The 131,714-nt window shown below is 31.8% G+C and overlaps 1 protein-coding gene across 3 annotated transcripts; it reads left to right on the forward strand.

The window, feature by feature from the left end:
* Positions 1-1,294: 1,294 nt before the first annotated feature.
* LOC126882677 (zinc finger protein 227-like) lies at positions 1,295-111,973 on the forward strand. Of its 3 annotated transcripts, none has more exons than XM_050647660.1 (2): positions 1,295-1,701; positions 109,289-111,971. In XM_050647660.1, exons 1-2 carry the CDS (start codon positions 1,506-1,508, stop codon positions 111,205-111,207), a joined length of 2,115 nt encoding a protein of 704 aa, XP_050503617.1. In that variant the 5' UTR covers positions 1,295-1,505; the 3' UTR covers positions 111,208-111,971. The 3 variants fall into 3 exon arrangements, with proteins under 3 accessions (XP_050503617.1, XP_050503621.1, XP_050503611.1); XM_050647664.1 differs by lacking the exon at positions 109,289-111,971 and adding an exon at positions 65,491-70,252 and having other exon boundaries at positions 1,297-1,701; XM_050647654.1 differs by lacking the exon at positions 1,295-1,701 and adding an exon at positions 102,747-102,990 and having other exon boundaries at positions 109,289-111,973.
* The last annotated feature ends 19,741 nt before the right edge of the window (positions 111,974-131,714 follow it).

A 131,714-nucleotide genomic window follows, 5' to 3' on the forward strand; every position in this document is an offset into this window, starting at 1 on the left:
AGGCTTTCATTTAAATTTTGAATTTGAGTGTGAATGTGGGGAAAATGCCTTCAAAGTTTATTCTGCTATTATAAAAATTATGTGTAATATTGTTTTAAATAATTATACAAAAAACAAAAATAGCAGCCATCAAAGTGATGAATTTTCAAAAAAGTATAAAAAGAAAAGTAATGCTAAGGGGAATAACAAAAAAAGAAAATTATCGACTCTAAACCCCAACACTTCACATCAAACCATGTGAGAAATTGTTGTTATAGTTATTTCTAGCGATATTTGTATATAATTTAAAATAAGATATTATTTATTTAAAATAAAGTATTTTACACATATTCTTGTTATTGGTTTTTTTGTATAATAATAATAATATATTAAAACCCAACTATAGACTCTGGTTTTCTTAATAACATTCTGTTTTTTTTTTATTATTTCGCTTATGTTGGATAATAAAAAAAGTTAGCTACTTTAAGAACTAGATTTTTGTTCTTTATCAAATCAGGGTGTTTCTAAATAAGTGCGAAAAACTTTAAAGGGAAAGGAACAAAATGCAAAATTTTGACGCCTGTCAAAATTTTCAGTGTATTTTAAATGCAATCATTTTTTTCGAATCCTGAGAAAACTAATAAGTATTTTTGAAAAATTTAAACGCTGAATGAAAGATTACTTTATTACCGAGGGCCGAAAGTCCCTTAGAATGAATGAAAAGTTGTTTTTGAATGACATATTTGAAACTAAAAATCACACTAAATTTTCTTAATTTTTCGCCCCTGTAACTTATTAAAATAAACATAGAAGTTTTCAGTGACTTTCGGCCCTCGGTCCTAACGTAATCTTTCATTCTGCGTTTAAATTTTTGAAAAATACTCATTAGTTTTCTTAGGATTTGAAAAAAATTAATCCCATGTATATTCTTGTTATTGGTTTTTTTTTGTATAATAAACGTTACTTACAAGGAAGTACTTTTAATTTTATTTTGTACAAACTTCTAATTAATAATATTTTCTTGTTCGACTCAAAAAATACTATAAATTTTACCAGAATTTCTACTTTAAAATTGTGTTTTCAAAAGCGGTAGTCCGAAAGTCGGACTACGCACGTCATCAATTGCGATGTTGCCTTTTTCTCTTCATGGCTTGTTAAGTAAAGGTGGCTATGGCATGGCCTAAAAGTATCTACTGATTTCTACTGATTTTTTGAAAGCAAAACTACTGAAAAAGTAAAAACTGACCTGGCAACCCTGACTTCGGATGCGCGAGCGCCATGCGCCATTGGATAAAATTGGACATTGGATATTATTGGATTGGATAATTAAAACAAAAACAAATTAACCCTCGCCACGTCAACAAAATAAAATGGACAATAAAATTGAGTATTGAGCGTTGGTATTGAGTTTCGAGTTATTTCTTGTTATTAATGTCTTTTTTCTTTCCTTGATAGAATTCATAGTGATTTGAAGTGATTTCACTTTTTGGTTGAAAAATTGGAATACATAAAATCAAGTGTATCAAATGGAAGTCAAAGAAGAAATTAACGAGGAAACGTGTAAAATAGAAATAGAGTATAATGATTTGGATGATGCTATTTTGGACGGCGATGGCTTTAAATGTGAAGTTCAGGAGTCTAGTAGGGAAAGGACTCATGGTACATATGATTCTTTAGACTTTGAAACAAAACCATTTGAAGAAAACCAAAAATCTGAAAAAGGTTAGTAACAAAATTTAGTAATACAGTAGAACCCCGCAAATCCGAACTAATTGGGTGGACAGCATGTTCAGATTCCGAAAAGTTCGGATTATCCCATGGTTGTGCCTAACTAATAATTTAAAGCTTTCCTTGTCCTTGATTTTGAGTCGCTGCACGGGTCTCACTCTTCCACCCATCTCAGATTGATGTCACTGATGCAGAGCCAGTGTCATTGTTTGTGTTTAGTCGCTAACTTGCTGGCTAGATTTACAATTTAAAGAAGCTCCATGCTCCATTGCAAGATGACCTCCTACAGGGCCCCCGCAAGGCTGACTGGCGCCCGCGTGCGCGACATATTTTAGCGCCCTTTAAATCTACTATATAAACCTAATAAATATTTTTAAAAGATTTAAACGCTGAATGAAAGACTACATTATTACTGAGGCCGAAAGTCCCTGAAAACTTCTATAATGTTTATTTTAATAAGTTACAGGGGTGAAAATAAAAGAGAAGATTTAGTGCGATTTTTAACCTGCGAGCAGTCGCGCTATTGGGAAAATCTAACATTTTTTCCTTTTTTGTGATAACTCGATGAAAAATTTTTGCAACATAACTTTCCACTCGTAAGTGCTTCGAGGAAGGGCGTAGTAATGCGTGGGTTTTTTGTTTTTTTTCCATCTTATTTTTTTGGAATTTATGGCTTTGGTGAGAATTAATTAGCTTTAATAATTGTTAGAAATAATATTTCTAACATAACAAGTAAATAAAAATACTATAAACTAAAAGTTTGTTGTAAATTCGTATTTAAATTCGTTTTGTTAGATAAAATCTAAGGCGCGACCGATTACGCGACAGAAAAGGGCGCGACTGTTCCCGGATTAATTGCAAATATTTAATTCAAAAGAAATTTTTATTTATTCTAAGTGACTGTCGGATCTCGTCAATAACGTTATCTTTCATTCTGCGTTTAAATTTTTTAAAAATACTTATTAGTTTTCTCAGGATTCGAAAAAAAATGAATACATTTAAAACACATTAAAAATTTTCACAGGCGACATTTTGCGCCTTTTCCCTTAAATGTTTTTGCTACATTAATGAACCACCCTGTATATTAAATTAAAAATACACATTTAAGTAAATAAACAATAATATTTGGTCATTTCAAAGTTTTCAAACAAATTTTATATAGGTTGTCTGCATAACTAGGAACCATATGGGAAACTGTTTTATTATTAATTTTACGAGAAAAAGTTATTCTTCATAAAAATATCTGCATTGTCTAGAACTTAGAAGACAACCATCAAATATCAAATTTTAGGAATCTTATACGAGGTATGTCAAAAAATATGAGTTTCGGTCAAGAGCAAAGTAGGTTTAGTTTTCACAATATTGAAAAGTTATTCATGAAAAGTTGTTCAGCATTAAAAACTATGTTTCTATAATATGCAATTACATCCTTCTAATTAAAATATTGTGATCTAGAAAGGCACTTTACTCTTGATCGAAACTCAGATTTTTTTACACATATCTCATATAAAATTGATAAAATTTGATAGGATTTGATGGTTGCATTTTAGATTTTAGACCATGCAAAGCTTTTTATAAAGAACTTTTTATCATACAATAATTGTACTTTTCAACAACGCCCTTTTCGTTTATTAGAAATAATGTGATAAATCTTTTATTATTAATAATAAGCCCTTTTCATTTATTACAAATAATGTGATAACTCTTTTATTATTATTAATTAATTAATCATTAATAATAAAAGAGTTATCACATTATTCATAATAAATGAAAAAGGCGTTGGGTGTCTGTAATCTGAGAAAAAAATTTTCAATTAAAAGGATGTAATTGCATATTAAAAAAATAGTTTTTAATTAATTCCAAACAACTTTTCATAATAATAATTTTCGATAGTGTGAAATATAAGGTACTCTTGATCGAAATTCATATTTTTGATACTCTTATAAGATTGATACAATTTTATATTTGGTTGTATTTTAGTTTTTAGACTATGCAAACCATTTTATGAAGAATTCATTTTTTCCGTAACAATAATAATAAAAAAGTTTCCCATATGGTTCCAAGTTATGCAGGCACAATGTCTTAATTTTATTTTTTTTTTCAAAATAAATTGTAAATTGTGGATTTTATTAGAGGAAACCCGATTATGTTTAAAATGTATTATTATTATTATTCTATGTAATGATTATAATACTTACTATTTTCACAATTATTAATTTAATATCCACATCACTTAAAATAACAACAGATAAAAAAGATTGTCCAATATTTTTTACACGAAAACAAAAGTTTAAAATCAGGGCAGAATAAACCCAACGGATACTGCAATAATAGTCTCTAATTATTAATTTCAATATAAAATAAAATTTTAAACCATTCACTGCAGGAAACCAACCATTCACCAGTAACATTAAATAATGTTTGTGCCTAATAGAGGAGAAGGGAAAAGGTATTATCAAATACATAATCATAATTCAGAGTATTTGTTTACTTCGAGTAAAATATTCACTTTATAGGAGTAAAACTGCTTGATCCAGCAAGTTGTGTTTTTGTAGGAGTAAACTGCCAAGTTGGGTTTTATGGGTGTTAATGATTTGTGTTTCTACTGGTCAAGGAGTGTGATTTGATTATTTGACTATTTTGAGTGTCGCTTTAGTTTACAACATAAAATTGATTGGATGGTATGCCAAAATAGGAAGAAAAAAAATAGGAAGGAACAACAAAAATATATTTTTGACGGAGTAAGTTCAACATTTCAGGACGGGAATAATTATTTTTTCAGTAATAATACAATATTTGATTTTTGAGATCTAGCTGTTCATGAAATAATTAAAATTGTATATAAAAAATGATTATCTTATTTAAAATAAATATTTCTTATTTACCAAACCTTCGGTTTGGCGCCCCTTTGGGGTTACGCCCGCATGCGCCGCACGCGTTGCACGCCCGGTTACGGGGGCCCTGACCTCCTAGAAGTCATACAACAGCAGGATGAGAAAACGAAGAAGAAAGTGCAATTACAGAATAGATTGAAGCTGACGACAATGAGCACCAAGAATTTACGGATGAAGACATTGTAGACTTGGTTCAACCTCAAGCAAATCCTAATGAAGATGAAGGAAGCGAGGAAGAAGTTTTCCTGTCATATCGAGTATCACACACATATGCCACTAAAGCTCTGGGTGTGGCTCTACGTTACGTGAAGCACAATTCTACTGCATTACCGGTCGATGTAATGTTTATGCATAAATGGTTCAACATTGGTGCGTCAATTCGCTACACCTCCATGCGTCACTAGAAAGTGACCGAGTCAAAGACCTATTAATCCTAGATTGTTCAATTTTCTGATTTTACTCTGTATAATAAACATGTTTTCGTATTGAATTTTTAATTTTTTTTCACTTTCCATTGGTTTGGATTTGCTGAAAGTTCGGATTAGCGGGGTTCGGATTTGCGGGGTTCTACTGTAGTAGAAGTAGTATAAATAAGAATAACTTTTCCCAATGTTATTGAGTTTTTTGTTGATTTGAATATTAGTCGGAGAGATAGAAGCGGATTTTGTGCGTGATAAGTAATATGGAAAAACTATACGGGGATATGTTGAATTAGTTGTGTACATGACTTTTACCAACGGCCGGAAACCAGAGTTGGGGCCGAGGGTAGTTATAAGGGGTCAAAGTCGCGGATTTTATTATTTTTTTTTTATGACGCTCATGATCGAGATAGTGCACCAAAATTTGGGAATAAGTAGGTCATGACTAACTAAGTAAAACCTCTAGAGGCGGAACGCTGCGTGGCCGACAAAGGGGTGGGGGTAGGGGTGAATTTAAAAAATATAAAGGGTTTTTTGAGACGTTCGTGATTGAGATAGTGGACCAAAATTGGGTCATGAGACCCAAAGTCTAAGACCTGAAAGATCATCATGAAAGATCAAGTAAAATCCCCAGAGCCGGAAACCAGAGTTGGGGATTAGGTTAGTTATAAGGGGTCAAAGTCGCCGTTTTTATTATTTTTTTTTGTGACGCTCATGATCGAGAGAGTGCACCAAAATTTGGGAATAAGTAGGTCATACCGCAACTAGGTAAAATCTCTAGGGGTGGCACGCTGCGTCGCCGACAAAGGGGTGGGGCAGGGGTGAATAGAAAAAATATAAGGGTTTTTTTTGCGACGTTCGTGATTGAGGGAGTATACCAAAATTTAGAAATAAGTAGACCATGACATAACTAAGTAAAATGCTCAGAGCCGGAAACCAGAGTTGGGTATGAGGGTAGTTATAAGGGGTCAAAATCGCCGTTTTTATTATTTTTTTTGTGACGTTCATGATCGAGATAGTGCACCAAAATTTGGGAATAAGTAGGTCATGAGGTAACTAAGTACAATCTCCAGGGGTGGAACGCTGCGTGGCCGATAAAGGAGTGGGGGTAGGTGTGAATATAAAAAATATAAGGGGTTTTTGCGACGTGCTAGATTGAGAGAGTGCACCAAAATTTGGGAATAAGTAGACCATGACTTAGCTAAGTAAAATCCCCAGAGCCGGAAACCAGAGTTGGGGATGAGGGTAGTTTTAAGGGGTCAAAGTCGCAGTGCGTATTATTTTTTTTGTGACCCGGCACAACATTTGTCCCCCACGCAATGTTCCGCCCCTGGAGATTTTACTTAGTAATGTCATGATCTACTTATTCCCAAATTTTGGTTCACTATCTCGATCACGGACGGCAAAAAAACCCCATATATTTTTATACTCACCCCTGCCTACCACCCGTTTGTACCCCAAGCAGCGTTCCGCCCCTGAAGATTTTACTTAGTTACGTCATAACCTACTTACTCCCAAATTTTGGTGCACTATCTCGATCATGAGCGTCACAAAAAAAAATAATAAAAAACGGAATTTTGACCCCTTATAACTACCTTCCTTCCCGACTCTGGTTTCCGGCTCTGGGGATTTTAATTATTTATGTCATAGTCTACTTATACCCAAATTTTGGTGCACTATCTCAATCACGAACGTCGCAAAAACCCCCTTATATTTTTTATATTCACCCCTACCCCACCCCTTTGTCGGCTACGCAGCGTTGAGTCCCTAGAGATTTTACTTAGGTACATCATGACCTACTTATTCACAAATTTTGGTGCACTATCTCGATCATGAGCGTCATAAAAAAAATAATAAAATCCGCGACTTTGACCCCTTATAACTACCCTCGGCCCCAACTCTGGTTTCCGGTCGTTGGTGAAAGTCATGTACACAACTAATTCAACATATCCCCGTATAGTTTTTCCATATTACTTATCACGCACAAAATCCGCTCCCAGCTCTTAGACTATATGTTTAGGCATTAACAAGCAAAGAGTTGAGTATAGAGGTTTTTATTGACTCTCGTTTGTTTGGAGTTGCTGTCATAATAATATGTTGTATAATCTATTTATACTAAGGATTTCCACAGTTTTCATTGTATTCCTTCACTCAACCCATATTTTCACACCCATGAGTGAGGATACTTCTTGTCATGGTATTATTGGGACCGTGCAAGTTCGGAAAAGCGACACCTGGTTTCTTCGCTCTGAACTTTTATTCGCACTTTTAATTATATTGGCCAATCATGTGGTCCTGGTTACTGGATAATTGTTAAGGCCATAGTCCAAAAAAAATAATAAGAAAAAATAAGATTTAGGTTATGTTATTAAATCGTCAACAATTGTATGTAGTAAATAAAATTAGTTATTAAAATGCAGTACTGCAAGCAAAATACAGTTAATTAAATTTACCTTTATATAATAATTGCATATCATATCAATATTGTGAAGCAATATATAATTTTTCTTCTTAAATGACAATAGGTATGAAATGTACGTCAATTTGACAATTTCAATTGACAATATGAATTATTTAATAAAGTTGCAATATTTCTCCGCTATTCGCGCACGATCGTTTCGCGTATCCCTTCCGAGTACTTGCACACCGCGAATAATAAATATTATCTTTTTGTTTTTATGCTGATGTTCTTATCTCACAGTGTCTGTTTCAATTTTCATATGCAGTCTCTTGTTTGTCCTAGTCTATTTTTTATATCTTCCTCAGTTGTTCCTTTGTTTGATATTATAAAACCTAGATACGTGTACTTATCTCTTCCTCTGATGTGTTGACCTTCGTCTATTTCCAGTTGTTTTATTTCTGTATTCTCTCTTGTTAGGTATTCAGTTTTCTTTAGGTTTATTTCCATTCCATTCTTTGTATATTCCTGTTCCAGTTTCCTCATCATAAAACTGAGGTCATCTTCATCTTGTGCGATCACTATTTGGTTGTCAGCAAAACGGGTATATAGATATTCATTCCTTACCGGTATACCCATTTGTTCGCACTTTCTTTTCCATGGTTTCAGGGTTTTTCCCAGGAATATTTTGAACAAGGTAGGGGATGTGAAGCAGCCCTGTAGTAGTCCCTTTGTCGTCTTAAATCGACTGCATATTCTATTGTCCATTTTGATTTCTACTGCGTTATTCTTGTAGAGCGCTTTTACTGCTGTTACTAATCTTCGTGGGACTTCGATGTCTTCGATTGCTTCCCATAGCTTGGTTTGGTGGATCTATTTTTGGCCATTATTTTTTCTATTAGTTGTTCAACCGTGTATATGTGATCTAAGCATGCTTTCCCTGCTGTGAATCTTGCCTGGTCTTCTCTGATTTTATCCTTTATATATATTTCTAATATTTCCTTTATGGTCTTTCCATACGGTCTACCTATAGATGGTACAGATTCTTCGATAGTTTTCAAAAAAAAAATTATTTCCTTATACAGTATGTCCCTGTAAGTTGTATCCATATGGAAAACTTTTTTATTATTAATTTTACGAAAAAAAGTTATTCTTTATAAAAAGCTCTGCATGATCCAAAACCTGAGATTTAACCATCAAATATCAAATTTTTTGAATATTATACGAGGTATGTCAAAAAGTTTGAATTTCACTCAAGAGTAAAGTAGCTTTATTTTTCACACTATTGAAAATTGCTATTATGAAAAGTTGTTTGGAATTAAAAACTGTATTCTAGTATGCAATTTCATCCTTCTAATTGAAAAATTTTTTTTTTGAAAAATTATGGATAACTAACATTATTTTCAGTTATTTTAATTCAAATACCTACCTCTTTTATTATTAATTTTACGAAAAAAAGTGATTCTTAATAAAAATTTCTGCATGGTCGAAAATCTAAAATACAATCATCTTTTGTCAAATTTTATCAATTTTATACGAGGTATGTCAAAAAATATGAATTTCGCTCAAGAGTAAAATACGTTTATTTTTCACAATATCGAAAATTGTTATAATGAAAAGTTATTTAGAATTAAAAACTATGTTTCAGTATGTAATTACATCCTTCTAATTGAAATATTCTGAACTATAAAGGTACTTTACTTTTGATCTAAATTTATTTTTTTGACATACCTCGTATAAAATTGATAAAATTTGATATAAGATGGTTGTATTTTAAATTTTAGACCATCCAGAACTTTTTATTAAGAATCACTTTTTTTCGTAAAATTAATAATAAAAGAGTTATCAGAATTGAAATAACTGAAAAAATAATGAGATCCATATTTCTCAAAATTTTTTTTTTCAATTAGAAGGACGTAATTGCATATTAGAATATAGTTTTTAATTCCAAACAACTTTTGATAATAGCAATTTCCAATATTACGAAAAATAAAGCTGCTTTACTCTTGAGTGAAATTCAAACTTTTTGACATACCTCGTATAATATTCAAAAAATTTGATATTTGATGGTTAAATCTTAGGTTTTGGACCATGCAGAGCTTTTTATAAAGAATAACTTTTTTTCGTAAAATTAATAATAAAAAAGTTTTCCATATGGATACAACTTACAGGGACATACTGTATGAGGTGCTCAGAGCAACAGTGGCCTAACCCACAAATTTAGCATTTTTAAATTAATATATCAATAAAATCAGCAACATTAAATCTTTTGATTAACAAGGATCTACACAACCTATACCTCTATATTTGGCTAAATGGCGTTACATAAATTGTAGCTCCAGCCTATAAGCATAATGTCAATGCGAAGGCAAATATTGCATTTATCTCAAAACTTCGTTTTTGGGGTTAGGCCACTCTTGCTCTGAGCGTCTCATATATTGATGTCATATACAGGGTGCGCCAAACCTCTGGTCTTCTTTGATTACGGCAAAACTATGAGATATACAAAAAAATGTTTATAACAAAACTAATGTGTATCAAAGAGGTCTATAATTTAAAATTATTTTCAATTATACAGGGTGAGTCAGAATGACGGTATGAACCAAAGTTATATTTTTTTAAATGGAATACCCTGTATATTAAATCATTTTTGAATATATTATTTAAAAATATGAAAAATTTGTATAAGGTCTTATAGGCCTAAAGTTAATAATTTTCGAAATATTTACATTTTTATTGAGAAAAATGGTAATATTTATAGGGTTGTGGATTATGTTTCCAAGGAAATAAAAATTTAGGTGATAGGTCAAAGTTTTTAAAATATAGTGTTATTTTTAAATAATTTAATATTTTTTACTTTTAGCCATAAAATATACAGTGTGATCATTATTTGCAAATACAAAATTTTCTCTCATTTTTTTTAAATGGGACACCCTGTATATTAGTTTTGCGTTTGGTAGTAAATATTACAACCTTTCTTTTGGTATAAGGTTGTATGACCTGGCATGTTTCGTTTTGTAGATATTTTAAAAAAACTATAGATTTTACGCTTTTGCGGATTTTTTATTTAAAAATTTTTTTGCAAAAAAAATAATTATAATCTGGTTTTAGAAACATACACTAAAATATAAAATATGAAAATAAAAACGTAATTAAAGATTAAAATAAATCGTATGCTAGTACAATTCAATTGAATTTAATAACTTTAAATTATTTTACAAAAAATATTTTACCACATTAATGAATGCATAAATTAGTTACTAAATTAAATAAACAACCAAATTTTAAATCAATCGTAGTAATTCTTCTACCGCAGCAACTTTCCTATACCAAATTAATTGTTAGTTATATTGTATTTACGAGTAAGATCAGTTAATAACTTTTTAATTTACCTACAACTTGAGAACGTATAAAGTATGCTTTGAAACAAATGAAACGTTATGGAAGTATATTAAGAAGTAAATAGTATCTATGTACCTACTCGTGTTACAAAATCTGGTAATAATTTCTAATGGTTTCGCCCAAAACAAATGTCATATCCAAAAATGTTTCGGTTAAAAAATTAAAATTTAAAATAAAAAAAATTGTTACAAATATTTCAACTACAAAAGTATTCTCAGTTTTTGTGACACCAGTAAATACTATTTATATTAATAAATAATTTGGATGATACATTTAACATTCATTTGTTTCAAAGCATACTTTATAATAATTTTTATATTCTCAAGATGTATGTAAGTAAATTTAAAAGGTAAATTAAAAGTTTAACTAAATACAATTTAACTAACAATTAATTTGGCACAGGAAAGTTGCTGTAGTAGAAAAATTACTACGGTTGATTTAAAATTTGGTTGTTTATTTAATTTAGTAACTAATTTATGCATTCATTAATGTGGTAAAATATTTTTTGTAAAATATTTTAAAGTTATTAAATTCAATTGAATTGTACTAGCATACGATTTATTTTAATCTTTAATTACGTTTTATCTTCATATTTTATATTTTAGTGTATGTTTCTAAAACCAGATTATAATTATTTTTTTTGCAAAAAAATTTTTAAATAAAAAATCCGCCAACACGTAAAATCTATAGTTTTTTTAAAATATCTACAAAACGAAACATGCTAGGTACATACAACCTTATACCAAAAGAAAGGTTGTAATATTTACTACAAAACGCAAAAGTAATATACAGGGTGTCCCATTTAAAAAAAATGAGAAAATTTTGTATTTGCAAATAGTGATCACACTGTATATTTTATGGCTAAAAGTAAAAAATATTAAATTATTTAAAAATAACACTATATTTTAAAAACTTTGACCTATCACCCAAATTTTTATTTCCTTGGAAACATAATCCACAACCCTATAAATATTACCATTTTTCTCAATAAAAATGTAAATATTTCGAAAATTATTAACTTTAGACCTATAAGACTTTATACAAATTTTTCATATTTTTAAATAATATATTCAATATACAGGGTGTTCCATTTAAAAAAATACAACTTTGGTTCATACCGTCGTTCTAACTCACCCTGTATAATTGAAAATAATTTTAAATTATAGACCTCTTTGATACACATTAGTTTTGTTATAAACATTTTTTTGTATATCTCATAGTTTAGCCGTAATCAAAGAAGACCAGAGGTTTGGCGCACCCTGTATGCTTGAGTCCATTCTGTCGGTAAGTCTTCTCCATTCAGTGCTCTTTTAAACATTTTGTGTATCATGCGGAATAGCTTTTATGATCCATTTTTTATTAATTCATTTGGTATTCCGCCGGGGCCTTCTGCTTTTTTCTTCTTTAGAGTTTTGATCGTTCTTTTTATCCCAACTAGGCTTATAGCTGTAAAGCTTGTATAATCTGTGTATAATCTTATTCATATATTATACAGATTATACAAATATGACAGAAGCTCCAAACAAATGAGAGTCCATGAAAAGCCCTATTTGAGATACAGAAGACAAAATCACAGGCCTTTCAAACATATTTAGGACATGTAAGTGTGATTATGCATTGAACTGGAACATAATAGGTCTGTTCCTTTGTTTTCAAGTGTAACATTGTTGAGTGTCGCCTACACTAGCCAGTGTCAAAACTAAACAAAGGAACCTTCTAATTGTAGTTCAGTGTAGTTAATTTTGAGTTATAATCCAGGGAAATAGGGCAAAAATATACCATGTTCGGAACACTGACCCAGCCAGGTTGCAAATGACATGATTGATACTATACAGTGATGAGCGCATTAATAACACAAAAGATGGAAAACATAATACATTGTAAAATAAAAAGAGATGAAACTGGTAGAGGTAAAAATTATCGATATAAATGTATAAATTAACATTAAATTACATAGTTACCCACCTTTAGATGTCCTAGATGGAACAGAGCAAAATTCAAAATTTTGACGCATGTCACAATTTTCAATGTGTTTTAAATTATGTGTGTATTCATTTTTGGGAATCCAGAAAAAACTACTAAATATCTTTGAAAAATTTAAACGTAGCACGAAAGATTAGATTATTACAGAGGGCCGAAAGTCCCTGAAAACTTCTATAATGTCTATTTGAATAAGTTAAAAAAGGGTGAAAATAAAAGAGAAAATTTAGTGTGATTTTTAATTGCCAATATTTCATTCAAAAGAAACTTTTTATTTATTCTAATGGACTTTCGGCCCTTGTTAATAAAGTAGTCTTTCATTCTAAATTTAAGTTTTTCAAAAATACTTATTAGTTTTCTCAGCATTTAAAAAAAAGGAATACATTTAAAACACATTAAAAATTTTGAAATACGTCCAGATTTTGCATTTTGCTCCGTTCCCCTTAAATTGTTACAGTCTGATCATTTGTTGCTTCGGAAATTGCGAATCAGGGCTAAAATGTCGAAAATTAAAAATTTGCTATTATTTTTGCACGGCGTTGATTTAGCACGAAAATTTGAGTCAACTAGTATCTGTATAATGTACAAACAATTTCAAGATGATTCTTCAATCACGACTTTTTGCAGAAAGGAACCAACCCCAAATTGGTATTCTTGAGTAAATTCATGTTAAAGTTCTGATGGCAATAGAAAATTCAGTCCATCTCCTGGGGGCTTGGATATTTTTTGGAGTAAAGTATATGACCTGTACTCCAATAAGAATGGTATAATAGAAAATCTCTTTGTTTATCCCACAGAGTTTTTTTTGCAATGTCATTGCTCAGAAACTAATAATGATACATAAATTCTGATGATACATAGTTCAGGAACATAATTTTTTATTATTATTTTTATTTGTCCTCTTCGTTCCCACTGGAACATAGGGCATCTACTGTTACTCTCCATTTTTGCTGATCTTGTGCTTTTTCTCTGACTTCTTTCCAGGTTAGGCCGACGTTTTCTGCTTCTTTAATAATTGTTTTCTTCCATGTATTTATCAGTCTCCCCTGTTTCCGTTTTCCTGGAGATTGGAACTCCAATGCTTGTTTTGTTATGTCTGTGTCTGGTTTCCGCAGAGTGTGGCCCACCCATTTCTATCTTCTCTTTCTTATTTCTTTATGTATTGGTTGTTGCTTCGTTTTTTCCAAAAGTCTGAGTTTGTGATTCGGTTGGGCCAAAATATTCTTGGAATTTTTCGTAAGCATTTATTGATGAAGGATCTGACTTTATTTATTTTTTTATTTATTTATTTCACGGGCAAGCCCTATTCAGATATAAACGTTACAGTGTTCTAAATTATCATAATATAACATAGCAAAGTGGTTTGAGAAAAATAATTCTATGAGTAGCATAGTTACAACATATAGGTCAGTACAATTACAAACAAAAGATAACACATAAATCAATTCAGAAATGTTCCAAGTTATAATGGTTTTGAGTTATCTAATACATACAGGTCATATAACACCAATCACAATACAAAAGCTCTGGCCGAAAGTATCAAAAAGTTAAAAAGTTAGGAAAGAAATATGATTTTTAAAGCGGAAAATTGATATATTACAAATTTCGAGGTTATTAATGAGTTAGCTAATCGAAGAGCTCTAGGAATAAATGTGTTGTAGGAATAATTGAATCTATGAAAAGAAACATAAAAGGTTTGCACCTGCCTAGTCGAGCGACTGGGGACAAATAGAGATATTTTGGAGAAATGCTCGGGGCAGTTACACAGCCCGTTGATACTTTAAATTAAAAGTATTAAATCTCTTTGTTTTCTGCGTACCTCAAGAGGAGGTAAGTTCAGTATGCGCTCTAATGCAGAATAGTCATAGTATACATGCATCTTAGTGGCACTATAGGTATCTCAGAAAATTGTGTTAGGCAGCCTCAATTTTCAGTTTATGAGTAAAGTAATATGGGGACCAAATTGTGGAACAGCAATCAAAATAAGATCTAACTAGGGAGAAATAAGGAGATTTAATAGCTGAGATGTTAGTAAAGTCTCTGGTGCTTCTCTTTATAAAGCCAAGCATCTTCATAGACTTCTGTATTGTACTGGAAATGTGTGATTTATAGCTAAGGACGGAGTCAAGGATCACACCTAGATCCTTAGTTTCAGAGGCAGAATGTAAGGTCAGATTATTTACACTATATTCGAAGATGATTGGATGATGAGTTCGATGAAAACGAAGAATATGGCATTTGGATGCATTCAAACACATACCATTTTGCATAAACCAGTTAGATAGGCGATCAATATCACCTTGTAGACTAAGTGAATCAGCCTCACATGTGATTATTTTAAAACATTTTAAATCATCAGCGAATAACAAAGTTTCACTTACTTGGAAACAGGGTAATAGATCATTGATAAATATATTAAACAACAGAGGTCCCAAGTGTGATCCTTGTGGTACACCTGAGGTAACAGAGATGGTATGAGAATAGTAATGATTAACTCTGACAATTTGCGATTTTTGCGTAAGATAGCTCTTGAGCCACTTCAATATAAGGCCATCAACTCCGTATAAATAAAGTTTATGAATCAAGAGCTCATGATTAACTTTGTCGAAAGCTTTGAAAAAGTCAGTATATACAGAGTCAACTTGTAAACCCCTCTCAAGAGCATCTGTCAAAAAAACAACATATGTTATGAGACCAATTCTGCTGATTTTTTGGATGTAAATCCAAATTGTTGGGCCCCTATAATTGGAGAGCAGTCATAACTTAAATAATCGGAAATAATGTTCTCAAAAACTTTAGGAATAGCACTAAGAATAGAAATGGGACGATAGTTACCTATATCCGATTTTCGACCTGATTTATATATTGGAGTGACATAAGAGTTTTTACATCATCATCATCAGCCTCTCTCAAAACACTGCTGGACATAGGCCTTCCCTGTTTGTCTCCAAAGTGTTCTATCTTGTGCTTTCTGTATCCAGTTTTTTGTTGTCTTTCGTAAGTTGTCTTGCCATCATATTGGTGGTCTTCCTCTGCTACGTTTATCGGCCCTTGGTCTCCATTCAACTAGTTTGCGAGTCCATCTTCCGTCCTTCATTCTGGCAACGTGTCCAGCCCATTTTTAACATTCCTTTTGTTAAGAGATATGTGGACGACTTGATCCTGGCTGTACCCACTGATCAAATTATGAACATTCTTTCCACTTTTAAGGAATACAATCCCCACTTACAATTTACATGTGAGATGGAGGAAAATAACACCATCCCTTTCCTTGACATGTTAGTTGTACGAGGTGTTGACAACATCCTAAGAACCAAATGGTTCAGAAAGAGCGTTGCTAGCAATCGCTTCCTAAATTATTTTTCCTTTCATCCTAAAAGATTCAAACACAACCTCGTACAGGGATTAGCTATAAGGACACATAGGTTGTCGCATCCTCTTTACAGAAGTGAATCCAGTCAATTACTTAAGACCATTTTAAGTGAGAATTCTTATCCAACTTCTCTTATTAATAGATATTTATTTTCAACTTCTCGAGTACTACTTGACCAGAACCATTCCAATTTGGGAGGAATTCACGATTCCTCACAAATAAATAATGGAATTCAAAGAGAAGAGGTTTCCACATCTGGGACCCCTCAGAGATACTGTTCCTTACCTTATTTCCCACATTTAACTGATAAACTTATGAAATTGTTCAAACCGTTATCCGCCAAAATAGGCATCAAGAATTGTAAAACAGTCAGAAATCTTTTTTCTTGTACTAAAACACCAGTAGATATTTGGGAGAAATCTAACGTAGTTTATAACATTCCATGCAAAGACTGTCATTTGAAATATGTTGGACAAACAAAAAGAACCCTTAAAGGAAGGGTAGTTTCACACAGAAGCGATATCAGATGCAACAAGCATTCTTGTGCCCTCAGCACACATTCCATCACACTTAATCATCAGATTGATTTTGATAACATCAAAACCTTAGTCACAGAACCTAATTTCTATAAAAGATCTTTCCAAGAAATGGCCCACATTCTAAGGGAACAAAACTCTATGAACAAACGTACTGATATTGACAATCTTAGCATCATATATCACTCATTGCTTTTAAACAATCCTTAAATTCATTCAGTTGTTAAATTTCAAATTTATTTTCCACACAAATCCGATCAACACATGGCCTAATTTCATTTGTTTTTACCTTCATCCAAAAAGTTTCCAACCTACAAACCACCAATGCTTGGTAGCAACATAAAAGTTTTAAATCTCATTTCCACCCAGCTCCTGTCTGATAACATGGCTTAACACTCCAGCTTTAGTGACTTTTTTCCAACAATCATGAGGCAAGTAAATCAGTCTTGTAATTAATTTTTAACTAATCCACACCTATTTCTAGGTTCCTGGATTTCAAATTTATTATTAACAACCAATAAATCTATGGCATTTTTTCGATTAAAGAGAAATTGATATAATTCAGGGTGCATCGTCAACCTGTAAACCGGGTTTTCGTTTGAAAGCTTTTTTGTGACACTATACATTGCTGCCGTTGTCACGGCGATCGTATATCTTTATTTCTGTTTATCTTTTGTGTGTCACAGGGAGGTTTTTGGATGAGAATCTAGGTTTACAATAATTTACATTAATTTGGTTAAGATTTTCACATCCCCCTTTTTTAAAATCCATTTAATGACAGACACCTAACAGTTGGTTTTTTGCTTAGGTTTTTTGTGCGCTTTTTTTTTTGGTTAGAATAAGAAATGGATTTAAAATAATTCTTTTGACTCTAACAGAATATTTCTTCTCCTGGCCTCATGTTTCAAAACAAAATTTTATGTAACTGTTCAATAACCTTAGGATTTTTACCACTAAGGACCTTTGTGACATTTTTTGCGTTTATGTATTTTTAGCTTAAGAAATTTTATGTATTTTTTAGCTATTAAGTTTTTAACAACACAACCCATTGTGATGACATTGTTGTGTACATCTTATATGTAACTTCACAATCAGTAGAACTGATGAAGTGTAGGAAGACTGCACGAAACGTCTTCTATTAAAAGATTGAAATAGTTTTTTCATTTTTTATTTCTCCTTGACTGATAACCTCAATTACAGTGAGACTTCTTCTCACTCACTTGATATATATATATATATATATATATTGTTTGAATATGATTCTTGAACCTTAATATATTTTTTAATTTGGGTTTCTTGGGCTTAGGTTCACAAAGAAAAAGAGATGGCTATGATGTTATGTCATATCATTTAATCGACGTTTCGACAGGAATATCCTTGCCTTTTTCAAGATCATTACGTGACTAAAAAACATTTCGTCAAAGATACAATACCAAAATTTAAGAAAACATTTTGACTTACCCTGCATGTAAAGTTGGCAGTGAACAATAACAATAATAGACGTCACAAAATAAAACAATGTTAAAAACATAGGGACAGACCCACTAGTAGATACGTTTAAAATTTAGGTACTGTGTCGAATTATTGTGATGTTATATCGATGTTTCAAATATCAATCAATTAAATACCTAGTTGCTTCCGCATCATAGGCGTGCTGAAATTTCTTTTGTATTATATTTTAAATTAGATTATAATATAATTTGTTCAGATGTTTGATGTCCCTTTTGTCATTAATAGCATGGTTGTTCTTTTTTATTTCTATAGACTCTAGGAGCTCCCTCTTTTTCTTGTTGTGTTCAGTTTTTAAGATTTTGGTGTTGTCAAAATCGAATTTATGTTTTTTCTCGTTTTCATGTTTTGTGAGGGCCGTTGAGTTTTTTTTATCATATTTGTGAGAACGTATTCTTGAGTTGAGTAGCTGGCTGGTTTGTCCAATGTATACCCCATCGCAATCTGAGCAAGGGATTTCATATACTACATGCGATTTTTTTGATTGAGGAGTTTTTGTTTTTAGTTGTGTGAAATTCCTTTTCAATAGATTGTACCCTTTATGAGCAACTGTGATGTTGTGTTTAGATAGGAGATTTGCAAGCTGTTCTGATAACCCTTTTATATACGGAAGAGACATATAATTCTTCTTTATCTTGTTAGTTTTATTGTTATTCTGGTTGTTGTAGAAAGTATGTAGTCGCGACTTAAAAGTGTTTTCAATGAGATGATGGGGGTAAGAATTAAGCGTCAATGCTGTTTTTGCCTTTTTTATGGCCTGAGGTCTGTTTGTGGGGTCGGACAATCTGATGGCTCTATCAGCTAGGCCAATAACTACTGATTTCTTTTGGGACAGAGGATGATGTGAGTTGAAATTCAGATATCTCGATGACCAGGTTTTTTTAGTGTACCATGAAGTGGTTATGATACTATTTTCTCTATGTAAAGTCAGGTCCAGAAAGTTGATTTGACAATTTTTTTCTATTTCTAATGTAAATTTGAGTTTTGGGTGGAAGTTATTAAATTCGTTTAATAAAATATCCAGTTTATCCTCACGTGTTTTTTAGTCACGTAATGATCTTGAAAAAGGCAAGGATATTCCTGTCGAAACGTCGATTAAATGATATGACATAACATCATAGCCATCTCTTTTTCTTTGTGAACCTAAGCCCAAGAAACCCAAATTAAAAAATATATTAAGGTTCAAGAATCATATTCAAACAATATATACAGGCATGGGTGAAAATATGCCTTTCTATCGTAATATTGAAACCAATTTTGGAAGAACATCCGTCCAACAGATGAAATTGTATCAAAAATTTTTGGCTAAAAAGGCAAATCTAAGAAATCGCAGAATTTTTCTTCTTAGATGTAAAACAGAGAGTTTAATACCTAATTTTTTAAATTTAAATGTAAAACATATTAATCTAAACTCTGTAAACCTTGCTCGTAAATTTGGTAACGTTTTTAATCTATTCGCGAAACAAACATTGAATCTACTTATAGCAGATACCACTATTTCATTAAAAACTGTAGACTCGGAACTAAAAAAACTAGAAGCAAAATTAATCGTTTTATTACCAGTTGATATTTTAAATACATTTAAAGAAACATCGATACAATATAATGAGCGTATTTTTTGTCAAATTCGAGATAAAAATATCAATAAACTTAATAGGCTATTGTTAAAATCAAATAAAAACCACAACGATGCATTGAAAGATACCTGGTTAGAAAATTTAACTAATGTAGAAATTCCCAGTGACGTACAAGACATTTTAAGTTTAGGAGATAATTTTGCAGTTCCCATCCGCAATAAAAATGATATTCCAACATCCGAAATTATCTGTTCAATTGAGAGTTCCATCTCTAACTTAAGTACAAATGTACAGAATGACATTAGAACCAAATGTTGCAATATTTTAACAAATTTTAAAAACAAAAACAAATATCAGTTTGAAGATAAAACACTGCATAAAAAAATAAAAAGAACAAAAGCTTTTTTAAACGAAAACCCAAATTTAATTGTCCTGAAACCTGACAAAACAAACAAGACTGTTATTATGGAGTCCAACGACTATGACAGCAAAATGGATTCTCTTTTAAATGACAAAACAACATATCGTGAAATCAAAAATGACCCCACAAACATATTTCAAAAAAGAAATAACGAATTAGTCGACAGATGGGAAAAAAAGTGCTACATCTCACCAAATACCGCTAACTTCCTCAAAATACATAATGCTGTTGCTCCAAAAATATACGGTCTGCCCAAAACACACAAAGAAGATATGCCTCTACGTCCTATTGTCTCATGTATTCAGTCCCCTTTTGAAAACCTCTCAAAATATTTGAAGAACATCATTTCTAATGTAATTAATAAAAATCCACACTATGTAAAAGATGCTGATCACCTGAAATCAAAACTCAAAAATACACATTTACCTAAAGAGTACAAATTAGTTTCGCTCGATGTCGTATCTTTATACACCAATATTCCAATAGCTTTGGCGAAAGATATTATTAAGCAAAAATGGAATGAAATCAAAATATTTACGGACATTCCACTAGAAGAATTTCTTTTAGCAGTTGAAACAACATTAAACTCAACATACTTTATATATAAAAACAAGTTCTTCCAACAAACAGATGGATGTGCTATGGGTGCTAGCATATCTAGTGCTATCGCTCAACTAGTTTTAGAGCACCTAGAAGAAATTGTCCTAAATAAAATAGATTTCGATATTCCTTTTTTCTATCGTTATATAGATGACTGTTTGACTGCAGCACCAGAGGATAAACTGGATATTTTATTAAACGAATTTAATAACTTCCACCCAAAACTCAAATTTACATTAGAAATAGAAAAAAATTGTCAAATCAACTTTCTGGACCTGACTTTACATAGAGAAAATAGTATCATAACCACTTCATGGTACACTAAAAAAACCTGGTCATCGAGATATCTGAATTTCAACTCACATCATCCTCTGTCCCAAAAGAAATCAGTAGTTATTGGCCTAGCTGATAGAGCCATCAGATTGTCCGACCCCACAAACAGACCTCAGGCCATAAAAAAGGCAAAAACAGCATTGACGCTTAATTCTTACCCCCATCATCTCATTGAAAACACTTTTAAGTCGCGACTACATACTTTCTACAACAACCAGAATAACAATAAAACTAACAAGATAAAGAAGAATTATATGTCTCTTCCGTATATAAAAGGGTTATCAGAACAGCTTGCAAATCTCCTATCTAAACACAACATCACAGTTGCTCATAAAGGGTACAATCTATTGAAAAGGAATTTCACACAACTAAAAACAAAAACTCCTCAATCAAAAAAATCGCATGTAGTATATGAAATCCCTTGCTCAGATTGCGATGGGGTATACATTGGACAAACCAGCCAGCTACTCAACTCAAGAATACGTTCTCACAAATATGATAAAAAAAAACTCAACGGCCCTCACAAAACATGAAAACGAGAAAAAACATAAATTCGATTTTGACAACACCAAAATCTTAAAAACTGAACACAACAAGAAAAAGAGGGAGCTCCTAGAGTCTATAGAAATAAAAAAGAACAACCATGCTATTAATGACAAAAGGGACATCAAACATCTGAACAAATTATATTATAATCTAATTTAAAATATAATACAAAAGAAATTTCAGCACGCCTATGATGCGGAAGCAACTAGGTATTTAATTGATTGATATTTGAAACATCGATATAACATCACAATAATTCGACACAGTACCTAAATTTTAAACGTATCTACTAGTGGGTCTGTCCCTATGTTTTTAACATTGTTTTATTTTGTGACGTCTATTATTGTTATTGTTCACTGCCAACTTTACATGCAGGGTAAGTCAAAATGTTTTCTTAAATTTTGGTATTGTATCTTTGACGAAATGTTTTTTAGTCACGTAATGATCTTGAAAAAGGCAAGGATATTCCTGTCGAAACGTCGATTAAATGATATGACATAACATCATAGCCATCTCTTTTTCTTTGTGAACCTAAGCCCAAGAAACCCAAATTAAAATATATATATATATATATATATATATATATATATATATATATATATATATATACATTCATTTATAGTACAATGCTGAGCCTTCGATAGTAAAACTTAAACACAAACCTGAACCACGTTAACCATCCTGAACCTGTATATTGGTTCAGGATTGTTTTCTTTTTATAACTGACATATATTTTTAAACTTACAATATAAATGATTTTTTTAAACTAGTGGTGTCATCAGCGGACAAAACTGATTAACTTTCAATTCAATATGTCATTTGGAATCCGAGAGAAACCTGTTTGTAGTATGGTTCAGCATTGTATCTTTTAGTTCAGACATTTGCCACTTTGGCGCTGGAAACAATTTCTCGAATATACATGATATTTATGTATATATCACAATTAATACCATCCTGATCCATACCATGTGGCAACATTGCTTTGTCGTTATTTTCTGTAAAGATTCGGCGAATTCTATTTTTAGCCAGACAGATTTGTTAATAGGTATATTTTATATTCTTTAGTTTTGCAACTTTGCAAGAGTCGTTTGTTTTGGTTCAGGAACGTCGCTGTGTGCGCTCGATTTAAAAGTGAATATGAATAATAAAGGACGTTGTAAACTGATGGTTGATATGTGTTTATAAGTTAGGTAAAGTTAAGTTATACAGAAGGGATTAAAATAAATTCTCACTTTGAGAAAACCGGTTTAAGGATTAAATGTATATTAAATTTCTAGACAAAACATAACAGAAAATTTAAATCTTATTGATTAAAACTAAAACAACTTTGGCATTTATTAATGCCAAAAGGAACAAAATTGGGAACAAAAAAAACTGAAGAAAATTGCTCCATGGGAAGCCGAGAAAATGCATTTTTTTTAACGTATACTACGTTTATAATTTTAAAATATTCTTAAGGCCGCTCAAATAGTCCAATTTCAATTATGTAAAGTACATTAGATAGGTATAGTGCCATTTTATACAAAAATCATAAAAATCAAAATTTTTGCGGTTATTATGGCGACCCTAAATTTTTAATTAACAATTTAATTGTTGCTAAACTCTTTATTAAATTTCCATCGGCTTCTGGAAATAAAATCGATACCAAAAGAGCTTTTATATCACTAAGTTATTTAATTATTGATAAATAATTACTAACCTAAAATTTTAGTTGAAAATTTAAAATTTTGTTTAAAAAAACCCGCATTTTCCGAAAAAAATTTTCGTCGAAGTAAATCTAGAAAAATCTGTCTCTATGCAGAATTTCATTACGGCGAATTTTTATTTGGGTGTTTTTGGTGTAAAGTTAAAATCTTTGGAGCTGTAGTGCAAAGATTGAAAAAACACGATTTTCGGGCGCCATTTTGTTTATAGAAAAGTAGCACACTATCTGTGGACTTTTCATACCTATATTATTAATATATAGGATCATAAGATTCGATTCCAGCAATAAAATTGCTGGTAAATAACTTTTTCCAAAAATTGCTTATTCTCCGATAATCTGCCCAGACTATTCTTGCAGTTCTCAAATTTAAATATTCTACTAAGAAAGAGCCATCCACAAATATGTGAAGAATTGGTTGACAGCAAGCAGCGTGAGAACGATTCGTTAATACTTGAAGAAGTGGTTGATAGAGCGGATCACGGGAATAACGTTTCTTCAATATCATTTGAAAAACCGGTTGAAAGAGAGAAGCGCGAGAAGTACGAATCCCTAATAATACAGAAACTCTTAAATTTTGATAGTAAACAAAAAAGTAAACATCAAGTGGAGAGGGAAAGTGAAAAGGGGCAACAGACAAGCAGCAGTTCTGTAGCTAAAAGGATATCATCTCTTGCTCTAGAAGAGAAGGTACTAACTCAATTAAATTACGATCATCATCATCATGCAACCCGGACCTATCAACTGTTGGATATAGGTCTCCCTCAGTATTTTCCATGCATTTCTGTTTTGTGCTGTTTGCATCCAATTTTTGTCGATCCGTTTTATTTCTTCAGACCATCTGGTTGGCGGACGACCTTTACTTCGATATGCTTCTTGTCTTGGTCTCCAGAGTATTATTTGCTGTGTCCATCTGTTATCCGACATTCTAGCTGTGTCCAGCCCAGTTCCACTTTAGTATGGCATCCGTCACTTCTCTTCTCCGTCTTATCTCCCTCTTCGTAATTCGATTCCTACGAGAAATGCCTAATATTGAGGGTCCATTCCATGGCTTTAAATTACGATATAAGCAGTATAATATGGCATCCCAAACAATTTGGTACTTTACGTTTTCCTAAACTCCAATAATTGTCAAACTAACAATCTGTGAGAAAGCCTATAAAGTAAGGAAAGAAGCAGAATTGATTTTCATCCATTAGACATGACATACCCTGGTAAGTTTGTTTTGTCGTTTACGGCTCGTAAGACGGTTTTTTGTGTCCAACAAAACAAACCAACTCAGCTACATGTATAAAAAGCCTATCTGACAAGTCGTAAATGACGAAATAACTTGGTCACAAGATTTTGTGTCTAATAAGTTAAAATCAATTATGATTATTTTTTTAATGTTACTTTACTTAAATCTTTCCTATTTCTTTTAACGTGTTCGGTTCATTGTACATTTTTTTAGCCACTTGTTGAAAAAACGCTGAGGAAAAATTACAAAGATCCAAGGGATTTTTGCTTCTATTGCGAAAAGGATGTACAATCTCATTTTGCTAGACATATTTCTAAATGGCACTCAGAAGAAATTGAGGTAGTTAAAATATTATGTCATAAAGTTAATTTGAAAGGGAGACGATTGGCTTTATCAAACTTAAGGAAAAAGGGAAATTTTATCAGAAATCGGGCAGACGCCGCATTAAGACCTGTTAAAGGACAAACCTTACTGATAAGTCGTCAAGTGCAGATAAATATCTACCGTGCAATTATTGTTTGGGATACTATAAGAAAAAATGTTTACTTAGGCATACCAAAATTTGTCCGTCTAATAATTATAAGGATAATAATAGAAGACAAACGTCCCAAAGCGACGGACAAACTACTTTGCTTCTACACCATTTTCTTAACCATGACGATTTATTAAAATCAAAAAAAAATTTCAGGATGCACGCAGATGTCATAAATATTATTGCCAAAAAAGATCCCTTAATTTATCAGTATACATATTCGTACATAAAAGGCCGTCAAAGTAAAGGAAATATGGATTTGGTAAGAAAGAATATGCGAAGACTTGCAAAACTCTTACATTTTGCAAGACTACAAAATCCAGAGATTAAGAAACTTATAGGTATTCTTCGCCCAAAGTATTTTCAACTAATAATTTCTGGAATTAATAAACTGGCAAAATATAATCCAGAAACAGAAAATTATGAGTCACCAACGTTGGCCATAAATTTTGGGACACTTATAAAAAAATCTTGCGACTTAGCAGATATTAATCTTGTTCAGATTGAGGACACAAGCGATGAGAGAAAAGACCTTAAAATATTGAAAACTCTTACAGAATCCCAATGGTGCAATGAAGTTTCTGTACAAGCATGTACCAATTTCAATCAGAATAAATGGAACAAGGAAGAACTTTTGCCGCTTACTAACGACCACAAGAAACTTAACATTTTTTTTGCAAAAAACTGCAGAAGAATTATTTGACAAATTGAAATCAGATGAGTATGATTTTAAGACCTATAATTCATTAAAAGACACACAGAGGTGGCTCAGCTAAAGGTCCAAACGTTTAAATGTATTAATTTAGGGGGTGAAAACGATACCGAATTCGAAAAATGTTTAACAAGCTGAAAAATGTTTATTAAAAACTTACAGTCGTTTAGTTATAAGAGGTAAGCGTGGAAGAGGAGTACCCATGTTGTTATCACCATCAATGAAAATGCATTTCGATTATATTTTACTCTGTAGAAATAACTTTGTAATTGAAAGTGACTTTGTATTTCACACCACTGGAAGAGGATTTGTTGATGGAACTAAAACTATTCATAATGAGTTTTATATTATAGGTCTGGATCCCGCGTATGAAAAAAAAAGTTGATTAATAGCAAGCTGAAAATTTGTTAATCGCTTAAGGGTGTCTAGTCGGATAAACTTTGATATATGGGAACACTGGAACAGGGGCAATTTTAATTGTGGAACAGGTTAAAAATTTGGAAAGGTCACACCTCGAAAACGGCATATTTATTTTGTCCGACAGAACGGACTTAAACTCTCCGAACAGAGATTAAACTCTCATGCAAAAATCAGACTGCTATTTATCACCTGTCATAATTCCTGTCATTTGACATATTCTACATGTTCCACTCATTAAAGCGCCCATTTGGTGATAAATAGCAGTCTGATTTTTGCATGAGAGTTTAATCTCTGTTCGAAAAGTTTAAGTCTGTTCTGTCGGACAAAATAAATATGCCGTTTTCGTGGTGTGACCGTTCCAAATTTTTAACCTGTTCCACAATTGAAACTGCCCCTGTTCCAGTGTTCCCGTATATCAAAGTTTGTCCGACTAGACACCCTTAAGCTATTAACAAATTTTCAGCTTGCTATTAATCAACTTTTTTTTCATACGCGGGATCCAGACCTATTAGGTTTATTTTTAAATACTATGTAACGTTACTGTGCTATGTACTCATTTATTTCACTATTACTATGTATTTCATTTTTTTTTTGCATTTTTAAACATTTGTTGTTGTTGAGATACAATCAAAACTTACGCCAACGCGTTTATCATTGTGTTTGATAAAAGAGGTTGCTTTAATTTCTTATATATAATATTTTATTACAATCAGTTTAGTAGTTTGTTCTTATGAGATATTTATAATTTGTAATTTTTTAAAGCCTGTATGTTTATTATTTTAAGAAATAAACTAACTAACTAAATAACTTAATAAATTACTGCTGTCATTACTCTACAGGAGTGTTCTTGTAATGTGAGATCCCAATCCCAGGGACCACCATTATAAGAGACTCAGTTTTATTCAATTTATTCTTCTCCGGAAAATAAATAAACAGAAGGGTTTGTCTATTTGTTCACTTAATGAACAATACAAATAATTTACTAGATAAATTGTAACTATCCAAAAAGGTGTAAACTTATGCATATGTAAACGATAATTCTTACTTTTCTTGTGTTAATTTTTATTTTGACTACTTACTGAAACCATACGAAAATGTCCCTAAGAATCCCATTTCACTTAAAACTGGCAACATCTATTAGGCTCAGGTTTGTATATACAGATTCGGCACTTTTTTAACTACCCTATGGGTTATTCAGTGTGTGGAACAAAGATAATACTTAATTGTTTGAATGGGAGTGAGACACAATCCACTCATGTTGTGGATCGTCTCCCCACTCCAGTCAAGTAATGAGTCTGACAATTCGACAGTGTTGCTATATTTCTGCTATATCATTCCTTCTAAAATATTAGTCGTATATTGAATGTAAAATAATATTTAAATCCGTTACAGTTTACTGTCGAATGAAAATTAATATTGTCCCAACAAAATTTAAATGAAGTAGTCATGTAATTGTTATTTTTTAAACGATTCCATAAATTACTTGATTAATTAACACAGAACACTGACTTTACAAATTGATGAGTGACAACAGCGCAACTTTACTAGACAGACAGCAATATTCCCCTCATTTCCCTAAAAGGCTAGGCGGGGCTTATGATTTGCTTCTATTTTTCGTATTTTCGCGTTCAACAGGTCGAATTTCAGATTTCAGGTTCTATTGTTTACATTTACAAGCTGTTATCACATAAGGTTGAAATGAAAATTAAAAAATAATTAACATGCCAAACTTTTATAAACGAGAAGAAAAGATCCAAATGATACATTTATTTATTGGTGATTTTGAAAATCGCCCAATTCCAACAAAAAAAAAACAGTTCGGTCAATAATTAAAAAGGACATCGCACACATCTTATGGAAAATATAATGTCACTCAAATTCAATAAAATCTATATTAATAGATTCGTTTTAAATTAACGGTCAAATCTTATCATTGCGCCAACTCTTAATTATGATTAATTACGGCGCAAATTGCAATTAAAATTTATCGAAATCAAATTTTTTAGTCAGTAAAAGTGTCAGTTTACAATCACTATTGCTCTGGGTGCGATTCAAAAGAGCTTTAAACCCCGCTGGGCCTAAGCGGATTAGTAAAACTAATCCGCTGATTTATGGAGTACCGACAATTTGGGTATTATAAAATATTTTTTCTCTCTCTAACTTATGTACGTATCCATTTGATTTCAGATTTATTTATATTTTATTTCTGCTCTTATTATTGAAAATATGGAGTTGGCGCAATGATAAGATTTGACCGTTAATTTAAAACGAATTTATTCGTATAAATTTTATTGAATTTGAGTGACATTATATTTTCCATAAGATGTGTGCGAAAATTTTGGTTGCATAAATAACTGTAGAAAATGTCGTCCTGCGAATCAACCACGACCGAAAGTAATTTCTGTCGAACGCGAAGCTCGCGAAATGCAAGTCTGCTTAGCTGCTGAAGAAAAGCCTTGTTCGAGCAGACAAATTGCCGACGAAGTTGACCTAAAGGAGAGCACTGTGAGGAACATTTTAAAGCGAAATGGATACAAGTGCTATAAAGTGCAAACCACACAAGAACTTTTCCCAGACGATCATTTTAAACGTATGCAATTTTGTCAAGCTATGATTGAGAAGTCGAATGTCGACAATAACTTTTTAAAAAATATTGTGTTTACCGATTAATCTTCATTCACCATCCACAGACGTCATAATCCATCTGTCGTCCGCTATTGGTCTAGGAAAAATAAACGATTGAGTATTGCTGTGCGAACACAATACCCAAAAAAATTAAATGTGTGGACTGGACTTTATAGCGATCATATAATTGGTCCATTTTTTATTATGGGAAATCTGAATGGACGTAAGTACCTAGAATTATTGCAAAATCAGATTATTCCCGCAATTCGAAACGTCGCGCCCAACTTCGACGATGTCTGGTTTCAACAGGATGGTTGCCCAGCACACAATTCAGCCGCAGTCAGAAATTATTTGGAACAAACATTCCCGGGACGATTAATTTCTACTCGAGGGACAATAGAATGGCCCCCTAGATTACCAGACTTAGCACCTTTAGATTTTTATTTCTGGGGTATGCTAAAATCCAAAATATATCAGCATGAATTTGAACGAGCGACCACTTTAGCAGAATTACAACAAAAAATTGTTCAGCTCTGCAGTGAGGTAGAGCCATATCAGCTGAATGCAATGAGATCGTCATTGTATGATCGATTCGGTTTTTGTTCACTGCAAGAGGGTGGTTTGTTCGAACATTTACTTGTTTAGAATTGTTTTTGCCTTTAATTTTAATTTAATTATTTAGAATAAATTTTTTAGTTGGTTTTCTTATAAAAAAATATTTTTTAAAATGACTTTAATTTTAATTTAATTATTTAGAATTGTTATTGTTATGTTGGTTATATTTTTATAAAAAAGTACTTATTTTGTTATTTAGGTTAAAAATTTTTTTGGGGGATAAAGGGGTAGAATGCGAAAACATGGAGTTGATTCCAGTTTACTACAATTAGCCTCTTCTACTCAAATCCGACTCTCACCTTCACGTTGGTGTCCCCTCTTAACCGAGCAACCCAACCTAGAGATCCGGTATCCAAACCCGGGTGGAAAGTTGGGTCGGGAACTGACGAGAGCGGGTGAAATGGCCCTCCGAAAAGGGGGTTTGGCGTTGGGTTAACTACCCAACCCCGTAAAAATCCATAGTTACGAAATCTAAAGTTGAAAATGCTGGACGGAAATCTCGACGACGACCTATATGCAACGAAATAAGGACAAATATTAAATTGTATGAAGCCATGGATGAATTCCACATCCCTGATAAACTGATATAATGGTTAAGGCTACAATGCGTAAAGTTGTAAAGTCGAAATACAGGGCGAACAATGGCGTTTGAAACGCATGTTGGGCTGCGACCGGGAGATGCGCTGGTGTGTCTCATTTTCAACATAGCTCTGGAAAAGTCGGTTGAAATGCCCGAATAGACAACAGAGGAAATATTTTTAATAAATCATCTCAAATTTTGGCATATGTAGATGACGTGGACCTAGTTTCCCGACAACACGCAAGCTAGAAGAAATGTCACCTTCTCAAATGCTTCAAAAAATATAGGGCTGCAAGTAAACGAGGAGAAAACTAAGACGAATGGCATCAACACCCAACAATAGAGCCAGAAACATCGGTCACCAATTCACTGTTGATAACTCTACCTTTAAAGCGGTGGACAAATTCACATACTTAGGCACCCTGATCGCCAAAGAAAACGTCATGACGAAAGAAATCAAGCGAAGGATACCTACAACATTTTTGTTCAATTTATTAGATAATATTTTGTATTTTGACAACGACATTCGAAGTAGGAGTTTTTTAAGTTAAATTGTGGCTTATTTCCCATTTAGAATAATAAATTACATAAGTAAATGCCACAAAAAATAGAAGCTTTTTATTAGATAGAACAATAGAAGAAATAGAACAATGTTTTAGGTGAAATATGTTTTAAATACGTATCCATAAACTTATAAAAATAAGAATCCATTCGTAAATACCGCGTAGATATGCATAGAAAGCTGCAATCGTGCAAGTAGTTAGTTTCATTCAGTTCCCTTGTTGGCGCGATGCAGACCCTTAAGTCACATATCGCACCGGCAGAGGATATCGGACTGAACTGAAGTTTAATTTTGGCAGGCGGGCGTGGCTTATTTTGCTACGAATTGAGGGGAATAACGCGTAGTTGCCACGCATCAATTCCTTCAGTCAATGTTGCTTGTTAACTAATTAAGTAATTAATAGAATCGCTTAGAAAATAACTATTACATTGCTACTTTATTTAAGTTTTTTGTGTGACAATATTAATTTTAATTTTACAATGAACTCTAGTGAAATTAAATATTATTTTACTCTTATGTATCTCACTAATATTTTAGAAGGAAAGATGTAACAGAAATGTTGCAACACTGTTTCAAGATCAAACCCACTCATTCGAGATCGTGACTGCATCTCACTTGTATTCACACAATTAAATATTATCTTTATTCCACACACTGAATAACCCATAGGGTAGTTAAAAAAGTGCCGAATCTGTATACACATATGTTTGGGTTCAGAATTGACTGAAATAACAAGGGGATCAGGATTATGTCAATAATATGTAAAATCCCTATTTATATATCTTTAAAAATATTAAAAATTTCTTTTGTATATATACATTTTTGAAATCCCCGCTAGAATTAATGAATATAAGCGTGCCGTGGGCAACTCTAAATACTCTAGATATAGGAGGTTCAGGATTGTACGGTTTTCCAGATGGTTCAGGTATGATATAAAGATGTATATATATATATATATATATATATATATATATATATATATATATATATATATATATATGTCTACCAGTTCTATTGGTTCATTTTGTATTTCAAGGTGTTTACTTGGTACTAAGTTCGTCATATATTTTGTTTTTGTTATATTCATTTTTAAGCCTATTTTATGACATGCCGTACCAAGTTCTTCCAACATTTTCTTTATTTGTCCCAAATCGTCTGCAATTAGGACAATATCGTCTGCGTAGCTTAGGTGGTGTAGCATCTCTCCGTCCACATTTATTCCTTTATCACCCCATTCGGGGGTTTTGATCGATTTTTCTAGAGCCGATATGAAAAGTTTAGGTGACAACGTATCCCCTTGACGAACACATACCTCTTTGGATTTTTATTTGTTTGCTGTTAGCGTGTAGTTGTATCGAGCTTGTCGCATTTTTATATATTATATTAGATATTAGCCTCGAATATCGGCTATCAATGCGGCTCTCGTTTAGTGCTTCTATAACACTGTCGAGAGTTCTACTGAGTCGAATGCTTTGTGGAAATCTACGAATGCTAAAACTAAGGGCTTGTTATATTCTATGGATTTTTCGATGAGTTGTTTTATTGTTTGGAGGTGATCGTTGGTTTCAAAGTTTGCTCTGAATCCAGCTTGTTCTCTACTTTGATACAGGTCTAATTTCTTGTCTAATCTTGTGGTGATTACTCTCGTGAAAAGTTTATGAAGATGGTTTAACAGACTGATTGGTCGGTAATTTTCCAGATAAGTTTTTTCTCCTTTTTTGTGCAGAAGAATTGTTTTGGCTCTATTCCATTCAGATGGTATGGATTTCTTTGTCAAACATAGATTAAAGAGATCTTTTATTTTTCTCATTAGAGGTTCATCGCCATTCTTAACAGCCTCGATCACTATTCCATCGTCTCCTGGTGATTTATTGGATTTCATTTTATTCGTCGCTTGTCTAATTTCACTGAGAGTTATTTTTGGCATGAGTTCAGAGCCTTGATTTAATATTCTACTCTAAAGTCTTCTACTATTGTTAAAAGCTCCTCTCTATTTGTTGTTATTTCGCCCTTTTTGTTTTTTAATTTAATGATTTGACTTTTTCCATTATTTAGTTTTCTTCGCAGACTTTTTAGGCCTTTATTATTTTCTATGGCTTGTTCGATTTTAAGTGTGTTATACTTTCTTAAGTCTTTTCTTATTGCTTTCTTGACTTCTCTGTTTATCTCTCTCTTTTGCTCTCCATTTGGATCATTTCTTTCTGTAATACGATTTCTTTGTTTCATTACATTCCTGGTGTCAGTACTAAGTTTTTCTTCGTTCTTACTTCTTGGACAGTGTTTTCTCATGCTTTTTCCAATGACTTGCGTAATATGTTGGTTTAGTTTTAGTGCATCTATGTTTTCGTTGAGAGTTATGTCTGTGTTGTTTCTCAGTTTGGTTTCGATGTCGTTTTGATATTCTTTAATGTCTCTAGGTTGGGTCCATATTGGTATTGGTTTCGTATTTACTAATTTGCGTCTCTCTTGTTTTGTGCTTATTTTAACTTCTGCTCTTACCATTCTATGGCCACTACCAGTGTTGAATGCATTTAGGACCGTTACGTGTGGATGATTTCTTTTTTGTTTGTAATTATGAAGTCAATTTCGTTTTTTGTTTTATTATCTGGGCTTGTCCAGGTCCATCTTCTATGTGGTTTCGTATAGAAAAAGCTATTCATTTGGACTAGATTATTCTGAAGGAGAAAACCAATTAAGGTCTCTCCTCTTTCATTCCTTCCATTTAGTCCAAATTGTCCAAGTAATGTTTCTTCTGGACAAGTTTTGATTCCTATTTTCGCATTGAAATCACCACATATTATCACGTATTGTGTGGGTACGTCGTTTAGGGCTATTGAGATATCGTCGTAGAATTCTTCGACTTCTTCATCTGAATGGGTGGTTGTTGGTGCATAGACTTGAATTATTTTAATACTGTCTTTTATTGAGTTGTAATGTTAAGTAGGCAACTCTGTTCGATATTCCTTTAATAGATGTAATTTTATCGCTATGCTTTCTATGTATAAAAAAACCAATGCCTCCCTCTGATGTTTCTTCATTACCCATACTGTAGAAAAGATGCCCTGTACTTCGGGTCTTCAGACTTTCTCCTTTCCTTCTCACTTCGCTGACTCCTATTATGTCCCATTTGATATTTGACATTTCACTTTCCATCTCTGTAAGTCTTTCTTCTGACAACAGACTTCTCGCATTGTAGGTAGCAATATGCATCAATATGTGTTTTTTGGATTTTGTCGTTTGCGAATTTTTTCAGAGTTTTTCCAGTAGTCTGGAAATTCCCCTGTTAATAGAGACTTATCAAATATATAAAAAAAGTGGGCGCGATAGAATGAAACTGAATGTTTTAAGGAAAGTAGGGGGAATTCCATCAGGACCAGGACCTTTGTTGGTATTAAGTTCAGACAGGTTTTTGTAGATTTTTGAAATTTCAACGTGATAATTGGACACATTAACCACAGGTGAAATCTGGGTTACATGCGGATGTAAGGATTGGTTTGTATAGACGGAAGATAGCAAAAAGATTAGCAATATCAGTTCCATTGAAAGCAGTACGATTTCCAAGAGTCATTGTATTAGGTATAGCGTTATTTTCCCTTTTAGTACTTACAAATTTCCAAAAGGATTTACCGTTATTAATAATAGAATGTTCGGTGCGTTGAATATAGTCGGCATAACACTCTCTTGATAAAAATTTACATCTAGTTCTTAATTTACTAAATGCTGCATAACTTTCTGGACACCTTGTGCTATTGTGTACCTTTACATTACTATTGAAGATTTTTTACTTTGGTGTCCAGTTTTATCTTATTAGATATTTATAAATTTTATTTAACATTTGTAGTATGCTCTGTCTGTGCTTTGCCAATTCGTGTTTGAATATCCTCCTCTGCTCCTCCTGTCAGTTTCAGTATGCTTCCTAGATAACTAACTCTTTCCAATGATTTCAGCTCGTGGTTTTTTATTTGTATGCCCATTTCTCTCGGTGTGTTAATCTTCATTAATTCAGTTTTATTATGTTTATCTCCATACCCATATTTTTACCTTCTTTGGCTAATTTCTCACTTTTTTTCTGCATGCTCTGTCTCTTTGCTGAAAGTAGGCATACAGACAACCAAACTTATATTTAATCACCATGTATATCAAAACAATATTTATTTCTTTTGAAAAAACTTGTTATTGATACGAAGAATAAAGGTTTTTATCGAAAATAAACATATTTTTAAGACAATCAGATAATATAGCTCGGTACGGTATACGCTCTGAGCTTCGCTGGTGTCGCTCCTAGCGGATTACTAATGCAACTTTCACGGGTAATTTTTAAATTTATTATGTAATTGTTTTCGCTTAATATTTACAACGCAAAAAAGTAATTAAATTGTAATCGATTTTTTTAAGATTGTGCTAATCATTTTGACGTTCTATTGATGAAATATTAATTTCTTACTTCGGATACTTTCACAGATGGCGCTAACATTAATAGATTAATTTATAATTACATATTGAGGAACATTAAAAAAAACTTAGGCTTTGACCAACTAATATTTTTTATAATTAATGTTTTTAATTTTAATTTTAAATTAGTCACTTTGACATTTATGTCAAATTTCCAGTAAGCGTTTACATACTTTTCACTACTGGCGCTCGCGAATTTTTAAATATCCCCTCTACGTACGAGCTCACAGCGTATAGGTTATTTGCTTGTATGTATTGCAAATTGAACGAAAATAAATAAACTAACTTTTGCGTCCAAAAACGAAAATATGCTTCATGTGGTGTTAAAACTTAATACATAATTTGTTTAATCCTAAATAAGGTGGCAATGACATATTTGCTGATATTTAGTAAGTTGCCGATTGTCAGAATGACAAGATCCAATAATTCAATTTCATTACGTACACCAACGAATGTATTTTAGACGAAGAATAAATTTAATAAATTGAAGATAAATTCCTTTTATTAGAACCACAAAAATAATACAGTCCACCCAAGATATTTATACATATTTTTTGGTCCAATTCGAGCCCCATATTTTGAAAGTCAATTGCAACGATCTATTGAAGAAGAAGCCACAAGCGAAGTCTATAGTAGCAGTCAGTGGCCCAGTCAAGTAGTGAACAATTTTAAAGAAATTATTACACAAAGAGGTGATATTCAATAAAATCAATTGCAACAATCTATTGAAGAAGAAGCCACAAGCGAAGTCTATAGTAGCAGTCAGTGGCCCAGTCAAGTAGTGAACTATTTAGAGAAATTATTACACAAAGAGGTGACATTCAGTCTACAAACGAATTGGTCAACTATAAATTACAGTTCAAGAACGCTATTAAAATTATAACACGAAGATATCCTTTTAAACTATTTTCTGATCATATTACTGTAATTAAGGGTTTGCAGTTTTACATTATTTTGATTACCCCCTTTTTTCAACTTTAAAACGATTATTTTGAAGTCATTTAGAATATCTATTTTTGAATATTTGTCAAATTGACATTTCGATAACAGTTCCAGTTACTTAGAACTTGGAACTGATTTCATTTAACGTTGGTGTACATTTCTAGGTCAATATTGCATTTTTTCTATTATTTCAAAATTGATACAATTTTCAAGTAAAATACAATTATTTTTGATGAAATAATTTGTCCATTTACCATTGCACAATAATTACACTTGGGATACTATTTCCATAAGTTCAAGTTCAAGTTTCAAGTTCAATATAAGTTCAATATAAGTTCAATTTTAACAGGTCTATTTATACCTGTTTTCAATCAATTGCCAATTTACCATTTCTATATTACGAGGTACGATTATACGAGGATTACGAGGTAGATACGATATTACCTCTATAACAATACAAATACAATTATTGTCAAAGGTCTATTTATACCTTTGTCAAACCATTGCTAGATTACAATTTTAACAGGTCTATTTATACCTGTTTTCGATCAATTGCCAATTTACCATTTCTATATAACGAGGTCGAGGTACGAGGATTACGAGGTATTACGATTTTACTTCTATACGAATACAAATACGAATACAAATAATACAAATACAAATACGAAAAATACAATTGTCATAGGTCTATTTATACCTTTGTCAAACCATTGCTAGATTACAATTTTAACAGGTCTATTTATACCTGTTTTCAATCAATTGCCAATTTACCATTTCTATATTACGAGGTACGATTATACGAGGATTACGAGGTAGATACGATATTACCTCTGTTACAATACAAATACAATTATTGTCAAAGGTCTATTTATACCTTTGTCAAACCATTGCTAGATTACAATTTCTATTTAGCCTATATTTCCATTTTGATTATTAATATGTCTATTAAACAATTAATAAGAAACAGAAATTCATTGACTCAAGAACTAGCAATGTTAAATGAATTTGCTACAAGTATAGATACCAATTTGCCTACTATTTCAGATGTAGAATACAGGTTAACTGGTTACAATGATTTATTACAAGAGTTTAATCAACTCCAGAGAACTATAGAGGAGAAATGTGATGAAACAGATCTAGAGACTCATTATGAAACACGAAAGCAATTTAAAACATCATTTTTTGATGCTATGGCAATATTAATGAACTATGTGAATAAAAATGCAATTAATGTTACTAATGGTACAACTTTCCCCAATTCAAATCAATCTTTTGACTATATAAAAAATAACTTTTTACCAAAAATAAAATCAAATATAAGCCATACCAAAGATCAGTGTAGACTAGATAATTGTAAAAAATGTTCAAAAAAGCATAGTACATTGCTGCACATTGATTCTCAAATTAAATCAACAATAATTTTAGAGCCATCTACTAGTCAAACAAATTTATTAGTTGAAAATAAGATTCCAGTTACACAAGTTTTGCTGCCTACTGTAACATTTCAAGGTAAGGATAAATACAACAATTTTCATAAAGCTAGAGCAATTTTAGACAGTGGTGCACAATCAAATTTATTCACTGAGCCTTTTTGTCAAAAAATTAATATTCCATTGATCAATAGACATATTCCAATTATCGGTATTAACCAATCTGAAAGCATTACTCATAAAAAAAGCAGCATCAATATAATTTCAAGCAATAAACAGTTTTCTACAATTTTGAACTGTCCAGTAGTACCAAGTATTAGCACTGCTACTCCATCATATGTCTTAAACAATTCTCTGTGGCGCATTCCTGAAAATATTAAATTGTCAGATCCGTCTCATTATGAGCCAGTATGCATAGACATACTAATTGGAGCTAGTGAATTTTGGTTTTTGCTATCAAAAGGCCAAATAAAATTAGGGAAAAACTTACCAATTTTACAAAATACAATGCTATGTTGGACAGTAGCAGGCTTAGCACCAATATCAAAACCCATTTCAAGTCAACACATTTTCAATTTTTCTGTTATTGAAAGTTTAGATGAGCAATTAAAAAGGTTTTGGGAATTAGAAAAAATTCCTGAAAGTAACTTTTTATCACAAGATTATATTGAAAGTAAACAATTATTCTTAAATACTACATCTAAAGCTCCCAATGGACAATTCATTGTTAAATTGCCATTTAAATATCCTCCAGAAATATTAGGCAATTTCTTTGATACTGCGGTAAAACGCTTCTATTTTCTCGAAAAAATACTCACAACCAATCCAAAGTTAAAATACTTATACAAGCAATTTATTGATGGATATCAAGAATTTGGTCAATTATTCAATGTTACAAGGACTATTGATACACAATTTCAAACCTATTACTTTCTTCATCATAGTGTATACAAAGAATCAAGTCTCACTACTAAACTAAAAGTAGTTTTCGATGGAAGCTGTAAAACTACTAGTGGTTTGTCTCTTAAGGATATACAATATGTGGGTCCTAAGATCCAAAGTAATATATTTCCTATTTTAATCAAATTCAAACAATACATTTACGCAGTTTCAGCAGATGTCAGCAAAATATATGGACAAATTCAAATGATCCCTGAACATGAATCACTACAAAGAATTATCTGGAGAGATGATCCAGAGAGAGAACTTCAGGTTTTGCAGTTAAGTACAGTCACATATGGCACTTCAGCTGCTCCATATCTAGCCATACGATGTTTAAATCAGTTAGGTATTGATCATTCAAATAAATACCCACTTTCTTCCAAAACTGTTTTAAAGGACTTCTATGTAAACGATCTATTAACTGGTGCCAAGGAGCTTCAAACACTTAAACTTCTGTGTCAACAAATTTGTTCTATTTTAAATTCGGGCCATTTTCAACTTCGAAAGTGGATTTCTAATTCACAGTCTTTGTTAAATGAACTTGCAGACAACAATGTTTTCAACTCAATTCTCATGTTAGGAGAAAATGAATCATCTAAAACTTTAGGCATTCAGTGGCTTAGTCAACCAGATTTGTTTATTACACCTTCAGACCATGTTACAAAAAGAACAATTATTCTATCTTATATTTCCAAAATTTATGATCGATTAGGATTGCTTAGCTCATGTATTATAATAGCAAGAATTATTATTCAAGAGTTATGGTCTAAAGAATTACTATGGGATGAACATATTCCTAAAAACTTGTGGAAAACTTGGCATGAATTTTATGTTCAATTAAAAAACCTTAACAAACTACAAAAGATTTCTATAAATAAAGGAACTCTTCATGCAAGTAAACTCAATAGTGTTACAATGAAACTTAATAAATCAGCCCAAATTGAGTCATTTTATGATATTATTCACATTCTAAATACCAATAAACAATTACCAAAGCATTATAAAATACGTTCATTGCAACTTTTTATTGATGAGGTTGGTGTCTTGCGTGTAGGAGGCAGGTTACGTTTTACTTTGCTTAACTTTGACATAAAACATCCAAAATTATTATGTTCAAAGCATCCATTATCACACCTCATAATTAAACACAAACAAAATACACTCTTACATGCAGGAACTCAATCACTTTTGTCTTCTATTAGACAAAAATATTGGATAAGAGGAGCAAAAAATCTACTAGCTAAAAGGTTTATAAAAGACTATATGATATGCTTTAAGGAAAAGCCTACTCTCTGTACAGCACTCATGTCTAACTTACCTGACAAACGTGTTTTGCAATCATTTCCCTTTCAGCATAGTGGTATAGATTATGCTGGTCCATTTTCAATTGCAGATAGAAAGGGAAGAGGTAAACTAATTACCAAATGCTATATATGTGTTTTTGTATGTTTTTCAACCAAGTCAATACATCTTGAATTAGTTTCAAATTTAACGAGTGAAAATTTTGTGGCATGTACGTAGATTTATTTCAAGACGAGGTATGCCTTCAAATATATACTCAGATAATGGTACTACTTTTATAGGTGCCTACAATGAACTTAAGGAGTTGGGTCAATTTTTACAACAGCATCAAGGTGTTGTTTTAGATTTTGCAGCAAATCAGGGTTTCATCTGGCATTTTATACCTCCATACTCTCCCAATTTTGGTGGCCTATGGGAGGCTGCTGTCAAAAGTACAAAATTTCATTTTAAAAGAATTTTGAAAGATGCAATATTGACATATGAAGAGTTTAATACACTATTAATTCAAATTGAAGGAATATTAAATTGCAGGCCGTTATTTGCATTATCCAATGATCCTCCTGACCTAAATCCTCTAACTCCCCAATTTTGGTGGCCTATGGGAGGCTGCTGTCAAAAGTACAAAATTTCATTTTAAAAGAATTTTGAAAGATGCAATATTGACATATGAAGAGTTTAATACACTATTAATTCAAATTGAAGGAATATTAAATTGCAGGCCGTTATTTGCATTATCCAATGATCCTCCTGACCTAAATCCTCTAACTCCTTCACATTTTCTTATTGGACGGATCATCACAGACCCTCCTGATGCTGATTTTCAAGAAGTTCCATCTAACCGACTATCTAGACTTCAATTTGTGCAGCAACTGAAGCAACAATCTGTAATCGGTTTTCAAAAGACTATGTCACTCAACTACACAAGCAGTATAAATGGAACGAACCTGCATCTCCAATAATAGTGGACAGTTTTGTCCTCATCAAGAATAGCCAGTTACCGTCTTTCCGATGGAACATTGGACGAGTGTTAAAATTTTTTTTTTTTTTCTGGAAAAGACAATATCTCTAGGGTAGCGGAAGTTCGGACGTCCAATGGTGTTTTAAAACGATCTATTAGAGACCTCTCTTTACTACCATTACAGGACTCACATGTGTAATGTAGTTAATTTTGTTGTGTTTTATATTACATTAATATTATTATTATTTGAAGGTTCCCTTCAAGGTGGGGGCTATGTTAAAACTTAATACATAATTTGTTTAATCCTAAATAAGGTGGCAATGACATATTTGCTGATATTTAGTAAGTTGCCGATTGTCAGAATGACAAGATCCAATAATTCAATTTCATTACGTACACCAACGAATGTATTTTAGACGAAGAATAAATTTAATAAATTGAAGATAAATTCCTTTTATTAGAACCACAAAAATAATACAGTCCACCCAAGATATTTATACATGTGGGGTTATAGAACTTACAACGGCGAAAGATTATTGATCTTGTGGAGCAAGTAATGTTATCACAGGGACATAGCTGCAGAGCTAGGCGTAACACAGGGTCTTCTGTCCAAAACCTATCTAGGTAACAGGAACTAGGAAAGCTCAAAAATAAAGCAAGGGAAGTCACCAAAAAGTAATAACGGCTCGTCGCGATCGTTTAATTGTCCAATCAGCTGGAAGACACCCAACCATTTCTCACCTGGAGCTCCAAAGTCAGCTTTTTAAAGCTACAGGTGTAACTGTTTCAGTTGAAACGATAAGAAGAAGAGCTCGTGTAAAGAAGTATACAGCAGGAGATAGTTAGGGGTTCCCGAGTTGTCCAGGCTGCACAAGATTGTTTAAATTGGTGTCTTCACCACCAAAACTGGAACATTGGGAATTGACCAAATGTGCTATTTTCAGAAAAAGTCAGGATTTGTGTAAAATCAGATGACCTACGAAATCGAGTTCTTAGAGGTCGAAGAAAACAAGCAAGAACGAAAACTGTCATCTTTTCACAAATATAAAAGGGAAAGTGTAATGTTCTGGAGAGGAATTGTGATCTGAAAAGAAAAACTCCTTTAATTTTCATCCAATCAACTTTAACTGGTCACATGTGTGTTAATAACCTGTAGTTAGGCTCTGAAGGGGAGCAACAGGAGAAAATTTAAGTTTCATGCATGATAATGGACCTTCACGTATTGTTAGAGCAACTAGACATCATTGAAATTGAAGCAGAAGGTATCCCTTGTTTAGAGTGGCCTGCTTGCTCGCCCGAGCTTAACCCTATAGAAGAGTATTTGTAGGATATGTTAAAAGAAAAATTAGAGCTCGCCGGGATAATCCACAAAACACTGCATGGCTAGTACAAGCTGCTCTTGAAGAATGAAAAAACAATTTAAACATTATTCGATTTACATTGAAATTTTTTATGCTATTGACTTAAAACAACTACATAGTTTCAATTTGTTTTTTAAATACTTTATTGTTGTATTTAATTGTTATGTATTTGTTATTAAATTGCTTTGAAACAAATTTTGTTTGACTTCGTGTGTTCTTTTTTTTTAATTCGCACGAAATAATAAGAAAGATCAGGTGATTCCAAGTTTGGTTGTGTGTACATCATCTGCATATTCAAGGTCTTCTAATTATTCACAGGTACTCCAGTGTATCCCAGTGTTATCGTTGCTGCTTTTTCTCATAAGCCAGTCCATGACAATAATAAACAGAGTGGGAGACAGTATACAATCCTGCTTTACACCGCTGTTAATGTCGATTCTGTTAAATTCCCGTCGTGGAGACCGGGGCTGGTTGACGCATTTTTTACATTTTTGTACCTAGATGCTAAATTAAAAGATTTAGTTCAACTTTTTGCTCAATATATGAAAATTTAATCTTTTGCGCAAGAGATCTTGTAAAAATAAACATCTTACAGACGGTACTTTATGTTCAATTTGAGAAAGAAAAATGTATGTCACTGTGCGCCAACCAGCCCCGCCACGGGGTTGGTTGAAGCAACACACGGGGTTGGTTGACGCTATAAAGTAACAAAACAACAAAATAATAAACAAAAACCTTATTATTCATGAAAAACGTTGGTGTATTTAAAGTTCTAGGATCTAAATTTAACTCAAATAATAAATTAGGTATAATACCAATAGAATAAAATATTTTCTTTTTTTTTACGTTTAAGTGCAACCAAATTTTAAATAAAATAAAAGTGATAAATCATTTTTTTATTTATTGAAAAATATTTAAATAAAAACTTCTTCTTCTTCTTCTTCTTCTTCTTCTTCTTCTTCTTCTTCTTCTTTTTTTATAGACATGACTGTCTGTTTTTCAATGTGCCTCTAGTAAGTTGTCGTTCCATCGTTTTCGTGGTCTTCCCACTGATCGTCTTCCTATTGGGGAACCGTCTCTCGCTGTCATGACTATCCTATTTGTTGTCATTCGGCTTATGTGGTCATTCCATTCTATTTTTCTGTTTCTTACCCAGTTATTAATGTTATCCACCTTGCATCTCCGTCGTATATCTGTACTTCTAGCTCTGTCCCATAGAGTCTTACCATCGATTTTTCGAAGGGTTCTCATATCCGCTGTTTCGAGCAATCTTTTTGTCCCCTCTGTGTCGGGTCGTGTTTCTGCCGCGTATGTCATTATTGGTCCGTAAATAAAAACTATATGACCAAATACATACTCTGTAAGTAAGCTTTGTGTGCCCACTTTTTGCAACTACATACATACTACATGGTATCCATTTTTCTTATGAAGCGCTATTTTGATACGTGTCTAAAAAAGAGACAGAAGCATTCTTCACCCTCCGAGTCTATGTCTTTAACAACTTTCCTCTTTTTTCGTTTCTTTGATTCTGCTTTCATATCTGGGCAAATGTTTCTCTTTAAGAGTTTTACTACTTATTTTACACTTCTTCAAGAGCTTTTTTTTATTGGAGTGTCGGTTAAAATTACTACCTCTCGCTTCTTTCTTTTATATTTTGCATCCTGATTTCTAGCCGCTGCCTTTGGTAGTGGTTTCAAAATGAACGGACTCAGCGGAGGAGAGTTCTCTTTTTGATTTTGCATTGATTTTTGTTGTAGTATTACTTTTCGAAGGATCAAGTTCCTTTGAGTACAACTTCGATCCTTCATCAGGTTTGCTCAAAGATATTTCAATATTTTTGAGAGCATCAAGTGCCTTCAAACACTCTGGTTACAGCTGTCCGTTGGATTGGTTTGACAGTTTTGTGGGATTTTCAAAACTTGAAGGTTCTCTCTTTTGTAGTCCCTGTTATGAATTTTCCATATATATGTATATATATATATATATATATATATATATATATATATATATATATATATATATATATTTTATCTCACTTACTGCTCTGAACAAAATATCTGGTGTTGTTTTACCTTTTTCAGACTTCCTTTTAAAAGAACGCATTTTCTAAAGCAAAATGTCAAATCAGTAAAACTATATTTATGCTCGGGGAAGGTTTACGCATGCGTCAACCAGCCTCTCTTCGAATGCGTCAACCAGCCCCACAGCACATGTTTGGATATTTATGGTAATCGACTCTATATTAATTAATTTTTGGAAAATATAATGATTGTATCTTATAGTAGTAGTTCCAAGCTTCAATAAAAACTAAAGAACGAGTTATTATCTTTAAAAATGGGATTTCTAGAACAAAAAATATATGATAATAAAAATTTACTCATCACTGTAAAAATACTACAAAACGCTCTGTACACCCTATTAGTTATCGCACCAAACTAAAACTACCTTCCGAGAGTGCGGTTTATGGGGAGCCTTGGAACTTGTGTAAACGCGTGATTGCTAAGTTTCTTAGTTTTAAGAAAATCGCACCGCGTCAACCAACCCGGTGCGTCAACCAGCCCCGGTCTCCCCTACTTTTGCTGTGGTGTTTTTATGAAACAACTTCATCATTCTTAAGAATTTGTCCGGTATCCCATAACTCTCTACTAGTTCCCACAATTTTTCTCTATGTAGGATATCGAACGCCTTTCTAAAGTCAATGAAGTTTAGATACAGTTTACTTTGCCATTCCACTGACTGCTCGATGATCATTCTGAGCGTGCAGGTCTGGTCTATACATGACTTGTTTGCTCGGAAGCCAGCTTGATTTGGTCTTAATTTTTGACCTATTTTATTTTTCTTTGTATTAAGCATGATACGGGTCATTATTTTACTCGCAACACATAAGAGGGTTATAGGTCTCCAGTTCTCGCACTTTCAGGTGTCGCCTTTTTTCGGGATAGTGATTATAGGAACATAATAGTTGTTAACAATTAAGGGACAAAAATGGCAATTTTTCGTTTAAATCAATACACCTAAAAATTGGCTATTTTAATATACAGGGTGTCCAAAAACTCTACCGACAAACGAAGACAGGAGATTCCTCAGATAATTTTAAGACAATTTAACCAAATTCACCTAGTCCGAAAATGCTTCCTAAGGGAGCTAGAGCTCTTTGAAGATGGCGTCTTGTAATTAGTTTTTCTTAAATACCCCCAGAACGCTTCTAGTTAAAAAACGAGAATTGGTACACGTATTTATCTTCTAGAAGAAAATCGATTCCATCCTTTGTGAAGTTCTAGTACCAGTCATAGGCGTCCGTTTTGGATGGGGCAACGGTAATTTTATCGCATAACTTTTTTCTTTAACTTTTAAGCATTTTTTATACTGGATTATTAAACTGGGAGCTATTTTAGAACTAAAAGGTACTCTTCCTTTAAGTCGGCAGGATACACCGTTTTCTATAAAAATCGATTTGAAAATATTTCGTTCCCTGAAATTGAAAAGAAATTGAAAAAAAAAATTCACAAAAAACGGTGTATTTTACCAACTTAAAGCAAGAGTAACTTTTAGAACTAGAATATGTACCTCATAATTTAATAATCTAGTGTAAAAAATTCTTAAAAGTTAAAGACAAAAAAGTTATGCTATAAAATAACCGTTGACCTACCCAAAACGGACGCGTATGACCGGTAGTAGAAATTCACAACTAATGAAATCGATTCATCCCTGGAATATAAATAAACGTAAATACCAGTTTTCGCTTTTCTAAATATTTTTTTTTTTGAAATTTTTTTTAAATTCAAACAACGAAAAATTTTTAAATCGATTTATCTAGAAAACGGTGTATCCTATCGACTTAAAGTAAGAGTACCTTTCAGTACTATAATACCTTACGTTTTAAAAATCCAGGCTCAAAAATGCTTAAAAATTAAAAATAAAAAAGTTATGCGATAATATAATTGTTGCCCTACCCAAAACGGACGCCTATGACCGGTACTAGAAATTTGCAATGGATGGAATCGATTTATGTCTGGAAGATAAATATGTGTACCAATTTTCGTTTCTCTTGGAGATATTTAAGAAAAACTAATTACCAGACGCCATCTTCAAGTAGCTCTAGCTCCCTTGGTATTAATATTCGGACTGGATGAATTAGGTTAAATTGTCTTAAAATTATCTGAGGCTGATTTTGTCTTCGTTTGTCGGTAGAGTTTCTGGACACCCTGTATTGTTGTTTTCACCCAATTTTGAAAAAATGTAAAACCTTTGAATTATTCACATCCGTCTGTCTTTCTGTGAACACAACTCCTCCGTCATTATACTCGGTAGAATGACAAATGAGGTGTCAAATGAAAGCTTATAATTCAAGGATGGTACTAAAGGTGAGAAATTTGACCTAGGACTTTCGGTTTTAGAAATTCGACCAGAAGTACTGTTTTAAAGTCAGCGGAATAGTACAAGTAATATATTATTCGACGCGCTTTCGCAAGACGATAACAAATATATACTTCCGGTTGCATGACTGTCTGTCCGTCTGTTCGTCCATCCGCGAATACAACTCATCCGTCATTAATACAGATAGTGCAGTCACTGAAGGTGGATATGAGCTATTACCTCCGATTTCGTTGAACCTCCATATATTTACATGAAAATTGGTGATTGGTCAGAGGATATCTCAAGGAACAAAGGTGACATGGTGCCAACTTGCGCTTTTACCCTGGGGGTGGATGCCACCCCTTCTCGGGGGTGAACATTATTTTATTGAAAATAACCCCATAATTCGATAGAGGGACAAATTCTAAGCAAAATTTATTATATAAAGTTATTAAAATAAATGAAAACTTTTTAAGTTATTGAAGATCAAAGATTTTAATTTTCCTTGAGAAAAATGCCGATGTTTCATCAATAACTCAAAAACTATAAGTTTTTACAAAAAAAGTTATTATTACTAAAATTAAAGCTAATAAGAAATAAAATAAACCCTGTACTAGAAATACCTTTTAGTGTTAACTAAAAGTGAGTTCTAGGTAATTGAATATATATTTTTTTCCGCGAGTAAAAAGATCTAAGTATTCAAGCTGAAATAAAGGGAAAATGATGCATTTTATAACATAAACGTATTAAACATTTGTCAAAGTACTTAAAAATATCTATCAAATGAGCCTCCGGACATGTTGATAGCATTAAAATTTATGCACCAAAATTTTTTCAAAATTTATCTTTTAAAAATTTTTCCAAAAAGTGTTATGGTTTTTTTTATAAACTCCGTTTATTTTTACGATATCAGGTTTATCTAAAAACCGTTTGAAAGTTAATTCCAAGGGCTATTTAGCCACGTTGAATTTAGTCTTTTAGACAACTTACTTTTTTTTAATAAAATGTTAAATGGCCCCGGTTGCGTGGGTTTCACAGCAAAATTTAAGATTTAAACGTTTCTATCTCGGTTATTTTTTATCCATAGCAAAACAGGTAGAATATTTGACACAGATAGAACTAAAATTTGGTTATATTTCATTTTTTACGTATATTGAGTATTTTTGGAGTTATTATCAAAAGGATATGAAAATTACAATAATTTTAAAAATTATGATTTTTTAAAATTATATCTTTTTTCAAAAGTATGCATTCTAAACCGGTCAAAATTATTGAAATCATTACTTATGGTAATGTAAAGAAGTTCTTGTAAGGATTACTATAAATTTTAATTTTTGTGGAAATGACGTTTGTTTTATTTTTCACTTTTTCCTAAAAAATTCGAGAGAGTTCTTTTATTTTCATCATAACTTGCTTAATTTTGACGGTATTAACTTGTCTGAAGCTCATTTAATAGGTATTCCGAAGTACAGTATGTCCCTGTAAGTTGTATCCATATGGAAAACTTTTTTATTATTAATTCTACGAAAAAAAGTTATTCTTTATAAAAAGCTCTGCAGGGTCCAAAACCTAAGATTTAACCATCAAATATCAAATTTTTTGAATATTATACGAGGTATGTCAAAAAGTTTGAATTTCACTCAAGGGTAAAGTAGCTTTATTTTTCACAATATTGAAAATTGCTATTATGAAAAGTTGTTTGGAATTAAAAACTGTATTCTAGTATGCAATTACATCCTTCTAATTGAAATTTTTTTTTGAAAAATTATGGATAACTAACATTATTTTCAGTTATTTTAATTCAGATAACTCTTTTATTATTAATTTTACGAAAAATAGTAATCCTTTATAAAAAGTTCTGTATGGTCTAAAATCTAAAATACAACCATCTTTTGTCAAATTTTATCAATTTTATACGAGGTATGTCAAAAAATATGAATTTCGCTCAAGAGTAAAATACGTTTATTTTTCACAATATCGAAAATTGTTATTATGAAAAGTTATTTAGAATTAAAAACTATGTTTCAGTATGTAATTACATCCTTCTAATTGAAATATTATGAACTATAAAGGTACTTTACTTTTGATCTAAATTTATTTTTTGACATACCTCGTATAAAATTGATAAAATTTGATATAAGGTGGTTATATTTTAAGTTTTAGACCATCCAGAACTTTTTATTAGGAATCACTTTTTTTCGTAAAATTAATAATAAAAGAGTTATCAGAATTGAAATAACTGAAAAAATAATAGTTATCCATAATTTCTCAAAAAAATTTTTTTTTCAATTAGAAGGATGTAATTGCACATTAGAATATAGTTTTTAATTGCAAACAACTTTTCATAATAGCAATTTCCAATATTACGAAAAATAAAGCTACTTTACTCTTGAGTGAAATTCAAACTTTTTGACATACCTCGTATAATATTTAAAAAATTTGATATTTGATGGTTAAATCTTAGGTTTTGGACCATGCAGAGCTTTTTATAAAGAATAACTATTTTTCGTAAAATTAATAATAAAAAAATTTTCCATATGGATACAACTTACAGGGACATACTGTATAATGCTAAATGATTAGCAGGTATATTTTATACATTGCATCGTTTTCCCGTTATTTAAACTTGAGTACTTAGATTTGAGTACTCGTCGAAAAAAATACACATCCATTTGCCAATAACTCACTTTTAACTAACATTAGTTTAGTGCTTTAAGTGAGGAATGTATTCAGTTTTTTATTGTCATCAATTTCAGTAATAATAACTATTTTGTAAAAGATTATAGTTTTTGAGTTATACGTGAAAAACCGATTTAAAACATGGATTTTTTTACGAAAAAATAAAATCTTTGGTCTTTAATAACTCAAAAAGTATTGATTTATATTAATAACCTTATATAACAAATTTTGCTTATAATTTGTCCCTCTATCGATTTATGGTATTATTTTTAATAAAATAATTTTCACCCTCGAGAAGGGGTGGCATCCACCCCTAGGGTAAAAGCGCAAGTTGGCATCATGTCACCTTTGTTCCTTGAGGTATCTTCTAATTACTCACCAATTTTCATGAAAATCGATGGAGGTTCAACGAAATCGGAGGTGAAAACCTTCAGTGACTCCACTAAGATAGAATGACAAATGAGGTGTCGAATGAAAGCTTATAATCCAATGATGGTACTAAAGGTGAGAAATTTGACCTAGGCTGTCTGTCCGTATGACCGCGAATATAACTCCTCTGTCAATATACCAGGTAGAATGACAAATGAGGTGTCAAATGAAAGCTTATAATCCAAGGATGGTACTAGAGGTGAGAAATTTGCCCTAGGCTGTCTGTCCGTCCGACTGCGAATATAACTCCTTCGTCATTATACCAGGTAGAATGACAAATGAGGTGTCAAGTAAAAGCTTATAATCCGAGGATGGTACTAAAAGTCAGAAATTTGGCCTAGGCTGTCTGTTCGTCCGACCGCGAATATAATTCCTCGTTCATTATACCAGGTAGAATGAGGTGCCAAATGAAAGCTTATATTCCAAGGATGGTACTAAAGGTGAGAATTTTGGCCTAGGACTTCCGGTTTTAGAAATTCGACCAGAAGTACTGTGTTAAAGTCAGCGGAATAGTACAAGTGATATATTATTCGACGCGCTTTCGCAAGACGATAACAAATATATACTTCCGGTTGCATGACTGTCTGTCCGTCTGTTCGTCCATCCGCGAATACAACTCATCCGTCATTAATACAGATAGAATGACAAATGAGGTGTCAAATGAAAGCTTATAATCCATGGATGGTACTAGAGGTGAGAAATTTGACCTAGGCGGTCTGTCCGTCCGACTGCGAATATAACTCCTTCGTCATTATACCAGGTAGAATGACAAATGAGGTGTCAAATAAAAGCCTATAATCCGAGGATGGTACTAAAAGTCAGAAATTTGGCCTAGGCTGTCTGTCCGTCCGACCGCGAATATAATTCCTCGTTCATTATACCAGGTAGAATGAGGTGCCAAATGAAAGCTTATATTCCAAGGATGGTACTAAAGGTGAGAATTTTGGCCTAGGACTTCCGGTTTTAGAAATTCGACCAGAAGTACTGTGTTAAAGTCAGCGGAATAGTACAAGTGATATATTATTCGACGCGCTTTCGCAAGACGATAACAAATATATACTTCCGGTTGCATGACTGTCTGTCCGTCTGTTCGTCCATCCGCAAATACAACTCATCCGTCATTAATACAGATAGAATGACAAATGAGGTGTCGAATGAAAGCTTATAATCCAATGATGGTACTAAAGGTGAGAAATTTGACCTCGGCTTTCTGTCCGTATGACCGCGAATATAACTCCTCTGTCAATATACCAGGTAGAATGACAAATGAGGTGTCAAATGAAAGCTTATAATCCAAGGATGGTACTAGAGGTGAGAAATTTGACCTAGGCTGTCTGTCCGTCCGACCGCGAATATAACTCCTTCGTCATTATACCAGGTATTTCTTTCGGTTTTAGAGTTGCAACCGTAAGTACTGTTTTAAAGTCGAAAATAGTATAAGCGATATATCATTCGACGTGCCTTAGCAAGATGAGAACAAATGTAAAATTTTGGTTTTTATATCATTTCCGATTAAAAAGTTCTAACCAGAAGTGCCATTATAGTAGCAGAAATAGTGCATGTAACACATTAATCGAAGCGTATTGAAAAGTTGAGTTTGAATCTTTAGTTCCGGTTTTGAAGTCGTTTCTGTTTAAACAATGATGCCCCAAAGTTTAGTAAAAATGGCTCAAAATTAGTAAAATCACATATCAATCTACGCAAAGTTACATGAAGAGTTCAAATATCGACTTCCAGTTCTATTTTCGATTACTTTGGGTGAAAACCTAAGGCTTACGAAGTCATTACTTGTTTTAGAATATTCATCTTTTAGTAGATGGGCAAAGGTTTAAAATGGCAACTTTTGAATTTTAGTCTGATCATTTGTTGCTTTGGGAATTGCAAAACAGTGCTACAATTTCGAAAATAAAAAATTTGGTTTAATTTTTCCAAAAATAAACCTGGGCTTTGATTTTGCATGAAAAGTTGTGTCAAGTACTCAATTAGTTTAAATTTTATTCAATTTATTTATTCCGCAAAGCTTTTTTTTTCAATGGTATTGCTCAGAAAATAATAATGATACATCGATTCTGCGGCTACCACATGAAAGAAGAAGACTTATATTTTCAATGTGTTTAAAAAAATAAAAAAAAAACTCATTTTTACATTGCAAAAACATTTTACTAAAGTAGAGTAATTTTTGGCTTGTAAATAATTTGAATAGCTTTGTCAGTATTGACTATAGACTAAAAGGTGTGACAGACACATGAGTAAGTACGCGAACTTATGGCTCTACGACCTTTTTCGCACGTGTGTCACCGTAAGTACGCCTACTTTAAGTACGCCATCAATCCAACTGGTTTGAAATCTTCCTCGTAGCCCGTACCTGCTTCATCACTGCTGTCTGTATCACTGCTTCGAGCCGCGAGCCGTCAATTTATTGCGTTTTTACACCTATATTTTTACTAATTAGGCAAATTACCTATAAATAATTGAATCGTTTATTGTTGAAATGAGACAAGTTACATTTTATAAGTTTTGAGAAAACCGTAAAAAACTATTTTAAGCTACACTAAATTATTTTTGATCATTTGTTTTTGAGTAAACCTAATTATTTATAGGCTGTTCTCCTGATGAAATATTTTGTTTGTTTATGCATTAAAATAGATCAAAAACAAGTGATATATTTCACGTCATAATTACACTTACCAAAAACCAAATTATTCTTCTATTTAACAAAACCTGATCAAAACAATAAATCAAACTCTACTAAAAAACAAAAAAAACAAAAAATTTCAGCAAAATTAGGTACACAGACAATAGAATTTAATCAAGAGGACGGTTTCTAAGTTTTTTGCTGATACACTTACAGCAGGCTACGATAGGATCCATTCATAACCAACATAATTTGCAAAGTGTGCAAAATATCTGGTTTTCTTTTTCTTGTAGTATTTGGTGGTGGATTAGGTCTGTTTTGTGTAGGCATTCCAGAGTATTTCATAACAGCTTATCGAATATGAGAAAGTAAATCTGAGGATGCAGCCCTAATTTGCAAATAACTTTTTACTAGCTCTATTCCTAATTTTTTAATAAATTGACTTCGTTGTTTAGTATATTCCCTATTACGATTATAATTTATGTGTTGTAAGCGTTTATAGTGGCGATATTTAGGACCCCATAAAAAGATTACTAGTGGACATCGTTCAATATTTCTACACATTGTAAGGTGACGCCATTTTATATACCGGCTGTGGCTGTCCCGATAAGAATAGCTCTCGGCCATGCGAGATTTCAGTTTCTCCAGGACTTGTGTTATGGGAGAATTTGAACCAATCACGAGTCACAGATTTTTGATTTTTTGACACTTGACAGTTCGATTGTCAACTTTCGAAAATGAAAATAGATCCATTTACCACAATAAAACTAAAAACAAATTTGTTTTTAATATTGTGTGTTTACCTATTTAATTTTGTTATTTTTATCCATTTTTATTTTGTTCTGTAGTATTCTGTACTTTTATTGATCTTTGTAATTCAAATTCAGAAGATGTAAGTGTAATTGGACGGCGTTATGCAGAAAGCTACCAACCCTCAATAGTGGCAAACTGAGATAATCAAGTTTAAAGTTTTTATTGATTTAAAAAATCTGTAGGATATGTTGCTACTACTTTGTAACTTTTTTTTGACTGTGGATAAATATTTTGGTATTTTCTACATGTTCAAATATTTTAATTGTAAATTTAAAAGAGAAATGGCAAATTTTTGTGGATTGGTAGGTTTCTGCATTTTGCAAAGTGGGGAATTAATACCAACAATATTAAATAAAAACAACAGTAAAGTTAGAAAAATTATTTTTATTTACAGGAAGTTAAGGATATGAATATTTAACGTATTAATTTAATAATTTTTAATATTAATCTACTTCATCCACTTCAAAATCTAGATCTTCAACATTCACATTGTAACCCTCAACATCTTCAGTTATGTTGGCACCCTGCAAATTTTGATAAAAAGTCAATGCATCAGCAGGAATAAGGTGCATCATTTCCTTTAAATTTTGTAATTTCGCCTCAGCGATAGGCTTCCCGTTAGGCCACAGTGGTATTAAATCGCTACAGATTTCTCCGTTAGCAGTTCTACCCCGAGAAGATTTTTTGATAGAAATATTTTGATACGGTTGTGAAAAATCGTGTTGTTGTATCATTAGCATAAATTGGTCAGACGTTTCTATTTTGGTTGACCTAATCTTCAACCAATTAATTTTTTCTTTATCTTCGGTCACTTTGCGATTAGCAATTTTTTTCTCAATGTTTATTACGCCTAAAAAATCTTCGACGTGCATTTGGGTTACTACCAATGGTCTCTGCTTTCTACAAGAACGCATTACCTCGATATAGTCATTTGGGGTATAATATAATCTTTGCTGTCGTTTAAGAGCCCACTCAATATCACTGAAATCAGTGTCGTTGGGCAAAAAACTGTGACCGGAACAGAGATATTTTACGGTAATGCTTTCTACGTTTGTGCGTTTCGCATGCAAAATTGATTTAAGCATAAGTATTAACTTAATATTTCGATTTTGCCCACCGCAAGAATCACACCAAAGCGTAAAATGTTTGACTTCTGGAGTTAATTTAGTTTTAACATGTTTTATAAGTCAAGAGCCTATTTTTTGGGCGCCCCTTCCAGCTGAACCTTCTACCCAAACGTAACAGTATCCTCTATTTTCTTTAGCACTGTGTATTCCTGCATTATACACCCACAACTGACGCTTATAAAATACGATGCCTGTAGGTATTCTGGGAAGCGGTAGGGTTGATCTGTTTGTTCAGTCAGTATCTTGAAATCATCTCTTCTCATTTTCTGTGCCTCCTCTGCAACTTGCAAATGCTTCGTATGTTCCTGCTTGAACTCTTTTTTTTCTTCATTCTTTTCATTATCAATTTTCATTTTAAAAGTATCGCAAACATTGCAGGTGTCTTTTTTAATGGCTTTATTTTCAAATTAAATTTCGTGTAGAATATGTTCTTGTATGACATTAAGCTTACGGGATTGGTTTCTTCCTGCTTGTACATGTCATACATTTGTTGTAAAGTGATACCAGGTGGTAAATATTTTGCCTGTTTGTTCCCGACGGTAGTGTGAAATGTATTTAGGTATTTTATTAATATGACTAACAACTGCTTGAATTCGTTCATCTGCTAATTTGTTTTTGCCTCCCTGCTTTAAACCTCTTTGATCACTAATAGGAGCCCGACCATGAAATTTCTTTAATGCAGTGTTTACTCGAAATGCAGTTACCTTTAAAGTATTTATAAACATTTCGCTACACACTTTTGTGTCCTTTATTTTATAAATTCGAGATAATTTCCTTTTTTCAATATTTCTACCATAAGACCTTTTTTTTCGATATCGGATACACTAGCAGCAATAAAATTAGTTTGAGCATCATATGAATTTAGCGACCAAAACCTCTCAAATTCATATTTTCGACTTTCAACAGAAACATTTTCTGCACATTTAGATGTACAGTTACAATGGAAATCCCCAATATTTGCAGAAAGCTACCAACCCACTTGGATGCAAGTGGCGCTTTATTAAAATTCTACCAAGTGGGTTGGAAGGTTTCTGTAAATTAAAAGTATACTACCAAGTGGGTTGGTAGGTTTCTGCAAATTAGAATATCAGATAAATTTAATATGTGGCTTAGCATTTTTATAGTTTTATAGGTTATATATTATTCTAGAGGTGGTAGGTTTTTACAGAATGCAGAACTCGTATTTTGTTGTCCAAATATGCATCCAACCCAATATCTGATATATTGAGGGTTGGTAGCTTTCTGCATAATGCCGTCCAATTATATGTAGATAAATAATAATAATAATTTTAATACTATGAAAATGTAAAATAAAATACACCTTAAATATAAATACAAGTGTTTTAATTTATTACCAAAACAAATTTTAAATAGTAAATGAGATATTTTTGTTATTATAGATCCAAACCAGTAAAAATTAGACAAGTTACAATCAAAGAAATAAAATGATTGGGATTTTTTAATTTTCTATAAAAAAAATAGTATGTATGTATTTTACCTTTCATTATAAGACTTTTTCTATGCTGGAGTCACACAAAATAATAAGGTAAATATTTTTGAATGTTCTATAATTTCTTTATACAAAAACAACCAATGTCGTCTTGTTCTTATGGTATTCACTACAGTACATAGTACATCTACTTATAACTTATACAATACTTTTGCTTATATAATTAAAATATATAAAACTATAATGTAATCAAAAGTGCCTTGATACTTTTAAATACATAATGCATATACAATTTTATTTTAAATCATATATAATCACACACATTACCCATTAAACGTACAAACTTTTAAAAAATAGCCAGAAAAAGCCTAAAATGAAATAAACACATTAAGTACCATTCTAAATTCTTTACCCAAATCCAAATTAATTATTAAGCTGGATTTATAGTTTGACGGACTGTAGAGGAAGACGCACTGGAAAAAGATCAACATAGAAGTTTGTGTACTCTTGATTATAAAGCTTGTCACGCACGGGGAGCTATACTATATCATATCGCTCACTATAGTAAATGAGTGAGCCTGCACGCACCTAACCATTTGTTCCTAGTTAGGAATCGCTGTAGTGAGCGGTATGATACTATAGTAATGATGAGTGAATCTGCACGCATGGGACCATTAGTTCCTAACTAATTAGGTTCCTAGTTAGGAATCGTTATAGTGAGCGATATGATATAATATATTATAGTATAGCTCCCCATGCGTGGCAAGCTTTATAAACAAGAGTACACAAACTTATATGTTGATCTTTTTTCAGTGTCTATGTCTACAGTCCGTCAAACTATAAATCCAGCTTAATAAATAATTTGGATTTTGGTAAAGAATTTTAGAATGATACTTATATTGTGTTTATTTCATTTTAGGTTTTTTCCTGTCCATTTTTAACTGTGTGCACATTTCAACAGTTTAATGGGTAATGTGTATGATTATATACTTAAAGTAAAATTGTATAGGTATGTATTTAAAAGTATAAATGCACTTTTGGTTACATTATAGTTTTATATATTTTATTTATATAAGCATATATAAGCAAAAGTATTGTATAAGTAGGTACGAAGGTTCTACCTATTCTGTAAAAAGGGGCCAAGTGTATTACTTATTGTTGTTGAGATAGCCTCATAATTTTTGGTACCAAGCAACATTTTGTTTTAAACTGGTTGTGTAAAAGGGAGCTAAAGTTCCACTTAGTAAAAATATAAAAATGTTACTTGGCCTCTTTTTGCAAATCAGCGACGATATATAATCACACACATTACACATTAAACATACACACATTTAAAAAATAGCCAGAAAAAGTCTAAAATGAAATAAACACATTAGTACCATTCTAAATTCTTTACCCAAATTCAAATTATTTATTAAGCTGGATTTATAGTTTGAAGGATTGTAGAGGAAGACGCACTGGAAAAAGATCAACTTAAAAGTTTGTGTACTCTTGATTATACAGCTTGTCACGCACGGGGAGCTATACTACATATAATATATCACATCGCTCACTATAGTAAATGAATGAGGCTGCACACATGTAACCATTCGTTCCTAGTTAGGAATCGCTGTAGTGAGCAATATGATACTATAGTATCTAATGATGAGTGAACCTGCACGCATGGAACCATTAGTTTCTAAACTAATTAGGTTCCTAGTTAGGAATCGTTATAGTGAGCGATATGATATAATATATATATTATTATAGTATAGCTCCCCATGCGTGGAAAGTGGCAAGCTTTATAAACAAGAGTACACAAACTTCTATGTTGATCTTTTTTCAGAGTGTCTATGTCTACAGTCCGTTAAACTATAAATCTAGCTTAATAAATACTTTGGATTTGGGTAAAGAATTTTAGAATGATACCTACTTAAGTATGTGTTTATTTCATTGTAGGTTTTTTCCTGTCCATTTTTTAACTGTGTGTACGTTTAACAGTTTAATGGGTAATGTGTATGATTATACTTAAAATAAAATTGTATAGGTATGTATTTAAAAGTATAAACGCACTTTTGATTACATTATAGTTTTATATATTTTATTTATATAAGCATAGGTATATAAGCAAAAGTATTGTATAAGTATGGATGTACTATGTACTGTAGGGAATACCATAAGAACAAGATGATATTGGCTGTTTTTCTATAAAAAAATTATAGAAAATCCACAAGTATTTATCTTATTATTTTGTGTGACTCCAAGCATAGAAAAAGTCTTATAATGAAAGGTAAAATACATACCTACATATTAGGAAATTAAAAAACCCCAATCATTTTATTTCTTTGATTGTAACTTTTCTATTTTTGGGGGTTTGGATCTAACAAAAGTGTACTATTTAAATTTACTATTACTATTTAAAATTTGTTTTGGTAATAAATTAAAACACTTGTATTTATAGTTAAGGTGTATTTATTTGACATCTTCATAGAATTAAAATTATTATCATTAATATTAATTATCTACATATCATTACACTTACATCTTCTGAATTTGAATTCATTTTTCCAGTTCACTACATTTTGATAAATGTAAATCCAATATTACACTTCTATAAATCCAATCCACCTAAAATAACAAAATTAAAGAGGTAAACACACAGTATTAAAAACAAATTTGTTTTTATTGTGGTAAATGGATATATTTTCAAAAGTTGATCGAACTGTCAAGTGTCAAATCGAAAATCTGTGACCCGTGATTGGTCCAAATTATTCCATAACACAAGTCCTGGAGAAACTGAAATCTCGCCTCGGCCATATCTCAGGAACCGTTCATAGTACAGCTGAGAAGAAGAACATATTTATAACAAAAGTTGCCTCGGGAAAAGCCTCGAAATTATTTTCATAATTGTAGTTCCACCGCTAGAGGGCAATTGAATATCACAAATTAAAAAATTAAAATTTTACAAAATTTGCCTAATGAAAGAGCACTGGAAATCTGATCATCGTATTCTTCATAAAATTCTGCGCGTATTTAATTTCACAAGTTTAACTCTGTATTTGCAAATAAGAGTTGGGGGGTGAGTGCGAACCTTGTTATGAAAAAATGACTGTAGGTCAGGTTCTGCTAAATCGAATTTTGCAAACTTGGTCTTGTTGAAAGCAGCTCTTTTTCGTCAATGTAAGTATTATAGTAAGTAATATGTCAGCTAGGAGGCGTTATTTATTTTTTTTTTCAGAAATCTAATTTTCTTTGGAAAATATTAAATTCAAGTATGCATTTTTAATCCTTTATTACAAAATTAGTCCAAATTAGCAACAGAATAGCGGAAACTGCATGCCAATACCATCTCGAGATATCTTAAGAAACGTGTAACTTTTAAACATAACTGTTACCAAAGAATATACCGAGGGGTTCGAGCGAAAACCCGATAACTAACAAAACCATTGTTTAGAGATAATCGCGATTAAAGGTTTTAGGAAGTTTGAAGAATATTTAAAATCGTACGCTCCATACGAGCGTTAAAAATGCTACTTTAAGGTACTAGTGCTTTAAAATGTTTAAGGCACTGCAGTTAAAAGTGAATTGTCAAATTATGAAACGTCAAAATATTTATATTTCATTTGTTAACATTAATATTAATAGTACAACTTGCGCAATTTGAAAAGGTTTAAAAGGTTTTAACATTTAATAGACACTTTTTTATTTACTATTAAGTACATTAGAATAATATGATTTTCTTTTTAATAATTTGTATTATAGGGCAGTCAATGAGAGTACCTATGTGGCTCCGAATTCCATCCTACTATATCGATTTACGTGATATTTTCACAGTAAGTAGGAAATAGCCCAAGAAACAAAGTCTACCCTATGCCGATGTGTGCTTTTGTCTTGGGGGCGGTTCTCACCCCTTCTCGGGGGTGGAAAATTTTTGGCTTAAATAACTACGGAAGTTGCTAGACAACCTAATACTAAGCAAAAACTGTTCTAATAATTTTTTTTCGAAAACTCAATACTTTTTGAGTTTTGAAAATTGGCCATTTTCATTGAAACATAACACCTGTTCAAACGGTTTTTTGCGAATACCTTAAAAACTATGCATCTAACTAAAAAAACTATATAAAACATTTTTGTAGCTTATAAAATAACTAAGAGATTCTTTCCTTTGCTAATCTTTTAGTTATAACACAAAAAGAGATATGGTAAGTGAAAAAAACTTGTTTTCTTGGTGCATGCTCAAATCAGTCTATTTAACTTGAAATAACAGAGAAACGGTGGATTTTAGGTGTATAATGCTACCAATAACTTTTGCTGTGCTTGAAAAGACCTATAAATTAAGCAATATTGAATGTCGATTACATTCAAACTATGCGAGATAAACTGTAAAAAATTTGATGACTGACGTATTTTAAGAAAAAAATGAGAAGTATATTTAACCCCTCATCCACAAGAATTTAAATGCATCGTTTTTCTTCTACAATACATTTTACTATAGTGTTCTTTTTATGTTCAAAAAGTTGGGCGGGTTTAAAATGAATGGTTTAAAAAAAATAAGATCAAATTATTAAGCGCATTTTTAAATTTTCTTAAAAATCTTCCTATTTCTCCATGCAACTCGAAAATGATAAGAGATGCCAAAAAAAAGATGTCATACAAAAATGTAGGTTTCTTCTAGATAAACATTCTGATTTTATTTTTTGTAACAGTATCTCTTATCATGTTCAAGTTACATGGAGAAAAAGGAAGATTTTTAAGAAAATTTAAATATGCGATCTATAATTTGATCTTATTTTTTTCAAAAACCATTCATTTTAAACCCACGCAACTTTTTGAACATAAAAATAACACTCTAGTAAAATGTATTGTAGAAGAAAAACGATGCATTTAAATTCTTGTGGATGAGGGGTTAAATTTCTTCTCAATTTTTTTCTTAAAATTCGTTAGTCATCAATTTTTTGCAGCATATCTCGCTTAGTTTGAATGTAATCGACACTTAATATTGCATATTTGATAGAACTTTTCAAGCACAATAAAAGGTATTGGTAGCATTATACACCTAAAATCGACCGTTTCTCTGTTATTTCAAGTTGAATACACTGATTTGAGCATGCACCAAAAAAACAAACTCTTTTTACCTACCATATCCCTTTTTCTGTTATAACTAGAAGATTGAAGATGGAACAAATCTCTTTGATTTTTTATGAGCTACAAAAATGTTTTATATATATTTTTTAGTTAGATGCATTGTTTTTAAGATATTCACAAAAAACCGTTTGAAAAGGTGTTACATTTCAATGAAAATGGCCAATTTTCAACCACGAATAACTCAAAAAGTATTGAGTTTTCGAAAAACAAATTATAGAACAGTTTTTGCTTAGAATTAGGTTCTCTAGCAACTTCCGTAGTTGTTTAACCAAAAAATTTTCCACCCCCGAGAAGGGGTAGGAACCGCCCCCAAGACAAAAGCACACATCGGCATAGGGTAGACTTTGAATAAGGAGATATTTTCAGGCTATTCCTAAAATTTAATTAAAATCTATGCAGTAGGATAGAATTCGGAGGTAATAACCTGTTCTTGCTCTCATTGACTGCCCTATTTTGGCCTATGTGGCTATTTTGCAAGGACAGGGAGTTCACTGATGATGGACTGATAAATCCGAAAACGTTTTGAACGTAATCCTTTTGGATCTTTAAAAATTTTAATTTTTTATTAAAATATACCAACTACACCAGGGAGTGTTTTACTTCACGTTAAATTTGTTTAACTTAATGGTATACAGCCAACCTTCGGGAATTATCCCGTTTTATTGATTTTATTAACGTATAGACGTCCACATTGGACGTCGTTGTCAAAATACAAAATATTAATAAATTAAACAAAAATGTTGTTGCTTAGTAAAAAAATTCTTCTAATAATTTAATTTAATCTGACTCATTTATATCGGTAGTTCAGACATATATTATACATTTTAAAGTAGAAGACTTTAAAATGATATTGCCAATATTTTATGAGTTGCGTTCCCGACTTTACTTACTGAAAGATAGTTCATTCGATTACATGAAATCAACCCCAACTCAAGAATATCCGTCACAAAAAATCATAGCATGTGATCTGTCTTTAAAAAAACGACTACATACATCGGTGACAGTAAGATTCTCGCGTTAGAGATTCCGTAGTAAATCAGATTAAATTAAATTATTAGAAGAATTTTTTTACTAAGCAACAACATTCTTGTTTAATTTATTAATATTTTGCATTTTGACAACGACGTCCAATGTGGACGTCGGTCGAAACGTTAATAAAATCATCTTTTAGATAAATTGTGGCTTAATTTCCATTTAGAATATGTAGTTAATTGCAAAAATGCCACAAGGAAATTGCTTCAGAACAATATATTTTTCAGAAAAATAATCACACGGCACGAGTATTGGACATCAATAGGAGAGAATTGAACTATCGGCCGATAAACAATCGTCATATGTGCGCAAGTCCTAGTTAGCCAACACTGATTAAATCGTCGGCCGATAGTTAGCCGACAAACTAGTTTGAAGGCAATCGGGAAGCCCATCAAACTTTTTTATCGCCCGATACTGAATCGGTGTAATGTGCGCATATGCATACCTCTCTGTACTGATTAACAAGCCGACCAAACTATCGGCCGATAAAAATTCTGCAGTCTGCGGGGCTCTTACAGTTTTGTTTAAAATATACTTTTCCTAAGATATCTCGAGATAGAAAAAGGTATCGACATGCGGTTTTCGCTATTCTGTTGCTAATTTGGTCTAATTTTGTAATACAGGATTAAAAATGCAAACTTGTAATTAATAAATGATGAACTTGTTGCTGGTATATATTTTCCAAAAAAAAAACTAGATTTCTGAAAAAAATTAAATAACGCCTCCTAGGTGGCATATTACTTAGGCTGTTTCGAAATTATAACTCAAAGGCAACCCAAGTAGCACCGAACGGGTTTATTAAGTCTTTAAAGGATGCTTTAAAACTGTAGAATAAAACTAAAATTAAAACCATTTGGTTTTTAAGTAAACCTTAAGGTTGCAATAAAACCGCTTTCAGTATAAAAGGGCCCACTCTGAAAGAGGTCAATAAAACCAAAAATAAAAACCTTCTTAAAACTTTGTTTTCTTAAGCAACTGGTTTTAAAGCTGCTGTGAAGGTTCTTTTAAAACCAAGTTAAAAGACACTTTAAGTGCAGGCAGTTTTATAGCTAACTTAACAAGATTTCTTAAATGGAGACTTTTAAAGACAATTTATCATTGTTGTTCTGAAGCTATTTTCTTGTGGCATTTTTATAATCAAGTATATTCAAATGGGAAATAAGCCACAATTTTACCTAAAAATGATTTTATTAACGTTTCGACATTTTTAAATTTCGAAACGTTAATAAAATCATTTTTAGGTAAAATTGTGGCTTATTTCCCATTTGAATATACAATTTATCATATTAAATGATTTTTTAAACCCATATACTCCATATAGGCCAACAAATTTTTACATGTGTTATGGTAGGTAGATACGTATTTGTAACCATAAAATAATAAAAAGTACTTGGTTATTTCGGACTGTTAAGGTAGAAAAACACTTGCGCACCCAACTTTATTGATAATGTTAACAAAAATAGATCTAAATAATTCACGCGCCCTAAAATGTCTGACTTTTGGCGACTAAAAAATAAAAATAATAAAAAAATTTAAATCAGAAAAATATTAATTTGAAATAAAAATAATTTTATCTACAGTTTTAATGTTAAAATAAATCGAATTTATGTCTTTAAGTCGCTTATTTATAATTTTTATGTAAGCCTTATATTGTAATCTTTCATGGCTTTCAGTATCTCCAGAAAGCAATATGGCTGAAATCCAAATAAAACTATTTGGTCTATCGACAGAGAATTGTTAAGATCAAATGGTTTTATTTTATACCTTTTCAAGAGCATATATCTTACATAAAAGCAAGATTGCCTTGCAATTAAAACCGTTTAGTTTTAATGGTGCTGTCAATGCCACTCGGTTTTAATGTGAATCTAACCTAAAATCGATGCGTCATAGTGCTGTGTGTTGTATTTTTCTTTTAAAATGACCAGTTCGTTTATATTTTTAGTACTTGCGACTTATTTCTTGAATACTAACTGTACTTCCACTTTTTACAACACACTACACTACTGTTTCACTGTAAAACAAATGGCCGACCATTTTGGACATCAAAGAAGAGGGGATGAGTGATAGATTTATTGTTTCTAACAAGAAGCATAGTTTAGTCTTTACGATAACCAAATTGATTCAGTTAAGAGCGTTTGGTTTTAATATAGCCTACTAGTTGCTTTTAACAAAGCAACTTTAAAGAAAACTAAAAAAATAGTTTTAATGCATATGTTTTACTGACATAATAGTCTTGAGATCAAGTAGTTTTAAAAATAGGTTTTATTAGTCATATTAAGAGAATTTTTAAAACTGCGATAAAACTAAAAGGCAACAAACTAGAATCTAATAAAACCAAACAGTCCGGAAGTTCTTCATAAAACTGATTAGTTTTAAAGTGAACTGAGAATAAACCATTTTAAAACTACAATAAGACAAATTATCTATTAAGATTAATTAGTCTTATTTGATACTCTTATTAGATATGTACTTTAAAACTAGTGACAAATGCTTAACAGTTTTAAAGTTCTGGCAGTATATCTACAGGTAACTTTAAAACCATTATCTTCTTATTTACCACAATAAAACCTATATAAACCTTAAATAAAACTAAAGTGTTTTTATTGCGCTATGAAGCCGCACACCAAAGAAACATGAAACGTAAAACACGTTTCATGAAAATAAAATACAGGTAAACAAATCTTGAAGTCCGCCTACCAATGAAACGAGTGAGATTCATGCTCATATAACATTTTTATTTTCGGAGAGTTTCATAAATGGCCGGACGTCTATTTGTTTAGCAGTGTTTTATTTCCATGAAACGTGATTTACGTTTCATGTTTCTTTGATGTGCCTAATATTGACGAAAAAGCTGTTTTCAACAACACCAAGTTTGCAAAATTCGATTTAGCAGAACCGGAGTTACAGCCATTTTTTCATAACAATGTTCCCACTCACCCCCACCTCTTATTTGCAAAGGTAGACTTAAACTTGTGAAGTCAAATATGCGCAGAATTTTATGAATAATGCAATGATCGGATTTCCAGTGCCCTTTCATTAGGCAAATTTAGTAACATTCTGATTTTAAAATTTTTGATATTCAAATTACGCCCTCAAGAGGTGGACCTACTATGAAAATAGTTTCCAGGCTTTTCCCGAGGCAACTTTTGTTCTATTTTTTTTCTCAAAGCTGTACTATATAAAGGGTTCTTGAGATATGGCCGACAGCCATTCTTATTGGGACACCCGGAACATATAGAAAAAATACATAAAAATCTATGGCAACAATATGACTTGCAAACATATATTCAGATTTAGATGCCAAATTAATGAAGGTTTAATCCAATGATTTATCTTTATACTTCATTGGCATAAGCATACATAATAAAGTATTTTCAATGGGAAATAAGCCACAATATTGCCAAAAAAATGAATTTATTAACGTTTCGACGCCCAAGTCGGGTGTCGTTGTCAAAATACAAAATAATACTAAATAAACAAAAATATTGTTGCTTAGTAAGAATTTTTTACTAAGCAACAACATTTTTGTTTATTTAGTATTATTTTGTATTTTGACAACTACACCCGACTTGGGCGTGAAACGTTAGTAAATTCTTTTTTTTTGGTAAAATTGTGGCTTATTTCACATTGAAAATACTTCATTATAAAAAAGCCACAAGGAAATAGTTTCAGAACAACATAATCATACATGTCCCATATTTCTGCTGTCTTAAATTTGATTATTGCATTCATTTGCTCTTTTGCTCAAATAATTACATTATAGTGGTTTTTATTTTAGGTCATATCCAAGATGAAAGCAAATTGGAAATTGAGGAGACAGTCATTGAAGATTCATCTCACGACGAAAGTGACACGAGTCGACACACTGAAGGAAAAACTTTAAATAAACCTATGACAGTTGTGACTGGAAAAAGACCTTATAAATGTGAAATTTGTTTTAAGCAGTTTCGCCAAGCAGGTACTTTAAAAAGACATTTGAGAGTGCACACTGGGGAAAAACCTTTCAAGTGCGAGATTTGTTTTAAGCAGTTTTCTCATGAATTTAATTTGAAAAACCATTTAAGAACACACACTGGAGAAAAACCTTACAAGTGTGAGATTTGCTTTAAACAGTTTAGGGAAGTAGGCGCTTTAAAAGCACATTTAAGAACGCACACTGGAGAGAAACTTTACAAGTGTGAAATTTGTTTGAAGCCGTTTAGTACAGCCGGTCATTTGAAAAAACATTTGAGAGTGCACACTGGGGAAAAACCTTACAAGTGCGAGATTTGTTTTAACCAATTTACTACAGCAAGTTATTTGAAAAGTCATTTAAGAACTCATACTGGAGAAAAACCTTACAAGTGTGAGATTTGTTTTAATCGGTTTAACCAAATAAGTATTTTGAGAATACATTTGAGAACCCATACTGGAGAAAAACCATACAAGTGCGAAACTTGTTTGAAGCAATTCAGAGAACTAGGCACTTTCAGAAAGCATTTAAAAACACACACTGGAGAGAAACCTTACCAGTGTAAAATTTGTTTTAAGTCGTTTTCTCGAACAGATAGTTTGAAAACCCATTTGAGTGTGCACACTGGGGAAAAACGTTATAAGTGTGAAATTTGTTTTAAGCAGTTTATTTTTGCAACTTCTTTGAACAGACATTTGAATCTGCACGCTGGGGAAAAACCTCACAAGTGCGAGATTTGTTTTAAGCAATTTAGTGAAGCAGGTGGTTTGAAAAGTCATTTAAAAATTCACACTGGAGAAAAACCTTACAAGTGTGACATTTGTTTTAGGCGATTTAGTGATGCAGGTAGTTTGAAAAGACATTTGAGAGTACACACTGGAGAACGACCTCACAGGTGTGAAATTTGTTTTAAGCAATTTAGTCATAAATCTTCCTTGACAACACATTCTCGAGTGCACACTGGGGAAAAACCTTACAAGTGTGAGATTTGTTTTAAGCAAGTTTCTCAATTGAGCAGTCATTTAAGAACGCACACTAGAGAAAAACCGTACAAGTGTGAGATTTGTCTTAGGAAATTTAGTTTAGCCAGTAGTTTGAAAAGACATTTAAGACAGCACACTGGCGAAAAACCTCACATGTGTGAAATTTGTTTTAAGCAATTTAATCTTAAAACTTCCTTGAAAACTCATTTGCAAGTGCACACTGGGGAAAAACCTTTTAAGTGCGATATTTGTTTTAAGCAATTTACCGCAGCAAGTTATTTAAAAACTCATTTAAAAATTCACACTGAAGAAAAGCCTTACAAGTGTGAGATTTGTTTTAAGCAGTTTATTAAAAAAAATGATTTGAAAAAACATTTGAGAGTGCACACTGGAGAGAAACCATACAAGTGTGAAACTTGTTTTAAGCAGTTTATTCATGCAAGTTCTTTGAAAAGACATTTGAATGTGCACGCTGGGGCAAACATGTGAAATTTGTTTTACGTAGTTTTCTCACAAATATATAACAGCACTACAGATCTTAGAGACCCTTGGCTTCGATAGTCTTGACTAATTTCTTCCACTTTTTGCGGTCCTGTACTTGTCCTCTCCAGTCTCTTGTACCCACTTCTTCTAGGTCAGTCCGGACGGCATCAGACCACTTCCTTCGTGGTCTTCCTCTTCTTTTCTTCCCTTGTTCTCCTGCTGATAAAACTCTTAGGACGTTTCTTTCTTGTGGCATTCGTAAAACATGACCCAACCATTTAACTCTCTGTGCCTTCATTTTCTGAGTTATTTTAGGTTTCTTATACATATCCATTAGCTCCTGGTTTGTTCTTCTGCGCCATTCCCCGTTAGCCTCCTTTATACCACCAAAAATTTTTCTCAATATTTTTCTCTCCCAAATTTTTAGCTTTTTTCTACTTTCTGGTTCATTGTTGCTACATGTTCTGTCATTTCACATGCATACAACAGTGTTGGTCTCACTATTGTTTCATAACGATCGGATCTTGGCTGCCCTGGACACGTCTTTTGCCTTCAACAGTGCGTTTAATGAGCCTACTGCTTTGCTACCTTTTAACAACCGTTTATCTATCTCTCTCTTCATCTCCTCTATTTGTAACTGTTACTCCAAGGTACTCAAATTCAGTTACCTGCTCAGATTTATAATCTTTGTCATTTGTCCTTAGAGTAATCCACTTATTTTCTTCAGCTTTGTCTCCTCTCCTTTCCATATGCTTGGTTTTTCCTTGGTTTATAATCAGGCCATATTTTTTGCTTCTTCTTTAAATTGCTTGAACATTTTTTGAAGTTCTATTCTTGAACGTGTCAGAAACACCAAGTCATCTGCAAAACCTATACACTGTTGTCTTCTGTTAAGAATCGTGCCGCTTGTCTGGATATTGGCTCCTCTAATTATCTTTTCTAGTACTAAATTCAATAAGTCTATTGACAGGGGGTCCCCTTGTTTTAATCCTCTGTTGACGTTAAACTGATTTGAAAAGCTGCCTTCTATCATGACTTTATTGACTGTGTTGGTTAACGTCATTTTAACTAATCGTATCAGTTTCTCTGATATTCCTAGTGCTCTCATTGATTCGTATAGCCCGTTTCGTGAGATGGAGTCGTAATCCTGTTTAAAATCGATAAAGAGCATATGCAAGCCTAGGTTTTGTTCATAACTATTGTTTTGTAATAACTTTAGCAAAAAATATTGATCGGTTGTTCCTCTTCCCTTTCTGAAACCAGCCTGGTATTCTCCTACTATCTCTGATTCATAAGCTTTCAATCTAGTTCTTACAATTTTTGCTAATACCTTATACACCACTTCTAACAGTGCGATTCCTCTGTAATTTTCACGGCATTTTTTCGTTATCCCATATTTTCTTTATAAGCCCGGCTATTTTCTGCTGCAGTATATTTCCTCTTACCTTTAATATCTCTGCTGGCACTCCGCTTTCTCCGGCACTTTTATTATTTTTTAGGTCTTTTATTACTGTTATTATCTCCCTTTCTGTCGGTGCTTGTGTTTGTTGTGGTTCCGCTTCTTGTATTTGTTGTTGTTCGATTTCTTGCCCTCGCTGTTGCATTTCTGTTTCTGTTTGGGCTTTATCGTTTAATAATTCTCCGAAGTATTCTGCCCATCTATTCAATTGTTCTGTCTTGTCTCCCAGCAACATACCATCTTTATTTCTACAAAACATTGTGCATTTATTTAGAGTCCCTCGTGTTTTTTACTCCTTGATAAAAATTTTTAACTTCTTTTTGGACATAGTTTTCTTTTATTATTCTTCTATTATTTCTAGTTGCTTTTCCAGTGATTTTCTCTTCTTTTACCTACATAATCGCTTAGCTTCTCTTCTTTTGTCTTTATAATACTCTTTACTTTTTTCTGTGTTGTTTCTAATATTTTCCATTTTTGCGTTGTTTCTCTGTTCTAGAATTCTTTTGCAGTCCTCATCAAACCATTATTCTCTCTTTTCTTTTTCTGCTTTCGCAATGCTAAGGTCTCTCCATTCCTCTTCTATGTTCCCGGTCGTGATTCTTTCCAATTTCTTGTTTATCTCTTTAGTGAAGCCAGTAGTTTTAAAGGACATTTAAGACAGCACACTGGCGAAAAACCTAACATGTGTGAAATTTGTTTTAAGCAATTTAATCTTAAAACTTCCTTGAAAACTCATTTGCAAGTGCACACTGGGAAAAAACCTTACAAGTGTGAAATTTGTTTTAAGCAATTTACTGCAGCAAGTTATTTGAAAAGTCATTTAAGAATTCACACTGGAGAAAAGCCTTACAAGTGTGAGATTTGTTTTAAGCAGTTTATTCATGCAAGTTCTTTAAAAAGACATTTGAATGTGCACGCCGCGGAAAACTTGTGAAATTTGTTTTAAGCAGTTTTCTCACAAATGTTTTTTGAAAATATGTTATGAGTACCTACATTTATTTATTTATTAAGCTTAAGGGCACCCGAAGTCCCATTTAACGACAATGTTAACATTTTGTCACATAGCACTGTAACCAAAGCACTTATAGACGTAATTTTTTGTTTATTTTGAAACTAGATGCATTGTTTAGTGCCGCGTTGATTTATGTAAAGTTTGAGTGAAAGAAACATTTATTTTAAATTTTTTTTAAAATACTTTTCCAAAAAACCCAAAACAGTTTAGATTTTATTTTTTATTTTACTTGTTTTTGTACATTTTTCAATACATCTTCACGCGGCACTTAATATGATCTATCTACAACTACCGTAAAAATTTGGACCTTCTATCATCTAAAGATCCAGAGATATTTGACATCAAAAGTTAAAAACCTAGTATTCGGGAAATCACAAAAACATAAAACACTCTAATAGGCTATAAAGCTATAGGTACACGGTAAGTTGAGTGCAGATGTTTGAAAAACAAATAATTTTGTAACCATGGATATTTTTTACTATAATGTGTTATAAATTGTTGGGAAGAGAAGATTTCAGAGAATAATTTTTAATCATAACACAAAAAAACTTAAAAAATTCAATTTTTGGTCTTTGGCTGCCCTTAACAGGCCTTGTAGGCATAGGATTAAAATGTGTACATTTCTAATTACATTTTATTTTAATCTTAAAATTTTTTATTTAATTACACTTCAGTTTTTTTATACACTCCTTCACAACCTTTCTCCATATCCTTCTGTCCAATGCTAGTTCTTTCCATCCCTCAATGTTACTTTTCTTCAGGCCTTCGTGCACACTGTCCTCCATCTTTTCCTTGGCCTGCTGTTGTGAAAACAGTTAAATTAATTCGCATTTTTGCAAATCTCTCTTGTAAATTTTGGGACAATCTGTATGTGGATTGAAAATACATTTTAGTTCTCTCAAAAGCTTGTGTTATGTAGGCACAAAAGATAACGGACATATGTTTTCTATTTATCGTCTTCGGGGTAAAAGGCATGTCGCTTTGCCAAAGAAGAATATGTGTGTGGCCCTTTTTCAGGCAAAAAAGTGTAAACTAAGATATTAATGCAGTGATTTGAGTAGAATTTAAGTAGTCTCTCGCCAGCAGCCTCTAAGACGAGGTGTTCGTGTTTGTTCCTCTTTTCGCCGTGAAAATACGTTCTCCACAATAATTACATTAAAGATTCTCTCTCTCGCTCTGTTTCGCTATTAAGGAGGGGGTATGGTTTGAAATCAACATATCAAGCACATTTTTATGATTTTTTTTTCGAAGCTCTGGTAGAATTATTTTATTTTTAAATTAAATAAACATGAGTACAATTCTAAGAATGTTTTTGAAAAAAATTAAATCCAAAATATTGAAAAATAAGCCATTGGTGACAAAATTTTCACACGCAGCTAAAAAAATGGATTTTGCGGTGGACATCAGAACTCGTCACTGGATCATACGAATCAAAAAATTCAAAAAGATTTAATTAGCTTATTAGTTTCACGAGGTAACAACGTCGAGTTTTTTAATTTTAATGATTTTTGAATTTTTGGTATCACTCAGAACTCAAAAATACGAAATTTTTGGTAAAAATTTTGTGAAAATCAAAAATTTGTTATTGTTGAACAAAAAATAAGCCCAAAACGAAAAATATCTCGACGTTGTTACCTCACGAAATGTGTAAAGAAAATCTGTGCAAAATTTCAGGTAGACCGGTCAAGTAGTTTTTCAGTTACAATGTCTACCGCATTTAATAAAGTAATTTTGAGAAAATTGCGTTTAAAGTTTTGATAACTGCATCTTTATCTTCTTATTTGTCTGCCAAATCGTAAAGTGATGCACATTGGAATATGTTTTTTAAATAGCGGAGTAATCGACAAAAGAGAAGGCGAAGATTTGTTTAACGTTTCTCACTACGCTCAAGCGTGCTGGCGCGAAGCCGCGGCAAAGCGAGTCGAAGGTAGGGATATAACACGCTGTGTCTCTGGTAATTTTACTCCGATCAATCTGAAATTTTCAGAGAGTATTCTTGAAAGTATGCACTTTTATTTGAAATAATAAAAAAAATTAAATATTTCAAATCATACCCCCCGCCCTTAAGACAATTTATCGTTAATCAGCGTATTTGTCAAATATAGGATCCTTGAAAAGAAAAACATAGGTCAGAGGTATAGAAACATAATCAAAGAGCTCAATAGATCCAACAAAACACGAATTAAAACCACACACGGAAGGAAGCAAAATCAATGCAGGCATTAGACAAGGGGACAGCCTCAGTCCATGCCTATTTAATTTAATAATGAATGAAGTTATAGGTAGTGTTAACATAATGAATCAGGGATACAAAAAGGGTAACCGAACCATGTAGCCCAATAAATGACCGTTTTGGAGTGTAATTTCCAGGGGCAACTCCGAATTACATGAAAATTTGGATTTAGGTTCTACTTACCCTCCACTTCAAAGTTGAATTTGTGCCGTTGGTTGCTTTTACTTGGGGGTGACATTTACCCCTTCTCGGGGGTGAATAACGCGTGTTTAAAATAAGGCCGGAAATTGATAAATTGACTTATTTTAAGCACCTTTTGTTCTATAAAGTTTTTTACTTAAGTCAATACTTTTTGAGTTATTCGCGATTTAAAATGTTGATTTTTCGACAAAAAACTACGTTTTCAGACAGTTTTTTTCCAAATAACTCAAAAAGTAAATATTTTATCGAAAAAAATGTTTATAGCAAAAGTGTAGCCTATAAAAAACGAAAAAAATAGTGTACCAGTAAAGTCTAAAGATTAAGTAAAAGCAAAGTTGTAGCTCATGAAAAATACGTTCTTATTCGTCTAATTCCAAATCGAATAATTCAACGCGAAATCACCGAAGAAAGATGCGTTTTTCGGGAAAACCTTATTAACATTTTTAAAGTATTGAAAAAAAGCTTATTATTTGTTTTTTACAAAAGTTTACAGCATCAAAAATAAACGAGTTACACTGAAAAAAAAAGTTGGCCCCTTTTTTTGGTAAAAAAAAATCGTGAAAGCCTCCCTCTATTTAGCACCCTAAATGAAATTAATCGTTTGGCTTTACCATCTATTTTAACTGTATGTGTATTGTTTATATGATCTGTAAGTTTGATTGGTTTGATTGAAGTGCTTTTAAAAAACATTTGGTTTTATAGTAAAAAAAAATTTTCCAAAAATTTTTGAAAAATTTCATTATTTCAAAATATCTTAAAAAGTATTAGTGATAAGAAAAATCTTAAAGAGTAAAAAAATGTAGGTTTTGCTAGTATAAATATGCTAGTTTTATTTTGTTTCTCCATAAGACAAAAATTGGTAAGATATGGCTGTTCAGAATTTGCATACACTCGTGATTAGTGACCCATTCAAGCGTTCTCAATTATAACCCTTTTAAAAATAAATACTTTAAACCGGTGAGACTGACAGATTATATAAAAAATATATAGGTAAGTAAATTGTTTGTAAAGCGGTAGCGATTAATTTCATTTGGGGAGCTAAACACGGCGAGATGTTCATGATTTTTTACAAAAAAAAAAGAGGGTTAACTTCATTTTGAGCGTAACTCGCTTATTTTTAATGCTAAAACTTTTGTTAACAATTCAAACAAATCTTTTTATAAACACTTTAAAAAAGTTTAAATGAGTTTTTCCCGAAAAGTGCTTAATTTTTCGGTGATTTCACCTTGAAATATTCGATTTGGAATTAGACGAATAAGAACGTATTTTTCATGAGCTACAACTTTGTTTTTGTTTGATTGATAGACTTTACTGATACACCATTTTTTTGGGTTTTTTATAAGCTACACTGTTGCCACGTATATTTTTTCGATAAAATATTTACTTAGAGTTAGTTGTTTGCGAAAAACCGTCTGAAAACGTGGTTTTTTTGTCGAAAAATCAACATTTTCAATGGCAAATAACTCGAAAAGTATTGACTTACGTAAAAAACTCTATAGAACAGAAGTTGCTTAAAATCAGTCAATTTATCCATTTCCGGTCTTATCTAGAACGTATGTTTTTTCACCTCCGAGAAGAGCTGACTGTCACCCCCAAGCAAAAGCAACCAACGGCACAATTTCAACTTTGAAGTGGAGGGTAAGTAGAACCTAAATCCAAATTTTCATGCAATTCGGAGTTGCCCCTGAAAATTACACGGTATCGCCAAAGTATAACCTGACATTATCCAAAGAGAAAACCCAATCGATGGTAATATCCAGGAACCCAATTAGATGTAAATTAGTAGTGGACGACCATATAATCGAACAGGTAATGGATTGTAGATACTTAGGTGTGGAAATATCTAGCGACAGGCATCTGTGGCAAGAATCAAAACAGCAGGCAACGAAAGCAGCGAGAATACCTGGTTTCCTGAGGGATATAATCTGGCGGAATAAATATATGAGCACCGAAAGCAAAGTCCGCATTTATAAGACATGTGTTAGACCCGTACTGACATCGCAGCTGAGACAAGGGCCGAGACAACAAAGACCAAACAAATAATGAGAACAATAGAGATGAAAACTCTAAGATCCATAAGAGGTATCACACTCAGAGATAGAATACGAAACGAAGACACATTGAGAGAGCTAGGCGTTCAAGACGTAGTGAGATGGACAAGAGCGCGACGACGCATGTGGAGAGACCACGTAGATCGGATGAACCCTGAACGTATGGCTCATTGGGCGAAAACAGAGAAGCCCAACACCAAGCGACCCATAGGAAGACGAAAAACGATGGTACGAGAGTTGGAGCTCTGGATCGCAGCAAAGACTGTAACAGAGGAAACAGGACATATTCCTATTACAAGAAGAAGAAGACAATCCTTTATATCGTGTTTATTAGTAACTATAAAACCAAACCAAATAAATCTTGGAACTAGTTGCCCTAAAAGTTCACTGTTTTGTTAATATCGAAGGTCATTTCTCTGGGACATATGCGTGTGGTCCTAAAATATTCGCCTATGTCCAATTAGGCAAAAAGTAATATTTAAACCTTTTTGCCACGGTGGGGTGAGATTCAATAAAAACTCACGTCATTTGTTGGTCTAAATCGACCCGGATTTTTAGTTTGGTTTTCGCGTTGGTTGTGCCGCTTATTCGGACATTTTTTGTGTCTAATACCTATATTACAAGACTTATTAGTTCGGGTTAAACTCTAAGTAAAAGGAAGTGAAGTTATTGTGTGTGGTTAGTGCCTGTCGCGGTACCAATTGGACTAATTGGGTGAGATTTTTCCATTTTTAAAAAAATTTTATCGCTGGTCCAAGTAAACCGCTCTGCTGATAGACATTTTTCGGTTAAAAACTGGACCTAGCCTCTTGTTGGTATCCAAAATGGAAAGTTTTTTTAAAGTTTACAACTTGTTAAACATACTGTATATTTATTTTATATTGAACACCGAATATTCTTTAAAGCGCCCAATCACTTAATTTATTGACAATTATAAAAAATCCAGGGCCGGATTAAAACATATTGGAAAAATGTTCCGGCCTAAAAAAGCACCCTGTACATTAAATTTTTTAAAATGGATTTTGCATTTCAAAAGAGAATGAAAAACTAAATTTAGTGGTATATTTTTAATATTCGGCAAACTGATTTTTCTGGAAAAAATTTGAATTCTGAAATTATGTGAATTGCGAGACCTCGAAGTAAAAAAATTAAAATGACTTAATTGTAATTTAAACCATTATTTAATCTAAATTTCTAAAATCTTACCATTTCAGTGTTTTTTTTATTATGGCGACAAATAATTCATAACAAATATTCACCCTTAATTAATGAATGAATAATAAATAAAGAATCCACAACAAATATATAAATCTGATCTACAATCGATCTCAAAAATAAAAAATTGCTGAAAAATTACTTTTGGATATCTAAAATCCAAAGTTTATAACGAGAAAATAAATAGTAGGGAAGAACTTATTGACCGGATTCCGACGCCTTCCAAGAAATGAAGTCAGACCTTGACGAGATTAGGAACTCAGTCAGACAAATAACAAAAAGAGCAAGACTTTGCCTTTAACAAGGTGGTGGCCATTTTGAACAATTACTATAATTTTGATAAGTTATTTTTCAGAAAAATGTTTGTTTTTTTTTAATTTTTAAGGTACGATGATTACATCAAGTTATGTATTTTTTATTATACCAAGCAATTTCCATCAGACTGGTCACTTCCAATAGCAGAATTGTCCCAATATACACTCTATGGAACACTAAGTTCAATACTCCACAGTTGTTTTGCTTTATTGTATGTTTTTAGTCATAACCTAGACATAGTTGTTTTTATGTTTTATATGTATGTACATGTTGTCTTTTTGTTAATTTTAGCTAGTAGTTTGTGTATGTGAAGACTATATGTACTGGGCCTGAAGATGAAGCATAAACTGTAAGCTTCGAAACCGGTTGCCCCATGATTGTATAACAACTAATAAACAACATACAAACTATAAGATTGCGAGTATTGACTCATTTCCTTATCCAGTAGTATAATGGACTCGCATTGGCAACCCTTTCATCATTTAACAAATATTCACTTTTAGTTAACGGATAAATAATAAGAATCGATTCTCGAGGCCCAATACATATAGTCTTCACATACACAAACTACTAGCTAAAATTAACAAAAAGACAACATGTACATACAGGGCCCCCGCAAGGCTGACTGGCGCCCGCGTGCGGGACATATTTTAGCGCCCTTTAAATCTACTATATAAAACTAATAAATATTTTTGAAAGATTTAAATGCAGAATGAAAGACTACATTATTATTGAGGCCGAAAGTCCCTGAAAACTTCTATAATGTTTATTTTAATAAGTTACAGGGGTGAAAATAAAAGAGAAAATTTAGTGTGATTTTTAACCTGGGAGCAGTCGTTAGTTAGAAAAAATCTAACATTTTTAATTTAATTTCCACACCACTTAAAATAACAACAAATAAAAATATTGTCCAATATTTTTTACACGAAAACAAAAGTTTAAAATCAGGGCAGAATAAACCCAACGGATACTGCAATAATAGTCATAATTATTAACATTAATATAAAATAAAATTTTAAACCTTTCACTGCAGGGAACCACCCGTTCACCAGTAACAGTGATAGTCCAGATAAATAAGATTTTTCTCGTGGCACATCCCCCTCCAGGCCTAAACCAAATTTTTTGAGTAATATGGTCATCTACAATAATAACCTTTATGTTTCCTGCAGACGATTTTGATGATATACATAATTATAAAAAAATGAAGATCAAAAAACGGTAAATTTTCGCTTTTTTCGCCCATAACCAAAACGTTAAGCATTTTAAACAAATTTGAGCGTAAGAAACTCATAAATCATCTAAAAATTTCAATATGGCGTTCGCTGAATATGTCTATCCTTATTGGTTGCTTAGAAAATTGCAAAATAAATCATAAATTTTGAGTTTTTATAAATATTCATAACTTATGTAAAAATTAACTTAGAACCTTCTTATTACACGAATTGCTGAGACTTCTGGTGCTTAAATTATATTTTAAATTTTAAAGCAATTGGTAAAATAGTTTAAAAATTATTTAATTTGTTTATCCCATTATTTGTAAATGAAAATATGTAATAAAAAAAAATAAAAAAAAAAATTTGTTTATCCCAAATTCATTTTTTTGCAACACTATAAGTCACAAAATTATGAGGTTACAGTAAGACTTCTGACAGTTTATGGAAGAAGAACATTAATACTATTGACTTAATTAAAAAAACTGACAAAAATAATTTTAAACAGTGTAAAATTATTTTGCAAAAACACGTCGATTTTTTGCTTACTTAAAAACAATTAGAATAACTTTTTAACCGTTACCCGTAGAAAAATTATTTTTTCATATTTGGAAAGACTGAATTTTTATACACATTTAGAAAGAAAAACAATTGTCCTAGGACAATTAGAGACGAAGTTAGCCCCCCTTTTTTTATTCACATGTTTTTGCAAAATAATTTTGCAGTATTTAGAATTATTTTTTATATTTTTTTTTTTATTTAAATTAATAGTATAAATCTTCTTCTTTCATAAACTATCCAAAGTATTACTGTATCTTCATCAATTTCTGACTTACAGCGTTGCAAAAAAAATAATTCGGGATAAACAAATTAAACACCATTTAAACTATTTGACCAATTGCTTTGAAATTTAGAGTATGATTTAAGCACCAGAAGTCTCAGCATTCCATTTGATAAGAACGTTCTAAGTTAATTTTTACATAAGTTATGAATATTTATAAAAACTCAAAATTTATGATTTATTTTGCAATTTTCTAAGCAACCAATAAGGATAGACATATTCAGCGAACGCCGTATTGAAGTTTTTTATACCATTTATTAGTTTCTCACTCTCAAATTTGTTTAAAATACTTAATTTTTTGGTAGTAGACGAAAAAAGCGAAAATATACCGGTTTGATCTTCATTTGTTTATAACTATGTGCATCAAAATCGACTGCAAGAAACATAAAAGTTATTAATATAGATGTGCATACTACTCAAAAAATTTGGTTTCGGCCTGAAGGGGGTTGTGTCACCAACAGGATATTTTTTCCTTATTTCTCTGAACTATAAATAATATTTGTTCCTAATAGACGAGAAGGGAAAAGGTATTATCAAATACATAATCATAATTCATAGAGTATTTGTTTACTTAAAGATAATTGTCAGAAATTCTAGTAAAAGATTCATTATACGAGTAAAACTGCTTGATCCAGCAAGTTGTGTTTTTGTACGAGTAAACTGCTAAGTTGCGTTTTATGGGTGTTAATGATTTATGTTTCTACTCATCAAGGAGTGTGATTTGATGTTTATTTGACTATTTTCAGAGTGGCTTTAGTTTACAACATAAAATCGATTGGATGGTATGCCAAGAGTAATTCAATCTACTTCAAAGAAAAAAATTAGGAAGGAACAACAAAATATATTTTTGACGGAGTAAGTTCAGTATTTCAGGACAGGAATAATTATTTCTCCAGTAATAACACAATATTTGATTTTTGAGGTTTCTCTAGCTGTTCATGAAATAATTAAAATTGTATATAAAAAATGATTATCTCATTTAAAATAAATATTTCTTATTTACCAAACCTTCGGTTTGGCGCCCTTTCGGGGATACGCCCGCGTGCGCCGCACGCGTTGCACGCCCGGTTACGGGGGCCCTGTGCACATACATATAAAACATAAAAACAAATATGTCTAGGTTGTGACTAAAAACATACAATAAAGCAAAACAACTGTGGAGTATATGGGATATATGGGAACAATGGGATAAGACAGGGAGATTCCCTGAGTCCTCTGTTGTTCAACCTGATCATGGACGAAATAATAAAAAAAGTAAGAACAAAAAAAGGATACCAAATGGGAGAAAAACAACTTAAAATAATCTGCTATGCAGACGACGCAATACTAATCTCTCAAAGTGAAGATGATTTACAACGTATGCTGCACGAATTTAATATAACCGCTAGAAAATTTAACATGTTAATTTCCCCAAAAAAGACTAAATGCATGGTTATAACAGCAGATCTAATAAGGTGTAAATTAGAGCTGGAGGGTCAAATAATAGAACAAGTCATGGAGTTTAAATATCTAGGCATCACACTATGCAGCTACGGAAAGCTCGAAACAGAAGTGGAAGATCAGGTGAATAAAGCAAACAGAGCCGCAGGTTGCCTGAATGAAACAATATGGAAAAATAAAAACATCGGAAAAGAAGTGAAAGGCATAATTTACAAAACAGTCATCAGACCAATAATGACATACGCGGCAGAAACACGACCTGATACAGAAAGGACAAAAAGAATGCTAGAAACAGCAGAGATGAAAACATTGCGAAAAATCGATGGTAAGACGATGTGGGATAGAGCTAGAAGTGCAGATATACGAAGGAGATGCAAGGTGGACAACATTATACTGGGTGAAAAGCAGAAGAGTAGAATGGAACGACCACATAAGCTGAATGACAACAAATAGAGTAGTAAGGACGGCGAGAGACGGTTCCCCAATAGGAAGACGATCAGTGGGAAGACCACGAAAAAGATGGAATGACAACTTACTGGAGGCACATTGAAAAACAGACAGAGTAATGTCTACATAAAAAGAAGAAGAAGAAGAAGAACTGTGGAGTATTTAACTTAGTGTTCCATAGAGTGTATATTGGGACAATTCTGCTATTGGGAGTGACCAGTCTGATACAAATTGCTTGGTATAATATAGTCAGTGGCGTAGCTAGCCCCACAGGGGCCCTGTATCAAACTTTGTCGCGGGGCTCTTTTCCACCACTCATATCCCATATTATTGAAAAAATGTTCAACAATAGCAGCAAAAACGCTTGTATAGAATAGAATAGGTAGAACAAGTACCAGAAATTCACAATTTATGGAGTCGATTTATCTCTGGAAGATAAATAGGTGTACCAGTTTTCGTTTCTCTCAATATAAGCGTTCTGGAGGTATTAAAAAAAAAACTAATTATAAGATGCCTTCTTCAAAGAGCTCTAGCTTCTTTAGGAAGCATTTTCGAAAGGTGATTTGGGTTAAATGTTAATATTTTGAGCCCAGGAATATACAGTTTAATTATTTCCAAGTATTAATGAAACACCCTGTATATTGCAAAATTTAAATAAATTACAAATTGCATGATATAGGGGAGGAAAGTATGCTAAATTTGCAGTTACTCGAGCGTTATGGCGATCCATTGGGTTGTGAAGATTAGGTCCTAAAACCAAAGAAAGTTAAGTAAAATTTTCCATTTAAGTGGGGACATTCCATTTTTTAATTTATTTTTCCATTTCCAACAATCGTTTTTTCCGATTATAGCGCCATCTATACATAATTCGAAAACATGTCTCGAATAAAAGTTTCTTATTTTTACGTAAGGAATCCAAATCTGCAATAAAAAATGGGGGCTTCTATATAAGATTTTACTTAGTAAAGTTTTACATAGAGTACATAGATATCCTCTTAAGGCTATTTAATGAAATTTATCAGTCGGGTAACATACCCAATGAATGGTTGACCTCAACATTTATTTGTCTCCCAAAAAAGAAAAATGCTAGGGAATGCACCGACCACCGTACCATAAGCCTGATGTCTCACACACTTAAAATGTTTTTAAAGATCATTCATAAACGCATTTACCAAACACTTGATATGGATATTGAAGAAACGCAATTTGGATTCCGTAGAGGCGTAGGTACCCGTGAAGCTCTCTTTGCATTCAACGTACTAATCCAGAGATGCTTGGATGTGAACCAGGATATGTACGTCTGTTTCATAGATTACAACAAGGCTTTCGATAAAGTCCGCCACAAACAGCTAATGGACGTTGTGATGTATGTAAATGGGTATCTAGTATTCGGAACGCACTCAAGTTGGTAATATTGTAAGAGTGACGTGACAGTGACAAGTACAGTGAAGCGGAAATAAAACCATTCTAAATCTAGACACGATAGATACAAGTTGTTTCATTATAACCTCTCCTCCAAAGTTAACCTAGGAACCCTACCACGTGTTACATTATAACATTACATGGTGCCGAACTAAATCGAATAAGTTAAAAAAAAAAGAAGATATAAGTGCAATGGAATTCAAGGCAGCTATAAACTCGATGCAAATGTCAGGTAACGTGTATGAAAATTGGAAATTCTTCATACAAAGATTCAAAAACTACTTACAAGCTACAGAATTAACAAAGAAACCTGAAATAACCCAGTGTGCACAGCTATTACAGTTAATGGGGGAAGAAGGGTTCAAAATATATAACACGTTTAAGTTCTCAACAGAAGAAAAAGACAAGTTAGAACTGTTCCCATATAGCACACAACGTCCGATGGACGTCCATATAACGTACATTTAAAGTCCAAACGTCCATGGACCAAAACTGGACGTAGGTACTATGTACGTCCATTACGCGACGTCCATTGGACGTTTGATTTCAACGTACATTGGACATCCATTTGTGGTCCATAGAGATTTTACACAAAATGCGACTATTATTATGAGTAATTATATATTCTAGTTTTAATCAAAGCAATATTATTAGTAGAATACAAGAAGCTTCTAATAAATGTATAGTCACATATTTTTTCATCATCGAATTAAAACACTGAACTACTAAAATTATTTTAATTAAACCTATATAATATTAGATGATGATAAAACGATGGTAAACTTTTTCAGAATAACGAAGCTACATCGCCCATCGGTAATTATAGAACTTACAATAATTAGACACTAACAATTTAAATCTTAAATGTGCATTTTGTAGATAACTGTTAAATTTCCCGCCAAACTAAATGAGAATCTTCTTGACAACGTTGTCGCTCTTCACGCTATCGGTCGTAAAAGGTAGTACTAGGCAGATACTTTTAGGGGATTATCGCTGTAATTGTTGTGGAATACTGAAGGAGGATTTATTTATGATAATTCACAGAATGGCAAACCCGCTTGCAATATACAACCGTACTGACTCTAAGTTCTAAGAAATAATGTTTGGAACTTTTGGAAGGAACAGAACAGAAATAAACCTCTTTTAATGTGCATGCATCATAGGGCGCCATTATCTGAATTTGATATCATCCTGTAGTGATATCTTTGTGTTTGCTGTTTATCGTGCAAGTGCAGTCGTGCATTAATGAAGTTCCTATAATAAAGTATACATAATAAAGTTATAATAAAGAGAAATAAAAAAGGTATTTTGTAATTTTGTGTAATATTTTAAAGTATAAGTTTAGTATTATAGGAACTATTTCCTATACCTAAAGGCTTTTTGCTATGTATGTATTCAAAAAATTATGGACACTAGATTGCTTTCTGAAAAGTGCCCTACAAAAATGTCCATAAGACGTACATTGCATGTATATCAGATGTACATTGAATGTACATAAAATGTACACTGAAAGCTTCAACAACGTACACTGTACGTTTGTAGCGGATGTTCTATGGACGTCCAATTTTGTGAACTCTGGACGTTCGTTGGACGTCCATCGGATGTCCATTGTACCTTAGCGGGACGTCCATTGGACGTTCCAATGTACACATTTGTACGTCCATTGGATGTCCAAAAAACATACTTGTGCTATCTGGGTTAATAAAAAAAATTGAAGCACATTTCAAGCCAAAAAGCAACGTGTCAAATGCAAGGTATTGCCTGTTCACCAGAAAACAAGAAGAAGGTGAGTCAGTAGACAAATTTATAACAGATATTATAAACAAGGCAAAAAATTGTGAGCTAGAGAATTTGGAGGACAGTCTGATTAAGACTTGCATAACTTGTGGGGTAGCAGATGAAACGATGAGACAGAGACTATTAGAAGAAGATGAGATGAGCTTGGAAAAAGCAATTAATCTGTGTAAAAGTATAGAAAGTTCGAAAATCCAGTCTGAAAAAATGAAGTCAGAGGAGGTGCACTACATAAAGAAAAGAAACTTCAATAAGAAATATGAAAATAGAGAACAGTGGGAAGACAGAAGAGTGAATCCAACTCATTCGAAGTCCCAAGACGGCCAGTTCAATGGTAAATCTGGAAGCAGTTCAGGGTGCAGTAGGTGCGGAATGGAGCACAGAGGCCAACCATGCAAAGCATATAAAGCTAAGTGTAATTTATGTAATAAAATAGGGCATTATGCAAAAAAATGTTTTCAAAAACAAATTAAGTATGTAGATGTAGATGATTCAGAATCAGATGATTTGTTTATAGGCTTGGTAAATACTAAAAATAGCAGTTTTGATGATGATTTCATGATAAATTTTGAAGTTAACAAGCGTAAATTAAGCTGTAGATTAGATACAGGGGCAATGGCAAACGTAATATCAATAAATAAGTTAAATTCTCTAGAAGTTAATGTTGAACTACAGAAAACAAACTGCAGGTTAACGACATTTTCGGATGAAACACTTAGGGTCATTGGAAAATGTAGTTTAGAATGCAAGTATAAAGATAATATGTACAACATAATGTTTTATATGGTAGAAATTAATTCACCAACGGTATTAGGTCTTCCTACATGTAAAGCTTTAAATATATTAAAAAGAATCAATACTATAGAAAAAAGTGAAAATAATTTGAATTCTAGAGAAGTTACATTTAAAAATGATTACTCTGATGTGAAAAAAATATTTAAAGAAGTTTTTTCAGGTATAGGCTGCTTGGATGAGCCATACAAAATCATGCTAAATGAAACTGCACAACCAGTTATACATCCTCCAAGAAAGATTCCACTACAATTAAAGGAGAAACTAAAACTTGAATTAGCTGAAATGGAGAAAAATGGAATAATTGAGAAGGTTGATGAACCTACAGATTGGGTCAACTCGATAGTCTTGGTAAGAAAACCAAAAAGTAATTCCATAAGAGTTTGTATAGATCCTAGAGACTTGAATAAAGCTATCAAAAGAGAGCACTTTCAACTCCCTACGATTGATGAAATAGCTGCAAATTTAAAAGGTAACGTTTATTTCAGCAAGCTTGATGCCTCAAAAGCATTTTGGAGCATAAAGCTTGATGATGAAAGTAGTAAATTATGTACTTTTAACACTTGCTATGGTAGATATAAATTTTTAAGACTGCCTTATGGCATTAGTTCAGCAAGTGAGGTGTTTCACAAAAGATTCAGTAAAATATTTAATATGGAGGGTGTAGAAACATATATTGATGATTTAATTGTTTATGGCTCATCAAAACAACAACATGATAAATGTTTATATCAAGTTTTAGAAAGAGCTAGGATAAATAATGTCAAATTTAATTATGAAAAATGTAGTTTTGGTGTAAAAAATGTAAAATTTTTAGGATTTAATTACAATAAAGATGGTCAAAGTGTTGATAGTGATAAAATTAAAGCCATTCAAGATATGAAAAAGCCAGAAAATAAAAAAGACATACAGAGATTATTAGGAATGATAACGTATTTGTCTAAACACATAAAAAATTTGTCAGACTTAACCGCACCTCTTAAGGAATTAATTAAAGAAAATGTAGAATGGCATTAGATGCAACGAGCGGCGCCCTCGAAGACCACTTTTACGATTGGGGAACCTTTCGTAGGTATTAATTTCAGCTGTTTATCAAATAACGGATATTTTTACGCGAAAGCACTATGCGTCGCATCTAAGCTATTTGGTTATCTGATACCTGATCTCTCGATCAACTCCTTTATATCCTGCATATCGGACCAATCAAGTCAAGAGCATCCACAAAAGCTTCCTGATTTGAAAATCTTTTTAGTTCGCTATCTTCATCTTTCCGTTTCTTCCTTTTGTTCGTTAGTTCAAAACTCACATACTTATGTAAACTGAGCGCTTGTTCTTCCAAACCAGTCCAGCTTATGACAGTGTTTAGAAGTGATGTTGAAACCAGCGAGAGGTCCGGAAAGGAATCACTATTACTTCTTAGGAACGTAGGTACCCATGGCGTGGATCCATTCTGATAGGTATTCCCTCTCAAAGCGGGACGTTTGGTGAAACATAACAATTGTACGCCAGCCAGTCTAAAACTTATGCCTTAACATCCACCACGTATACGGTCACGTCAGATCTCCTATCTTTAACGATTCTCTGTCAAAAGACCAAATGTCATACCTTCCCTTCGTGCGAGTGCCTCTGCAACATCGTGAGCGGCCCTCGACCTTCCCACATTTATTTAAAGGAACTGCGTATTAGATGGTTCTTATCTTTCTAACTTACTTACCCATACGCTGTCTGATTCCTGGTCCTAGGTGTTTTCACCCACCCTTTTCTCATCGCTTCTGGCAGGGTGTCTCTTGAGACCCCGCTTTTCCAGGATTAGTTTTTTACATTCCGGGTATTGTAAGCTGTCAGCACTGTGACCGGATTCTTTAAAAGTGAGGGAAAAAGTCGTCTCACTACTGCACTCTCGTGACTGATGCCCTCTCCTTACCACATCTGTAGTAGGAGTCCTCCCTGTTTTCTCTCTCAGTCCGTTTTACTATGCCTAAACTGCAGGCATCTAAACCACCCCTGGACACGCAATCTCTCTCGTATCTTGCATGAATTCCAGCCAATAGGTATATGTTCTCTTTCCAGTGCCTTCTTGGCTGCGATACGTGTCAGTCCAACCGTGACGTTTGTGTTCTCTATTTTCCCTTATACAGACGAGTTTGACGTCGTCAGGCTCCCTGCTGCCGGTATACCTCCGAACTTATCTCAGGATTTCTACCTTGGACTCCTCCGTCTATATCAAATAGGTACAGCTGGACCTGATAGCCCCGGACAACCTCTACTGCGTTTCCCTGCGTGCGGCCTACGATAGTCTTCTTCAGGCGCTCGGTCTGTTCTTTCCCTGTCACTTCGAGGATGATGTCCCCTCTTATGCCTTCTTTAGTGCTTTTAACGCTAATCCCATTCTTCCTCGTGTCTACACTACCCTTGATTTGCTTGAACTGAACAACTCGGCGTAGGATTTTCTGCCTCCCTTCACGATCACCTTCTACGCCTCCACTCTCCTTTCCCCGAGTTTATACTCCTACAGCGTGAGGTGGAGGTTCACACACATAAAGGTGAGTTTCAAGAGCTTCCTGAGGTTGCTACCTCTGTAGCCCCCACTACTCTTAGGTATGCCTCTCTGGTATCCAGTGTCTCCATGTCTTCTCTCAATTTATAAATAATTGCCGGTAGTCTCTCGTCCTTGTCCATTTCCGTCACCCTTGTCTCTACGGGGGACCATCAAAATAGTCTGACGGTTTCCTCGGTTCCCTTCCTTCTGACTCTTCCTTGTAATTGTATTCATAGTATTAAGTTGGAGGTACTCCACCTCTCCTGGTGTGTTTGCACCTCCTGCACATATTCCCAGTTCATGTTTTCCCTTATCAGTTCGTGGAACCTTTCTTCCTCACCAAAAAGTCCATGTTCCATGACCACTACTAAGTCGCCTGCAAGTTTATTCCCTCTTCCCGATTTAGCGGCCTTATAGTGATCCCCTTCCAATTCGACTTTATAATGTCCTTTATTTTTCAAATCCCCTTTTCCCTGAGTTCAGGACCGTTGCGATCATTTTTATCTCTCCTTCACTAAGATTTTCGGGGAAGAACTCGTCGAAATCCATCTGTGTGGACACTCGTACAGTTTCCCTAGTCGTTTTTTTCCTCACTGGTTTTCTACACTATTCTATTTCGTTTCTTAATGTTGCCGAGGGCGACTTGTCTGAAAGTTACCTCCATGTCTTCGGTTACTCTCTTAAGGTTTTATACCTGATTCTTGATCTCGACCTTAATGTTTGTATGGTCGGACATTAGTTTCACTAAATTATTTGTAACGCTGGTAAGTTTCTCCATTGCTCTTACCATGATCGTTATGTTCGAGATCTCCCCCTTCTCTCTAAGCCCCTAGGTGTTTTCTCCCAAAGTGAGGAGCTCCTTTGCAAGGTTGTCTCCTCTGGAAGATCCGTCTTGATCAGGTCGCTATCCCTGACTGGAGATCTTCCAACAGATCTTCTTCCGAAGATCATAGTCTCCTCCTTCCACTTTTGCTCTTCGCTGAGTACTTTCCCTTTGTTCCCTTTACTACAATGAACACCTTATCATCTCATTTATAGCTTGTTCCAGCTGCACCATCACTGGTGACTCGCTCCAGTATCCCTTCGTTTTGTTGTTTCCCTTTTTCCTGTATGATTAAATACTTCTCCATATAGTTCCCACCAGTAGGGGCGACTGTCTGGCGATGCAGTGCGCCCTTGCCAACGCTAAGGCTTGAATTACAAAGGAGTTTCACCAGTTCTCCGAGGGCTCCGTTTGAGACCGTCTGACGTTAGGCCATTCACCACTTAGGCACGGATCACCTGACACCGTGTATGGTTGCGGATTTTTTATCGAGGTTTACTCTTATGCTATATGGAATTTAGTAAAAAAAATTGAAAAAATTCAAAAGGTGACTTCTATTTAACACAAATCATCATGATTTTTGTTAAATGTTTTTGAACCAATAGATTCTTTTGTAGTAGCAAGTGAAAATTACTCACTTTTCGAAAATTGTTTTGGAGTCTTCAGAGAGTATCAAAGAGTGTAGCAGAGTAAAACGGATACTGGGAAACTGAAGCTACATTTTTGTGGAATCTTAATATAATTTACTATTCCCAATAAAAATAGTAAATTATTTTATGGATTTAAATTAAAATTAGTAATACTGATTTACTTACACGCATTAGGATTTCAAAAAAGTTTGATGTCCAAGTTTAAGAGGGAGGTCTGGCGCCATTGGTTAGATATTAGGTTGACGCCTTTTTTAGAATTTGGGTTGGCGCCTTTTTTATGAGCCAGTCTGGCCCTGCGTCTACACTAAAAATTAGAGTGGTTCGCGAACAGTTCTATAGAACAGTACGCTGCGGTCCGCATTGGTTGCATTGCTTTGCTGTCCTCACCCATTTTAAAACACGGCTGTTATATGGATACTATAATTAAGTATTTTCTTTTTGTATTCTGCATTTCTGGGGTCCCATAAATTGGAATGTTTACGGTATTCTTCTATTAATGTAATAATTTCGTCTTCGGACCACTTCATTTTCGATAAACAGTAATTAACTATGACTTAAGTAACTATATTATTTATTATACTACTGATACTACTTACTATTAATTAACTGTATTAATTATTAAACTTAGCTATATTAACTTATTAATTAACTATAGTAGTAAACAACAATAAAAAAAGCAGCAAGCCACGTTGAAATATTTTAACATCAAACATCAAACTAAAGTAAATACGAACATAACCCCTTTTTCGTTTAAGCGAACTTCAATACGTCCAGACCGTTTTGTATACTAACTGGTTGTTCGCGAACAAACCCTTTGATGTTACCGCTATCCAAGCGAACTTTGAGCGAACAGCAAACTGTTCGCGAACCCATTACGAACTGTCGTCCACGCAGCTGTTCGCGAACAGCTCGCTAACAGTTCGCGAACTTGGTTTGTACGCGGCTTTACATTCCGTAATTTAACATATACTCCATCTAATTTACTTACCGTTGCACGTCATCCGCGTCATAGCCCGTGACGTCACATGATACCAACACGAAATATTTAGGCGGTAAGTGTGTTCTTTTTTAGAATCACTTTACCGAGTACACTGGCATTACAGCCACTAGACATATTATATTATATATGCGTAGAAATAATATTTAAAGATTTCTATTAATGTTAACTTAAAGAAATACACAATAATATGTTTCATTTAATTTGTATAAATGGATTATAAAGTGTTTTCATGAAGCAAATTTGTTCGGAATACACTGTAACTATAATCGAACCAAGGTGATATTTTGGCATAAATTGGTAACATTTATTTGACAGTTGCGGTGATGACACTTCATATTTGTTTATTCGCTCTGAGCGTTAACAAATTGTCAAAGCAAAATCGACCGACCTGCTCATGGTGGCGGTTTTTTGAAATTTTATCAGGACGCTTTGTGTATGTTTAAATGAGACATTTAAAAAAAATGCCGTGTCACGCTAGTGATATTATGTATTAATATAAACAGAAACTAAAAACGCACTTAATCTGATATAAATTCTTCTATTTCCAATATTGATTATCAGTTTGATTTTGTATACATAACCTCACTATCGCAGTTTATGTCAATAAATCTTTATTAACGAAAAAGAAAATATTTTTGTTGCACTATAAATTACAGTATAAATTAATAACTAATGAATTCTAACAATTGTATTCGGTTATTATCACTACAAAATAAAATATTCAAGTTTAACAAAATAATCCCATAAGACTCAATGTTAAAACGTCCTGACAAAATCTGACAGCGTATCACGTGACTGTAAGTAGAGGGGAGACGCACGGAGCCAATATTCTTTACTATAAGTATTTGTTACATTATAATTACTGTTTTTATTATGTACTTTAACGTAAGATTATAACTTAATTCTTGTTTTCTATTTCTAAAGGTTTTATTTATTTACATTGAATATTCATTTGTTTTGCTATATAATCCACTTCTTCAAAAATTGTGTGATGTATTTGATTTAAAACGAATTCAAGAATTTTTTTTAATTGGGCAACAATGTCAACTTAAGGCTGCGTCTCACCATCAAATAATTTGATCAAACAGTTTGAGCAAACTCCGGAAGTACGTCAAAGTGACGTCACAATTTCAGTTTTTTTGAAATTCTAAAAATCTGTGCTCTCACTATCAGTCTAGTTTGATCAAATTTTTTGTATTGAGTTGTCTAACTTGTTTGTACTTTATTTAAAATTAAAATTTTTCATTATTATCCACAATGAACACTTAGGATGTGACGTCACTAACTGTCACTTTCAGTTTGCTCAAACCAGTTTGATCAAATTATTTGATGGTGGGACGCGGCCTTTAGATCTCTAACGTAGATAATGACGTGCAACGGTAAGTAAATTAGACGGACTGTATAAACCTGCCCGTCGCCATATTGGACACGACATTCAAGTCAAGGTCATCTACCAATGTACAAATGTCAACTGTCAATTGTCAGATTCGGATTGGTTGTTGTACTGTGTTCCTCCCTCCCACATCACTGAGGTACGGATAAATGGGATAAATCGCACCATCAATGCAAGACTATCACAACTCAAAAATTGCCATTTTTTGTTTTTTATGAATCTGTAAAGGCCCCGTCTCACCATCAAATAATTGACAGTTATTTGATCAAACTTGACAGTTAGTGACACAAAGTGACAGTTAGTATGTATAGTTTGTGTCACTAGTCAAGTTTGATCAAATAACTGTCAATTATTTGATGGTGAGACGGGGCCTTAATGGTAATGGGTAGTCTAACATAATGAAAGAGAATTATAACTCAAAATTTAATATAAGACATTATTAAACAATATTAATGTTAAGTTATAATACTCTTGCATTATGTTAGACTACCCATTACCATTACAGATTCATAAAAAACAAAAAATGGAAATTTTTGGGTTGTGATAGTCTTGCATTGATGGTACGAAATGTTACAACCCATTCCGCTGTGTTGCCAAATTTTTAATCAGTATCGAAACGCGGCAGATTTAAAAACATGTCCATAGAAAAAGTGTTGTGTGATTTGGTAGAATGCGATCTTACTCTTTAAAAAACATGTCACGTATTTCAGCGCCATCTCAGCACCTGGTTAAATGGAAGGATACTACAAATCTGGCCTCCACATAAGTGGTCTGTAGCTTCGACATGATAGGTGTGAAATTTTAAACGCTCTTGTTGTTGATTGGATAGGAAGGGTGCCATAATCTAGCCTCCATGCTAGGTACATAGCCTCCATACGGTACTTCCAATATTTAATATTTTATTCAATTGGACAATAAAGGTAAAACACAAACAATTTTTGTTTCTTACTCATTTATTTATAAAATAATGTTACATTTTACATAGAAATATGAGTATTTAATTTGGATTAAATAAATGTTTACTTGTTGAACTTTTCCACCGTCTGCACACAACAGCTGAACGGAGCCATTAGACCTAACAACAAAACGCGAAATAAAGTGTGTATTTTAAAACTGTTGGATAAACAGTACCTACAATTAGAAAAACTTACCTTTAAAAAGGTACACGGTTACAAAATAACAAAAATATCAAAAAACACGACTGAATATCAGTTTTTTATGGTGACACAAACAAACACATCACATAACCGACCATATAAAATAACTGAACGACAACGAACGAACGAACACGAACACTGAACACAGATTCACAGATAGCGCAGGATTTGTCAAAAGTCATGTCCCACCAATCACAATGCCGACATCAGCGCCTCCGACAAAATGGAAGGAAAATAAATACGATTACATGTTTTTTATTAGAGTGAGCGGGGCATGAACATGTCAAAATATGTTGTTTTACTTTACACGTTCTAAAAGTGAATCAAATCTTTTTTTTCTAATTTGATAGTTGCTTGTATAATATAATATATTTCAGTTAGTTATCCGGTAGATAAGCTTTAAAAGTAAGTTTGGATTCCGAACACACCTGATTTTTGTGTTTATTTTTATAATTTCAGCTTTAACCTAACCTAACAGCCTAACATAATTAGATTCAAAGATGATTTTATCGTTTTTATTTCCATTTTGGAAGAAGGAATGAAGGAAATGTAAGTAAATCAAAGAATTACAACTTAAAAAAATAAGTATACAAAGTCATAAGGTTTAGAAATACATTTCCATATTTTAAACAGACAACCATATTGTTTTAGAAAGAAAACATTGATTATGCTGAAAAATTTACTGGAGAGCTTGAACAAGAGGTAAATCCATTTTAACTTAGTGGAAAACTGTTGATTTGTATGTAAAATAGAAGACAAAGACAAGTTTAAATAAAGACAATCTAGCTAATGAAACAGATGCAGTGGTAATTTTGTTTACATAATAATTATATGTACATATTAAGGCCCCGTCTCACCATCAAATAATTGACAGTTATTTGATCAAACTTGACAGTTAGTGACACAAAGTGACAGTTAGTATGTATAGTTTGTGTCACTAGTCAAGTTTGACTGTCAAGTTTGATCAAATAACTGTCAATTATTTGATGGTGAGACGGGGCCTTTATATGATTATTAATATTAACTGTTCAATGATGTAAAAATTTGTTAATGTGGGGAAAACTTTTATTTAAATTCAATACTATATTTCTGTAGTGGTATGGCAAAACTTGATGTTGTGTCTGATTTTAGCCAGAATGAGATGATTATTTGCTTGATATGCTATTTAGTAACATTTCTTCAAGTTGGTAGAGTTTGGTATGTGTATGATGAAGGTATAAACCCCCTTTGTCCCACATATCTTTTGTATAAAAGATATGTCCCCTTTTAACTTACAGTAGAACCCCGATTATCCGGGTGCAGATTATCCGTGCTATGATTTTCTATTACATACCCAAGTTGCATTTTTGGGGTTTTATCAAAATAGCGTCATCGTAAATCACTTGACGGAAACTCTATATGACGAAAGAGAGACTCATAATGAAAGATTTATTTTTTTCTGTTATCTTTTTATGGTAGGTACATATGTATGTGTATATGTACATATATGTATTATACATAAGAAATACGTGTTCAGATTATCCCTGCTTTTCAATACACCTTCGGTCCCGAGGAGGACGGATAATCGGGGTTCTACTGTATTAGGTAGTGCAGAACTTGATATATTACTTGATTTCTTATGTTGATTACTTTTCGTTTTTGAGTTGGCAAAACATGATTCAAACTTTCCAAATTCTCTCCTGAAAAATTAGGCTAGATGGACATATCAATCATTGTCAAAACTCTCCAGATTTATAATCCATCCAACTGATATATTGAATAGTAAACTAAGGCTAAAAACCAACTATGTATATCAAAACACAATATTTTTAAAGATTGGATAATTTACATGGTAAATTGAAGAATCCCAATAACAGGAATAAAACCTAATTTTAATATTTGGATGCCTCAGAAGTCAAATGGTGTAAGTCACATTCTCCCTAAAAATGACTTATGGGATATAACACTTATTATTATATATAGAAATATTATTATTTCCTTGTTTGTATTTATGAATATGTTACCCATGTTATGATAAATAAAGACAGTTTACAGTCAGAAAAATTAAAGAATACCCATGAACGATCACATCAATAATATATTTTTCAGATTACTAATAATCTATCTCTCTCGTTTGTTATTTATGGAAAAAAAAACAGCAAATACAAAATATGTGATTGACTGATTGATGTGATCGTTCATGGGTATTCTTTCATTTTTCCGACTGTATTTGTCAGCAACTATTGTCAGAAACATCTTAGTAGGTATCTCATTTTAAGCACTTATTAACTTACACCGATTGGCTTCTGAGACATTGATTTGTTAATAGATACCTTTCACTTTTCTAAATAAAAAAATTAGTTACAGATATGACAGCTAGAAGATGGAATCCTGCGTTCTTAAAAGAAAAAAAGCTAGTTCCAGAAGTAAGCTACCAATAATAAACTAGAGAATGTATTACAAGAAAGAACAACGCTAATACTCAACATAGCTCAATTGCCCCAGATAAAAAAAGAGGAGAAAAGGGTACAACACAAGCGTGCCAGAGAAAATGAAAGGGCAGAAGACAGACACAAAATTCATTGATTTATAAAATTTAAAAATTAAATTATACAAAGGACAATTAAATAAAAAATTAAAAAATGATATATGTATATTAATGATCCTTCTATTTCCCCATAAAGCTTGTTACTGACCAGGAGGTATACTATAATAGATATATATTATATCTCATATCGCTAACTCTAGTAATGAGTGAGCCTGCATAAACGGAACCATAATATACATTATAGTTCCGTGTATGCAGCCTCACTCATTACTGTAGTGAGCGATATGAGATATATTAAGACCGCGTCCCACCATCAAATAATTTGAGCAAACTGAAAGTGACAGTTAGTGACGTCACATCCTGAGTGTTCATTGTGGATAATAATGAAAAATTTTCATTTTAAATAAAGTACAAACAAGTTAGACAACTCAATACAAAAAATTTGATCAAACTAGACTGATAGTGAGAGCACATATTTTTAGAATTTCAAAAAAACTGCAATTGTGACGTCACTTTGACGTACTTCCGGAGTTTGCTCAAACTGTTTGATCAAATTATTTGATGGTGAGACGCGGCCTTTATAGTATAGCTCCCCGTGTATGACAAGCTTAACACAAAAAAATTTATAAGGTTATCAAACATCGTAACTTCAGTAAATTCAATAATTTAGTTTATTCCTGGTATATACTTAGCAAAAAATAATTTTTGAATTAAATTAATTGACGCAAAAAGAAGAATGTGAATGTATGTAATTTATTTAAGCCAAAATACATTGTACGGCTGTCAGTAAATAGAAAAAAATGTTTATTTCACAAATAAACATTTCTTTTCGCTTAAATTAAATCACAAACAGCCTCCCACATACCTCTTGGCAGTTTGAACATTTAATTTAAGCGAAAAGCAATGCTTAATTGTCAAATAAACATTTTTTTCTATTTTCTGACGGCGATAGAACGTATTTTGAGTTAAATAAATTGCATACATTCTTCTTTTTTCGTCAATTAATTAATTCAAAAATTATTATTTTGGCCACCCTGTATAAATAATGATATTCATGTTTATATTAGTGTATAGATAATTGAACACCCTTTCAAATGAGGTGCCACACGACCCCTATTCCCATTTAAAAAAATCATCGATTACGTCACCACGCTCAGATGGATGACGTCACTAGTATGAAATATATGGCAAAAAATTGTAATTTGAAAATAAAAATCGACCTATTTCGGGATTTTTCTCTAAAGTCGTCCATTTTAGAGAAAATGAATTTATTCCATAATTTAGATCCTCTCTGTATGTGTACTTATATTTTATACCTCTATTTCTAATGTAATTAATTATCGAGTTAGAAAAAATACATTTGATTCACTTTTAGGAAGAAGATATTAAAAAATGCAAGTGTTAGGATGTAGTAATTCAATGGATTATTCAATAAATATGGACATTATAGACAAAATATTGAACAATTTTTAGAACGTGTAATGACATGTTTTTAAATCTGCCGCGTTTAGGATTCCGATCCTGATTAAAAATTTGGCAACATCGCGGAATGGGTTGTAACTCCTGTCCTTTACTGTGGGTTGTAACATAGCCACCTTTACTTAACAAGCCATGAAGTTGAAACTTGGCAACATCTATTGGTAGACCGACTAATTCTGACAGTTCTCATTTGTTTTTAAATAATTTTCACTTTATTTACAGAGAAACTGAAATATTTTACAATATTTCGTGCTCCAAATTATAAAGAACATTAAAAGGTATGTTATGAAGATGATTTTAGTTCAATATAATATATTTTTATATAAACTTGCGTGCATATAGAAATCCGTCCACTTAAAAATTTTGTCATTTTTAATGTCTCATATTTCCCAAACCTGTTGGCAGATTTAAGTGATTTTTATAATATGTTATAGCCTAATTCTTTGACAATACCGCTGTAATAATATTGTTGCTAAATAGTTAAATTTTTATGGTGTACCGGGCATTTAAAAAATACTGAAATTAAAACCCAACTATATAGACTCCGGTTTTCTTAATATTCTGTTTTTTTTTATTAATTCGCTTATGTTTAACAACTAGATTTGTTCTTTATCAATTCAGGGTGTTTCTAAATAAGTGCGACAAACTTTAAGGGGAAAGGAACAAAATGAAAAATTTTGACGCCTGTATTTTAAAGGTAATCATTTTTTTCGAATTCTGAGAAAACTAATAAGTATTTTTGAAAAATTTAAACGCAGAATAAAAGATTACTTTATTACCGAGGGCCAAAATTCCCTTAGAATGAATAAAAAGTTTTTTTAATGACATATTTGAAACTAAAAATCACACTAAATTTTCTTAGTTTTTCACCCCTGTAACTTATTAAAATAAACATAGAAGTTTTCAGGGACTTTGGGTCCTTGGTCCTAACGTAATCTTTCACTCTGCGTTTAAATTTTTGAAAAATACTTATTAGTTTTCTTAGGATTCGAAAAAAATGAATCCCGTTTATATTCTTGTTATTGGTTTTTTTTTTTGTATAATAAACGTTACTTACAAGGAATTACTTTTAATATTATTTTGTACAAACTTCCAATTAATAATATTTTCTTGTTCGACTCAAAAAATACTATAAATTTTACCAGAATTTGTACTTTAAAATCGTAGTTTCGAAAGCGGTAGTCCGAAAGTCTGACGTCATCAATTGCGACGTTGCCTTTTTCTCTTCATGGCTTGTAAAGTAAAGGTGGCTATGGTTGTAACATCTATCCCTGCCTCATCACAGGCACCGAACAACCTCGTCACAGGTTCCTTGCATGTTCTTTCCTTGTTATTCACAAAATAAATTCCAACAGAGGGCGTTTAAAATTTCAAAGATGGACGACAACTCTAGGAAAACAATTCATTTTGTCATTTGAATTCACAGTTCTAAAACGTTAAATTAAAATCATTTAGGCCCGGTCTTTTCACCTCCGAATAAAAGTTATTCGTAGGTTTATTTGACAGATTTACATGTAATCTGCCAAATAAACTTCCTAATAAATAGTTATTCGGAGGTGAAAAGACCGGGCCTTACAGGAGTGTTTTGTCAAAGTAACCACCAAGTTTTGCAACTAAGACATCTTATAAGTTAAAGACGACTCAAAATTATGTTTAATCTGTATGCATTCATTAAAATTTGATGTTAACTACTGATTTGTTTTTACCTTTTTTTTTAATAAAAAAATCTGGCCCCTCGATAATCACACAGCGTTCTAAAAATTATTAATCTATCTTAGGATTTCTAATTTTGTTTTTAATTTAATTGATAGGTGCACTACAGCTTATTTTACACCAACAGGTAACAATTTTTAATTTAATAAAAACTGGAAACTTGGAAACTAAGTAGGTGAATTTATTTTATAATACATGTGTTCTGGACATTACGAGGTGGTCGGGATATTTTGCATAACAATGTACATTCTATGTACAGAATATATACTACATTTTATTTATTTATTTAATTTTGCAGTTGCTTAAACATTACAAAATACTACGTTTAATACAAACGTTAAATTAACAAAATGTGTGATTTGGCATTGGTTAATTTAGGTCATTACGTAGAGTATAATAGGAATGAATACTGAGGAACACTGCAATAGTTTTTTTAAGTCGAAATTATTGTTAATTACAACATAAACTGACCGCAAATATGTACACAAATTAGTGGCAAAGTCAATGTTTTCCTTGAGTTGATGCTTTTCAAATTCGCCACCAGGCGTCGCCCACTTTACGGTTATTGTTGTCTGTCATTCATAGAGAAATAACTTCTTGTTATTTCTCTATGCTGTCATTCTTGTTTCCTTTTTCCTTGATGCCTTGATAGATTTTATTATTCAAAGATATTTGAAGTGATTTCCACTTTTGTGTGTAAAATTGGAATACATACATAATCAAGTGTTTTTTTTTTATAATTTAGATGTTTATTTCATAGGTTAGTTTATTCATTTAAGTTAGTTTCTTTTTATTACTATTTAGTATTTTAGATATTTTATTAGTTAGAGTTTACAGTCTACAGTTTAAGTTAGTTTCTTTTTATTACTATTTAGTATTTTAGATATTTTATTAGTTACAGTTTAGAAATCTTCACATTGTTTAGTGTTTCTATTAACTATTGCCACTATTGATTTTTATATAATTTTAATGCTTTTAATATATTTTCTGATTTATATCTAACATTTGTTTTCGATTTTTAAATTATATATTGTGTTCTATTCATTTTTGAATTTTAGATGTTACAGTAAGAAATATTTTACAACATGGCAACACTGTTAGTGTTTTTAGATTACCTCAAATGTCAACTACAAAACAAATTCAAATGGACCGAAAAAGTCGTGACGTAATTTTCACGCGGGAAATTTGACAATGATTCTATGCACAAATTATGGCTGTCCGTATTGTTACTGAACATAAGGGTCAAAATTAAATCCTATATTTTTCTTTGCGAGTTTTTAGGTTGACTAACTCAGATTTAACTATTGAAATATATTTATAATGAAGGTAAATAAGCTTATCTCATGTTTGCATGGATGGAATACAATAAAAAAGCTGCTTAAATTGAAATAAGAGTAAAATTAGTTGAATAGTGGAACGTATGTCGTATTTTTAGTTTGTCATTTGTCACAAAACAAACTGTTTACAAATGTAAATATACACAATATACAGGTGATACAGATTGGACGTGTCAAAAAATGTATAATAATTATATAATAATAAGTAATAAGCTAAAAAATAATTACAATTACATAATATAAAATATATAGTGTGTTAACATACACAACATAATCATAGTCAAAATACTTCCTTGTGGGGTGCCCATATCTATGTAGTATGGGCTGGATAGTATATCATTAATTTTCACTATTATTTTCCTGTTTTTAAGAAAAGACAAACCAATCATTGAGGGGACCTCTAATACCAAATTTTTTGCTTGCTAACGAATACCTGATCAACTGTATTGAATGCCTTACTCAAGTCAAACATCAAGGATACAACAAAATGACCCTCATCCATCCTATCACTAATAAATTGAGTACACTCTACCAAGCTAGTTTCAGTAGATGATCCTTGGTCCTTGACGAAAACCATGTTGATTATTACAGATCAGTTTGAAACTTGATAAGAATATTCCAACTCTACTACTTACAGTCTTTTCGATTATTTTAGAAAACAAGCTTAATAAAGATATAGGACGATAATTATTATCCACTAATAACACTATGTCGACATAGTGTAGTTTATCTAAATCAGCGGTTCTCAAACTTTTTGAGTCATGTACCACCAAATACTTTTTATTATTTTTAGTACCACCTAACTGAAATACCTATCTAGATAGGTAATGTAATTAACTATAATAGTAGTGCTTATTTTGACTGTTTTGCGTTTTGTGTACCACCTCAAATAATGAAATGTACCACCAGTGGTACATGTACCACAGATTGAGAACCGCTGATCTAAATCATTTTCTTAGAATTAAATTATATTCCTAGGCGCTATTCTCTTGTAATAGTTTCCCATTTTACATGCTAACTTTCAGTGACTACGTGCTGAAGCAACTGATTTTTTTATATCAAGTAGGCCCTAGGTTCACGTCAGCTAGGCTTGTGGCTATTTAACTTATTTAGAGTTCTGCTTATTATTAATCTGAATAATATTATTAATCCTCCATTACTCATATCATTATTCTTTTCTGGATATATTTAACTTTGCTGTATGCATTACAATCATACTATTACTACTTGTAAGTTCTATTTGGTGAAGGGTTGTTATTTGACCCAGGACTAAGTTGTACTCTCAGAGTTCACCCCGATGCGTTCTGACATTAGTTATGTCTGTTGCTATTAGAGTTTATATGTTTAATTTAAGAAAGAACTAGGATTTGACTTTAAAATAAAAACTTCTTTTATTATTCAACAACATTAATTTTTTACCTTATTTTACCTCATTTCTATCTTCTATATCTGTCAAATAAGAACCTAAAGCTTATTATGAACAACATTACAAAACATACAGTTGAGTCCGCGAGTCTTTACCCGTGCGTCATTAATACCTGAAGAGATAAAACACATACTTTTTATTTAGCATCATTCTCTTCCACACATGAAACTCATGACAAACCAGCTGCCGTTTGTTATTAAGTAACAACACATGTTATTTTTATGAACCATCTAGACTCAGTTCATTGAAAAGAGATAGGTACAAAAAAAGACGATTCGGTATGTTTTCATATTTTAAGCACAATTTGTTTGACGTTTCTGTTTTGTTTACTTTTGTGGCTGTCACTCAGTTGAATTTTTTGCGGTTTTTGTCGAATTTTTGCGTTTTGAAGTTTCTTTATATTACACAAACAGTTGTTTTCACACCTAATTTTATATTGGGCTTTGAAATTTTAAGGTAAATAATTATATTTTGGCAATTAATATTTAAAACATACAAAGCTAACGTCATTCACACAGTAAAGAAATGATTGTGTTTAGATTTCCGTCAAAGTGAATAAAATAACAAAAATAAAATATTTTATTGAATTTTTTTATAAATTGTTTATTTATTTATAAATCAATAATAATAAAAGAATTTATTAAGCTACTTCAAATGTAGCTGTAATTCTGCACAAAAATTTTGAAGCAAAACTTACATTTGACATTCTATATATTTGATAAAGTCAAATTTTATAATAAAACCCGTAATCGGAACAGTAGCCACTTTCTGTCAGTTGTTGTTGCGTGAAATAGATTTCCGACTTATTTCGTATGCTTTAAATGATGACGCACGGGTAAAGACTCGCGGACTCAACTGTATTCCAATACTCCCACCTTTTTTTTTGTTTTCCAAGTTGTTCAACCCATAAACAATAAATAAATAAATAAACAAACCTTTTAAATAAAAAAAATATAACAAATGTCCACTTTATTGCACTCTGGTTGTCTATTATATAGAGTGGTAGGCAATCTTGCATTTTCAGATCTAATAGACAGTTTTGAAGCCACACCAATTCTTTTGTTGCTTGTTATGCAGCTACAAACTCAGATTCGGTTGTTGATAAAGATACTGAGATCTGTCTCTTGCTTGTCCAGTGTCCAAAACGTAGCCAGTGGTGGAACAATGAGTTTCTTTATCACCTGCACAATCTGCGTCACTGTAATTACGCATGGTAATTTAGTTGTATTTGCCATAACAAATACCATAATTTATTGTGCCTTTTAAGGCACAAAATTCCCAACTGTCATGATAACTCAAAACAGTCTTAACGCACACAAAGCTGTCTCTATTGCTAACTTTTTCTCATAAAATAACAAACCGTTGTCAAATAAAATATGCTACTCTATACTCGATGCTAAAATTCGTTTTCTGTGTTTCTTGTATTGGGACCAGATCAGTATCGTTATTCTTTAATAGTCTGTATAGAATTTGACATTTTGTTCTACTTATACTTTTTATTTTTATTTGGCAAACTCTTACATTGGGTCCTATTTCTTTTGTAATTTGTTGCTTGGAAAGTCCATTCATTAACTGTGTCATCTTTAATTATTCTAAAAAAAACTGCGATATACTTATGCCAGGAGATCTTTCGAAAGATTGTCTGGCGCCTCTTGTGCTAGTTCTTTAGTTTACCCTGGGTGTGCGTGTAGTATTACCTGTTTATGCGAACTAGCGTTACACCCCCCTTTAAATGTATAAAATTATGTATATAAAGGGTCACTATGAATAACAATCAATGTCAATTTTGGCCAAAATTAGGATATATGCTCCATGTTGTAGAGGTTGTCAGTTAGTTTCGAACTATAAACAGTAACAGCAAGAAAAGATTAAGGTTTGTGAGAAAATAGATATAAGCCACCGCCTCAATGTGACTTCAAACCTTAAAATCATGATTTTACAGAAACTATTAAAAATGACTATGATCGTTTTTCGTAGTGACCCTTCATGTGAATAAGATATAAATAGAAATATATATTTTAAACGATTTTTTTTACATTAATGACATAATCGTGATGTAAAACTTCTGTCAATATTGAAAAAATATTCTTCACTGTAACTTTATCCATTCCTAACAATCATCACTTGTATATTCCACTTTTTCTAGCTGTTTTCTCTATGTAGACTGCAGTCTTATTATTTACATTATATGCGCTGCTCGAAGAACCATCATGCCAATTTTCTTTAGAGTTGCCAGCTTGTGCTCTGCCATTCTTTCTGTAACCTTTTCTGTAGTTACTAAAACCACCTTACTAAACCCTACTCCTCTTTCACTTTGTCTCATTTCATTTCCCAAGTAGTATAGTGAGAATTTATTTTTATGAATTTCTCCCCGACTCTTCCATCTGATTTGTAGTGTTAATATTTCACCAATTTGTAAAATATATACAATTTTTAATTCTGTATGTAACATTATTTTATTGTCTATTAATATAATAAATGTTAGTTGTTGTCTGTAACATTCTAATGTTACATAGTTTATGTGAATAATGTTTGTACCATAATAAATATTTTAAATTTATATAGATATCAATATCTCGCATCAATCTTTTTTTATTAAATCATAATGAAAGTATTGTATGTTTTATCTTCTGCACAAACAATCAAACAACCTTGTTGAAATGAACAAAAACAACAAAAACGTTGTGGTTAGGTGTTAGGTTAAAAATATGCGTTTGCGTGTTCAAAATGTAGAAATGTACACAAATAAGAGTGAAATGTGACAAATGAAATGATAGGAATAGGAAAAACCCACAGAGAACACAAAAAGGAACGTGTCAAGTCCACAGAAATTTAATATTTCTATGAGTCCTATGGGTAAACCAAACAACAATCAACGACATACGTTTGACACGGTTTTTATTAACTTTTTAAATTGATATCCAGTAATATTTCCATAAAAGGAAAATATAGAATTAATTAAACATAAATATAGATCCTGAAAAAAAATACTACATCAGTTAAATACTTCAGAATAAGGCAGAATTTTGAAAAAACAATTTGTGATGGTCTTATGCCATATGGCAATAAGGGTCATAATTATAATGGAATGGAATCATAGCAGTGGGGGTGAAACGTCACACTTTTTCGGTCCATTGGTTATGTTTGGTTGCCCTAAACTTGATGTTGTCCATCAAGTGTATCAAAAATGGAAGTCAAACAAGAAATTATTGAGGAAACGTGTAAAATAGAAATAGAGTACAATGATTTGGATGATGCTATTTTGTATGGGGATGGCTTTAAATGTGAACTTCAGGAGTCTAGTAGGGAAAGTACTCATGGTACATATGATTCTTTAGACTTTGAAACAAAACCATTTGAAGAAAACCAAAAATCTGAAAAAGGTTAGTACATAACAAAATATTTAGTATTATAGTAGAAGTACTTAGTAGAAATAAGAATAACTTTTTCGTTTCTTGTTAAGTTGAATGTGTTAAATGTTAAAGGCATTAACATACAAATAATTGAGTATAGGGCTTTTCATTGACTCTCCTTTGTTTGGAGCACCTGTCATAATAATAATAGGTTTGTTGAACAATATGTTGTATAATTTATATGGATACATCAGTACATATTAGAGTGCACCAACTCAAAATTTTTCAATATTGAGATAAATATGAGTAAATGGTTAAAAGATGTTTATTTATCAGTTTCAAATTACACCATTTAACCCTTAACTAGTCCGGCGTCATCTGACAGACGATTCAATATTTTTAATAATTTTTTATTGGAAATTGGCACCGTCCACAGGCAAATCCTTCTGTCTAATCCTTTAAAGTATTGGAGCTTGACAAGTGGGTGTATTTGAGACAAGTTTCTCTCATCTCCTAAAAAGTTATCACAACAGTTAGGCTGAGAGTAGTTTCTCAGACAACGCCGGACCGTTTGTGTTACTTTTTTGTGTTCATACTTGGAGTTCAACAAGAAAAAGAGGATGTTCTTATTATTGAAAAAACGCAAGATTTGCAGTTTATGTCCGAGTAGAAAGCACAAGATGACAAAATACCTGTGCTTCTGTTGCAAAAAGCCTGTTTGTTTGGGATGTACAAAACCACTACCTATGTAAAAATTGCATATAAAATTGGTTAAGTTTGACTGATGCTGGAAACAACATTTTTGATCGATTTTTATTTTACCTAGTTTTTTGTTTAGTGTGCAGTTTGAACATTTATCCTAGCAATACTTTTTTTCAAGTTGTTTTTATATATTTTTTATTTACTTTACAAAACTATGTACTTTTTTACAAATATTTGTACGGATTTTAGTTTTATTTTAATATTTTTTTCTTAACTGAAATAACGCCCAAATTTATTACGTTCACTTTTATATAAATATATCAGGGTATGTTTTTAACATTTATTCTTAATAAAAGCATTATTTTTGAGTGTTTTTTTGCTTTCTTGAAAACAGTAGTTTCGCAGACGACGCCGGACCAGTTACGCCAAGTTAAGCTACTGCTATGGTACAGGACCAGTTAAAGGGTTAAAAATTCCAACACCATTAAAAAAATTTTGACTTATCAACATGCAGAATCGAATATAATTGAATGCAGAGAAAATAAGTTAAAGTGGATTTGTGAAGAACTATGTTTTTTGAGATGGTGCACTCTGATACTGATGTATCGATATATATATTACGGTTAAACTTCGCAAATGGTTGATCTCGACGTTAACCAGTTAATCTTGACTTTAACTGAAATGTAATGTTAATATCGTACGAAATTCAGATATATTGACATTAACAGGTTAATGTCAAGTTTAACTGTTCTCTGTTCTCCTTGGTTAATGTTGAATAGTGTGTTAGAAAATAATACAAAGTTGCCAATTGTATAAAAAATACCTGCTATTTATTCAAACATGACAAATTTCCGAGACACATAGAATTGCATAATATATTAGCTGCCTTATAGTAGCACTTTTTTTTAACCATATTTGGTTTTGCACGAGCATATTTTGTATTCTTGACCACTACATAGAGAGGAAGTCGCTGCAATCTCACGAAGAGATTTTTCAACAGCTGAAACTTTTTCGGTAGCACTAAGGGGAGCCGGACATACACTGAACTGATTTCTTGTAAATAACTGTGGTAATGTGCCCTTTTCTGTCCCGATTTTGTAATACATGTTATCTTCAACTGTCGTAACAACGCCTAATATATTCCTTGCATCTGCTCGTCCTCTATTAATATCGGGTACAGGTAATCTAACAGTATCACAAATTTTTGCAGCCGGTAATAAGTTACTGGAATTTAGTTTCATTTTTTTTGCTTGTTGAAGCAAACCATCTTTCGGCAACATATTAGGCACCTTAAATCATTTTTATTATTTTCATTAATTTCAGCACAACAGTCTGTGTAAACAAACATACTACATGAGATATAGATGCAACCGTTCAAACATTCAAACTCACAAACACCACAACAAATTAGGCTGTTATTTGGTATAAGATTCTCATTTAACGTTTCGTTAAATTTATTTGAATCTTCAAATATTCCTCTGACTTCTAGGTTAACTGGAGGAAGAAGATTTACAGAAGACCAGGAATTGCTTTGTACTTCGCTTGTTTCATATCATAGGTTTTACAACAAGGCCTTTTCTTTTTGAACTGAGTTTTGCTGACAGGGTATGCAAAATTTAAAAAAAAAGTGATACTACTTCTTGTGCTATATTTATGAATTTATCTTTTAAAAAATTTAACATTCTTGCTCTTCCTCCATGGCCAATACTTAAATGTGCTTCATAAAGAATATCAAATAATTCCTCTTTTTTTACATAATATAAAAATTTCTCCTTGCCTTTTTGAAAAGGAACAATAAGTTTGAAATCATTTCCCACATTCACTACATCGTGTTTGGCCAAACCTCGATATGACAACATTGTTTACTTAGCTTGTCGTTTTGCTTCTTTCACTTGATTACAAATTAAATTGAGTTGTATTCCCAAAGTTTTTGAGAGTCTTGTTTGTGACTATTTGTCAGCAAGTTTAAAATGCTGTTTTATCGACCAGCAATTTGGATTTCTCTCTAGCCGCTCCACTGAACTTAATTTATTGACATTTACCAACTTCCTTGTGGAATCTCTTGAAGGTGGCTTCCAGGTTCATGCTGTATACACAGACTTTACAAAGGCATTTGACCGGGTAAATCACAAGATTTTAATCAATAAGTTGAGAGGTCTGGGTATCCAGGGTGAACTTTTAGAAAATGGTTGTTATCGTACCTATCTGAAAGAATACAAATAGTATGTGTTCAGGGTTTTCAATCGTTTGAAATTAAGGTACCTTCAGGAGTGCCACAAGGGTCACATCTTAAACCCCTTCTATTCAATATCTATGTTAATGATATTGTCTCCTGTTTCCACTTTGCTTTTTTCTTAATGTTTGCTGACGATTTAAAATTATCTTTGAAAATCGAGAATGATGGTGACTATCAAGAATTACAATCTGACTTGGATCGTTTGAGCTATTGGTGTGATAGCAACGGAATGGAACTTAATGTTAAAAAGTGCCACTTAATGGTTTTTGGTCGAAATAGAACTCCTACAAATCATATCTATACTATTAAGGATTGTCCTTTAGACTCTGTATCTCAGATAAAAGACCTAGGTGTTGTGCTCGGTTCCAGCTTATCCTACATCCCCCATATCTCATCTATTGTCTCAAAATCACTTTAACTTTTAGGGTTTATCAAATGTTGTGCAAAAGACTCTCTAAATATCCCATCCATAAAAGTATTGTACTGTTCACTTGTGAGACCTCACCTAGATTACTGTTCATGTGTTTGGTCTCCACACTATAACACCCATATTCTAGCTATTAAGAGAGTTCAGCACAAGTGCTTAAGATTTGTTGCATTTAAACAAAACCAGAGGGTTGATGAAATTAACTATTCTAATAATATAGAAAAGTCTCTCAACATAACCTCTCTCCAAATCCGACACATGCATAAGGATCTCACAATGTTTTATAATATACTACACTCCAATAATTTTGGTTCTCAACTATTGGAGAAAATTAGCCTTCATGTTCCCAGTAGACAAACGAGGCTAAATCAACCTTTTTACATTAGATCCCATCGCACTAACTACGGACACAACTCCTTCATGTCCAGAACACCTAGGTTTGCTAACCAATATTCGGAAGGTTTAGATTGTTATAGTTTTCCAAATGAATTTAAAGCTCAGCTTAAAAACTGTGTGTGATAACTTGTTGTATTTTGTATTTTTTACATTTTTTGTTAATGTTTGTTATTTATTTAATGTTCCTAGTTTGTATAATTAAAATTTTTAAATTTACTTTAGGTTAGGTTATAAATTTCCTGTGATTAATGTTTATACTGTATTTTAATTGGGTGATTGCCCGTTGATAAATACAATAAATTAAATCATATTTTTCACAAGATAAATAAGCATTGTTGTCTTAATTACTAATTATAACTGAAAAAATATATAAATATCTAATATTTTCAAATATTTTATTGCTGTTTATTATTAAATATATTATAGTTAATGTATAACAGTAACATTACATAACTAAATTAAATTTAAAAGTAATTTTTAAACAAAATATACTTAGTGAAATAGTTAATTTCTATAAAAATTCATAGTTGGTCATAATAATATGGCCAGGGACTGTAGGTATACTTGCATTAGGTATTAATTGATTTTGTTATAATACATAATATTATAATTTTCTCAAATTATAATCTAACATAAATAGTTTAATATCTGATAACTCTACTCAAAAAATCACATTTAATTTATAAAAACAACATAACCTAAAATTGATGCTATTTTTTCAAAGTTTCTTTCTATTTCATCATTTCATGTCAGTGTAATCACTTTATTGCAGAAAGTTTGTTGCAACTTATTGCACAAGTTCTTGCGCAAGAAATTGTGCAATTAATTGTGCAATTACTTGCATCGTGTAAAGTGGCTATAAGAACATTTTATTTGTTAACCATGTGGTTTGGATGTTTTCTGTAAATAAATAATTCGTGATTATAAAATAAACATTGTCAATGATGATCGTTTTCTCCTATAAAATGCTAGGATAGCAGTTGGTCGTCTTCTGCAAAATGAAGAATGGGTTGAAAGCAGTCGGAAAATGACATTAGCTCAATTTTTGCTATAATGTGGGTTGGTCGCTTTCTGCAGAACTGGGTCCAGTACTTATCTGTTCCTCTGATGTGTTTACCTTTGTCTATTTCCAGTTGTTTTATTTCTGTATACTTCGTTGTTAGGTATTCAGTTTTCTTCAGGTTTATTTCCATCCCATTCTTTATATATTCCTATTCGAGTTTCCTCATCATAAAACTAAGGTCATCTTCATCTTGTGCGATCACTATTTGGTCGTCAGCAAAACGGGTATATAGATATACGTTCCTTACCGGTATACCCATTCGTTGGAACTTTCTTTTCCATGGTTTCAGGGTTTTTTCCAGGAATATTTTGAACAGGGTAGGGGATGTGAAGCAACCCTGCAGTAGTCCCTTTGTCATCTTAAATGGACTGCATATTCTATTGTCCATTTTGATTGCTACTGCGTTATTCTTGTAGAGTGCTTTTACTGCTGTTAAACATAGCTTGGTTTAACGGATCTATTTTTGGCCATCATTTTTTCTATTAGTTGTTCTACCGTGTATATGTGATCTAAGCATGCTTTCCTTGCTGTGAATCTTGCCTGGCCTTCTCTGATTTTATGCTGTATATATTTCTAATTTTTCCTTTGTGGTCTTTCCATATGGTCTACCTATAGATGGTACTGATTCCTCGATAGTTTTCGCAATTTTTTTTTATTTGCTTTCTTATATACATAGTATAGTATCAACTACTCCTAATGAAATTCGTTCGGGATTTCTAGTTTTAATTGAATTTAGCAGTCAAATGTAGTTTTGACTAGTTAAAACTAGAACTGTCTAAAGCGCTTAGTTAAAACTAGTTTTTCCTAGTAAATTCGGGTTTTAACGGTAACATATACGCCTCTAGCGGTGGACCTACAATTATGAAAATAATTTCCAGGCTTTTCCCGAGACAACTTTTCTATATTTTTTTTCTCAAAGCTGTTCTATAAAGGGTTCTTGAGATATGGCTGACAGCCATTCTTATTGGGACACCCGGTACATTATACAAAAAATAAATAAAAATCTGTGGCAACTCTGTGACTTGCAAACATATATTCAGATTTAGATGCCAAATTAATGAAGGTTTAATCCAATGATTTATCTGTATACTTCATTGGCATAATTATACCATAGAGTTATATATTAGCATAGAGAGAGTGTGATTTTCAGAGCGAAGTGACGACACCATCTTTTTTCACTTGGCTTTCACTTTTGGCTTAGTGCTGTTTCACTCTTATGCATAGTAAAGCTGCGACAGTAGTCCTCCCTTTCCGTGCCTATACTCACACTTAATGTCATCTTAGTTTCTCGATACAATGTGTTAGAAAGAGATGCCGCAAACAAGTCCATGAGATCTTGTCCATCTCTTCACTTGATCAGGAAGCGTGGAAGGTAGGCTCACTCTATGTTAATATATACCTCTATGAATCATACATGTTCCATATTTCTGCGGTCTTAAATTTGATTATTGCATTCATTTGCCCTTTTGCTCTAATAATTACATTATAGTGGTTTTTATTTTAGGTCATCTCCAAGATGAAAGCAAAATGGAAATTGAGGAGAAAGTCATTGAAGATTTATCTCACGACGAAAATGACACGAGTCAACACACGGAAGGAAAAACTTTAAATAAATCTATGACAGTTGTGACTGGAAAAAGACCTTATAAATGTGAAATTTGTTTTAAGCAATTTTGTCTTAAAGGTTCCCTGAAAACACATTTGCTAAAGCACACTGGGGAAAAACCTTACAAGTGTGAGATTTGTTTTAAGAAATTTAGTGAAACAAGTAGTTTAAAAAGACATTTGAGAGTACACACTGGAGAAAAACCTCACAGGTGTGAAATTTGTTTTAAGAAATTTAGTCATAAAAGTTCATTGACAACACATTCGCGAGTGCACACTGGGGAAAAACCTTACAAGTGTGAGATTTGTTTTAAGCAGTTTTCTCAGGTAGGTATTTTGAACAGTCATTTAAGAACGCACACTAGAGAAACACCGTACAAGTGTGAGATTTGTCTTAGGCAATTTAGTCAAGCCAGTAGTTTGAAAAGACATTTAAGACAGCACAGTGGGAAGAAACCTTACAAGTGTGAGATTTGTTTTAAACAGTTTAGTGATGAACATACTTTAAAAAAACATGTGAGAGGACACACCGGGGAAAAACCTTACAAGTGTGAGATTTGTTTTAAGCAATTTGGTCAAGAACGTAATTTGAAAAGACATTTACTGGTGCACACTGGGGAAAACCTTCACAAGTGTGAAATTTGTTTTAAACAGTTTAGTCAAGCAGGTACTTTAAAAAGACATTTGAGAGTGCATACTGGGGAAAAACCTTACAAGTGCGAGATTTGTTTTAAGCAGTTTTCTCATAAATTTTATTTAAAAAATCATTTAAGAACACACACTGGAGAAAAACCTTACAAGTGTGTGATGTGCTATAAACGGTTTAGTGCACCAGGTGGTTTAAAAGCACATTTAAGAACGCACACTGGAGAGAAACCTTACAAGTGTGAAATTTGTTTGAAGCAGTTTGCTCAAACAATTGGTTTGAAAAATCATTTGAGAGTGCACACTGGGGAAAAACCTTACAAGTGCAAGATTTGTTTTAACCAATTTACTACAGCAAGTTATTTGAAAAGTCATTTAAGAATTCACACTGGAGAAAAGCCTTACAAGTGTGAGATTTGCTTTAAACAGTTTGCTGAAAGAAATACTTTGAGGATACATTTGAGACAGCACACTGGAGAAAAACCATACAAGTGTAACACTTGTTTGAAGCAATTCAGAGAACTAGGCACTTTCAGAAATCATTTAAGAACACACACTGGAGAGAAACCTTACCAGTGTAAAATTTGTTTTAAGCCGTTTGCTCGAACAGATCGTTTGAAAACACATTTGAGTGTGCACGCTGAGGAAAGGGAAAAACGTTATAAGTGTGAAATTTGTTTTAAGCAGTTTATTTTGGCAAAATCTTTGAAAAGACATTTGAATGTGCACGCCGGGAAAAAACCGCACAAGTGCGAGATTTGTTTTAAGCAATTTAGTGAAGCAAGTTATTTGAAAAGTCATTTAAAAATTCACACTGGAGAAAAACCTTACAAGTGCGAGATTTGTTTTAGGCCATTTAGTGATGCAGGTAGTTTAAAAAGGCATTTGAGAGTACACACTGGAGAACAACCTCACAGGTGTGAAATTTGTTTTAAGCAATTTAGTCATAAAAATTCCTTGAAAACCCATTCGCGAGTGCACACTGGGGAGAAACCTTACAAGTGTGAGATTTGTTTTAAGCACTTTTCTCAGGCAGGTATTTTGAACAGTCATTTAAGAACGCACACTAGAGAAAAACCGTACAAGTGTGAGATTTGTCTTAGGCAATTTAGTCAAGCCAGTAGTTTGAAAAGACATTTAAGACAGCACACTGGGAAAAAACCTCAAGTGTGAAATTTGTTTTAACCAATTTAATCTTAAAACTTCCTTGAAAACTCATTTGCAAGTGCACACTGGAGAAAAGCCTTACAAGTGTGAGATTTGTTTTAAGCAGTTTACTAAAACAAATGATTTGAAAAAACATTTGAGAGTGCACACTGGAGAGAAACCATAGAAGTTTGAAACTTGTTTGAAGCAGTTTATTTTTGTAAGTTCTTTGAAAAGACATTTGAATATGCACGCTGGGGAAAACGTGAAATTTGTTTTAATACGCCAGTCAATGGGAGTACGAATAGGATATTACCTCCGAATTCTATCCTACTGAATGGATTCTAATGAAATTTTGGAAATAGCCTCTACTTATCTCCTAATTCACAGTCTACCCTATGCCGATGTGTGCTTTTATCTTGGGGGTGGTTCCTACCCCTTCTCGGGGGTGGAAAATTTTTGGTAAAAAAACCACAGAAGTGACTAGAGAACTCAATTCTAAGTAAAAACTGTACTATAATTGTTTTTTGAAAACTCAATACTTTTTGAGTTATTCTTGGTTGAAAATTGGCCGTTTTCATTGAAAAATGACACCTTTTCGAACGGTCTTTTGCGAATACCTTAAAAACTATGCATCTAACTGAGAAAACTATATAAAACATTTTTGTAGATTATAAAAAAAACAAAGATTATAGGCCTTGGGCCCGCATATACAATTATTATTTATGACCACACCGTTGAAACTTTTTGTACTTGTTATTTGGGTGGAGTCGGACAAATTTTGAGCTTGGCGCATTATGGTAGTGGGGCGTTTGTCTGTCAAGCGGTGACGAAGTTGTCAATTTTATGCAAGAAAAAAATTTATTACCACATTGGTCATTCTATTTTAATCAATGGATTTTATCATATAAACAACGAAAACAATTTTGTCGGACAAAAATATTGGGGCATATGACGCGTCGGACACGCTAAATATGTCAAATTTATGAAAATAATAAATTTATTACCACATCGATAATTTTAACGGTATCTATCATAAAACCTTTTTACAATAATGTGGTAACCTTGTCGGACAATTTTCACGGGGCATATGCGCAGTCGGACGCGCCGAAGATGTCAATTTCCTGAAAATTTTTTATTTATTACCACAGATGTCATTTTTATTTTGTACTGTTCTTTTACATGTGTAATGCATATTGTATCACTTGTCGGACAAAAATAATGGGGCGTTTTGGTACAATTAAAAGAAAAAGTAATTTTTATGCATACAGGGTGTTTGGTAAAGAATGGGCCATAGCTTAACCTCAGGTTCCTGAGGTTAAAATAGGCCGATTTAAGCTAACTTACCTTAATACAAAGTTTATAATAGCCGAGATACAGGGTGTCAAAGTTAAACTTTTTTTTTATTTATTATTGAATATTTCCTGATAGGTATGAGATAACAATATGAAATTTTATATCTGGGGGTTTCTTGAGTCGAGAAATCTAAATTCCTTACCAAAAATTATGCATTGCCCAGAGGGCGCCACATATGCCTTTCAGCACTCATTTATTACGTTCAATTTTTTTTATCCCTCACTCTGTATAATTTTGACATTAAAATTTTTATTTTCCTATTAGTTTTACTTAAAAAAGGTATACTTCTTTCATCTTCCTAAACTCAACCGTTTTCGAGATAAACGAATTTTAAATATGCGATACACCATCATTTTTAGCATAATATCATTGTAGTTACACCCAAAAAATAACTTAAAATTTATGAAAATAATAAATTTATTACCACATGGATAATTTTAACGGTATCTACCATAAAACCTTTTAACAATAATGTGGTAACCTTGTCGGACAATTTTCACGGGGCATATGCGCAGTCGGACGCGCCGAAGATGTCAATTTCCTGAAATTTTTTTATTTATTACCACAGATGTTATTTTTATTTTGTACTGTTTTTTTACATGTGTAATGTATATTGGATCACTTGTCGGACAAAAATAATGGGGCGTTTTGGTACAATTTAAAAAAAAATTAATTTTTATACATTTTTGACTTCATATTAAATTACGTATTTTTCGGCTCATATTACCCGTATGCGCGCCAATGGTGAATATTAAATTCATTAAATGGTGAATATAAATATTAGATTTTTTTATTTAGAATATAACTACTTATAACCTGACACTTGTGTCGGAAATTTTTTTTAATTGGAAAAAAAAACTACAGAACGATGTTTGTCGTTGTTCAAGGAGTATGTAAGCAAATATCAGATCACAATTTTTCTAAAATTTTCCCTCCTGTCGGAAAATGTTTTAAGAAAATTTTGGGTACAGCTCTACGTCATACCCTTTTAAATGTTTTACTTAGCGTGTGTACCAATTTTGAGCTAAATCGATTCAAAAATAACCGAGAAAATTCTTTTAAAATTTTTTGATATTACTTTCTCGTCGATAGCCTAAAAGAATTAAGTTTTCTGTTCGTTTGCCCAAGATTTTTGTCAAACAATTACATTTTTTGTTTAAGAATATAATTACTTGTAACTTACTACCTTTGTCGGAAAAATGGTTGTAAAGATAAGGGATACACGAATCCAGCATAATTTAAAAGTATAGTTTATCAATAAAAATTAAATTTTTTGTCCGACTTTGGATTTGCCCCAATATTTTTGTCGGACACTTAGATTTTTTGATTAGGAATATAACTACTTATAACCTGATACTTGTGTCGGAAATTTTTTTTTATTTCGAGAAAAAAAACTACAGAACGATATTTGTCGTTGTTCAAGGAGTATGTACGCAAATATCAGATCAAAATTTTTCTAAAATTTTCCCTCTTGTCCGAAATTTTTTTGGGAAAATTTTGGGTACAGATCTACGTCATACCCTTTTAAATGTTTTACTTAGTGTGTGTACCAATTTTCAGCTAGATCGATTCAAAAATAACCGAGAAAAACTGTTTTAAAATATTTTTGGATAATACCTCCTCGTTCATAGCCTAAAAGAATTAAGTTTCCTGTTCGTTTGCCCCAACATTTTTGTCAGATAATTACATTTTTTGTTTAAGAGTATGATTACTTGTATCCTACTACTTTTGTCGGAAAAATGGTTGTAAAGATAAGGGATGTACGAACCCAGAATAGTTTAAAAGTATAGTTTATTAATAAAAATTAAATTTTTTGTCCGACTTTGGATGTGCCCCACTATTTATGTCGGGCACTTAGATTTTTTGATTTGGAATATAACTACTTATAACCTGATACATGTGCTGAAATTTTTTTTTTAATTCGAGAAAAAATACAGAACGATGTTTGTCGTTGTTCAAGGAGTATATACACAAATTATCAGATCACAATTTTTCTAAAATTTTCCCTCTTGTCGGAAAATTTTTTAAGAAAATTTTGGGTTCCGATCTACATCATACCCTTTTAAATGCTTTACTTAGTGTGTGTACCAATTTTCAGCTAAATCGATTCAAAAGTAACTGAGAAACACTGTTTTAAAATTTTTTTTTGATAATACCTCCTCGTCGATAGCCTAAAAGAATTAAGTTTTCTGTTCGTTTGCCCCAACATTTTTGTCAGACAATTTTTTGTTTAAGAATATAATTACTTGTAACCTACTACTTTTGTCGGAAAAATGGTTGTAAAGATAAGGGATGCACGAACCCAGCATAATTTGAAAGTATACTTTACTAATAAAAATTAAATTTTTTGTCCGACTGTCGAGTTGCCCCAATATTTTTGTCCGACACTTTGATTTTTTGATTAAGAATATAATTACTTATAACCTACTAATGTTGTCGGAAAAATGGTTTTAAAGGTAAGGGTTGCACGAACCCAGTATTATTTAAAAGACAGTTTATTAATAAAAATTAAATTTTTTGTCCGACTTTGGAGTTGACCCAATATTTTTGTCGGACACTTAGATTTTTTGATTTAGAATATAACTACCTTTAACCTGATACTTGTGTCGGAAATTTTTTTTAATTGGAAAAAAAAACTACAGAACGTTGTTCAAGGAGTATGTACGCAAATATCAGATCACAATTTTTCTAAAATTTTCCCTCTTGTCCGAAATTTTTTTGGGAAAATTTTGGGTACAGCTCTACGTCATACCCTTTTAAATGTTTTACTTAGTGTGTGTACCAATATTCAGCTAAATCGATTCAAAAATAACCGAGAAAAACTGTTTTAAAATATTTTTGGATAATACCTCCTCGTCCATAGCCTAAAAGAATTAAGTTTCCTGTTCGTTTGCCCCAACATTTTTGTCAGACAATTACATTTTTTGTTTAAGAGTATGATTACTTTTATCCTACTACTTTTGTCGGAAAAATGGTTGTAAAGATAAGGGATGCACGAACCCAGAATAGTTTAAAAGTATAGTTTATTAATAAAAATTAAATTTTTTGTCCGACTTTGGATGTGCCCCACTATTTATGTCGGGCACTTAGATTTTTTGATTTGGAATATAACTACTTATAACCTGATACATGTGCTGAAAATTTTTTTTTAATTCGAGAAAAAATACAGAACGATGTTTGTCGTTGTTCAAGGAGTATGTACACAAATTATCAGATCACAATTTTTCTAAAATTTTCCCTCTTGTCGGAAAATTTTTTAAGAAAATTTTGGGTTCCGATCTACGTCATACCCTTTTAAATGCTTTACTTAGTGTGTGTACCAATTTTCAGCTAAATCGATTCAAAAGTAACTGAGAAACACTGTTTTAAAATTTTTTTTTGATAATACCTCCTCGTCGATAGCCTAAAAGAATTAAGTTTTCTGTTCGTTTGCCCCAACATTTTTGTCAGACAATTTTTTGTTTAAGAATATAATTACTTGTAACCTACTACTTTTGTCGGAAAAATGGTTGTAAAGATAAGGGATGCACGAACCCAGCATAATTTGAAAGTATACTTTACTAATAAAAATTAAATTTTTTGTCCGACTGTCGAGTTGCCCCAATATTTTTGTCCGACACTTTGATTTTTTGATTAAGAATATAATTACTTATAACCTACTAATGTTGTCGGAAAAATGGTTTTAAAGGTAAGGGTTGCACGAACCCAGTATTATTTAAAAGACAGTTTATTAATAAAAATTAAATTTTTTGTCCGACTTTGGAGTTGACCCAATATTTTTGTCGGACACTTAGATTTTTTGATTTAGAATATAACTACCTTTAACCTGATACTTGTGTCGGAAATTTTTTTTAATTGGAAAAAAAAACTACAGAACGTTGTTCAAGGAGTATGTACGCAAATATCAGATCACAATTTTTCTAAAATTTTCCCTCTTGTCCGAAATTTTTTTGGGAAAATTTTGGGTACAGCTCTACGTCATACCCTTTTAAATGTTTTACTTAGTGTGTGTACCAATATTCAGCTAAATCGATTCAAAAATAACCGAGAAAAACTGTTTTAAAATATTTTTGGATAATACCTCCTCGTCCATAGCCTAAAAGAATTAAGTTTCCTGTTCGTTTGCCCCAACATTTTTGTCAGACAATTACATTTTTTGTTTAAGAGTATGATTACTTTTATCCTACTACTTTTGTCGGAAAAATGGTTGTAAAGATAAGGGATGCACGAACCCAGAATAGTTTAAAAGTATAGTTTATTAATAAAAATTAAATTTTTTGTCCGACTTTGGATGTGCCCCACTATTTATGTCGGGCACTTAGATTTTTTGATTTGGAATATAACTACTTATAACCTGATACATGTGCTGAAAATTTTTTTTTAATTCGAGAAAAAATACAGAACGATGTTTGTCGTTGTTCAAGGAGTATGTACACAAATTATCAGATCACAATTTTTCTAAAATTTTCCCTCTTGTCGGAAAATTTTTTAAGAAAATTTTGGGTTCCGATCTACGTCATACCCTTTTAAATGCTTTACTTAGTGTGTGTACCAATTTTCAGCTAAATCGATTCAAAAGTAACCGAGAAACACTGTTTTAAATTTTTTTTTTGATAATACCTCCTCGTCGATAGCCTAAAAGAATTAAGTTTTCTGTTCGTTTGCCCCAACATTTTTGTCAGACAATTATATTTTTTGTTTAAGAATATAATTACTTGTAACCTACTACTTTTGTCGGAAAAATGGTTGTAAAGATAAGGGATACACGAACCCAGCATAATTTGAAAGTATACTTTACTAATAAAAATTAAATTTTTTGTCCGACTGTCGAGTTGCCCCAATATTTTTGTCCGACACTTTGATTTTTTGATTAAGAATATAATTACTTATAACCTACTAATGTTGTCGGAAAAATGGTTGTAAATAAAAAAATTTCAGGAAATTGACATCTTCGGCGCGTCCGACTGCGCATATGCCCCGTGAAAATTGTCCGACAAGGTTACCACATTATTGTAAAAATGTTTTATGGTAGATACCGTTAAAATTATCCATGTGGTAATAAATTTATTATTTTCATAAATTTGACATATTTAGCGTGTCCGACGCGTCATATGCCCCAATATTTTTGTCCGACAAAATTGTTTTCGTTGTTTATATGATAAAATCCATTGATTAAAATAGAATGACCAATGTGGTAATAAATTTTTTTCTTGCATAAAATTGACAACTTCGTCACCGCTTGACAGACAAACGCCCCACTACCATAATGCGCCAAGCTCAAAATTTGTCCGTCTCCACCCAAATAACAAGTACAAAAAGTTTCAACGGTGTGGTCATAAATAATAATTGTATATGCGGGCCCAAGGCCTATTAGGTAGTTCCTTCATAAATTTTCTAGTTATAATACAAAAAGAGATATGGTAGGTGAAACGAGTTTGTTTTTTTGGTGCATGCTCAAATCGGTGTATTCAACTTGAAATAACAGAGAAACGGTCAATTTAAGGTGTATAATGCTTCCAATACCTTTTGTTGTGCTTAAACGGACCTTTAAACTGAGCAATATTAAATGTCGATTACATTCAAACTAAGCGAGATATGCTGCAAAAAAAATTGATGAATAATGTATTTTAAGGAAAAATGGAAGTATATTTAACCCCTCTTCCACCAGAATTTTAATGCATCATTTTACTTCTACAACACCTTTTATTATAGTGTCATTTCTATGTTCAAAAAGTTGGACGGGTTTAAAATAAACGGTTTTTGAAAAAAAATAAGCTCAATTTATAGAGGGCATTTTGAAATTTTCTAAAAAATCTTCTTTTTCTACATGTATCTTAAAAATGGTAAGAGATACAATAATAAAGAACAAAAACAAAGTTTTTATCTAACAAAACCCTACATTTCTGTGTAGTATCTTTTTTTCGTATCTCATCATTTTCGAGTTACATGAAGAAAAAGGAAGATTTTTAAGAAAATTTAAAAATGCCCTCTATAATTTGATCTTATTTTTTTTTCAAAAACCATTCATTTAAACCCTTCCAACTTTTTGAACATAGAAATAACACTATAGTAAAAAGTATTGTAGAAGGAAAACGATACATTTAAATTCTGATGGATGAGGGGTTAAATATATTTCTCATATTTTTCGTTAAAATACATTAGTCATGAATTTTTTTGCAGCATATCTCGCTTAGTTAGAATATAATCGACATTTAATGTTGCTCATTTTAAAAGTACTATTAAGCACTACAAAAGGTATTGGCTATACACCTAAAATCGACCGTTTCTCTTTTATTTCAAGTTAAATACACGGTTTTAAGCATACAGTGGCGTAGCTAGGGTGGGGCGGAGGGGGCGGTCCGCCCCCGGTGTCACCCTTTCGGGGTGAGACCCGATTACAAAAGAATGAATCGTTAATTTATAACTTTACTCACTTTATCATCAAAATAAAATTCGATATTATTTTGTGAATACACGAAACTGAGTTGTTTGTCGGAAAAATCACAACTTAGGTATGGACAAAAATTGACGCCGTCGATTTGCTAATCAACTGGTAACATCCACTCGCTTAAATTGGAAAATACTCAAAAATCGGTGCCGTTTGCTTCCTTACCGTCTTTCGGAGGCGACGCGACGTTACATGTTTTATCTCTTGAACGACTAGTCATGATCTTTATCGATACCGATATGATCAAGACATCAGGATATAATAATAATATGATCGTATTTATGCAGTTATACAAGGTAGCGAGAAAGTATGGAAACACGGTAATTTCTCGAAAACCGCTTGAACGATTGTTATAAATTTTGGGGGGTAAGGGTATTCTAAATCGGCCGATATTAAAGTGGTAATTACATTGTTGTCACATCTTCCGTTTTTCTGGAAAGCTAATGAACTTTCTATTTTAAATAAAACATCCTGTATATTTTTTGCGTTTTGAAGTCCTTAAGACATACTGATTATCTTTCATGTTATGTTCCCTATACCTAAATGCCATAATTACGGAGATATTGCTACATTTATTAAAAAAAAATTTAACAAATTAAACAACCTTATTTTTTTGAACCGGCTAGATATTGTTTTAGGTTCTTTGAGTCATTGGGAACAAAAAAGGTCTTTTGTAATTTTCCTCAAAAGTTAATAGTTTCCGAGTTATAAACAATTTAAAACTGAAAAAAAAAATCGAAAAATGACGATTTTCTGGGTTCGAAAACAAAAGTAAAAATATTATTTTTGAAACTATGAATTGCCTAAATTCAAGTTCAAACCTTGTTTTATCAGATGCCGATAAGCGATTTGGTCTTGTTTCATTCTAAAATATTATTTTTTAGTTGTTAATGCAGCCCGTTAGCCCGTTCTCTCATATGAGCTTTATTACAATTAAAAAAAAACAATGTTCTAGAATAAAATATGCCAAAAATTCTTATAGGGATCTGATAAAAAAATGTTTGAGCTTGAATTTAGGTACTTCGTAATTTTAAAAATGATTTTTTTACTTGTGTTTTTGAACCTTGAAAATCGTCATTTTTCGATTTTTTTCAGTTTTAAATTGTTTAACTCATAAAAGATTAACTTTTGAGGAAAATTACAAAAGACCTTTTTTGTTCCCAATGATCCAAAGAACCTAAAATAATGTCTACCTGGGCCGAAAAAAATTGATTTTAATAAATTGTTAAAATTTTTGTTTTAATAAATGTAGCAATAACTCCGAAATTATGGCGTTTAGGTATAGGGAACATAACATGAAAAATAATCAGTATTTCTTAAGGACTTCAAAACGCAAAAAATATACAGGGTATTCTATTTAAAATAAGCAAGTTAATAAGATTTGCAGAAAAACGGAAGATTTGACAACAATGTAATTACCACTATAATATCGGCCGCATTAGGACACCTCTACCCACCAAAATTTACAAAAATCGTTCGAGCGGTTTCCGAGAAATCACGGTGTTTTCATACTTTCTCGCTACCCTGTATATTATGTGACTACGTAACTGCAATAATTGTTGATTGCTGCTTGTGATTTGTTGCGACGCGAGATATTATTATTCTGATTTTTTTGCATAGAAAAAATGTGAGGACTATGATATTTCCACAGAAAGATGAATTCGACGTCAAAAACGAATGGATGGTGAGTAAGCTACCGATACAAGACTTAAACTTCGAGCCAAACTTCAAAAGAATATGTTAAAACATGTTTTGACCAAACTCCATTTGTGATGTGGCTTCATTATTCATAAGGTTGTGCAGACACACAGTATGCGACTTTTACCATGAAGAGGTATCAGAAGCAGACCTCCTGCTAGAAATACCAATTCTCAGAGGATATTTACAAGTGGCCAATATTACAGCCTCTAAATGGTTTGCTGTAGACTTTTCATTGTAGGAATGGGATTTCATGGAATCCCTCCCAAACTTAACGGCCGCATTAAAATTGTTTATGACCATTTATGTATCGGTTGCTCCATATCAGAGAAGTTTTAGTAAGCTAAAATTAATCAAGAATTAGACGTGTAGATGCAAAATTTTGCGGCAATGTGTTTTAAATGCATTAATTTTTTTTCGTATCTATCTGAGAAAACTAAGAAGAATTTTTGAAAATTTTACATGCAGAATGCTTACCGAGGGCCGAAAGTCCCTTAGAATAACCAAAAAGTTTCTTTTGAATGATATATTTGAAATTAAAAATCACACTAAATTTTCTCTTTTTATCACCCCTATAACGTATTAAAATAAACAGAAGTTTTCACGCACTTTCGGCCCGCGGTAATAATGCAATCTCTCATTCAGCGTTTAAATTTTTCAAAAATATTTACCTACTTATTAGTTTTATCACGATTCGAAAAATAAAATGAATGCATTTTAAACACATTGGCGCGAAATTTTGCGCCTAGGTCCTTAGCTATAATTCTTTCATTATTCAAAACATATGTTGATAGGATTTTCGTTGATTTGAACAATCTTTATTTTTAGGATTTGGGGTGACACCATCGATTACCGCCCCGGGTGTCACCTATGCTACGCCACTGAGCATGCACCAAAAAAACAAACACTTCTCACCTACCATATCTCTTTTTGTATTATAACTAGAAGATTTATAAAGGAACGAATCTCTTTGTCTTTTGCTAGATGCACAGTTTTTAAGGTATTTGCAAAAAACCATCCGAAAGGTGTCATATTTCAATGAAAACGGCCAATTTTCAACCACGAATAACTCAAAAAGTATCGAGTTTTCAAAAAACAATTATGGAATAGGATTTGCTTAGGATTGGGTTCTCTAGCCACTTCCGTGGTTTTTTTGACCAAAAATTTTCCACCCCCGAGAAGGGGTGGGAACCACCCCCAAGATAAAAGCACACATTGGCATAGGGTAGACTTTGTTTCTTGAGCTATTATCTACTGACTGTGAAAATATCAAGTAAATCGATGTAGTAGCATGGAATTCGGAGCCAAATAACCTCATTGACTCCCCTATAAGCAGTTTTCTCATAAATGTTTTTTGAAAATATGTTATGAGAGTACCTACATTTATTTATTTATTAAGCTTAAGGGCACCCGAAGTCTCATTTAACGACAATGTTAACATTATGTCACATAGCTCTGTAACCAAAGCACTTATATATATACCTAATTTTTTGTTTATTTTGAAACTAGATGCATTGTTTAGTGCCGCGTAGATTTCTGTAAAGTTAGAGTGAAAGAAACATTTATTTTAATTTTTTTTTGAAATACATACTCTTACAAAAAAACCCAAAAAAGTTTAGATTTTATTTTTTATTTTATGTACTTGTTTTTGTACATTTTTCAATAAAACGCGGAACCTGATATTATCTATCTACAACTACCGTAAAAATTTGGACCTTCTATCATCTAAAGATCCAGAGATATTTGACATCAAAGTTAAAAACCTAGTATTCAGAAAATCGCAAAAACATAAAACACTCTAATAGGCTATAAAGCTATAGGTAAGTTGAGTGCAGATGTTCAAAAAAACAAATAATTTTGTAACCATGGATATTTTCTACTATAATGTGTTATACAGTACGTAAATCGTTCAGCTGGACATAGGAAACATACATCGTATATATATATATATATATATATATATATATATATATATATATATATATATATATATATATATATATATATATATAGTAATGTTTGAATAACGGCAATTCGGTCAGTTGAAAGAAAACTCTATTTGTTTTAAGTCTCAATATTTCGTCACTATTTGGTGACTTCTTCAGGAGAAAACTGCAAATTTATTAATATTAGACATGGACAAACTTAAATATTTCGATACTTACAACTATAAGAGTAAAAATTTAAATTTCTTTAACATTATTTTGAAAATTGATTTAGAAAATGACAGATTTTATTTTGACTTATTGGGGAGTTATGGTAACTGCAATATATTTTATATTAATAGAATGTTATCTGATATATACAATTTTTAGTGAATAGGTCAAAGTAAAAAAGGAAATTATACATTTACGAAATTTTAAGGTGGAAAGGTAATAGTAGAAAACTAAGAAAGGACCTAGAGTAAGTTAAATTGATTTATAAAATGTAATTGATGGTACTTCATGAGTTAGTGTAAGACTGGTATTTAGAAATTTAAATAAAATTGAGGTAGATTAACTATTAGAAGATAAATTGGGTAATTTGTTTATTTAAATGTTATGTATTAGTTAGAATATTACAGTAGATATTACTCAAATGGTTAGTGTCAGTCTTATAATTAATTGATTCTGGAGTTTTGTTAATATGTACCATCTCAAGGAAAAGTCGCTTTTTATAATTATCAACTTGTTCCAATATTTTTACATTATTAAAATCAAATTTATGTCCTGTATTTATATGGTGATCTACTAAGGCACAACAGTTTTTTCTTATATTGCAGTCACTTTTATGTTGAGTGACACGTTGCTTAAGCCATTGTTTACTTTGACCAATATAACAACCTTGACATCCAATGCAATTTATTTTGTAAATTATGTTGCTCTTCAATGTGTTTGGAGTATTAGCTTTAGTTTTTGAGAACAAACTTGAATTTAGAAGTGGATTGTACTTAACTAATTTGATGTTGGGAAAAGTTTTTAAAAGTGGGACAATTTTGTCTGTTAAATTTTGGACATAGGGTATTTTTTTGTAAATAACTGGTTGTGGATTAGGTATCAAAGGTCTATTAGAGGAGTTGGTGTTATAAATAAGTTTTTTTAAAATGTGTTTTGGGTAGCCATTGTTTAAAAACATTTCAAAAAGTTTATTAAGATTGACATTTAAGAAACTTCGATCACAAATTGTCGTTACTCGATTTTTCATGGATATAATTGTGTTAAATTTTTGATTTCTAGGATGATTCGAATAATAATTTATAAATCTGCCGGATGCAGTATCTTTTTGATACCAATCTAATATGATTTTGTTATTATTTGTTCTTATGACTTTGGTATCTAAAAAAGGTATACTATTTTGATTTTCATATTCGACAGTTAAATATTGAGACTTAAAACAAATAGAGTTTTCTTTCAACTGACCGAATTGCCGTTATTCAAACATTACTATTTAACACAGTACGGTCGATAATATTTGTACAAATATATATATATATATATATATATATATATATATATATATATATATATATATATATATATATATATATATATATATATATATATATATAGATTATAGTTTTGTTTTGGGGTTGCAGTCATTTATTTTTTAGGGGCAGGATAAGTAAAACTCTGTGTTATTACCTAGCTTTCGCAAAATATATTTGCTTCTTTAGGGTAAGCTGAAATGAGTATATTATAAATACAATGAAATTAAGTTAAAATACATTGTATAAAAAATAACAAAAAAGAAAGTGGATCATACCATAAGTAAAAAATCATTCTTTCAATTTCAATGAAACAACGGTATTAAAACATGAAAACCAACTAAATAAAAGGGAATTCCTAGAAATGGTATGCATAAATAAATATCAATGTGTGAATAAAAGAACTGATATAAATAAACTAAGCAACATCTATAATTATATTTTATCTTATGATAAATGATGTTTTAAATCAAGAACATTAAATTCCTCGACTAAATTTTATAAATTTAATCTTCAAATTTGGCAACACTTTAATTTATTAACAAAACCATAATTGGCAAACTAAATATATGTTATATCCTCTATAATTTAAAATATATAATAGTTTTTAATTACTCACTAAATAATCTAATACTAACTTTTCAACTTAAAATAAAATAAACTACTAATGCATATAAATATCTAGTTATATCCTCTATAATTTAAAATATGTAGTAGTTTTTGATGTTTTGATTACTAATTAAATAATCTAATACTAACTTTTCAACTTAAAATAAAATAAACAGATTTTTGTGTCTTTTTGACATTATTCGAGTGTCTTTCTGGCATTAATCAAAATTAAAAACTAAATTATTAAATCGAATTTTTGAAAATTAAAACATTGCTATTTGGATAACATTAGAATAAGAATTATATGTATACTATGTTTTGTGAAAATGTTTAGGAATAACCTCAAGTTGTAAGTCTTTTTTTTGTTATTTTTTATACAATGTATTTTAACTTAATTTCATTGTATTTATAATATACTCATTTCAGCTTACCCTGAAGAAGCAAATATATTTTGCGAAAGCTAGGTAATAACACAAGAGTTTTACTTATCCTGCCCCTAAAAAATAAATGACTGCAACCCCAAAACAAAACTATAATCTACATAGTATCAGTCAATATTACCTAATTACTTTATATATATATATATATATATATATATATATATATATATATATAGATTATAGTTTTGTTTTGGGGTTGCAGTCATTTATTTTTTAGGGGCAGGATAAGTAAAACTCTGTGTTATTACCTAGCTTTCGCAAAATATATTTGCTTCTTCAGGGTAAGCTGAAATGAGTATATTATAAATACAATGAAATTAAGTTAAAATACATTGTATAAAAAATAACAAAAAAGACTTACAACTTGAGGTTATTCCTAAACATTTTCACAAAACATAGTATACATATAATTCTTATTCTAATGTTATCCAAATAGCAATGTTTTAATTTTCAAAAATTCGATTTAATAATTTAGTTTTTAATTTTGATTAATGCCAGAAAGACACTCGAATAATGTCAAAAAGACACAAAAATCTGTTTATTTTATTTTAAGTTGAAAAGTTAGTATTAGATTATTTAATTAGTAATCAAAACATCAAAAACTACTACATATTTTAAATTATAGAGGATATAACTAGATATTTATATGCATTAGTAGTTTATTTTATTTTAAGTTGAAAAGTTAGTATTAGATTATTTAGTGAGTAATTAAAAACTATTATATATTTTAAATTATAGAGGATATAACATATATTTAGTTTGCCAATTATGGTTTTGTTAATAAATTAAAGTGTTGCCAAATTTGAAGATTAAATTTATAAAATTTAGTCGAGGAATTTAATGTTCTTGATTTAAAACATCATTTATCATAAGATAAAATATAATTATAGATGTTGCTTAGTTTATTTATATCAGTTCTTTTATTCACACATTGATATTTATTTATGCATACCATTTCTAGGAATTCCCTTTTATTTAGTTGGTTTTCATGTTTTAATACCGTTGTTTCATTGAAATTGAAAGAATGATTTTTACTTATGGCATGATCCACTAATGCACATGTATTTTTGTTGTTTCTGAGATCGCTTTTATGTGATGTTAGTCTACCTATTAAATTCCTGGATGTGTGTCCGATGTATGATTTATCACAATTTTGGCATGGTATCTTGTATACTACATTTGAGTTTTCCATGATACCAATAGGTGTTTTAGTTTTTGTATATAATGTTGCTAATGATTTTATATTTTTAGTTGCAACTTTAATTTGTGGGTAGTTAGCAAATACTTTAGTTAATTTGGGTGTTAATATTGGTATGTATGGTAGTGATGTGTAAGTAAATTGGGATTGTGAAATTTGGTGATTAGGTTCTGTTGTTTTATTCATATCAATTATTCTATTATTAGGGTTGTTAAATAAAAATTTGTTTATTAGTTTAATTGGGTAAGAATTCTCCAATAAAATTTCTTTGAGTTCCATTAATCCTTTATTGATGTTGCTAGTGTGAGATAATCTGTTGATTCTGTTTTTTAGACCCAATATTAAATTTATTTTCTTATGAGGTGGATGCTGTGAATGGTAGTTGATAAATTTGTTACTATCTATAGGTTTTCTATACCATTCGGTACTTAATACATTTTGCGGATTTCGTTTGATTCTCATGTCGAGATATGGGATGCTATTATCTATTTCTTCTTCACATGTAAATTTTAGATGTTCATTATGGTTGTTAAAAGTTTGTAATGTTTCATTTATTTGATCTGCAGGTAAAGTAAGTATTAAGTCATCCACGAAACGTTTAATAAATGGGATATGAAAAGGTAACTTATTTAAAGAATCCCTGATTAAATCATCCAATACATAATTACATAACATGCATGATATGCTAGAGCCCATGGTGGTGCCAAAGATTTGTTTGTAGAATTTATCATTAAAAATCAATACATTGGAATCAAAAATGAATTCCAAAATGTCTAAGAAAGTTTTATTGTTCATTTTGCAATTTATCTCGATTTCATGCCAGTGTTTGTTAATGCTGTTCTTAATAACATGTAGGGGTAGATTGGTAAATAAAGATATTACGTCAAAGCTTACTAATATATAGTTGTTAGGTAGTTGATAGTTATTAATAAAATTACTTAGTTCAAAAGAATCCTGTATAGAGAAACTATCATCTAAGCTATATGATTTTGTAAGAATATCATTCAAAAACTTTGCTAGTTTACTATTGGGTGAATTAATTGATGATACAATTGGTCTCATTGCTAAATTAGGTTTATGTATTTTTGGTATTGCATAAAATCGTGGTGTGACTGAGTTATATATGGTGAGAGTTGAGGCTTCCTCTTTGGTGATCATTTTTTTATTTTTTAATTCAGTAACTATTTTGTTAGCTTTCTGTTGTAAGGTACTTGTCGGATTATTTTGTAATTTTTTATAATATTTAATGTCGTTTAAAAGTTCATAACTTTTTGTGTAATAGTCTTCTTTGTACATCGCAACAGTTACATTTCCTTTATCACTTCTCACAATGTATATCTCAGGGTGGTCTTTGATAAATTTTTTACATTCATGATATAAATTATTTAAAAAATGATTATTATCTTTATTTTTGTGTAAATAGTTAGTTATGATGTTAGTGCATTGTGCCCTGACTAAGTTTTTTTCGTTTTCAGAAAATCTAGTTATAGTATATTCGATATCTGCTAATATATTAGAAATTTTGAAATCTTTAATAGTTGGTAATAAATAAAATTTTGGACCTAATGCGAGTATCTTTTTTACATTATAAGGAATTTCAATGTTAGTTAAATTTTTAAACCATTTTTCTTTAAAAGTGATAGAGTTATAAGCCTTCATTTTCAGATTTTTAAATTTAAGTCTATTATTTTCTTTTATGTTATGAAATATTTTATTATAAGCTATTTTCTGTCTACGAAAAAATTCAGTTGTAATATTTCGTGGTAGTAAGTTTTGTAATTTATCTTTAATGACTGATATATTTTTGTCTAAAAAGTTTATGTCTGAAAATGTAGCTTTTATCTCTAAATTAATAATTTGTTTTTTTAAATTTAAATTAAAACATTGTACTTGTTGTCCTGTTCTTCCTCCTCGGTGGTGTAGTAGGTTGTTAGTATTAGCAATACCATTTATAATGTGGTTAGGGTACAAGTGGTGTTTTCTACATTTGATTAAGAAAATTTTTCTGTTTTGTAAAGATGCCAATTTGCTGTTATATTTTGCCCAAGTTTTTAGTAACCTTTCAGTTGCAGGTCCATACCTATGTTTGATGTTTTCGTAGAAACCCATCTTTAATTATAAAGTAATTAGGTAATATTGACTGATACTATGTAGATTATAGTTTTGTTTTGGGGTTGCAGTCATTTATTTTTTAGGGGCAGGATAAGTAAAACTCTGTGTTATTACCTAGCTTTCGCAAAATATATTTGCTTCTTCAGGGTAAGCTGAAATGAGTATATTATAAATACAATGAAATTAAGTTAAAATACATTGTATAAAAAATAACAAAAAAGACTTACAACTTGAGGTTATTCCTAAACATTTTCACAAAACATAGTATATATATAATTCTTATTCTAATGTTATCCAAATAGCAATGTTTTAATTTTCAAAAATTCGATTTAATAATTTAGTTTTTAATTTTGATTAATGCCAGAAAGACACTCGAATAATGTCAAAAAGATACAAAAATCTGTTTATTTTATTTTAAGTTGAAAAGTTAGTATTAGATTATTTAATTAGTAATCAAAATATCAAAAACTACTACATATTTTAAATTATGGAGGATATAACTAGATATTTATATGCATTAGTAGTTTATTTTATTTTAAGTTGAAAAGTTAGTATTAGATTATTTAGTGAGTAATTAAAAACTATTATATATTTTAAATTATAGAGGATATAACATATATTTAGTTTGCCAATTATGGTTTTGTTAATAAATTAAAGTGTTGCCAAATTTGAAGATTAAATTTATAAAATTTAGTCGAGGAATTTAATGTTCTTGATTTAAAACTTAATTTTAAAATTTAAAAAATAGCAATAATAAGCCACAGCTTTACTTTAAGGTTAATTTTATTTGACTTTTCGATTTCCACTTCGGAAGTCTTTCTCAAAATATAAAACATCACTAAATTAACCAAATTTTGTTTTTATTGCTTGCCAAAAAATTCTGGCAATTCAGATATGTATTATAGTACTGTACTTTTACAGTATATGACTTTAAAATGATACTACCAATATCTTTATTGGAAGATCATTTGATTAAGTACATGAAATCAACTTAAGGAAAACTCATAGTGAATGTATCAGTGCGAATATATAGCGGTTTGCTGATTGGATTCTGTCTCTTATTTCTTCAGTTACATCGTTGTCAGCTGTGATTATGGCCCCCAGATACTCAAAACGTTGTACTCTTTCGAAGTTTAAGGTGTTGACCGTCACATTTTGTCTTATCCTGTCTTTGCATGTCGTTGTATTTATACACATATATTTCGTCTTCTCTTCATTAATCCTCAGCCCTACTTCGCTTGTTGCTCCTTCCACCTTGTTGAAAATGACTTTTTGTGGATAGGATGGAGTCTCCAACGAGATCATTTAACTAACATTGAAATTCCTTATAATGTAAAAAAGATACTCGCATTAGGTCCAAAATTTTGTTTATTACCAACTATTAAAGATTTCAAAATTTCTAATATATTAGCAGATATCGAATATACTATAACTAGATTTTCTGAAAACGAAAAAAACTTAGTCAGGGCACAATGCACTAACATCATAACTAACTATTTACACAAAAATAAAGATAATAATCATTTTTTAAATAATTTATATCATGAATGTAAAAAATTTATCAAAGACCACCCTGAGATATACATTGTGAGAAGTGATAAAGGAAATGTAACTGTTGCGATGTACAAAGAAGACTATTACACAAAAAGTTATGAACTTTTAAACGACATTAAATATTATAAAAAATTACAAAATAATCCGACAAGTACCTTACAACAGAAAGCTAACAAAATAGTTACTGAATTAAAAAATAAAAAAATGATCACCAAAGAGGAAGCCTCAACTCTCACCATATATAACTCAGTCACACCACGATTTTATGCACTACCAAAAATACATAAACCTAATTTAGCAATGAGACCAATTGTATCATCAATTAATTCACCCAATAGTAAACTAGCAAAGTTTTTGAATGATATTCTTACAAAATCATATAGCTTAGATGATAGTTTCTCTATACAGGATTCTTTTGAACTAAGTAATTTTATTAATAACTATCAACTACCTAACAACTATATATTAGTAAGCTTTGACGTAATATCTTTATTTACCAATCTACCCCTACATGTTATTAAGAACAGCATTAACAAACACTGGCATGAAATCGAGATAAATTGCAAAATGAACAATAAAACTTTCTTAGACATTTTGGAATTCATTTTTGATTCCAATGTATTGATTTTTAATGATAAATTCTACAAACAAATCTTTGGCACCCCCATGGGCTCTAGCATATCATGCATGTTATGTAATTATGTATTGGATGATTTAATCAGGGATTCTTTAAATAAGTTACCTTTTCATATCCCATTTATTAAACGTTTCGTGGATGACTTAATACTTACTTTACCTGCAGATCAAATAAATGAAACATTACAAACTTTTAACAACCATAATGAACATCTAAAATTTACATGTGAAGAAGAAATAGATAATAGCATCCCATATCTCGACATGAGAATCAAACGAAATCCGCAAAATGTATTAAGTACCGAATGGTATAGAAAACCTATAGATAGTAACAAATTTATCAACTACCATTCACAGCATCCACCTCATATGAAAATAAATTTAATATTGGGTCTAAAAAACAGAATCAACAGATTATCTCACACTAGCAACATCAATAAAGGATTAATGGAACTCAAAGAAATTTTATTGGAGAATTCTTACCCAATTAAACTAATAAACAAATTTTTATTTAACAACCCTAATAATAGAATAATTGATATGAATAAAACAACAGAACCTAATCACCAAATTTCACAATCCCAATTTACTTACACATCACTACCATACATACCAATATTAACACCCAAATTAACTAAAGTATTTGCTAACTACCCACAAATTAAAGTTGCAACTAGAAATATAAAATCATTAGCAACATTATATACAAAAACTAAAACACCTATTGGTATCATGGAAAACTCAAATGTAGTATACAAGATACCATGCCAAAATTGTGATAAATCATACATCGGACACACATCCAGGAATTTAATAGGTAGACTAACATCACATAAAAGCGATCTCAGAAACAACAAAAATACATGTGCATTAGTGGATCATGCCATAAGTAAAAATCATTCTTTCAATTTCAATGAAACAACGGTATTAAAACATGAAAACCAACTAAATAAAAGGGAATTCCTAGAAATGGTATGCATAAATAAATATCAATGTGTGAATAAAAGAACTGATATAAAT

Source organism: Diabrotica virgifera, chromosome 1 (assembly GCF_917563875.1).
Source record: "Diabrotica virgifera virgifera chromosome 1, PGI_DIABVI_V3a".
Taxonomy (NCBI): Eukaryota; Metazoa; Arthropoda; class Insecta; order Coleoptera; family Chrysomelidae; genus Diabrotica; species Diabrotica virgifera.

What these genes read in the sequence shown, in the direction of transcription:
- LOC126882677 (XM_050647660.1), top strand. Translation starts at nt 1,506, where the DNA reads ATGGAAGTCAAAGAAGAAATTAACGAGGAAACGTGTAAAATAGAAATA. An exon ending in AAACCAAAAATCTGAAAAAG is followed by an intron (nt 1,702 to 109,288) that starts GTTAGTAACAAA and finishes TTTTTATTTTAG; the next exon opens with GTCATCTCCAAGATGAAAGC.